At 48.5% G+C, this 144,179-nt stretch overlaps 1 protein-coding gene and 1 pseudogene across 6 annotated transcripts; one reads left to right on the plus strand and one right to left on the minus strand.

Moving 5' to 3' along the window:
- The first annotated feature begins 5,627 nt into the window (after nt 1–5,627).
- LOC114897256 lies at nt 5,628–6,386 on the plus strand (annotated as a pseudogene).
- Nucleotides 6,387–36,979: 30,593 nt separating this feature from the next.
- TFCP2L1 (transcription factor CP2 like 1) lies at nt 36,980–102,698 on the minus strand. Of its 6 annotated transcripts, XM_029224853.1 has the most exons (16): nt 102,550–102,697; nt 101,852–101,881; nt 98,854–99,005; nt 66,385–66,461; nt 65,741–65,846; nt 64,947–65,053; nt 63,683–63,835; nt 60,023–60,133; nt 57,578–57,669; nt 55,718–55,766; nt 55,543–55,636; nt 53,308–53,398; nt 52,391–52,494; nt 49,836–49,978; nt 45,467–45,518; nt 36,980–44,214 (listed from the first exon to the last, which is right to left on the minus strand). In XM_029224853.1, the coding sequence occupies exons 1-16, from the start codon at nt 102,609–102,611 to the stop codon at nt 44,168–44,170; spliced, it is 1,470 nt and encodes a 489-aa protein (XP_029080686.1). In that variant the 5' UTR covers nt 102,612–102,697; the 3' UTR covers nt 36,980–44,167. The 6 variants fall into 6 exon arrangements, with proteins under 6 accessions (XP_029080686.1, XP_029080687.1, XP_029080685.1 ...); XM_029224854.1 differs by lacking the exon at nt 101,852–101,881 and having other exon boundaries at nt 102,550–102,698; XM_029224852.1 differs by lacking the exons at nt 101,852–101,881; nt 102,550–102,697 and having other exon boundaries at nt 98,854–101,832.
- Between the last annotated feature and the right edge of the window lie 41,481 nt (nt 102,699–144,179).

Raw genomic sequence — 144,179 nt, forward strand, 5'->3', positions numbered from 1 at the left:
TTGCTTGGTTCCACCAGACTGTCACTGAACACCTGGGGAGCTGTCAGGGTGCATCACACTTGATACTTGGACACTTCCTGTGGAAATTCCCGACCCCTGGTCCAGGAGGTCAAGGGCCAAGGATGGACTGAACCCAGGCCCTGAAAACCATGCATAGGATGAAAATTCATAGATTGAAAACCATTCATAGAGCCCTGCTGCCACACTCTTCCCAGACCTGGAGCCTCTGGGGCAATGGGACACACAGCAAGGCCACAGGGTGTCGCAGTGGGGATAGGGGTTTGGGGTCTGATACCATCCTCACTGTGTTGAGATGGATGGATCCCTTAACCTCTCTGAATCCCAATTCTCTTACCTGTAAAATGGATAAAATAAGATACCTATTTTAGAACACTATGGAGTTTCCCTAAAAAACTAAAAATAGAGCTACCATGTGATCCTGCAATCCCACTCCTGGGCATGCATCTGGAGAAAAACATGATTCAAAAAGTTACATGCACCCCAGTGTTCATAACAGCAGTAATCACAATAGCCAGGACATGGAAGCAACCTAAATGTCCATTGACAGAAGAATGGATAAAGAAGATGTGGTACATATATACAATGGAATACTACTCAGCCATAAAAAAGAATGAAATCATGCCACTGCAGCAACATGGATGGACCTAGAGATTATCATACTATGTGAAGTAAGTCAGACAGAGAAAGACAAATGCCATATGATATCATTTATGTGTAGAATCTAAAATATGATACAAATGAACTTATTTACAAAACAGAAATAGAGTCACAGATATAGAAAACAGATTTATGGTTAACAAAGGGGAAAAGGGGGTGGGATAGATTAGGAGTTTGGGATTAACACATACACACCACTATATAAAAAATAGATAAACAACAAGGACCTACTGCATAGCACAGGGAACCCTACTCAACACTCTCTAATGACCTATATGGGAATAGAATCTGAAAAAGAGTGGATATAGGTATGTGTATAACTGACTCACTTTGCTGTACACCTGAAACTAACACAACATTGTAAATCAACTCTACTCCAATAAAAAGGTTTTAAAAACAGAAAAAAATAAAATAAAAATGCAAAAGTTCCTGGGAAGGCTTACAGATGGAGCCTCTCAGCTTGAGTGTGAAAGCCTTCGTCATTATTTGTTTCGTCACCGTAAGTTCAGTGAAAGTGGAGAGAAACAAGAGGAACCTCAGGGTGGGGTCAGGGAGGGAAAGACCCGGAGTGAGAGGGGGTGGGGTGCAGAAGCCCAGCTGGGCCCACCTCGCAGGTGGTGCGCAGGTGTGGGTTGAGGACCTGGGGTAGTGTCTCCCTGGGGGTGGTCCGGAAGGGTTTCACGGGGGAGGAGACCCCACCTCAGAGTCTGGAAGCAGATGGGGTGAAGCTCCGTGTAAACCGTGAGCTGCTCTCTCAGTTCCCTGCAGTCCTGTGACGGGGCAGCCGCAGGGTGGCCGCAGAGCACACACCTGCTCCCAGGAGGACAGAGACGGCTGGAGAGACGCTGATTAGATGGACCCCAGCGAACTCCCTCAGAGGACGGCTGGGCCCACGCCCTTCACACCAGCTTCCACGGGCCCTTCGGACCAGGGCACCTGTTCCCCCCTCAGAGCCTTCACATGGGCTCTTGTGTCCTCTGCTCACTAGATCCTTCTAGATCTTTCCTGGACTTCTCAGCTCAAATGTCACCCCCTCAGGGAGAACTTTCTGGCTTCTCCACAACTGAAACAAGCTCTCTCTCCACTCAGAGTGCCCTCTCCTCTCCTTCACGGCTCTGATATAATTTGCAGTTAGAGATTCATTTGCTTGTGGGGACGTTTGTACTTATGGGATATTCATCAAGGCCCAGTGAAGGGGAGGTCTCAGGGAGAGGGCCCGATGCCCTGCTTTGGGGCCAGAACTTGAAAAAGCATAAGCCCAAGGAAGGGGCTCTGAGCGAGCCCCAGAACAGCGGCTGGACCTGCCGGACAGTGGGCTGCACTCAGGGACCCTGCAGTATAAGTTGTCAATGGAGCTACACAAGCCTTTCAGCACCCAGAGGCAACCCTAGAAAAGGAAAGGGAACCCCGAACTAACGGCGATCCATCAAGGATGTACTCTCCCAATGAAATGAAGTTTCAAAATAGAAATGAATAGGAATTAAAGAAAACTAACGATACGTTTTTTGCACACCAGAATTGAGAGAATGAAATTCACACCTGTCTCCTCTCCTGACTTGGCTATGGTCTGGATCCTGCACTCGGCCACGAGTCCCATCATGGCGGATGATGGAACCTTCGTAACCACTGTATTTTCAGAGCAAGCACTGCACCTGCCGCATAGTCTGCCCCCAGTACATATTTCGCGGGGTGCCTGCATGGGATGGGTGCGTGGCACAGGGCACCTCCTCCCCCACAAGCCCACCACCCCAGAGTAAGTCTCCTTGTTCTTGGGACCAATGTCCTGCCCCTCAGAACATGGGCCAGCATGTGTGAAGCCCTCTGCAGACCTCTTTTCTGGGGACCTGCCTCAGGGGCTTGGCCCAGACATGGTGCCTGAGGCTTCTGAGAGGCAGGTGACAGACCGGGCTGAGCTGGGAACGAAGGGACCAAGTTACCACTGAGCAGTTGGGCCTGCCAGGACAGGGGCTCAGGCCAAGTCAGGGAATGTGTCACCAGAGATCGGGGGCGTGGAGGGGAGCACAGAGCGTACTCCAGGCCTCCTGGGACCCGAGCTCCAAGGCCGCATGTCAGGCTGTGCTTCCCGTGGAGGCCAGAGCTCTGGCCAAGGGCAGAGAAGTGCCAGAAGGAGGCTAGGTCGGCCCCTGGGCTGTAGGAAATGAACAAAGTGGCCATAAAGCAGCCAGTGCTGCAGAAGGCTGGGTAGTAGAGTGGAGTGGGAGTGGTTCACCAGCCCTGAGCCCTGAAGCACGTTTCTGAGCCTCCGTTTCCTGCCACCCTTCTCTCCTGTGCCTTGTGATGCTGAAGCTGGGGTGCTGAAACCACATTTCTGCATCGCCAGCTGGAGCTACTTTAGGCTCAGCCCATAAAGGGCGCTGGAAGGAGGATGCAGGGCCGGCGGAGGAGGACAGGACTTGCTCCTTCTCCGTCCGCTTTCCATCACTCCAGCCACACTGCTTCACCCCATGGCAGGAGTTCCTTCCCATAGCAGCAGCGGGATCCAGTCTGCAGTTTCCCAGGCTTCGTAGAACCTAGCCCCTTGGTGCTGCATCTCAGAGACTCAGCCCCAGACCAGCAGCATCTCCTACACTCCAGAGATCTGAGCGTCAGCTCCACAGGCCCTCTCCTCCAATTACAATTTTATTAATTAGGTAAAATTATTAAGTTTTAATAATTCTAATCTCTTCCATCCCTTCACCAGCCCCAGGGTACTAGATGCTTCCAGCAGTTACTACATTGGCAATAACTTAGTTTCCTTCTTACTTTTTCAGTTACCTAATTAACAACTTTATATCTGGTTAACCCTTTTATTTTATTTTATTTTTTTGGTTGCATTGGATTCTTAACCACTGCAGCACCAGGGAAGTCCCCCGGGTTAACAGTTTTTAAATGAATTTCTCATTGTATAAATATGGTTTCTATCTCCTGACGGGGTCCTGACTGATACTTTAGGGTACTGAAACATGCTTCTTATTGTTTGTTTGTTTGGCGTTTTTGTTTTTGAGGATGAAGTTAGACAGCTTTTACACGGTTGACTGGCATGTAAAAAGTCATCAATTCACGTTAGTCCTGTCCTTCCTTCTGGAACATTCTTAGAGTCATATGGTGCCAAATTGTTTTCAAAAATCTTAATTTTTTCCTTACTGAAATGTTTAAAAGTACAGGTTTGGAAACAAATAGATTTGTGCTTTGCTGCTTTCTCTGTTACTTTGGACAACTTTCTTCATGTCTTGAAGTCTCATCTATCAAGTGGAAATGACAGGAATAGCACTTATATAGTTGCCGTAAAGATTATATCAGTAATGTTTGTTGACTGTGCCTGGCATAGAGCAGCAGTCGGAAAATTATACCAGTTATGGTCGTTCCCTCAACAATTACTTTTGTAGCCTACTTTCAAACTGCCTCTCCTTCCTAAACACACTTTCCAGATGAGTGTCTGTTAAAACTCTGGTGCACAGAGCAGAATGCAATGCTGCACCCAAGGGGCTGACCAGAGTGGAGGGGGCAGGTCATCACTTCTTATGGTCGAAATGTTCTGCTCTTTAATGGGAACTGAAATCACAGCCTGTGACCACTTTATTTGGAAGCGATGTCCCCACTTCTTTTGCATCTCCCGTATGGTAATACTTTTGTATCAGTCTTGGTTCTTATTTGGGATCAACAGAAAAGATTAAGAGCTGAACTGTGCAAACCAAAAAAATAGTCAACACACACCGGAATTCTTAGAAGACGGTGGTGGTATTTTTAAATCTTCCCAAATTGTCCCACAGAGCAACGAAGATAGCAAAACTGAAGACCCACGGACAACATCTGCAACAAAACTAGGTGGTAAGATCTCCCCAGTATTCTCCTGATACGAGGAGGTGGGAACAACCCACTGGTAGATAAGCTACAAGGACTGCATGGTGCATAGGGCGACAACTGGGCTCCTAAGGCTCCTAAGACAGAAGAAGCCCCAAGTCACTAGGATGAACTAACTGGAAAGTGCTGTGGGCCATTCTGAGGACTAGGTTTCGAAGGATCCAACAAGGAGGCAAGCGCAATGGGTCCATATGACAGAGCTGATAGCACTGGAGCACTATGGGCCCTTGAACTCATGAAATGTAACAAAGCACGGACTTCCCTGGCAGTCCAGTTGTTAAGACTTCGCCTTCCAATGCAGGGGACATGGGTTCAATCCCTGGTCGGGGAGCTAAGATCCCACATGCCTCGGGGCCAAAAAACCAAAAGTCATAAACCAGAAGCAATATTGTAACAAATTCAATCAAGACTTTAAAAATGGTCCACATCAAAAAAAAAAAAATCTTTAAAACAAACAAACAAATCAAAGCTCTTTTCCAAAGCAGAGATCCAGACTGAGAAGAAACAGATAGAAGCAGAATCCAAACTGAGCAGGATAAGGAGAGTAGAAGCAAAGGAAAGAAAGGTCCAGATAAAAGCAGAGGGGGGGTTTCCCTGGTGGCACAGTGGTTAAGAATATGCCTGCCAATGCAAGGGATAGGGGTTCGAGACCTGGTCCAAGAAGATCCCACATGCCGCAGAGCAACTAAGCCCGTGTGCCACAACTACTGAGCCTGTGCTCTAGAGCCCGCGAGCCACAACTACTGAGCCCATGTGCCACAACTACTGAAGCCTGCACACCTGGAGCTCGTGCTCCACAACAAGAGAAGCCACCACAATGAGAAGCTCGCACACCACAACCAAGAGTAGGCCCTGCTCGCCACAACTAGAGAAAGCCCGCGCACAGCAATGAAGACCCAACACAGCCATAAATAAATAAATAAATAAATTTTTAATTTTAAAAATTAAAAAAAAATAATGCAGAAGAGGGGAAGCGAATAGTCAGATCTCCAAGAGTGTGAGGCCATGCTTTTAATCATTTTGTGAAAACAACGTAAGAGGGAGCTATAGGGAGAAGGGACCAGAGGCTTATCTTGGGATCTGACAAGATGGCCGGGCTGCCCCATGGGATTATCAAGGAAACCCAGCATTTGCTGGTTGGACCAGTTCCCAGCATCAAAGCAGAACCAGATGAGAGCAACACGCATTATTTTCATGTGGTCCTTGCTGGCCCCCAGGGTTCCCCCTTTGAGATGGGGACTTTTTTTTTTTAATTAATTAATTTATTTATTTATGGCTGTGTTGGGTCTTCATTTCTGTGCGAGGGCTTTCTCCAGTTGAGGCAAGCGGGGGCCACTCTTCATCGAGGTGCACAGGCCTCTCACTATCGCGGCCTCTCTTGTTGCGGAGCACAGGCTCCAGACGCGCAGGCTCAGTAGTTGTGGCTCACAGTCCCAGCCGCTCCACAGCATTTGGGATCCTCCCAGACCAGGGCTCGAACCCGTGTCCCCTGCATTGGCAGGCGGATTCTCAACCACTGTGCCACCAGGGAAGCCCGAGGTGGGAACTTTTGAACTTGAACTCTTCCTTCCAGATGAATACCCAGTGGCAGCCCCTGAAGTATGTTTCATGACCAGAATTTGTCATCCTAATGTAGACAAGTTGGGAAGAATATGTTTAGATATTTTGAGTGGTCCCCAGCACTGCAGATCCGCACAGTTCTGCTATTGATCAAGCCTTTGTTAAATGCTTCCAATCCAGCTGATCCATTAGCAAATGATGAGTCGGAGCAGTGGAAGAGCAACAAAGCCCAAGCCATAGAAACAGCTAGAGCATGGACTAGGCTATATGCCACGAATAATGTTTAAATCGATTTGATCATCAGGTGTGCATCACTTCTCCTGTTCTGCCAAGACTTCTTCCTTTTTTGTTTCCATTTAATGGGCATAGTCTTAGAAACACTGCAGAATAAAAGCCATTAGCATTTATTACGTTAGCAAATCTAGGTCTTGTCCTGATCCACTGCTGTAAAACACGAGCAGAGGCTAGAAGTATCATCTGGATTACTGCGAAACATTTAGAAACAGTGGCCCCTCTCTGCTTTTATTCGTTTCCCCCATCAAGGTTTAAGTATAAAGCACTGTGAATGAAGAGAGTTGTCAGGGTTAGCTGCAGGGATGTGGGTGTTTTCTTTATTATTTTTTTTTGGGGGGGAGGTAGTTTTATGTTTATTTTATGGGCTCCTTTCCCTCTTTTTATGATGATCTAATTGCACTGGTTAAAAGCAGCTAACCAGTTCTTTAGAATATGCTCTCTATTTATTCAGATGCTGTAGATGGACAAGCTTCATTGTTTGAACCAACACGGGAACATTAAACAAACATCACAGCCCTCACTAATAACATTGTGACTTTGCTGTCAAGTGTAAAATTCTCCCTTCAAGTAAAAGCTTATGAACATTTTGTATGGTTTGTCTGGAAACTTCTGTAAATCTTATGTTTCAGTAAAATATTTTTTGTTATTCTAAAAAAAAAAACCAGGGAACTCTACAGGGATGAAGCCAAAAAAGCTATTCTGACACACATTTACATGCTAAAAGCAAGAAAAATGCATTGCAGATAAAAAGTGAGCAACAGAAAAAAAAAAAACCAATCAAATCCCATAAGAAGATAATTCTGAGGAAACAGAAGAATGGGGAGTATTATATGTATATATAATAATATAGAAGAACCAGAGAATAAATATCCCCCCAGACAATAAAACACACCAGAAAGACATGCATACAAGAGATAGAAGTTATAATCCAATATTAAAAAGCAAGCTAAAATGTATTATGAAAATGATAAAAATTATTAAAGAAAAGCATAAATTAAAATTAGAAAATCTTATAAATGAGGTGACTAGAGAATAGGAAGCTTTGAAAAGAGAAGTGACAGAACTTGGGACATAACTAGAAAAAAGAAAAAAATCTTTTAAAAATGAAGACCAAAATAGAAGGAACACAAGAAAGAACAAACACAATAATGTCTTAAGATAAAGACAAGGTGGAAAGGAAGACATATTTTAAAAACTATTTTAAAAGAGATAATAAGGACTGAAAGAAAAACGATAGATGTAAAAGATAAAGCAAAGAAGATACAACATATGTATAATAATGGACTTTTCAAGAAAGTCCATGAAAGCAAAGGAAAAGAACAAAGACTAAAATATATAATTCAAGAGAACATTCCTGAAATAAAAGAATTTGTGACTACGTAGTGTAGGAGCATACCATGATCCTAGAGAAAGTAACGTATATGGCCAATTTCAAGATATAGCCTGGTAAAATTATTGGACTTTATGAAAAAATTATTTTAGGCATCCTGGCAAAAAGACCAAGTTACTTAAAAGGGAAATATAACCACATCATCATACGACTTTTTGATAGCAATTCTTCATGCCAGAAGACAATGGAATAACATATCCAACACATTCAAACAATATGTCACAGATTTTACATCAACCTAATAAACCTCTATGTAAAAAGACCATAGAAAAATGTTATGAACATGATAACTTGGGGAATACTGTCCTACAAGCCCTTCCTGAGGGGCCATCTAAGGAATAAGCTTTCCCAAAACACTGGAAGGGCATGATGGACTAATAGGGACCAAATTTACCCTTCCACCTTGAACACCCAAAATACAAAACAAAATGTGTGAAACTGGTTTTCAGACATTTAAACCATCAACCAGCCCTGTGACGAGGGACAAGTACTAACCTCTCTAAGTTCCCAGTTTCCTCTTCTATGAAAGGAAAGACTTGGCTGTCCTAACTTCATATGGTTGTTGTGAGACAAAAATCAGATTATACATGTCGTGTGCTTACCATAGGCCCTGGCAGGGTTCTGGGTACCTAGTAGATATTAGTTTTATCCTTACTCTGCAGGCTGAGGAGATAGGAGGGTCACAGATACTAAGTAACTCGCCAAGGACATACAGCTAGAAAGTGGCAACACCCATGCTCCTGGCATGGTCTCTTTCTGTCTGGTCCACAAGGAGACTGCACACAATTTTACCACATGCCCGAGTGAGGTTCAGATAGGCTTTGTCTTTTGCATTCCTTGCTCACCAATATTTAAAGCCTGGCCTGAGAAAGACAAGCTGGCACAGGAAATTAAGAAAAAGTGTCAGAGAATTTCCCGTCTTGACTATTCATCTTTTCATCTAGGCTGCCCTGGACATCAGAGCAGGAGAATGACCAGAACCAAGTAGGGTCATAAATAAGGAACAAATTAGTAGAACAAATAAACTGATAAATGAATGAACAGACAATTAGCCCAGACACTGCAACATTATCCAGGGTCCAGATCCAAAGTGATGTTGGCTATGGCCCAGCATAGTGACAACTTCCAATGCCATGGCGATCCTGGGGAATTTTTCTTCTCTGCTCTTCAAGGAAGTTTGACCTCTCCATGATACGTGGGGACATTTCCAATGTCAGAAATTATAACCAACTGTAAAACATGTATTAAATCCAGGCAACAACCATCTCTGTTGTATAAACATGTCAGGAAGGAAAGTGACTGCCCAGAGATGCTGGCTGTAAAATCCAAGGCCAGACCCAGCTCTACCCTGTTCTGCCGCCTGTCCCAGCTCCTGGGAGGTGCCTCTGGCTTTTTCATGCACTAAGACTTTATGGGAATGACTCAGATTCCCGCCCCTTCCCTAGAACCATCAGTACTGAAAGACTCACGTAGTCACCCTTGAACCCAACTGCGCCAAACTGATAATAATTATTTACCTACGTGCTGCCGGGGAAATCAAAAAACAGCAAGTTCCTTCATCTGTCGTGTGCAGATGTTTTCTTTTTGCCCCAAACCAAGGGCTGGAAATCCAAAGAGAGGGGAAAACCATCTTCTTTCTTAAGTAACTCAGCTCCAGAAGGGTGTCCAGCCCTCCAGGCACACCCCTCCCCACTTTGGTTTTCTTATTATTCGTGAGTTCACGGGAGCAGCCCTTTCACTTTCCTTCAAGAATGTTTCCTTTGTATCCACAATGTGGCTAACTGTGGCACAAGGCCCCTGGCTTCCGGCCTGTCTCGGCTTCCGACATGCCTTCCTCACTAAGCTTCCTTTCTAGTGTTTTATTTGACTCCCCCTTTCACTTCGAGGCCACTGTAAGGTTATTAATTGGCCTAATTTCAATATTGTTGTGTGTCAGGGAACAGGTAGGACCAAGAAGACGGAGAGAGATTGGGGAACAGCCAGTGGGTGGAGCAGTCAGAACACACACGTTTATAGATTACGTTTGCCATCTTATATGGGCATGGTTCACGGTGCCCCAACCAATTACACTAGTAACATCAAAGACCACTGATCACAGATCACCATAACAAATATAATAATGATGAAAAAGTTTGAAATATTGCAAAGATTACCAAAATGTGACACGGAGGCATGAACTGAGCAAATACTGTTGGAAAAATGGCAGCACCAATAGTCTTGTTTGACACGGGGTTGCCACAAACATTCAATTTATTTTTTAAAAAGCACACGAGGGCTTCCCTGGTGGCGCAGTGGTTGAGAGTCCGCCTGCCGATGCAGGGGACACGGGTTCGTGCCCCGGTCCGGGAAGATCCCACATGCCGCGGAGCGGCTGGGCCCGTGAGCCATGGCCGCTGAGCCTGCGCGTCTGGAGCCTGTGCTCCGCAACGGGAGAGGCCACGACAGTGAGAGGCCCGCGGACCGCCAAAAAAAAAAGCACAGTAAAACAAAGTACGCCTGTACTATGCACTGGATGCTGTGAGGGATAAAAAGATGAAAAATACAAAGTCTTATGCCTCAAGGAACTCATGCTTTTTTCTGGGAGAGGAAATATAAACCTTGGGAAACTTCAACCAAGAAACAAGATTAAAAAAAATTTTTTTTTCTTCCAGGTTAATTGAGATATCATTGACATACAGCACTGTATACGTTTAAGGTGTACAGCATAATGAGTTGACTTACAGATGTCATGAAATGATTATCAAGGTCAGTTCAGTGAACATCCACCATCTCATACACATATAAAATTAAAGAAATAGAAAAAAATATTTTTCCTTGTGATGAGAACTCTTAGGATTTACCCTCTTAACAACTTTCATACATAACACACAGCAGTGTTCATTAAATTAACCATGGTGTACATGCCCACGGGGAGGCATTCGGTGGGCGATACATCAGGGTGGAAGGCAGCATTTCTGCCCCCAGGGGGTGTAATCCGTTTGAGGGAAAGAGTATTTGCTCGCCTGGAACAGTTGGTATCATGCAAGGCAAATATGTGTGTTGAGTGAACAACAGAGACCTGACCCAACTCTGGCTGCCAGGGAGCTCAGAATTGGCAGGAAGGTGGGAGAACAAAGCTCAGGAAGTGGGCAGGCGCCAAAGGAGGCCAGGAGCGAAAAGCAGAGCCAAGTCACAGCCCCAGGTGCCCTGGGCAAGGTCCACCCCACCACGGCTGGCCTGCAGGACTACTGCTCACAGACGCAGCCATGGGGAACAGAGTCCAACTCTCCCTTTGAGTGATGTCACCGCTTAAGATTCTGAGCCCTGGATGGGAGTGTCCTTTTGGCCAAGCCTGGTCAATATGCCCAGGAACTAGGTGAGGGTACACCTGCCCCCTTTCACAGCGGGCGGTTTATTTCCTGCCAGTATCACATTAAAGGGGTTTTCCTCTCAAATAGGGCGAGGGGCAAGTCTGCTGGACAGTCCACTTCCCACCCCAATAACAGTGTCCCCTGCAGTGCTTAAGAGCTAAAGAGAATGGCCTAGAGGCCGTGGGATCTAGTTGTCTAGAGGAGGGGCCCAGGCCAGCGCTGGAAGGACTCAAGAGGGCTTCGTGGAAGAGGTGTGTCTTGACGTTGGCCTCCCAGAGAGGATGTGGCCCCTGTTCTGTCCGTGATGCTTGGCCTGACCTAGAGAGTCACCTTGCAGGGTCTCTGTGTCATGGTCACAAGTCCCCCAGCCCCCGGCACTGGGCTGAGAGCCAGGCCTGCCCAGCCTCCAGCTTCACGGGCTCCATTTCACAGATGAGGAAACTGAAGCTTAGAAAGTCACGTGCGTTGGATAGAGGAGGCTGACGTGGGAACCCAGGCCTGTGCGACCAGGCCCCCCCAACCCTTTGCCCGAAGCCTGACGCCTCCCAGCACACTGAGAGGTAGCAGGGACACTGCACTTCATTCCGGCTCCATGTTTTTCTCAGGAGTTCCTGCATCCTTCACACCAACCCTATGAGACCGCGAGGGCCACGTGATTAGCCTGTTGAGTAGCTGAGGAGCCCGAGGCCAAGGTCAGCCAGCTTTCAGGACCTGGTGAAGGCTCTCTACCCTGATCCAGCCCAAGAGCTACCTTCCTCCCCATGACCCTGTCGCTGGAGGCTGTGGGGAGAGCGGCTTGGGGAACAGATCCCACGACGCTGTGCCTGTCCACGTGGTGTGAGCCACACCTAGCCCGCCCCCAGAACCCGTGGTTGAAAGTGCAGAGGGGACCCGTCTAGGGGAACAATGCGTATTGATGATTCTGGTAGCGGCAGGTGGCAGGCGCCCGAGGCAGTTTGGTCTGGGGTTTGGGGTAGGTTTTACTTGGATGCCGAAGCCCAGTTACTCATCATTCTTGCTCTAGGCCCCTGGGCTACCCGAGATCCAGTGGGAACAGCTCCACAGCCCAGGACGTGGGCTGTCCGCTCCCCAGCCCCCGGCCCCTCTCCTCCCGGGACTGACTCATGTCACGGCACTGGCTGGGACTGGGCTGGCCTGACACCCCTCCAAAGGCTGGGACGGGGGCCTGGACACTGGGCTCCGACCTCCTATAGCCCTGGAGCGGGGTGGGGGGCATCCTTCTTTATATGGGGTGCACACACCTGAGAACTTTCCAGAGAGGGCTGTCTTCATGCTCCATTCCTGGCCACCTATCTGTCGCTCCAAAAACTCTCTCTATATAACACACACACACACACACACACACACACACACACACACACACTCTACATTTATACCCAGAGCCAGGCAACCTTCTTTCTGCCTGTCACCTGCCAGGGACCGTGGTCACCTCAGTGGTCTGTCAAGTGATCTCACGCCAGTCCCCAGCCACCAAGGCATGGCCTTTCACGTCCCCTCTCAATGTCCCCAGCTGTATGATAAGGAGACCGGACACATCAGCCACTTTGTCTGCACAGCTCTCTGGACCTCACCTGCCTCTTGATCCAGCCACCTGGGTACCTCTGCGGGGACCAGCTCTGAGTTTTCGTCCACTGAGCACACCTTGCCTGGCAGACACGCAGTGACAACAGGAAAGGGTGGGATACAGGGGCCTGAGGATAAATCTCCCTCCTCCCTCCCCCAGGCAGAGTGTGTGCGGCTCTCAGAGCCAGGACCCAGCGGTCTGCCATCAATCCCATGCGAGCATCCATTCTCCATCCCAGCCCGTTCACTCTCCTGTCCATCACTCCATCTCCCAGGGGGTCACACTCCCCCAAAAAGGTCTCACACAGAGGCCAGGAGCCTCAGTCTCTGCTTGGGTGAACCCAGGTCAAAATAGTGGGGGCCTCTATTCTGTCACACAGGAAGGGTGTTCTTTAAAAAAAAACAATGTCAAGGCCTGGGTTTTACTCATGCTGCACCTGGTGCGTCCTTGTCTCCTTGATTCTCTGGGTAACTGATTCTTGCTGACCCTTCCTTCCTTCCTTCCTTCCTCTGCGTAATGAGGCTGAACCCTTGCAGAACTGCTCCCAGGATGAAATGAGACAATGCATCCAATGCACTGTGAGCAATGCCCGGTGTCCAGTAGGTGCTCAAGAGGGACCTTTCCAGCTGTGCCTCAGGAGGTGCTGCCTCGCTGGCTGCCCTGATGGCAGAGGGACCCACTCCCACCCAGGTCCCACACGCCTCTCTCCTCTGCCAGCCCCCAGATCTGGCGTTCGCAGGCTGGATGGTGCGTGCCCAGAGCCACGGCGAAGACTCGGGCAGGCGCTCAAGATCAACAAGCATCAGGTTTCCTGGTTGAGGACACGCACGTACACCATGTTCCCTCTCTCCAGAAGGAGGTGGCAGCCCCAGAGCCAGCCTTGTGCTACTCTGTCGCCCTGACCCTCTCCCACGCCCCTGCCCTCGGTTTCCCCCCAGCTGCCTGGGCCCGTTCACCTGAGCAAACCCAGAGCAGCTCTGAGGTGTTTCTCGGTGCAGCAGCCCCATCTCAGAGGGACGAGCGCCAGAGATAACTGTCTGCTCGCCCTGAGCCAGCCTCTAATCCTGGGCTCACAAGGCTCCGGGGACTTGGCTCTGCTGGAATCTCTGACAGCATCGCCATTCATCTCTGGAGGCCAAGGCCGGGTGGGGAGGGTGGGAGGCTGGCAGTGAAGGAACTCCAGGATGGCGGGAGGCGAGTGCCCCTGGCCAGGTTGTCAGATACGAGCACTGCTCCCCCAGCCATCTGGCCAAAGCTGCAGGTTGCCCAGTAAGTGGAAGGCCAGGGCCCTGGGAAGGCCTTGGCCTTGGGAAGTTGGTGTCATCACCAAACGGCCTGGGAAAAAACTCACAAGAGCCCATCAGCCCTTTACTGGCAGGTGCGGTGGGAGCCGAGGTGGGGAAGCGGCAGGTCCCAGGGGTCCCAGAGGGTCAAGTCCTATAAACTCTGACTCCAATTTCCACATCCTACGAGATGGGCAAATGCGTGAAGTAAAACTGACCCTCTGGCCTGGCTCTAAGATTAATCTGGATCTAAACCTTACCCTTATCCAGGAGGCCAAGTCTGGTCCTGACCCAAACCTGGACTTGAACCCTAATGGGATCCAGTCTGCAGGCAGATCTCAATCTTTACCCACACGGAGGGCTCAAGAAACCCTTGTGTGATGAGTAACCAAATCGAACTCAGAAACCCTCTAGAGAAAGACTCTGGAAAAAGTAAAGCAGATTCAAAGAGCGGCTCCTCTGTAGGAAACCCACCTGCAGCCCCAGACCACAGCCGAAGACAGCGGCAGGGACTCAGGTGTCTGGGAGAGACACGTCCCTTCAGTGCTTCCGGAAATGGGCTGAGGGTCCCCAGGGCACCTGGGGTCAGTTAAGGTGTCGGGAGCAGTGGACAGGAACAGCTGGGCTTCTGTCCTCTGGGCAGTTCCTCCTCTCCCTGGAGGTCTCACTGCCCACCATGACCAGCCATTGATCATCCACACCCACTTGGGAACCCCTGCCAGGGCCGGGACCCATTCTGGGCACTCAGGGACGAAACACGTGCAGATCTTGCCCTCAGGAACCCAGCTACAGTGGGGGAGGGAAAATGTATTCCCTTGTTTACTCAACAGGCATTGCACATCTTTTGTAGTTCTCAAGCTCACGGGTAAGAGTCCCACAGAGTGAGGCTTTGGAAATCTGATTTAGGGGACACCCCACTCACAGCTCCGTCTCTCGGGATGGGCTCATATGTGTAAACCTTCAGGCCTATGCATTTGTCTATGATGAGCAGTCCTGGGACATGATGGAAACCACTCTTGGCCTGTGACAGTGCCTTCTCCCCCAGAGCAGACCTTCATCAGAAAACCAACAACCATTCGAGAGTTGGAGCATGAATGTGGCACAGAGAGAGCTGGATAAGCCGATGCGTCCAGAATTCTGAAAGGGCATTGACTAAAAAGCCTCCTTCTCATGGGCATTGCTGGGGTGGGCACTGCCAGTGTTTGCTTCTGTGACACTCCCCTTCTGAATGGCTGTGACAGTAACATTCCTTCTTTAGATGTTGTACAAGATAAGAATACATTTGGCTTCAAATTCTCTGAGAAGCTTTTCCTTTATGCTTATTGCCTCATGGTGACAAAATGGCTGCTGCCCCTCCAAGCCTCACAGCAACATTCCAGCATCCCCTCCACAAACCCTGACAGAGGGAAGCAGGAAGGCTAGAGGGAAAGGCACCAGCTTTGGAGCTGGCCAGCCCTGAAGCCAAGTCCCAACCCTCTGCTCTGGCAGCTTCACCCCTCTCGGAGCCTCCATTTCTTCAAACCCACAGGCTTTGGGGGAGGCTAGCACGTCACGGGGTTAAGTGGAAGCCTTCCTGGAGGAGGGGATGACTGAGCTGAGTGGTGAGGGAAGTGGGGGGTAGGAGTCAGCCTGCATGGGTGGGCGGAGGGAAGGGAAGGACAGCAGCTCCTGGGGCTGCTGTGGAAGGAAGGGAGAGGTCAAATGTGAGGGTGGATGGTGGGCAGGGCTGGATCACAGAGGGCTGGAGGGTCAGGCGAGGGAAGGCTGGCCTCCTCCCGCCCCTAGGAAGGATCTGTGCTGTCCCTGCATTCTCGAGGTGATGGCTCACGTTTGCACAGCACCCACGAGTTGGGGCTGCTCGGAACTGTTTACTTGCATTAACTCATTTACCTGGTACAGCCCTGCTCTGAGGTGAGGACTCTTCTCACCTCTATCTTACTGATGAGAGAATTGAGCAGGGAGGGCAAGGCAGTTGTCCAAGGTCACACAGCGAGTCAGTGGCACCCAGGCTGTCTGGTTCTAGAGCACAGGCTCCTAGACTCTACCCCGCTCAGCACAGAAACACCTTTGGGTGGCTGCGGCCTGGGATGGGAGCAGCCCGGCGCTGCGACCTCTGATCACCTTGATTCTGCTTGAACCTCAAAGAGGCACCTCTCCGCTGCCAGCCCTTCAAACCAAAGTCGTAAAAGGCAGCTTGTCTCCCAGGGGCAATGCAGCTGGCGCCAAGCCCCGGGGGGTGGGCTACGGGCCAGGGACTTGGTATGGCTCCAGAACATCATAGAGCGATTTGCAACACCTTCAAATCTCCCGGAGCAGCCAAGAGAGGCAGGTGAGGTTCAGGCCTGCGGGAGGAGGGCCAGGTGTCGGTTTACCTGGGGATGGGGTGGGGGGGAAGGGCCCTGGCAGCCCACCCCTCCCATCAGCACGCCCACATTCTCCCCCATGCAGCGCAGTGCCTGGGGCCCCCATGGCCGGGTACCAGCCTCTGCAGTCCTGCCTACGAGCTCCGTCAGCACCCCAACTTGGTCCCCTGGCTGGAGCTGCCCACTTTCCCCTCCTCAGTAATTCCATGTGCAGGGGTCTCTGTGGGATGGGAGCACACACGTAGGTGGGGAGTGTGGCCGTGACCTGCCCGCCAGGAGTGCCCATTACCTTCAGCACAGTGGGCTCAGGCTGGGTTACCCGCCCCTGAGCAGATGCAGGGGGTCGTAACTGTGGATGGTTTAAAGGCCTCAGATAAGACAACTGATACTTCCCCAGGGTCTGCTACAGGCCAGGCGCTATCGTATGGGTTTACCTCCCTCAGACACCTACCGAGTACCTACTAAGTGCCAGGCACCCTGGCAGGAGCATCCAGGTGAGCCAGACCCAGGCACCGACCATCCCAGCTAATTCCCACCACGAACTACAAGGGATAGACTGCCATTCAGGCTTTAGAGGAATGAAACTGAGGCTTAGAGACGCCAAGCAAGTTGCTCAAGCTCACACAGCAGCCATGGTAGGATTTGAACCCCATTCTGAACACCTCCAAGTTCTCGTGCTCAGCCCCAGGGAACAGGGCAGGCAGGACAGTGCCAGGCGGCTGGAGCAGGAAGGCTGTGTGTAGATATGGTAGGAGTGGGCCCTCTGAGCAGAACGGTGACTCACCCACTGGGAGACGTCAACGCAGGTTACACAACAGGCCTGGCCTGTGCCAGACCCTTATTCTCACTCACTTTTTTCTGTTCCTTCCCTGCCCTTCCACCCCCTGTTCCTTGGGCTCCTTGAGTACATTCTGTTCTTGCTGAACTGAGCAGGGTGACCGGGTTAGCCCCGAGGACCGAGGACCCTCAACCACCGGGATGATCGCCGTGGCCTCCCGAGGGACCAGGGAGACAGGGGCTAAGGTGAGCACCAGAGCCCAAGCTGCCCAGGCCGCAAGTCTGCACGGCTCCCCTTGCTTTTCAGGTGAAGTTCAACACTCAACTTAGCTCCAGGCCTGTTCGATTGCTGGGGCTGCCTGCTCTGCAGTCTGGCCTCCCCCTCCCCTCCAGGGCCCTCAGAACAGAAGTGCTTCTCAGACACACTAGCCATCTCCGCATCCCTGGGCCTCCCACCCTGCTGCCTGCAATTTCCTAATGTGGATCATTGTACTGTGGTTATGTCAAAGAATGTCCTTGCATTTAGGAAACACTCACTGAACTATTTAGAGGTAAAAGCTCATCATAACTGCAACTTACTTTGAGACACTTTAGAAAAAATAAATTTCGAGAAATATAGATAAATGATGCAGAAGAGGATAGATGGTGGATAGACAGGTGAGACCGGGTGGTGGGGACACTTGGAAAGGCCCAGCCTTGCCATCCTTTCACTTGGGACTTGCTTTTCACTGGGCACCTACCTGTCTGCGCTCTGCTCCAGGTACGGGTGACCCAGCAATGAATGAAGCAAAGCCCGCCTCCCAGGGACCTGCCGTCCTGCTGCAGGATACTGGCAGCTCCGCACAGCATGGGGGTCTACAGCGCACCCTAGTGGTGGAGAGAAAATGAATCTGATTAGCGGACTCTGGGGAGAAGTGGAAGGCGCTGGTCCAGCCCCTAGAGGCTGAGCAGATGGCGGAATCAAGGCCTCCAGCTGGGATGCTGGGCCATACCCTATTCTCAAGTTGCCACCAGGGAGGTGGTGCTGGGGGACCCCCCCCCCTGCCTCCTTTGAAAGGTAACCATGCCCTTGTCTGGAGGTGTTAGGGAACCATTGACTGAAACTGCCCACCTTGGCCAGGCACGGTGATGGCCATGTGCATGAGTTATCTCACAACAAAAGGTCCCCATAAGGAACATGGCTCTGCTGCCAAAAACTAACTGGAAGAATTCGGGAGGGGCCCAAAGGAGGGAGGAGACACCAGCCCATAATATGTCCTGCCAGCCTCCCAGACTTCTCCTCGCTGGAACCCATCTTGCCTGAGCGATGCACGCGCCACCAGGAAGGATCCTGAGTCAGACCAAACAGGGGCCAAGCAAGGTGATTGGCCAGAGACAACCCGGAAACTAACCCCATCACCATAAAACCAGAGGCTGCGAGCCACGTGGCAGAGCAGCTCTCCTGGGTTCCCTTGCCCTGCTGCTCTCTGCCCGGGTGGGCGCCACTTCCCAATAAAGTCTCTTTCTTCGTCAGCATGTGTGTCTCTTCGGACAATTCATTTCTGAGTGTTAGACAAGAGCCCACTCTTGGGCCCGGGAAGGGGTTCCCCTTCCTGCAACAGAGGGAACTCACGTGGGCCTTCCACCCCCTGTCCGAATGGCCTTGGGTAAAGGCAAAGGGGGATCTCGGCTGCCGCCCTGCTTACCATCCCCTGCCCTACCAGCACTGTCTTCCTCCACACACAGCACAAGACCTCTGGTCTTCCCCAAGGTCATAGCCAAGGTCAGCCACAGGTGAGGTGCTTTCCTCAATGGACTTGAGGACTCCCACACTGCCAGCCTAGGAATAGTCACTTCAGAGCATCATCATGCGGGGATTAGGGTCCAAAGCAGGGAAGAAAAGTGAGTCGGGGAGACCTCTGCTTCTCTGCTGAGCCTCAGAACTCAGCCACCTTTTCGGCAAGTGTCCAGTGTCTGTTGAGTGGATGCCCTTACAGGCCTGTGTGTCCACCACCTCAGGCATGTAAGTTGACACTTGCACGGGGCAGCTTCCATGAGAGCTGACCTCTGCCCATTTGACTCTGATTCTCTCGGGGAACCAGACTGTAATGCAGCCTTTCCTTGGCGGGGGGTCTGGCCTTGCCCTGCCCTGGACCCCATGCAGGGTCTTGGACCCTGGTGGTCGGCCTCATAGGGCCTCACCCCAGGCTTGGCCTCTAGTTTCACCAGCAGAGCGCTTGAGGGCTGGCTGATGCCTGGCCCGGTGAGGGGTGGGTATGCCCACTGTCTAGGACAAGCTGCAGGCCTACACAGGCAAGGTGGGACACGGGATGGACAGGATGCAGGTGCTCAGCAGGGAGCCCGGCAGCAGGAGGTCGGGGAGTGAAGCTCTGACATGTTCCTGACCACTGACCTTCTTTCTCCTCTGTTTTCTCAACTGGAAAATGGGTGTAATAACACCCATCTGGCAAAGCCATTGTAAGGATTTTCCGAGAGAATGAAGCACAGAGTCTAGCTCATAGTAGACCCTCAAGAAACAGCAGTTCCCTGATTTTTCCTTATAAAAGTTTCACGTGGGCTTCCCTGGTGACGCAGTGGTTGAGAGTCCGCCTGCCGATACAGGGCACGGGTTCGTGCCCCGGTCCGGGAAGATCCCACATGCCACAGAGCAGCTGGGCCCATGAGCCATGGCCGCTGAGCCTCCGCGTCCGGAGCCTGTGCTCCGCGACGGGGAGAGGCCACAACAGTGAGAGGCCTGCGTACCGCAAAAAAAAAAAAAAAAAGTTTCACGTGATGGGCGGGGCAGTGGGGTGGATACTAATGAGCCTCCAGATTCCCCTTCAGGGATGAAGGGATTTCTCTCCAGGCTGCAGGGTGGGGTGCCCACAACCAGCCCCCCACCGTCTCTGCAAGGATCCCCGCCCTCAAGCCACGCCCCTCTCGCCTTCAAACCACGCCCCTCCCGGGTGACTAGCATCCGTGGACCAACTATCAGGGCGGGTAAAAGTGTTGCCCGCCACGTTGGGGGGCAACTCTGAAATGTGGTCCAGCCTCGAGCTCCCCGTGGGGCCCGCGGAGCGCCCCCCCAGACTGCCTGGCAGCCCAGCTTCTCCAAGCCCTTCCCTGCTTCATCCCCTCCCCGCCTTTGCAGTGCGGACCTCAAGAGCATTCCCTATTAAGGAGCACCTTCCCTAAAGAGCATTCTCTGCATGCTAATCGCTGTCCCAGGGTACCCAGGCCCCCAAAGTCCAAATTCTGAATTTATATAAGAAAAAAAATTAGATGGGCTTCGTTGCTCTACCAAAGAATCCTTTACTCTCCCAAAGAACTAACTCATCACAGGCTTTCCTTAAAAGGTGAGACCCTCTGGTGCGTTTAAACTAGCACTCAAGTGACCCTCATTCTGTTTGGCCTCAGTAACTGGTCTGCCCTTTGAATCGGCTGTGTCCAGAGTAACCCGCGGAACCAGGGGCGTTGAATGGAGGGCTGGGGTTTGCTCTGGACGGCTGGTCAGCTGTCTGCAACTCAGCGGGGCATCAGGGTCTCCAGAGCTTCCTTACTGAGACCTGTGGATCCCTCTCTTGCTGCATCCAGACCCTGGGCTGGTGCCAGAGCACCTGGGATGTGAGTAAGACAGGTGCCTGTGCTCCAGCTGTCTCTCGGCCCAGGGGAGGGCAGGGCAGGGTGGAGCGTCTTCGCTGGGACAAGCCCAGGGCTGTGGGAGCTGCAGGGGGGTGTCTGGCCCACCTGAGTTTGGAGGCGCTCAGAGGGCTCCCTGCAGCAGGTGAGGGGTCCGACGGACGGTGGGCTGGACGTCAGTGGAGAGGTCTATGCCTGCAGGCAGGGAAGGCCGTCCTGGGCATGGAAGCCACGTGGTCGGGCCCTCTCCACATAAGCACCCATGCCTTTCCCGTGTCATCGCATTGAAACCAGGCACCTGCTCTTGGGAGGAAGGAAGTACGGTTGTCTTTATTCTCCGGGCTCAGAGAAGTGGTCAGGGCGGATCTGCCTGAGCCCTGTCGTGTGCCAGCTGGCCAGGAGTGGGCTGAAATGCCTCACGGTGGGCAGCTGAGCTCTGGCTCCTGGGGGCTGGGCCAGCACATGGCCAGGGGATGCAGAGGACCGCGTCTGCTCCCACCCATTGTGAGGCCTCCTCTTTCTCCAGGGCTGTCAGCCAGGGCCGTTTCGATAGGCAAGAACTATGGACAACCGCTCTGGCCTTTGCCTGGCATGACTGTGGGGTCGGGGGAAGATGGGCTGGCCTCCCAGGAGGGGTCCCCGTGGACGGAGCACGAAGCAAGCACGAAGAACGTGGACCCGAAACCAAGCGTGGCCAACACCATTTTGTGGAAGAGACTGGAAGCAAAGCAGGTGCATCCAGAGGAGAGGACAGCAGACGATTCTTCCGGTCCGAGGGAACTGCCCGCTCCAGCTAGGAGCCCTCTGGGAGTGGGCCCTTCTTTTGCAGAATGACATGTTTCACGAACTGAGCATTTCTTTCTCTTTCTTTCTTTTTCAAACCTATTTTATTGTGAAACTTAACGTGGATACAGAAAAGGGCACAAAACAGACACACAGCTCAGTGATTTATCACAAAGCCAACATTCATTAAGTCAGCGCTGGGGCAGGAAATGGACCACCGCAGTTCCCCAGCAGCCCCGCAAACCTCGAATCCTCCCCCACTGCCCTGCCCTTCCCCCCCAAGTTAACCACTAGCCTGACATTCACAGCCATCACTTCCTCACCTTTCTGTTGAACTTGACCTCCTAAGCATCCCTAAACGCTCGCAGCTGTGCCTTCTTTACTGAGCTAGGAAGTTGGGCAACACGCCTTCTTCCTGACTTTTCACTCACTGTCACGTTCTGAGATGGTCACGCGCCGCTTACTGAGAGGTCTTTACTGAGCATCTCTGAAGCCAGGCTGGCTGGTCCCAACTGCAGGGCACCTCGCGGGCTCTGAGCCTCCCCACACCTGGGCATCCTGTCCAAACCTGAGGATGTCCTGAAAGTGCCGCCCGGCTGAAGAGCTCCAGAACTCAGTATGAATCCAGGCTACACCACTTTTTTTTTTTTTTGGCCGCACTGCAAGGCATGTGGGATCTTACTTCTCTGACCAGGGATCGAACCCGCACCCTCTGGGTTGGAAGCGTGGATTCTTAACCACTGGACCGCCAGGGAAGTCCCTTCACCACTTTCTGATTGTGTCGTTTTGAACAAGGTACTTGTTTTCTCTGAGACCCCATTTTCTCCTTTGTAAAATGGTGATAATAGTATCTCCTTGCAGGATGGTTTTAAGAATTACGGATGTTTGGGTAAATGCAGGCCCGTGGTACACATCTTGTCCTCTAAGCGATAATGTTCCTGTCCTGATGTGATGTATATACCATATTACTTATAAAGCAACCACTTGTGAGACAGACCTTTTTTCTACTTTATATTTGAAAGCATGATGGTATCTACGTAATGCTGCCACAGTCCTGACTGAAAGGACGCCCTCTACAAAAGAGCTCTCTGGGAACTTCCCTGGTGGCGCAGTGGTTAAGAATCTGTCTGCCAAAGCAGGGGACACTGGTCCAGGAAGATCCCACATGCCACGGAGCAACTAAGCCCGTGCGCCACAACTACTGAGCCTGCGCTCTAGAGTCCGCGAGCCAAAACTACTGAGCCCGCATGCCACATCTACTTAAGCCCATGCACCTAGAACCCGTGCTCTGTAACAAATGAAGCCAGCTCAATGAGAAGCCCGTGCACCACAATGAAGAGTAGACCCCGCTCGCCGCAACTAGAGAAAGCCCGCGCACAGCAACAAAGACCCAACGCAGCCTAAATAAATGAATAAATAATAAAATAAAAATTTTAAAAAAAGTGCTTTCTGCCCTCAACGCATTCCCGGCTTAAAGGGAGTGGGAGGAAAGGCCTGCTGCCCTGGGGGAGCCCGGGACCCAAGCAGCTTGTCCCAAGTCCTGTCCCAGCAGGAGCCTCCCAGGGCCTTCGGATTCCTCTGGCTTCCACCACCTCAGAGCATGGGGTGTCCATGAAAATGTTCCAAAACCCTTTGTGCTCTGCCAGTTTGGGCATTTCAAACCCACCCCAGCAGGAGCAGAGAAGGCACCTCTCAATAAGCAAAGCCACCAGTGTTAGAAAGAAAGGCAGATGGAGGTGACCTCTCTGGCACAGGACTGGCACACCAGGAGCTGTGGGCTGCAGGTGTGGGGCAGGACCCTAAAGTCAGGCTTCCCCCAGTCACACTCCCTCCCCAACTGGGCACCCAGTCAAGCCCAAGGCACCCCCTGACGTGGATGCCAGGCCTCGCTGGGGACGGCTATGTCCCTGCTCCCTGGCCTAACCCCAACTCCTGAGTCCGTCCTGGCCACGATACCCCTTTGAAGCTAAAGTGTCAAGAATCCTGGCCAGATGGAGATCAATTTTAAAATACAGAAGACAGTAGTGAAAATAAAGAAGTGAATGAATGAAACTTAACACCCTCATTCACCCGTGGATGTTCCGTAATCTGTTTGCAATTTCACCCATGGAGGCAGATGTCCCACTGAGTTAAAGAAATGGAATTACATTCAGGTCCCCAGATGTCACTCTGGTCCCTCTTGGTCCTTTGTCCCTGCTGGACCCCAAAGGGGACAGGATAGAGAGGTTGGGCTTGGGTCATTTTCCTTAAACTGGGCCCCACCCCAAGAGGCAGCATCTTATACCCAGATTGCTGGTCACCATGCAGGTATCAGGCCACCAGTCTTGAGCGAAGGTGGTGTCCTCCATGGGAAAGATGATGTGAAGAGGTGGGATGGAGCTCTGTGCAGCCAGAACCCCCCTTTCAGGGTGTCAGCCCACACCTTCTGGCCAAGCCTTTACCACATGCAAGTCAGTGCTTTTAAGCCTGAGGTTTTTCCTCGGAGAACAAGGGCAGTAGTCCTGTCTCACAGGGAACTATATCCAATCTCTTGGGATAAACCATAATGGAAAAGAATATAAAAGAAGAAAGTATATCCAAAATATAGCAGAGGGAGGAACACTCCCAAACTCATTCTATGAGGCCACCATCACCCTGATACCAAAACCAGACAAAGGTGTCACAAAGAAAGAAAACTACAGGCCAATATCACATAGATGCAGAAATCCTCAACAAAATACTAGCAAACAGAATCCAACAGCACATTAAAAGGATCATACACCATGATCAAGTGGGGTTTATTCCAGGAATGCAAGGATTCTTCAATATATGCAAATCAATCAACGTGATACACTATATTAACAAACTGAGGGAGAAAAACCATATGATCATCTCAATAGATGCAGGGAAAGCTTTCGACAAAATTCAACACCCATTTATGATAAAAACCCTGCAGAAAGTAGGCATAGAGGGAACTTTCCTCAACATAATAAAGGCCATATATGACAAACACACAGCCAACATCATCCTCAATGGTGAAAAACTGAAACCATTTCCACTAAGATCAGGAAGAAGACAAGGTTGCCCACTCTCACCACTACTATTCAACATAGTTTTGGAAGTTTTAGCCACAGCAATCAGAGAAGAAAAAGAAATAAAAGGAATCCAAATCGGAAAAGAAGAAGAAAAGCTGCCACTGTTTGCAGATGACATAATACTATACATAGAGAATCCTAAAGATGTCACCAGAAAACTACTAGAGCTAATCAATGAATTTGGTAAAGTAGCAGGATACAAAATTAATGCACAGAAATCTCTGGCATTCCTATACACTAATGATGAAAAATCTGAAAGTGAAATCAAGAAAACACTCCCATTTACCATTGCAACAAAAAGAATAAAATATCTAGGAATAAACCTACCTAAGGAGACAAAAGACCTGTATGCAGAAAATTATAAGACACTGATGAAAGAAATTAAAGATGATACAAATAGATGGAGAGATATACCATGTTCTTGGATTGGAAGAACCAATATTGTGAAAATGACTCTACTACCCAAAGCAATCTACAGATTCAATGCAATCCCTATCAAACTACCACTGGTATTTTTCACAGAACTAGAACAAAAAATTTCACAATTTGTCTGGAAACAACAAAGACCCTGAATAGCCAAAGCAATCTTGAGAACAAAAAACGGAGCTGGAGGAATCAGGCTCCCTGACTTCTGACTATACTACAAAGCTACAGTAATCAAGACAGTATGGTACTGGCATAAAAACAGAAATATAGATCAATGGAACAGACTAGAAAGCCCAGAGATAAACCCACGCACATATGGTCACCTTATCTTTGATAAAGGAGGCAAGAATATACAGTGGAGAAAAAAAAGCCTCTTCAATAAGTGGTGCTGGGAAAACTGGACAGGTACATGTAAAAGTATGAGATTAGAACACTCTCTAACACCATACACAAAAATAAGCTCAAAATGGATTAAAGACCTAAAGGTAAGGCCAGAAACTATCAAATTCTTAGAGGAAAACATAGGCAGAACACTCTATGACATAAATCACAGCAAGATCCTTTTTGACCCACCTCCTAGAGAAATGGAAATAAAAACAAAAATAAACAAATGGGACCTAATGAAACTTCAAAGCTTTTGTACAGCAAAGGAAACCGTAAACAAGACCAAAAGACAACCCTCAGAATGGGAGAAAATATTTGCAAATGAAGCAACTGACAAAGCATTAATCTCCAAAATTTACAAGCAGCTCATGCAGCTCAATAACAAAAAACCAAACCACCCAATCCACAAATGGGCAGAAGACCTAAATAGACATTTCTCCAAAGAACATATACAGAATGCCAACAAACACATGAAAGAATGCTTAACATCATTAATCATTAGAGAAATGCAAATCAAAACTACAATGAGATATCATCTCACACCAGTCAGAATGGCCATCATCAAAAAACCTAGAAACAATAAATGCTGGAGAGGGTGTGGAGAAAAGGGAACACTCTTGCACTGCTGGTGGGAATGTAAATTGATACAGCCACTATGGAGAACAGTATGGAGGTTCCTTAAAAAACTACAAATAGAACTACCATACGACCCAGCAATCCCACTACTGGGCATATACCCTGAGAAAACCATAATTCAAAAAGAGTCATGCACCACAATGTTCATTGCAGCTCTATTTACAATAGCCAGGACATGGAAGCAACCTAAGTGTCCATCATTGGATGAAAGGATAAAGAAGATGTGGCACATATATACAATGGAATATTACTCAGCCATAAAAAGAAACGAAATTGAGTTACTTGTAGTGAGGTGGATGGACCTAGAGTCTGTCATACAGAGTGAAGTAAGTCAGAAAGAGAAAAACAAATACTGTATGCTAACACACATATATGGAATCTAAGAAAAAAAAAAGGGTCATGAAGAACCTATGGGTAAGACGGGAATAAAGACACAGACCTACTAGAGAATGGACTTGAGGATATGGGGAGGGGGAAGGGTAAGCTGTGACAAAGCGAGAGAGTGGCATGGACATATATACACTACCAAACGTAAAATAGATAGCTAGTGGGAAGCAGCCGCATAGCACAGGGAGATCAGTTTGGTGCTCTGTGACCACCTAGAGGGCTGGGATAGGGAGGGTGGGAGGGAGGGAGACGCAAGAGGGAAGAGATATGGGAACATATGTATATGTATAACTGATTCATTTTGTTATAAAGCAGAAACTAACACACCATTGTAAAGCAATTATACTCCATTAATAAAGATGTTTAAAAAAAAGAAAAAACGATTTTGAGGAGAGCATTAATGAAAGTTTAAAGTGCCTCAAACTCACTGTTCATAGGATTTGGGATTTTGAGGAGGCTGCATCTGACATCATCTATAGTCCTTGGAGATGTAAATATGTTGACTCTTGTTTCTGTGGACTTTCACTAACAGTGGCTTATCATCTCATGTATTTATTGGTTAGGTCATTGCTGAGCTAGCTCCCAATGTCCTCTACACTGCTACAGAATCTTTCTAAAACACTTATCTCTTCATGTCATTCCACTGCCTAACTTTCTTCAGTTATTCCCGTTGCCTGTAGGATGATTTCTCGGTGTGGCACACAAAATCGTTCATGATCTGACCCCAGGTGATTCATTTAGATTTACTCTCTCTCACTTCCACTTGTAGTGTGTATTCAACAGTAATTGAACCCTAAGTCCAACCAGCTTTCTTATACTTTTATTCCTTGGCACAAACTGTTCTTTCTGTCTGAAAGCCTTCCCTACCACCTGTCTACCTGGGGAACTCCTCACAATACTTCACAGAGATGCTCTATACCTCCTCTTAAAACATTCCACAATTTACTACACAGATTTCAGCCACTCATCCAAAATCTCATTGAAATTTTAATATCGTTTTATTATAGCAATTAACATAGTATATTGCATTTATGTGTCTGTACATTTATTTCTCCATTAGATTATAAGCAACTTGAGCTCAGGGCTTGGCATAGGTGGTTATTTAGAAAGTGTTTGTTGGGACTTCCCTGGTGGCCCAGTGGGTAAGACTCCGTGCTCCCAGTGCAGGGGGCCCAGGTTTGATCCCTGGTCGGGAAACTAGATCCCACGTGCATGCCGCAACTAAGAGTCCGCATGCTGCAGCTAAGACTCGGCACAGCCTAAATAAATTAATTAATAAATATTTTTTAAAAATAGTGTTTGTTGAACAAATGAATGAATGAATGAACGGTGCTTTAACCCCTCAGTCTTTGAGCTCTGGGATTATATTTTTCCAGCTTTATTGAAGTATAATTGACAAAGAAAAATTGTATATATTTTTTTTAAAAAAAGAAGAAAGTATATATGTGTATAACTGAGTCACTTTGCTGTACAGCAGAAATTAACACAACATTGTAAATCAACTATACTCCAATAAAAAAACCGAAAATGTGGCCATTTAACTGGGTCTACTGTGCACTTGGCCTGAACCATGGTGTATGCATCCCATAAGTGGTGGTGACGGGCGTCTGGAACAAAGACCCTCCCAACCCCAATACTCCTGTGACCCCTCCCTCGGAGGCAGGGACTCAGCTGCCCCGACCGAGGCCCCTCCAAGCCAGACAGCCAGCCTCCACTTGTCTCAGGCGCTACCCTCTGGGCAGGTGCCTTGGCCACCAGGGCCTCCCCTTGATGTTCAGCTGCCCGCATCCACCATCCTCACCCGCTCCAGCTTCTCCCTGCATCCCTGTCTCCTGAAGGCTTCTCCGTGCTCTCTGGGCCCAGCACAGCCCAGCACCCTCAGTGGCCACGCTGTCCCAGGAGCCACCCACTCCCGGGCACGTTCCTGACATCTCTGATGTGGGAAGGGCCTGAGTTGGAGGACGGAGCCGGAGGGCCTGGGCACCTGAGCTCCTTCTCAGGCTGGATGGGCTCCCCAGACGCCAGGGGACCTGGGCATGCTGTTTCCTTTCTGAGGGCCTCAGTTTCCCCCGAAGCAGCAACAGAAGAGTTTATGTAACCAAGGGTGGGCTCCAGCTGCTCGCCGCTCAAAAGCCAATAAAGAGGCCAGGTTGGTGGAAAGGAAAGTGTGCTTTATTCTGGATGCTGGCAACTGGGGCGAGGCAGGTGGGTGGACGCCTGTCCAAAGGCCGACTCCCCCCCACACCCTGACAATCAGGGGACAAGAGCTTGGAGGGGGCTACGTGCAGGAACAGCACAGTCGGCTCTGACCGTCACCTTGAAATTGGTCATCGTTGGTCTGACCACCATCATCTTGATTGTTTTCAGAATAGTTAGTCTTCAGTTCCAGGGTCGGTTTGTTCCCGTTTCTTTGAGGCCAGTTCTTGGAATTGGGGCAGCTTAGGTCATGGCGACAGGCTGGTCATCACGTAGTTAACTTCTTCCACCTGTTGGCGGTTCCAGTATCTATAAGACAGCTCAATGGATATGGCTCAGAATATTATCTACAGCCCTTGAGAAGGAACTAAAGGTCCTTGACTCTGCTTAGTGACTAAACGATTATTATTTGGTCTCCTTTGACTCTTTTCCTTTGTTTCTGCATTTCCTCGCTTCTCTGATTAAACTTATTCTTTGGCTAAAGTTTTTCCACAGACAAAAGGTGGGCGGAGGACATGGGAACAAGGACCATAGGGTCCTGCTCTGTTTCATTTAGACAAGCTCGGAGTTGTTCACAGCCTGGCCCTCCGCACCCTGGGCATCCTCAGAGCCCCTCTCATAAATCCGTGCCCTCACCACGTCCCAGTCTGGCCCCTCAGGGCAGAGTTTGGGGTGCACAGACACACGCTGCGGAAGGAAGGTTTCGGGGGGACGGCTTTGAAGACCCCTGGACTGGGCGATGTCGAGGGTTCCTGGCCGCGCTGACCGTCCAGGGCCGGGTGACACGGGTCCGGCTGGCGTTGCTGCAGCCGGGTCACGCGGAAGCAGTGGATACGCCTCCTCTGTCACCTCTGTGCCAGAGACGGTCAGGACCAGCCCAGGAGCCTCAGCCCGCCTCACAGTGGGCCCTGTGTGCCCCCGCCCAGCCCTGCACCCCCAGGCCCAGCCTCTGTTTTGTACACAAACACCCAGGACGGGGCGTTGGAAACCTGCAGGCTGGTTTTGTCTTTCCAAAAACAATGCCCTTTTTTTCTTAAAGGGACCTTTGCACACTCAGGTTGGGAAGGTAAGTAGAGGCCCTCAGAGAGGGCTGGAGGAGATGGGAGACCACAGCCCTGCATCCCTCCGCTACCTGCACGGGCCGGAGGGTCCCCCTGCATCACCCTGTCCAGCAAGGTGCCTGCCTGCCACACAGCATAGCAGGCTCAGAGTGACTGTTGGCTAAGAAAAAAATAATGAATGAATCTTGACGCAGAGCCCCTAAACATCACCCTACCTTTGAATTTTTTTTTTTTTTTTTTACTTTTTTGAGATTGTGTCTCTATCAGGGCAGAGTCAAGGAGTGATTTAGGGCACAGGCTTGAGCCAAAACACTGGGGTTCAGATTCTCTCTTGGACAAAGTAATGAGCCTCTCCCGCTCCAGTTCTCTCCTTCCTGAAACGGGGCTGTGGATGGCGTCTGAGCAGGGCCGTTGGGAGCGTTGGTGTCTAGACCCTGAACAGAGCCGGGCACAGGGGTGACACCCGATGTGTCAGCAAGTCCTTTCTTCATCGTGGGTTTATTTATTTATTATTAAACACCATGGAGGCAGTGAATGCCGGACTTACAGCTGGTGTGCATTTCTCCACCGCCCAAGAATGGGGTCTGTGGGGTCGTGCAACCGTGTTCTGCCCACGGTCATATGAGGGGAAGTTGCTGGGGGCTGCTTTCAGGCTGGCCTCTAAAGTCTCTCCTCCCAGCCTGCAGGGTCTCAGCCCGTCCTCTCTCTGGAGCGAAGGGTCAAATGGAGGGCTCTGGGGCCCTAGAAAACAGTGGGACCCCCAGAGGGAGGGAACCTTGGTCCCTGAATGACCACATGGAACACAGCCCAGCAGCCCAGATCAGCCTGGGACACAGAGAAGAAATAAATCTTTATTGTGTTGGCTGAGGTCTAGGGAGTGTTTTATGGTGTCTAGCATTACTTATCTAATATGGCCATAATGTGAGACTATAGTAATCAATTCTTCTCAGGGCATCGCCAACTTAATCTTTTTTTCTAATAATTGTTATCTTGGTGGGACTGTGTTATATTCTTGGTAGCCTTCTTGTCTTTTGGCTGCTTCACAGACAGTTGAGTTGGTCTACCACCCATTCTTCTCTTAAGTCGCTAACAACCTAAAAATAAATGGCACCCAAAGCACTAAGTAGCACTAAGTAGAACGCGTGGTTCCATCCACCCCTTTACGTGGCCCAAGGGCAGAGTTGGGACATGGCTGAGATGGGGACCATGGTACGTGACCTCACCAAGGGTGTGAAGAGTTGAGAGGTACCCGGAGAAAACTCTAATTTGAAAGGATACATGCGCCCCTATGTTCATAGGAGCACTATTCACAATAGCCAGGACATGGAAGCAACCTAAATGTCCATGGACAGAGGGGTGGATAAAGAAGATGTGGTACATATATACAGTGGAATACTACTCAGCCCTAAAAAAGAATTATTTCATGCCATCTGCAGCAACATGGATGGACCTAGAGATGATCACACTAAGTGAAGTAAGTCAGAAAGAGAAAGACAAACACCAGATGATGTCACTTATATGTGGCATCTAAAAAGTGATACCAATAAACTTATTTACAAAACAGAAATAGATTCACAGACACAGAAAACAAACTTACGGTTACCAAAGGGGAAACGGGGAGAGGGATAAATTGGGAGTTTGGGATTAGCAGATACACACTACTATATATAAAACAGATAACCAACAAGGACTTACCGTACAGCACAGGGAACTATACTCAAGATCCTGTAATAAACCATAATGGAAAAGAATCTGAAAAAGAGTATATGTGTATAACTGAATCACTTTGCTGTACAGCAAAAATTAACACAACATTGTAAATCAACTATACTTTAACTTCAAAAACGAAAAAGAATTGGGAGGAAGGGCATCCCACAACCTACCTAGACGTCCTGGATCCTCCTTCCTGGCTCAGAGCAACACCTCAACCAGCAGGTGCTTCCTCCCTACCTCTGGCTCCATCACCCCCTCCCCAGAGCCACCTGGCACAGCCCTGGAGTCCCTGGCAGTCCTTGGAGCCAACAGACGCAGGTCAGAAGCCTAGCTCTGCTCTGGACCAGCTGTGTGTCCTTGAGTAGACGACCCAGCCTCTCTGAGCCTCAGCCTCCTTGTGGGCAAGACGGAGACGTTAACACCCACCTCAAAAGGTGCGGTGAGCACTGAGCGAGCTCACAAAATGTCAGGGAGGGAAAATCTCTCCCTCTACCCTCTGATGATGTTCAGTGATTGGGGGCCAGAGAATTAAATGAACAGAAGGCAGATTAGCAAGAGAAAAGACAGAACTTTAACCTCTTGTGTACACAGCATTTCACAGAAAAATGTGACTCAAGGAGACAGATAGAATTTGGGGCTTTTACACCATCTTCGTAGGGGAAGGCGTGGGGGAGAAGGGCACTAAGGGGAAAACAAGTCATTTGCTTTCCAGAATGACAGGTGGGCCCTTAGGAGGACAGGGAGGGATGATCATTTTGTGAAAATGTTTGTTAGGTGATGTCTTATCCAAGTGAAGACGTCTTGACTTTTTCTCTCTGGTGATAGGAGTCAGTCTTCCCTGGTTATAAAACCCCCGGGGAAGGGATTTGGCAGCTGAATTCTTTCAGAAAGCTCCGCTTTTAGGCAGATAAGGAGAGTTTTTAAGAAAAACAAAAAAAAAACGCTCCCTGGTGGTGTGCTCTGGCTCATTCAAAAGTCTGTAAGACCCTCGGCCCATGGTGGGTACCTGACTCGGGGCTCTTTCCACGCCGACCCACCCAGTGTTCCTTTGCCCCGTGCTTGGTCCTTTTCCCAGCTCCCTACTCTCCCATCCAAAGTGTCCCGTTCCCCATTCCCTACTACCATAGCCCCATTCCTGTCCTGTGAGTGAACGCACTCACGTGAAGTCCTGCCAAGGCGCGCCAGCTGGCCCCCTGCCCCGTCCAGGCACTCGTTCCCTGGGGCCTCCAGCTCCCACTCTTTCACTCGCCCACCACCATATTGCTCTCATTTAGTCATTCAACAAACGTTCCCGGAGAGGCTTCTCCCTGCCAGTCCCTGGGCTGGACCCCAGAGTGGCAGTGATCAGGCAGACCACCCTCTGTCCTCTAGGCGCTCTTCCCAGTGAGGGAGGCATTCAGACACACGGACAGTTCAGCCTATGCCCAGGAGCCCACGGGAGCTCAGAGGAAGAGCGGGACTGGCAAGCTCAGTATCTTGTTGGTACCAGGAGATCTGGGTCCACAGAGGGATGGGAAGGAGGGAGGGAGGGAAGGAGGGAGGAAGGATGTCCCTCCATCCACCTTTCTCCCCTCTGGACGTGTTCGGGGTCCAGCCCCTCCCCCCTCCCCCCACTCCCGTTCCATGTCAGCCTCTCAGATGATCAGATATTCCAGTAGCCACTCCTGCCCGAAAAACTCTCTCCAGATAACCCCTTTCCCTTGTAATTGAGTTTAAATATTGATCCGCCCAATCAAGGCAGGTTAATATGCAACCCAGCTGAGCTCCCAGCCGCCAGGCTCCCTTCCCCAGAGAGCCCTGGGCAGCCACGGGGCATGGTCTTCTCTGGAAAGCGTGTTCATCTGGGGGCTCGGGCGGGGGGCTGTCCAGGCCTGGCTCTGCCCCTGAGGGGCTGGTTCCCCGTGATGGAGCCAAGAACCCTCTCCAAGCTAAGCCTTGGTGCCTCTGCCTACAGCACAGAAACCCCAGCACCTGCCCTTCCCAGCTCACGGACCAGGTGAGGGCAGAACACATGGACGGTTTGGGCCCTGTCCACTGCTCTGGCCAGGTCAGGATGCAGAGGGAGAAGCACTTCTGCTGGTTCCTGCGCTCAGCTGGGAGAACAGCTCTCCTTTAGGGGCTCTGCTTTGCTGGCGTGGAGCGGATTCTCTCAGGCTCCTGGGGGTTTGGTCCCTGTGAGTCAGCCCGTGAGGGCCCATCCTCTCCGACACCCTCCTGGTGGACTCTCCAGCCCACAGGGCAGAGGCCCAGAGAGTGTGTCCCCATCCCCAACTGGTGACTTTCTCTGGTCTTCCATGGGGACAACCACAGTCAGTGACGTGGGAGCTGCTGCAGCCCAGGACTCGAGAAGGGCTCAGTGTGGCTGCCACGCCTGGTCCAGAGTAAACAGGGGAGTGGAGAGCCAGCAGCCTCCACACCTGCAGCCAGGAGGCCTCCTGTCTCCCCCGGGGGTGGGGGGTTGGGGGCAGAAACCGGTTTCACAACCCAAATCAGCTTCCCCCAGACTGAGGATGGATGATCTCAGAGCTGTGACCGCACTCCTCAGGTTCTGGTGACCTTTGTGTCCGCTGACCTAACATTCTCCAGTCACGCCCACCCCTCCGCCACCACCCCCCTCTTAGCTCCCACCCAGGTCTGCATCCTGGGTGACTTGGATGCTTCAAGAGGGCGCAGTCCTCCAGGGCAGTGGTTTTCAAAGGGTGGTCCCCCACCAGCAAACAGCACCCACTGGGAACCAGGGAGAAATGCAAATCCTCAGACGTCCTCCGCCACCTCTGCCTCGCTGAATGGGAGACAGCGAGTGGGACCCAGCCCTGTGCCTTACGAGCCCTCCCCCTTCCCAGGGAATCTCAAGCTTAGGACACTGGTTCTCAGCAGGGGCTACAAAGTTACCACTCCTGTCAGGGCCATTCCAAACTCTTTACATAACTTAAACCCATTTAATCCCTAGAACAATCCTAGGAAACAGGCATCATTAGTCCCCTTTTATGGATGAGGAAAGCAAGGCACAGAAAAGTTGTCACATCGCCCAGGTGACAAAGCTAAAAGCTGACTTGGAACCAAGGCAGTTACCCACTGCTTCAGGGGTTCTCAAAGTGTGGTCCCCGGACCAGCAGCGTTGCCTGGGAACTTTCTATTTATTTATTTATTTATTGGCCTCACTGTGCGGCATGCGGGATCTTAGTTCCCTGACCAGGGATCGAACCCACGCTTCCTGCAGTGGAAGCACAGAGTCTTAACCACTGGACGGCCAGGGAAGTTCCGCCTGGGAAATTTTTAGAAATACAAAATCTTAGGCTCTAGCTCAGATCTACAGAGTCAGAAACCCTGGGCGTGAGCAGTCCGTTGAACAAGATCTCCAGGTGACTCTGATGCAACTTGAGGACCATAGTACCCTATCCAATTTGAGGATCACGGCACCCCATTCTGCTGCCTGAAAATGGGGCATCACATGCAAGTCATCCCCAAAGCCTCATGCCCACATCGTGGCTAAGGGAACGTTTGCTGGAAATGGAGCATCTTGCGGTGTGGCCCTGCTCCTGCCCAGCTGGGACGTGCCTGGTGGGGCTCGCCTGCCTGGGCCTCGCTGGCTCTCTTGCAGATCGATGGGCAGGGGCAGCTACTGCTGAGCCCGGGCGGCTCTAGGTTCCAGCCGCTGGAGTGCCTGCCCAGGGTAAGCCAAGAGCACTGCTGGGGACACACCACCGTGCTTGTTGCGCCCTGCTGCTCATGTCTGGGTTCCCTGCTGGGGCAGAGGCCACACAGTCATCTGGACAGCCAGCAGCCAAAGCCAGGAAGAAAGATAGGGTGATGCGGGGTAACCCCCAGGCTCCAGCCTCTAACGGCTCTGAGGCCTTGATGAGCTCCCGAGTTCTTCATGGCGGTGCGCGGGCTTCTCATTGCGGTGGCTTCTCTTGTTGCGGAGCACGAGCTCTAGGCGCGCGGGCTTCGGTAGTTGTGGCTCACGGGCTCCAGAGCGCAGGCTCAGTAGTTGTGGCGCACTGGCTTAGCTGCTCCACGGCATGTGGGATCTTCCCAGACCAGGGAACCTGTGTCCCCTGCATTGGCAGGCAGACTCCTAACCATTGCGCCAACAGGAAAGTCCCCAACTCTGAGTTTTTGAGCCCAATCCCATCCATCCCTTCTTAGTCTAAGGACCTCCATGGTTGTGTCCCACTGCGCTTAGAAAACAAACCAGAACTCCCCTCCCCGCCCACTGAGACCCTGTGTGAGCCTTGTCAAAATGCAAGGCACAGCCCACCCGTGGGCTGGGAAGTCAACTTGGCAGGTCAGGACCCGCATTTCTAAAGAAAAGGTGAAATGCAATCGTTCGAGTACTGTTTTGTGAGACTCTTGTTCATAGGTAGGTGAGCATGTACTGGGTAAGATCGTAAGCCCAGAGAAGCACAGCTTTACCTGACCTGATCCCCGATCTCCATCTGTTTACCCCAAGCCCCCCATGGCATCACTTTCCTTTGGATCTTGGAAAACATCAAGCTGTCCCCCACCCCGGGACCCTCACCCCAGCTGCTCCCTCCTGTCCCTGGGAGCCTGGTCCTGCCAGGCCTTGTGCTAGGCTGTGCAAGGTCACATGTTGGCCTTGGGCTAGGCGGTGACAAGGGTCTAGGGTGGTGGCCACTGCAGATGTGCCCCCAGCAGGGCTCAAAACAGCCCACCCACTGATCAAGCTTCAAAGACCCCAGGCCTCCTATGAGGATGGTACTATCCAAAAAAGAAAACAAAGAAAGAAAGAAAAAGAGAGAGAGAAAGTGAGTGTTGGTAAGGATGCGGAGAAATTCGAGCCCTTGTGCACCACCGGTGGGAATGGACCATAAGATCCAGCAACTCCACCTCCGGGTGGGTGTGTATCCAGAAGTGAAGGCAGAGACCCCAATAGATATTTGCACACCCATGGTCACGGCTGCATTATGCACAACAGCCCAGAGGTGGAAGCAACCCAAGTGTCCACGGATAGATGGATGCACACACAGCATGTAGTGTGTACAGAGAGCGGAATACTATGCAGCCTTATAAAAGGAAATTCTTGGGAATTCCCTGGCGGTCCAGGAGTTAGGACTCGGCGCTTTCACCGCTGAGGGCGCGGGTTCAATCCCCGGTTGGGGATCCCACAAGCCTCGTGGCATGGCGGGAATAAAAAGGAAGGAAATTCTGACACAGGGTACAATGTGGATGAACCTTGAAGACATGATGCTGATTGAAATCAGCCAGTCACAAGAGGACACAGACTGCAAGATCCCACTTACATGAGGTCCCCAGAGGAGTCACCTTCATAGAGACAGAAAGCAGAAGGGTAGGTGCCAGGGCTGGGGGGAGGGGGAGGGGGCGGGGCTGCTGTTTAATGGGACAGGGTTTCAGTTGGGGAAGACGCAAAGTTTCTGGAGATGGACGGTAGTGATGGTTGCACAAAACAGTGTGAATGTACTTGTCGCTGGATCCTACCCTTGAAAATGTTGAAGATGGTAAATTTCCTGTTATGTGCATTTTATCAATACAAATGAAAAAAAAATTATTAAAAGGCCAGAGGCCTGAGTCACAGAGGTTTCTTACAAATGAGTTTTATTTGCTTTCTGACCCAAGCACAGAACCCCAAACAGATCTCTCGTCTGTACAATGGTACAGTAACAAGTGCAAAATATGCTTTATTTCGGGTACAAAACGTGGCAGTGTGACAACTTCTGCTTCAATGCCCACTCCCCCCACCCACGCCATGACCCATCCCGCTGCCGTCACACCCACCTGACCCATCCCAGGGCCACACCACCCCAATCAAGACACCCGCCACCTTCAGAGAAGAGTCACCCAATCTGGAGAAAGGTGAGGAAGTGGCATTTTAAGAAAGAAATCACTTTCAATACAGGAACATTGGCGAACACAGTAAGCAAGATTTTGCCCAGCAAGGGGAGGGCTGGTGGGAGGCACACAAAACAATGCCCTTCTCTGCTGTCCCCAACCAGGGCGCGGAGCCCAGGGATGATGTCGGCACAAAAGTGAGTGCTAAGGACGAAAGGGCTCCCTCCACCTGCGTGTCTGGGGCGAGAGCGTGCATGTCTGGATGTGGGATCCAGAGCCCGGCTCAGCCCACCAGTAGTCGTAGGACCCTGGGCCCCTGTCTGATTTCTCAGTCTTGATTTCCTCACCTGGAAACCAGGCTTCGGGGGCCTCAGAGCCGTGGGGAGGCTCAAATGAGACAACGGCAAAGCACAGAGCACAATGTGTGACCCAGGCGAAGCCAGCCAGCATCAGCGGCTGGTATTAACAGAGGACCAGCCGCAGGCTCCGGCCATCTGCACAGGGAGCGAAGGAGCCGGGGGGCCCAGAAAGGATGGCCAAGCCACAGGGAGGTGGCCCCATCCCGGCTGGACCTCAGCATGAGGGATTCACCACGTGAGGCTGCCTGGGGGCTGGCTTCTCCGGGGGCAGAGCTGGGAATCGGGCCCAGGGAGCACCAGCAAGCTGAGGCTGCCACAAGTGGGGCCCTCATCAGAGGAAGAGCAGCAGACACGTGTGGAGGAATTTGCGGGACCCCAAGGAGCTGCGAGGTCCTCAAGGCACCATGGAGGTGAAGGTCAGGCTGCACCTCCCAGGACAGGAAAGTCCCAGTGACGTAAGTCAGCAGGCCGCCACCCACCGTGGCTCGGGGCCAGCAGAGGTCCCTCCCCGCACCTGGCCCTCGGGACACCAACCCCCAGCACCCTGCCCTGGGGATCCAAGGGTCCAGCAGGTCTCCAGGAACTGGACAGCAGGAGGGAAGGGGCAAGAGCAAAGGGCTCTGGTTCCTGAGTGGCTGGGGCAGAGCCGGCGGGGGGGGAGGGGGCCGCATGCCCAACAGGCAGCAGGGGTTCAAAGGCTGCTCAGCTGAATGACTCTCCTGCTTCAAAGCTCCGAACAAAATACTTTTTTTACTATTTTTAAAAGTCCTTATTTTCTAGGATTTTCTTCAACATAATCCAGGGGGAAGAGTAACAGAGGTCTAACTCAGCAGTGGGCAGTTTTTCTGCAAAGGGCTGGATGGGACCTATTTTGGGCTTTAAAGGCTAAGAGGAGGTAAATCGATATTATGTCAGTATAAGAGAAAACAAGTTTCCATAACGTTTTTGATGATGAAATTCAAAATATAACCTTTGAGAACATTTTTTGGTAATACAGGTATACTAATGGGAATGGAACAGGGGAGGGGTACAGGATGCCTTTCACTTCATTGGGTTCAGTGTTCACTGTCATCAAAGAGACCACGAAACCCAGCAGGGAGCTGCATTCAGCTCCTGACGAGTGGGTGTAGGTGACCACTGCAGAGGCTGGGTGACGGGTGCCAGGGTTAACTATATCCTTCTGCCTTTGAGAAAGGATTGCGAACCTTCCATGATAAAAGGCTTCCCTGGTCCCTGCTAGCTCCCTGGAGACCACCCTCAGGGCTCCCCAGGATGAAGGGCACAGGACAGGCTGACACACTCCCTCTTCGGAGGGGGCTGGTTTGGCGGCCGGGAGGGCAGGGCGGCTCAGCCCCAGACTAAGCAGTGCCCGCCGTTCCCCACCTCACACCACCAGCTGCCCTGCATAGAACAGCAAAGCCACCTCTCAGAGCTATTTCTTGGGGACACTGCCGCTAGAAGGGCCCCTCCATGACAAGGGGGGGGCGCCCCTCAGAACTCAGCCGTTCCCCAAGGGAGCAGAAGGACAGAGAAAGCCCAGGAGAAGCCTTTGCAGGGAGCTCTGGAGAGCTGGGCGGAGGCTGCAAGCGGCTCTCAGGATGCCGCTGGGAAGGAGGCCGGGGGACGGGGAGGGGCGCGGCTGCCCAGCACCTCACTGCCCTGTCCCCACAGGACAGAGGGGAGAGGGCTGGGAGGTGACCAGACAGAGTGTACAAACATTTCCTATTGGCCAGCCTGACTGATGATGTCACACACAGGATACACAGCCCTAGGGGACAGAGGGCACCTGAGGCAGCTTCAAGGAAGACCAACTCCACGGACTCCTTTGAGGTCCTGGTCAGATGACAGATGCCAGCACTGCTCCCCTCCCCAGATGAGCGGGACTTAGGGTGGGCATTTCCCCTCCATTAGGGCAACTGTGCCCTAAGCATCTTCGTCAACGGAGTCTAAACCGGGAGGATCCCATAAGATCTAAAGAGAGCAGCTGTAATCACCGCATCTAGGTAAGCTGAGGACGCTCAGGGCTGTGCTCACGGCAGATACAGGGGTAGGGAAAGGGGTCCACGCGCATCCATAAACACACACGTGCACGCACGCACGCATGCATCTATAATGTAGACACATAGCCAGCCAATGGGATCCAGCCTCACGCTGAAACGTGTGCAAACCTTGCGGTGCGTGCACCAGCCCAAGCGGGAGCATCTGAGGTGCCAAGTACCACGAGGAAATACACACGCGCACGCCACCTGCCCACAGTAAGACTCTGATGGTGGGAAAGACGGAAAGCCTTGCTGCCCCTCAGACTCACCGAGGACTGAGTCAGCCACGACCCCAGAGGCCTCCCAGAGAGGAGGCAAGACCAGAGAGGCAGAAGCCAAGTGAGGGTCTGGGGACCCAGGACCCCTGGCTCTTGGTCACCTGCTTTTCCATCTTCTCTGAGAGCCTGGGGGCTGCCTTCTTTTGCCCCATGACAGCAGCAAAAGAGGCTTTTCCATTCTCCTCGTCAACTCGTTAATGATTTTCAGACCTTAACTTACTCAGCCCACCCCTGACGCCACTCTGGACTTGGAAACTGGTGACACACTGTTCAGGCAGCTCCACTGTGCTCCCAGGAAAGGCCCCTCTAGGCTCACAGCTCTTCCCAAGAGGCCCTCGGGCAGAAGGTCACCAGGGCAACATCTGACCTTCGCTTAGGACCCCAAACCAAGATTTCGACCTCCCTCCCCCATCCTGCTCTTTCCAAAGGCCCATCGGCCCTTCCCCCATTCAAAAGCCCGTGTCTTTATTATAAAGGTGCAACTTGGTAACCAGGAGAAGGTTCATCACAGCCTTGCAAACAGACACCTGCCCAGCAAAGAAATGTGATGGCCTGAGAATAAAGCACTCAGCTTCAGGTGACCCGAGACAGTGGCCCAAGTGCACAGTTTATCTTTTGTCCCTCTGCGGATCCCTTTTAAAATGTGTTGCTGCCGAGAAGCCACAGCCTAGAATACGTGGGGGCAGAGGGGACAGTTCTGGGAGGGGCTGCCTGTCCAGCAGGCCCAGACTCTGGACTCAGAGCTCACAAGAAAGACAGTGGACAGGGGTGGGGAGCGCTACAGCTTTTCTGTACTTTAATAAAATGAACAAAACAGAAACAAAACCCAAAATCCTACAGCTAGCTCAGCTGACCCCTATGGAAGGGAGGAGCTGCTGATCTGGGCGGCAAAAACATTTTGGTACCAAATGACTATGTGTATTCTTTTTTTGTATTTATTATTTTCTACTTCTCTGTAAGTGCATTCCAGAGAACAGAAGACTCTACCTACAGCAAACTTAAGGTACCAGATCTTGATTAGACCCTCATCTGGAATGAAGAAATAAAAATAGTAGCCTACCACATTTTTAGAATTAAGATTTCAGCCTGCCATCACTTGGGTCTGGGTAGTGGCATCTCTTGGGTCTAGTGAATGGCAGACACCTTGAAAGGCCAGCAGTCACAAGATCAACAGTCTAGTCCTGGATCTGGGGGACCCTGAGCAAGTTATTCCACTTCTGTGCGACTCTGTCTCCTCAAAAAAGGAAATGACTGGTCTTGATGCCCTAGAACTGACGTGTGGAGCTACACACCCAGAAAGGTTGCAGAACATCAGAGAGTGACGTGACCCAGTACTGCTGAGACAGGGAAAGGGGGGAGACAGCAAGAATAGAAAGCCAGGTGTAAAAATGGGGGAGCCAAACATGGGCTGAGTTTAAAAAAAAAAAAAGGTGAGCTTCCTAATGACAGCCCCATGTCGCAGAAAAAAAGATCCAGTAAGAATCAGGGGCCGTTAGCAACGGTATGAAGGCAATTCGATGGGGATTCCAATAGTCTTCTGAACAACTGGTGCTGGGGCAGCTGGATATCTACATGCAAAAGAATGAAGTTGGACCCCTACCTCACACCATATATAAAAATTAACTCAAAATTAATCAAAGACTATTGGAGAGCTAAAACTATCAAAATTCTTAGAAGAAAACATAAGCATAAATCTTCTTGACCCTGGGTTAGGTGATAGTTTCTTATATAGGACACTGAAAGTATAAGCAACAAGAGAAAAAATAGGTGTCTTAGACATCATCAAAATTAAAAACTTTTGCCCTTCAGAGGTAAAAGTTAAGAAAGTTCACTTTCTTATAATGAAAGTGAAGGCAACCCACAGAAGTGGAGAACATGTTGGCACCTCATATATCTGATAAAGGACCTGCATCTAGAAGATACAAAGAACTCATACAACTCAATAATAAAAGGACAAATAAGCCAACTGAAAATAGGCAGAGGAGGTGAATAGACATTTCTCCAGAGAAGATGTATGAATGGCCAGTAAGCACACGATGAAACGCTCAACATCACTAGCCATCAGGGAAATGCAAATCGAAACCACGATGAGACACCACGTCACACCCACTGGGATGCTATAATCAAAATGACAGAGAGTAGCAAGTGTTGATCAGTATGTAGAGAAACTGGAAGCCTCACACACTGCTGATGGGAATGTAAAATGACGCAGCTGCTTTGGAAAACAGTCTGGCAGTTCCTCAAAAAGTTATTGAACACAGACTTACTATACGACCCAGCAATTCTACTCATATGTATATTCCTAAAAGAAAACATAGGTGTACACCAAACCGTGTACAAATATGTTCATAGCAGCATTATTCATAATAGCTCCAAGGTAGAAACAACTCAAATATCCATCAAATGATGGATGGATAAACAAATGTGGTATAGCCATAGAATGAAATATTATTAAGCTATAAAAAGGACGGCAGTACTGATATATGTTCAATATGGATGACCCTAGAAAACACTATGTTAAGTGAAAAAACAGCTGGTCACAAAAGACCACATATTGTATGATTCCACATACGTGAAATGTCCAGAATAGGTCAACCCATATAGAAAGAAGATTTGTGGTTGCCTAGGAGTAGAGGAATTGTAAGGAAAATAGGAGAGTACTTGCCAAGGGTACAGGGTTTCTTTTAGGGATGATGAAAATGTTCTAAAATTGATGTGGTGGTTCTGTGAATTGACTAAAAAATCATAGAATTGTATACTATAAACGGGTAAATTGTACAGTATGTGAATCATATCTCAGTAAAGCTGTTATGTGCTCCTCTCCCCCAACCCCCAAAAAGGAGAGGGAACCAGAAGCTTGTCCTTACACCGTAGGACACCACACCCGTTGTCCCAACGCAGTTACTGCTAGAGCCCCTTTCACTCTCAGAAGTGTCCTGGTTTAGATGACAAATTTATGTCATTACCCTATCACTATGTGATATCAGGCAGGTGGCTTCGCCCCTCTGGGCTTTGGTTTCTCCATCTGTAAAGCAAGGTCTACCCGTTCTGATCATCTCTATATTCCCCCAAAGCTCCACTTTAAAAGCTGTCAAGTCCTACTCGGTTGGTCACAGCGCTCACCATGCTTTATAAGTTGAATTTACATGAGCAAAGAGTTGAAGCCTGGGGCCAGTACAGATCAGTGGGTCCCAGGAAACAGAGATAAAGGCTAATTGCTGAGTCTACTGGTTACTGATATTCAAATTTCCCGAAAGTCAGGCCACTAAGAAAGGTGATCCAACCATTCCAGTGCAGGTGAAATGCCCCAAACACACCCTCTACAAATGAAAAAAGAGAAACATTTAAAGGGGAGCCCTCCCAGAGGATACAACGTCTCTAGGAAGCGTGGCAAGTTTGGAGGTCTTCTCTAAATGGGATTTGCTGAGTCCATTCAAGAGGGCCTGGTGTCGGGATAGTCAAGGTCATGTGATCCTACAATGGAATGTTCATTTCCTAGTCCTCCTTTACCCATGATTACTTAGGAAATAAAATTATACCGAAGGAGCTCAAGAGGAATCATTTGGTTCTCTTCCCTTTTATATTCATGAGAATGTGCCTAAAATTAGTCTTTCTAGCCTCCCCCTGTCCCTCCCAAGGGCCTTAGAACTAGGTCTGTGTGGCCCCGTGGCATGTCTAGCCCGGCAGTGAAGAGATGCGAGCCAACCTCTGGGCTCCGAGCAGCAGCAGACCCTTAGAATCAAGGTAAACGTGAAAGAAGCAGGAGGCACAGAGTAAACCCAACTCCCATCGATCCACCCAGTAACAGGAAAGACGGATGCTCACCAGGGTCACGGAGACAGGAAACCGACACGAAGACAGGAGAACAGTCGCAAACCCCCATTTCATCAGCAGCCCCATCACTGAGCCAGTTACCAGAGAAGAGGGTGAAGGCAGGGACCAGTACAGGTGGCACCCTGGTACCCGGTGAGCTAGCCTCCAACTAGGGGAGCATCAGAGGAGATGCCCCACCGTCGGCCTCTTCAGAATGGCAGGGCTGGGAAGAAAAACAAGGAACCGCTCCCAAGCTGGGGCTAGGGGGAGGGGGAGGCTTTCTGCCCGCCAGAGACATGGCCTCCGAGGGTCTCGGCTAGGGGTTGGTCTGTGGCTTTCACGGGCTGGGCCAGGCCCCTCCTCGCCGCAGCTTCCCAGGGTGCGATTTCTACATCCAAGGGGGGTCCGTGGGGCTGAGGGTAGGAGGTGGCTGCCTGCTCGTCTCTGTTCAGAGGCCACATTTCAGGATGACGTGGTAGCCGTCATTGCTCTCGGCTGCAAGAGACAAACATGGCGTTTTACAGGAAGAAAGGCAGGGCGCTGTGGCATCTGGGGGCCACGGGATTAGGGTACCAGCAGACACCCTGCCGTGGACACTGGCAGAGGCCACCCAAATGAGACTGTGCAGAAAAAAGCAAGCTGACAAAAGCAGAGATCTCAACGTACACCTTCACGGCTGCCTTGTTGAGTTTCTTTTTGACAGCGGGCTTTTCCACCACAGCCTGAGGTCCAAGGACTGAAGGGCCTATGTCCGAGGAGGCTTCGGGCGTGGTGGCCCCCAGGCCTCTGAAGGCAGTAGGTGGCTAGATGCAGAGAACAGGGGGGAGGGTCCAGGGCCACGGTCCAGGGTCTATGGCCCGGTCAGGGGGCTTTCATTCCCACCTAACCCCCACACTCACCTGCCCCAGCCCTTCAGGGGGTCACAGCTGGTCTCCCACTTTTCCTGGCATGTGAGTTCCTTCTCAGACCCCTTCCTCAGGTGGGTCCTCCGTGTCCCCCTGGTCCCACCCAGCCCCGGGTCCCCGATCCACACGGCCTGCAGACTCAGCTGCTGTATTCCATGCCCACTCCTCCCAGAGACCCACACTTTAGCAACATTCAAACGCGTCTTACTGTAAGTCCCCTACACACGAACGAGTTCCATTCTGAGAGCACGTTCGTAAGTCCAATTTGTTCGTACGTCCAACAAAGTAAGCCTAGGTGCCCAACTAACACAATCAGCTATATAGTACTGTTTCTACACCTGCTTCCGGACATCCTGGGCTCGAAATAAAGATACTGTATTCTATACGGTCCTGTACAGTAAAGCACACAAAAGCACAACCACTTGTAGAGGACGCACACACGTGACAATGTACGCCAGACACGTGAACTAACTTACGTGACTGGACACGTGAACACACGCTCGCATCTTTGAAAGTTTGCAACTTGAAGGTTCGTATGTAGAGGACTTACAGTACTTCTCGTTGGCACTGGGTTTGTGAAGCACATACTGTCTGGCCAGGATTCCCCTTTCAAAGTGACCTTGGCGCCAGCCGCACCACTTCTCATGTTTCCGAGGCTAGGCTTCCCGGGAAGTGTGTGTTTCTTTTTCCCAGAGGATGGTCCCAGGTAACACTCTCTCGAGGGCCCACCCCATGCAGGCCCCACTCACCAGCCTGCTCTCCCCGATACTCCGTTAACCCGGGGGGAGTGCAGCCAACATCCTTTAATTAAACAAGAAAAGGCAGGGAGGCGGGGGCTTTACCTTTTAAGGTACTGAGGATGAAACAGGATTCATCTTGGAAATTCTGCACCATCTGAAAGGCAAAAGAGAGACCACGTCCCTTCGACAACGAGTTCAGAGACTGAAAAGCCTCAGCGACACCGAGTCCAGCTGCTCGCAGCATCAGAAATGACAGGCGCCGCGTTTACGCAAGTGCAGGAAGACGCTTACGCTTAGCTCTCATGGAGAGAATGTGATACAGAGTAGACGGACAAAGCAATTACAGTTTCAGGTAACAAAAACTGAATGTAAAGGATGGAAAGAAGCCTGGAAGGGAATGAAGATGTAAACGTTTAATACAAGACTAAATTGTTCCTGATTTGCTTTCGTTTTGCTTTTTTCCTAGTGACTGGGTTTTCCGATCCCTATAAGGACACGTTACAGGAGCGGGTGTGTGTAAACAGCACCAGATAAAAAAACTAAAGTGCTTTACACGGGGAAATATATTCAACATCTTGTAACAACCTATGAGGGAAACGAATCTAAAAAAAGAATACATCTATGTATATACACATATACTGAATCACTTCGCTGTACACCTGAAACTAACACGACATTGTAAACAAACCATCTTTCAATTAAGAAAAAAATGCTTTAAGGAAACCCTCGTGATTAGTAGGCTCTGCATATCAGAGTCCTCTGAGGACCAAGGATAAACAGAAGTCCACTCCCTGCGCCTACAAATGCGGGGCAGGAAGCTTATGATTACCCACCAGCCCCCGCTCTGGAGCTCTCGTTTTGATTAACAGCCCGGTGACCTTAGATAAGGCAACTTCCTGTCTCCAGGCGCTGTCTGTAAAATGAGGCTGTTTCGATGATAAAAATATATATATAACCAGGATGCAGAGCAATGGGAATGGGCATCCTCTTCTGGGGGGGGGGGGGTCGTTCATCCAAATGACCGCTTTCTACAACTGTTCACGGGACGCAGCACAGGTGACCACACACCTCTCTCCTGCAGGCAGGTGCCCTAGGTAAGCTCCTGCATGTACACACACAAAACACACCTAAGAATGCTGAGAGCAGCGCTGTCTCTATGAGTGAAAACCAGAAGCAGCCCTCACGTTACCCAGCAGTAGAAGCAGCGGGAACAAACTAGGACCTGATCACACCCGGCTGCTCGACAGGGCCGGTGACCTCCAGTGCCCCTCAACATGCATGAATCACAAACCGTAAGTCCCTGAAGAAGGCACTCCTATCCCCCTTCTATGAAGTTTAAAAATAGGGGAAATTAAAGAATGTATTGAAGAAGAACCAGGGAATGATCAATATAAAATTCAAACCAGCACTGGAGGGGAACATGAAATTAGCCCACAAAGGGAGTTCTAACAAACACCGCACTAACCTGAGTGCAGGCATCGAGTACTTTAGTTACTCTTTAAACTCTACAAATGAGCTTCCTCTATTCTAAATATGTATGCTGCATTTCACAATACACCTTTAAACAATATGAAAAATGTACACATCTACCTAAACATACCCACAACACACATACTAGCCAATGGGACGGCAAAACCACTTTCCAGATGAAAAGTACAACCCACATTTTACTGCCCCCCCCCTCCCCGGATGACTGCCCCAGATCCTGCAAATCCGTCCACCTGTCGACCCCTGCCCCTCCCCCAGGCCCTAATGATGCATGAAGTACATTTAGGCTATGCCGCCGACCTGCTCCCTCGGGGACTCTTGGCAACCCCACTGCTGGGGCATGCCAAACCTGAAGCAGGGCCCACACGGGCTTAATCAGTAACTGCCTTGTTTAATGAAGTGCCCTTGCACCCCAGGGGCCGGCTGCACGGCTGGCCAGGCCACCTCCAGTGCTCCGGGCAATTAAGAACCGAAGGTTTCCAACTGATTCGGGGTTAAGAGGCAAGGAGACTTCAGGGGAATACGAATCACCTACTTAGCCGAGGTGGCGTTTGAGTTCTGTCCTCTGCTTCACTGGCTTAACTGCCTGCCCTGGGGGGCGGGGGGGGGGGGGCGGCGGGGGGGGGGGGGGGGGGGGGGGCGCACAGGGCAAGCTGGGGGAAGGAGCCCCTGCAGGGACCTGTGAAATTGCAAGGGTTCTGAGCATTCTTGGCTTTTGTCTTCACGGCAGAAATGCATTTGTGAGATGCAAACTGACGAGTTTTCCATGTCGTCGCTACTGCCATGTCACGCTTCCCGGCTATTCTACAGGACTTGCTCAGGCCAGCAACTCTGGGCTTCATGTGCTTTATCTGTGAAACGGGGGCCGAAAAACGGCCACCGTACACTCGATTTAACGATGTGGAAGGAATTCTGAACTGGTGACAACAATAGCAAGTTGCAGATCAATGGCCCTTTGTTCAAATGGATCCCGGTTGTGTGTTTTTTAAAACCCACACCTACACACACTCAGGCATGCAATGGACACACACACAAAAAGTTATCTGGCAGAATTACATCAAACCTAAGGTAACTCCGCTAGGAAAAGGGAGTGGGGAAGATAAGGGCCTTTCACACTTGCCTTCTGCTTATATTGCCTGACTTCTATGAATTGTGAATTACTTTTTAATTAAAAAGGACAGAAGGGACTTCCCTGGTGGTCCACTGGTAAGGAATCCACCTTCCAGTGCAGGGGACGCAGGTTCGATCCCTGGTCAGGGAACTAAGATCCCACACGCCTCAGGGCAACTAACCCCGCACGCCACAGCTGGAGAGAGAAAACCCGCATGCCACAACTAGAGAAGCCCACGCGCCGCAAGGAAAGATCCCGCACGCCTCAGCGATCCCGAGTGCCACAACTAACACACGGCGCGGCCAAAAAATAAAATAAATAAATAAATATTTTTTTAAAAAGGAAGGAAAACACCACCTTGCCCACCCCCAGGATGAAACTCCCATGAAACGGAGGACTCCCACGTAGGGGGGGCTTGGGCAATTATGATGACAAGTGACAACAGGATTGCCCCTGATGATGACGATTTATGAAATATACAGACCATTAAAAGCCTTACATGTTACACGCTGTCAAATTTAAGGATCTCTCCATCACTTGTTTCCCAAAACAAGTGCCTGGCTAATTTAGCATCTGCCGGTACCTGACACTGTTTTCTGTTTTATCCTTACTACAGCCTGATTGATGGATAGAATTATCCCCGTTTTGCAGACATGGAAACTGAGGCTCAAAGTCATTAAGTAGATTTGCCCAAGGTCACCCGGCTACGAGGAGCCAGTCCAGGTGGGGACATGGGTCCAATTCTGAAGCCCACAACTTCCCTGCTTTCCCAGCCCCCCTTCCTGTACCGTTCCCTCCATCATCTTTTGCTGAGGCTTGCAGAGTTCCCAGGGTGGGTGGAGGGTCTGCTGGGGGCTGGGCTGGGGGCTCAGGGTTCCACCTCTGCTCCTATCAGGACAGTTCTGTGTAAACGCCTCATTTCAGGGGTGGTTGGAGAGCCTGTGGGCTCGACGCTCAGGCTCTGCTGCTGGGCCACCAGCCTTCCCACCACAGCCCAACCTCTTACGAGCTGTGCACCCTGGGGCCATTACGCAGCCTCTCTGTGCCTGTTTCCTATCTGTGAAATGGGCTCATGACAGCACCTGCCTCACAGGGAGGCTGCCAGGATTAAATGAGTCACTTAGAACAGTCGCCGGGACACAGGAAGCGCTGATGGAACTCATTATTGGTATTATTATTACTATTATTAAGAGAAGGGGTCCAGGATAAGACAAGCTTAAAAGCTTTTGTTCTACAACAGGCAGGAACGCATGAAACATGTCATCAAGCCCGTTTGATAACTCCGTCAGGAGCCAGCAGTGGGATCTGATCACTCGAGGGCACGGTCGCCAGGGGGCCGTGTTCTGTATCTGTGTCCTCTGTCAGGGGCCGCTTATGCCCTGCAGAGGCCTGTGTGGCCAGAGACAGACCCTGGAAGGCTGTGGCACCTTCACCATTCAGCAGAGGACACCTCTGTTCCCCGAGAGCCCCGGCCTCTCCATCATCAACCCAGCCCGTGTCACCTCTCCCGGGCCTGCCCCCTCCCAGCCCCCGCCCCTGCCCTGGGTGAGCACCTGCGCCTGGGTCCTCACAGCCCTGACTGTAAGCGCCCCAAGGCAGGGATGCGGAGCAGGGCACCTGGCCGAGGGCGGGGCTCCAGATGGAGAGGCGACAGCTGTTCAGAGCCCGTGGTCGTGGCCTCAGACCCCTCTCTCCCAGCTCCCCCGGCAGCCCCTGCAGCTGAGACCAGGCCATAGGCAGATGAACCCGGTTTGCCATCTTCAGCCTAAAGTCACCCCCAAGCCCCGCAGGGCGCATTTCGGATGTGGGTCTGCGGCTCCCGCCCGTAGCCCTGGGCCCAGCGCCTCGGGCCGGCGGGGCTGCAGCGCTCACCTCGTTGCTGACCACCACGTGGATGCCGGTGGGGCCCTGCCGGTACACCCGATGGATGTGCTGCGGGGAGATGCTGTACAGGTTGGCGATCTTCTCAATCAGCTCCAAGGTGGTCAGCTCCTCCAGGAAGATGGCGTGGTACACTGCAGGGCGGTGGACAGGGCCTTCTATAGGACAAGTGGCTGCCTTCAAAGGAGCCCGCCTACCCTCTCCCCCGACCCCCCAAACCAGTAACGTGCTTGTAAGAATGTCCACCCCCAGATGGACTCGCAGGTTCTGGCTGTACTGGGGACGCATCTGGAAGCCGCAAGGCTCCCTCTCGGCCCAGCACCAGCTGACAAGATTCCAGGCTCCGTTCTGTATTCCTGTTTCATTCTCTCTTGGGGGACTTGTGTAAAATGGAGAATCCCTGCATCCACCCTGGACCAAGGACGCCCATCTAGGGGTGGAGGCTGGAGGGGGAACAGCCGGCCGAAATCTGCATTTAAAAAAATTTGGGGGGGGAGGCCGTGCCCCACAGCTTACGGGATCTTAGTTCCCTGACCGGGGATTGAACCCGGGGCCATGGCAGTGAAAGCCCCCGAGTGTCCTAACCCCTGGACTGCCGGGGAATTGCCGAAATCTGCATTTCTTATTGGAAGCTTCCGGTGATTCTGAGGTGTGGCCTGCTATGGAGGAGAAAATCCTGTGTCTGCATTCCTTCCCTTCCACTGGTTAAAGGGGTTACTGGACGGCTCCCTGTGGCCAAGAGTGAGACGTAAGATAATTGCTACCTGACGGCAGAAGAGAAAGGGTCTGTCCTTACCCTTCTCCAGGGCACAAACAATAGTCAGCTGGAGCGCTGTGACCCCAAAGGGCGGGGTGGGGGGGCACCAGGAATATCACCAGACAGTTGAGACAACAGGGACCCTGAGGCTGGAAGCAAAAACCCAAACCAGTCGGGGAGGAGCAAACCCCGTGGGTGAACTGGGGGGGATGAAGCAATGCCCAGGAACTTCAAGTCCCTTAAAAAGTAAAACACAGCTGGATGAAACAAGAGGTGCTGAAACTCCTTGCTCAACTAAGGAAGGAACCCTTGGTTCAACAAATCTGATCGGCGGCCTGGTATGCTAAAAGCACGTGCGTGCACACACACACACACACACACACGCACACACGGTGGCTCCCTTTGAAGGGGTGGCAGAGGCCATGGGGTTCCAGCCACACGAGAGACTCGCCTTCCCAGGACTTCAAATAGGATGACCCGCACCCAGACCCTGTTCAGAGAATGTGGTCGCTGTGTAACCTTCCTTCCCAAACTAACGCCGGGGAAGAATCCCAGGCCTCTGTTGTAAGATTCCTTTTTATAACAGAATTCTCATTGAACTTTTCCCCCCAACTTTTCAGAGCCAGTTCCACTTTTTCGTATTTTACTCTTGGACTGCTGGCAGAAAAGAGCCAGAGGATTGCAGTGCGGCCCTCTGGCTGTAACCTTTTGTCTCTGGCCTTTCCTGTCCCTGGAGGAATGTGGGGGGGGACCAGTACTGCTCAGAGCCAGCGGACGGTCAGTCACCCACTGCTCAGAACTCCTCTCATCGGGGGCCGCGTGGAGAAACAAGAGGCCCTCGAGCGGGCCAGCCTAGGTTCAAATCCCAACGCTGCCACTACTAGAAGCCAGACCTCAGCGCTCTCCACACCTCTGAGGCTGGGGGTGTGGGCTGGGCGCCTGCCCTCACCACATGTGCAGGAAACCACGAGACTCGAGCTCTGTCCTTCACAGGCTGACCGCGGCGGAAGGACCTGGACATTCGCAGAAATGTCCTGAGGCCCGGACGCCAACTGCCAGTGCCCAGAGATTTGGATCCTGGCTCTGCCACTCACAGCACTGGCATCTCGGGGCAGCCGCTGTGCCTCAGTTTCCCCCACAGCAAACCATGAGCAGTTCCTACTAGGGGAAGAAAATGGAACACCCTTAGCCCAGGGTCTTGGGCATCCTTGCTGATCTGCAGGGGCCCGCAGAGAGGTACAGGGCGCTCTCTCTGCAGACGATGCAGAGTCCAGACCCCGCGCGTGGGGCCGGGCAGCTCATCAGACTCGGCACTCACAACGCTCAGAAGCAAGACGCTGAAAACTGCCAACCCCAAAGAGCCATGTGCCCCAGAGGCGCTCCGAGACCCCCCTGTGCAGCGACCGAACCAAATGGGAAAGTCTCATCCAGCTGGCGGACACGCTCCTGGGAATACAGCTGTCACTCGTCACCAGCCGGGGAGCCAGAAAGCCCAACTTCCAGTTCTACCGTGAGTAGCTGAGTGGCATTAAGGGGACACAGCTGCTCTCCAGCCCTGCTTCCACAGGTGGAACATCGGTAACCTGGACCAGCCATGCTGGGAGATGATGCCCACCCTAAACATTTCACCCCTAGGATGAAGTACAACAAGAACTCCTCCTGCATGAACGGCGGATCAGGGGAGGCGTCCTCAGCCGTGGACTCATGTTGCCTTTCCTTCTTGTGTCTCTTCCCGTTACTCTGCCGCCCTCTATCCGGCCAGGGGTGTGGGGTGCACCCCACAACCCACCACACAGATTGGGGTCCCCGCCGCCGTCCCGCTTCTGCTGCAGGGGCACGCGGCTCTGCTCCAGCTCCTGGCAGACGTAAATGGTCATCTTCGGCCTCACGTTCCTGGCAGGAGGAAAGGAAATAAACAGCAGGTATGAGGGACCAAGCTCTGTTGTTCCAGAAAGTTCCAGAACCCAGGGTGGAAAGAGCAGTAGGAGGGACTTAGGGGGAAAGAAAGAAGGCTACGGGGGTACAGAGTGCCTTTCATCGAGGAGCTGTCGGGGACAGAACCCCCGTCTGGAAGGACCTTAACAGCTTTGCACAGGCTTGCTGGGCACGGGGGATGGACGATCCCCCCACCCCCGACCCCGGTCCTGCAACCTGCCCAGAGTGGGGCTCCGCCCGGGGCACCAGTCTCAACATAGGAGGCTTTCCAGGGTGATGGTCAGAGCAAGCGCTCTCTCTGGCTCATTCTGAGCTCATTTCATCCTCACACACCTATGACGAAGCCAGGACCACCCTCCCCTTCTACAGATGAGGAAACTGAGGCTCACGGGGGTTAAGGGTTTGGCCCAGTTGCCAAGTTCCTAAGAGGCAGATGTGAGATTCAAACCCGGAGTGAAAACTGCACTGTCCACATTGTGCCTATTTAGACCACACCATCCACACCTGCCCCGCCCCCAGCAGGAGCAACAGGAAGCAGCTCGAAGCCCAGGACCGTGCAAGCATCTAAGAACCAGAGGAAGCGGCCAAGGGGCTGAGACTCAGAGGCCAAGGCCCCCGTGAAAGAGAGAAGAGGGAGGGAGGGGAGGAGGGGGCTTTCCGGGCAGGGTGGGCTGCGAGCCACAGCATCTCACTTCCCCGCGGGGGCCGCCACCCCACTCCTGGCACCTCCCAGCCACACACCCTGTGCCCCCAGCGGGCACCAACACCCACCTGCCTTTGATGGCGTTAAAAAGCCGGATCCCATCTGCAGGGCCGCAGATCTGGACCAGGTCATCACGGGACATCTTCAGCAGGTCAGCACCTGGGCAGGTACATGGGGCCGCCTGTGACCCGGGGTGCGGGGGAAGGGCTGCACCTGCAGACCCCGGGGGAGGGTCGAGCCAGCCTCACCCTCAGGGGGTCCAGGCATCCCACAGGGAGAAACAGCAAGAGGAGATCACAGCCCCAGAGATGTCAGAAGCTCAACAACTGGCTTCACAAAGGCAGAGGAACCGCCGGGCATTTGCAGAGGTTCAGAAGCCCTCACTGCCTGTGGCTGCCTGGCCCTCCCTCTGGACCTTTTATTGGCATCACTGTCAGTGATGTATCTTATCAGTGTGATCGCGTGTGCACTTGTCCGGAGACGAAAGCTCACAGCTCCCCGACGCTGCCGTTCTGAATGTGCCCGGGCACCCGTGCACCCAGCGCCCAGGTCAAGAGGCAGGACATTCCCACCATCCCACAGGCCACCACCTCCCCCACCCTCACCTCTGGGGAACTGCTCTCCCCACTTCTCACATGCAGAGGAGTTTCGCTTGGCTTTTAGCACCTGTGTGAATGGAACTGAACAGTAAGCACTTTTCTAGGTCTGGCTCTCCCTCCAAGCTCCATTTAAGGGCTCATTCGTGCTGTATGTAGTTGTGGATCATTCGTGCCCACTCTTAGGTAGGATTCACTGCACGAATAAAGCACAGTTCCTGTAGGCCCTCTCTGCCACTGGGCTTTGGGGGTGCTCCCAGTTTGAGGCGATCATGAGTAACTATCTATGAGCATCCTGGTACGTGGATGAAGGCGAGTCCCTTCCTCGAGGCCCGAGGAGTCCCCTAGAGCTCTGTGCCCAGGTGGACTCCGGAAGGCACGAGGATGCCTTCAGCCTTCTGCGGAAAACTTCACAACAGCCACGTGGTCTAGAGCCACAGCGTTCGCCCCCGTTTCCTGCCACAGTTAAGATACAGTTTTAGGTACAATACCGGCTCCCCTTCCATGGGGAATAAAAGCCAAACTCCTTGCACTCTCCAAGAGGGCCCCTGGGCGCCTCTCTGACCTCACCTGCCGCCCGGCCCACTCGGCCCCATCATCGGGGCCCTCCGCTCCGTAGGCACACCTGGCAGGCCCCACCTTGCGCCTGCCCTCCACTTGGAAAGCTCATCCTCCCACACCCACCTGGCTCGTGCCCTTGCCTTTCCAGGCTTTGCTCAAGGCCACCTCCTCGGCACGGCCCACACCACCCCCTGCTTAAGGGGGGGGCTCCCCTCCACCCTCCTCCCACCCAGGCTGGCCCAGGTCCCTCCACCAAGCCTGCCCATCCCAGAAGGGACACGGCGTGTTGAGATGGGCAGTTTACACCTCCGCGCTGACTCAGAGCTGCCCGAGGACAGGGTCCCTGCCTGACTGCCCTGGTACTGTCTACCCGCAGCACAAAGAACATGCTCAGAAAAGCTGAGCTCAGGGACTTCCCTGGCAGTCCAGGGTTAGGGGGCCCCGGGTTCAATCCCTGGTTGGGGAACTAAGATCCTGCAAGGCGCGCGGCGCAGCCAAAAAAAAAGAAAAGAAAAGAAAAGCTGAGCTCAAAGACCACAGATGGGGCGCTGGTTCCCTTCCGCTGCCACAGATGTCCTTGAGGACCAGTCTTCTGGTTTCGGCCAACACTTGACTCTCTGTCACTCTGGGCCGACTGCCGGGGAGCAAGGTTCATGGCTGTTACCCTGTCCCCCAATGCCCCCGGCTCAGGGCTGCTGTCTGATGGGACCACCAGCAAGGGCTTGAAAAACCTTTAGAGAAGGAAGAGCTGCTTTCCCTTCTCGCCCGTGGCTGTACCACCATCTCCCGGGTCACGGCTCTGGAGACAGCACGACGAGCAGCGTCTGCGAGGAAAAGGCTGGGAGGCTTGCTGCGTGTGCACCGGCCTGTTGGCTAAGGGGCTCTTCTGGGCGAAGCAGAGCCCACACTGCGGGTGAGGGGCACCTTGAAAAGGCTCCCAGCCGGTCCTGCCGCAAAGCCACGCTCGGCTGGACACCTCAGGGGCAGGACCGCCCACGAGCCCACGGCCCAGGGCCAATACACACAAGTGACCACAAGTGACCACTCTGGGTCCCCAGGACAGACCGCGGCCCCTGGGGAGCCAAGCGCACATGCTGAGCGTTCCGAGATGCTTGTGGGTTCTGAACACCATTCAGAGAAGCTCACCCGAGAAGCTGGCGAAGAGCCGGCAAAACTGGGAGAATCTGTTGCGGTGGAGCCACTGCTGGGCGTCCTGCGTGGAGGCCGAGGGAAGCAGGTGCTGCGGGCAGAGAGGACGGGCCTTGACGGGGTGCTCAGTCCGCACGGGACAGGCAGCCAGCGCCCAGCCGCGGACACTTACGTCACTGCCCACGGGCAGGGCCTCCACCGGGTGGGTTGGGGAGCTGTTGCTGAAAGGAAGAAGAGAGGTGGTGAGCGGCGAGGATGCTCCTTCCTGGCTGAGAGGCTCCTCGCCGGCCTGCCCTTCACTTCCCTCTGCTCTGGGGCTCATTTGAAATGAAATGGGTCCTCGAGAAAAATACAGACCTGCTCCATCCCTGGAAAGCCCTAACAAAGCCTCTGGTGTGGATGGGGGTCCTGATTAACTACACACCCTCATCCCTCAGCTACGGCTCCGGGGCTTGTTTTGGCCAGATGCTGTGGTCCCCACCCCAAGCCCCAGCACGAGGGAAGGGCAGGTTGACCAAGCAGACCGGGACACACGCCTCACAGGGACTCAGTGCTGGGACAGCGAAGGGCCAGCCACACCCAGGAGAGGGCAGAGGAGTCCCTCGGGGAATTATTCTGCAGCGAACAAGCACCCACAGTTTGGCATCCGCCACGAGAAAACCATTCTCACGTTTTTCCCCAAAGGGAGGCAGAGACCTGAACACCTGGGTTTTTATGTCAAGAGAAAGACACATTGAGAGACGACCCTTCCAGATGGACAGTGGTGATGGTACAACTTGAACGGACTTACTATTACTGACCTAGCCACTTAAAAATGGTAAAATGGTAAATTTTACGTTTTGTGTATTTTACCACAATGAGAAAAAAACAGACCCCTGAGGGGACGACCCCTAGACCAGTCATCGGTGACTACAGATGCACGTCATCAGGGTCTAGGGGGGGTGCCAGGGACTTTATACATGTTCCCCTGACCCTGCGTGGAATTCATGCTCCCCCGGTCGTGAGGAAACCGGAGCTGCAGGAGGTTAAGGAACTTGCCCCCAGAAAGGTGCCGATTTAAGACTAGGTCTGCTGAACCTAAATATGACAGCCCTTCCTTGTGCCCCCTCTCAAGGAGGACTGTCCTCACCTTGTAAATCAAGTTCATGTCTCGCTTACCCATCAGTAGTTATCTCTCTAGCACGCATGGGTTCCATTCCGCATGTTCTACCCTCACCTGTTAAACCCGCCTGGCATCCTCCCTGCCTCACCCTGCCCCCACGAACAGGATGGGCAGAGCCATCACAGTGATGCCACGGCCCTGGGACAGGTGCGACAGCTGCCCGCTGGTCCCTGCAGCCCCGTCACCTCGGAGTCAGCACCGTCTGTGCCTCGGCAGGGCTGGGTCACCAGCAGTGAGGCCACTTCTGTGCTGCCGGCCTGTGACCCCAGGGGCAGGGAGGGTCCTGAGCTGAGTCCCACTGCCTAGTGACCATGCACGAGGGTGCAGAAAGATCTAAGAAGCCCCTCCAGGGACCTCCCTGGTGCTCCAGGGCTTAGGACTCGGCGCTTCCACTGGGGGGTGGGGGGTGGGGGTGGCGTGGGTTTGATCCCTGGTCGGGAACTAAAACGCTACAGGCCGCTTGGCGCGGCCAAAAAAATGAAGCCCCTCCAGCCGCTGCAGGGTCCAGAGATCTGCCTCCTGAGGCCCCCAATGTCCAGGAGGTGGGCTTTCCCCTGGGAGGCACCAGGCAGGCTACCTCAGGGGGCTGGCCCAGGACCCCCGCAGCCCAGCCCACTTTAACCGGGGGAGGGAGTGGGTGCCTGGTGCTCGGCTGCCCTAGCAGACAGCCTTCCTAGAGGTGTGTTCAAGCACAAGAACCTGGACACGTGATGCTAAAAATGGTTGTGAATGTTAACACCAGTCAGCCGCCCTGAAACCCAAATCGATGCCAGGCTACAAAAGGAGCAGAGACCCAGGGAGGAATGGGAGGAAAGGAGCCCACACTCGTGGTCACTCCAGGGACCGCAAAGGGAGAGAGGGCGCACGTACCCTTCGCCAAGGCCGAAGCTGTTCGGAGAGCCGTTGTAGCTTGGGGACGAGGCACTGTTCACCTGGTAAACCACGTCGGGCCACGGGGAGCACTGCAGGGAGAGAGCGCAGGGCAGCGGTGGTCCCGGCCGGGCCACTCGGTGCGGAACCACGATCCTTCCACACCCAGCCCACGCTGACCCGGCGCTCGGGGACGGGCACGCTGCTCGGGCCACACCGAAGAAACCAGATAGGGCAGAGAAGAGGCAGTCCCCAGAGCAAGCAAAGCATGACACGTGTCTGTCTGAGCTTCCGAGGAGTCAAAGCAAAGAGGGAAACCTCATCGGTCCCTTGATTCCTGGGTCCACAAGAAAAGAGACTAAAAAGCAAGACAGGCCAGTTGCCCACAGGCGGGTCTTGGGAGCAAATGCACGAAACAGGGAGCACGGGGCCACAGACCACTGCCAACGGGAAAGCACCAGAGAAGCTCAGAATCTCCCGACGGGCCTCAGCTGAGGGGACAGACGAGGCGTCTCCACGCTGACCAGGAGCAGCCCCCTTCCAACCCAAGTCTTCGCACATTTACTACATTTCAGGAGCTCCCCCGCTTGCAGACCAGGGAGACGCAACAACACGAAAGCTGTGACCCCTGAACTCCAGGAACTTCTCGTGCGGAAGCTCAAACGAACACGCGAGAATCCCCCAAGGAAAGCAGAGACGTCGGGCGCTGCCTGGTTGGGGGCGGCAAGGGGTAGCCCGCGCACCAAGCATTCCCTGCTTCCCTTCCCTGTGATGACACCGCTTTGGACACGGACAGTCGGAAGCATTCCTGAGATTTACTATCACCCACCCGACCACAGGGTGGGTCAATATTTAACTCTGTTACGAGTGAGGCCTGGAATGTGTTGGTGCCAAATCCTGCAGCCCCGGGGTGGGGGGGGCGGGGAACAGGAAGGTTGATGAGCAGACAAGAGGGGATCCGGCAGCTCCCAAGGTCACAGGCCAGGTGCGGATTTCAACACCTGGCCTGGGACAGGGGCTGGGACGTTGCCTGGAGCACGCCAGGGGACCTGTCCTCCAGCAGGGAAGTCGGGGGAGAGGCAGAGGCCGGGAGGAGAAGGGTCACCGGGGTGCATCACGAGCACACACCAGGCCTGGGAAGGGCTAAGGGTCCAAGCACGGCCCCACACACTGCAGAGCTGGCTCTGCCCTGCTGCAAGGGGGCAGGACTCCCTGGGCCAGGGCTCTCCGGCCACCGTCAGCCTCGACCCTATGAAAAGCCAGCATGCATCTGTCCACGCCACAGAATTAGCATCCCTGCTGCCCTGCTGCACATACTCTTCTGTGTATGGCTTTTCACACACACACACGCAAACACACCCTCACACACCCACAGGCCTCTTAGCCCCCTGTCCCTGGGCCTCACCCTTAACCCAGACTTAACCCCACCATGGTCAGCACTGGACCTGAGGCATCCACGGAGGGCCTCCTGAGTAAGTCAGATTACTCAGTGGACGAGCCCAACACCTATTAACTGGCCCGATGGCAGGACACAGCGGGGAGGAGTTGTTCAAATCAAAAACAGAGCCCAGTAAAAGAGGCAGTAGCAGCAGTGACCCGTGACAGGAGGAAAAGGGACCTGTGGTACGAAGCATCTCAGAGGTAGCCTGGACGGAAGAGCGGCTGGAGCAGGCTGGCGTCAGCGGCAGGGCTGAGAGGAAACGCACCCCAGTATCCACCCAAACAGCAAAGAACGAGAGCTATTTACAGTCTCTGACCCAGCAATCCCCCTCCGAGAACAGACGCTGCAGACATTCTTTCCACGTGCAGAACTACACTCGCACAAGGTGTTCACGGTACCCTGTGTGAAATGGCAAGAGCCTGGAAATAACCCAGCGTCCAGCAAAGGGCCATCCAGACAACGAAAGCTACACAGCTGGATAAAGAACTAGAAAGCTCTTTATGAACAGACAGGAAACAGACTCCAAGAGAGGCCATGAATTAAAGACAGTCAACCACAGAACAGTGTGTGTGTGTACTGTCGGGGGGCAAGCGTGTATGAACTGGCTTCATCTGCAGAGAGCGCTGGGCCAGACACACAAGGAGCCGGGGGTCGCCTGCTGCCCTGGGGAGAGAGACCGAGGCCAGACAATGCTGGGAAGGGTATCTTCCGATGGAGATGCTCTTATACCTTTTGAATCTGGGCCACATGAATATATTATCTATTCCAAAAATCTAAAATAAAAATAACCTAATTTTGAAATGCGCAAATGGTAGCAGAGAGCTAGAAGGTACTTGTGAAACACCTCCCTGGACACCGGGCCTTAACTGAAAGCAGCTCCAGACAAAGGAACACACCACGATTTAACGGGCGCTCTCGGTAGAAGCATTCACCCCAAATGGGCACTTTTCCAAGGATCTAAACCAGCCCTCGCCGCCCCTGGCAGAAGGCTCCGGCCGGCTCACCTCTGAGAGGATGGTGGTTTCATAGGATGGCTGGTACTTCTCCTTCTCTTGGGCCGTTCTTTTTTCCATCTTCTCTCGGTCAGTCTTCTGCTTCCGGTCAGCTCCCTTTGGCTGTAGGTGCAGAGCACAGGGGTCCAATGAGTTCAAAGCAGGCAGAGGCAGCTGTCAGGGGGAGATCCAGGGCTGAGCAGTGGGCCCCCCCACCCAAGGCCAGCACACTCCCCACCTCACCCAGAAGCCCAAGCAGGATCTCACGGACAAGAAAGCATCTCTCTCACCTCCCAGGCATCCGACACACAGGTCCACCCGCCTGGAGCCCCTTCCCACCCCGAGGGACTCAGAGCCTGCTACAGGGTCCTACGGGGACTCTACAGGGTCCACTCAGCGGACCATGCAGAAATGCTTGGAGCAGAGGTTTACCAGTGGCCACTTGCTAATGGAGAGGACCCCTCGAGGGCCTTCCGTGGGTTCCCCGTGGACCGTGACAGGAAGTGGATGAGCTGGGAGCTGCTGGCCGGGGCTCGGTCTACAATCGCACACCATCTTGGCCATCTTGGGGGCCTCCTTGCCCCCAAGTCCTAGGACTACGACCATGCTCCCGGCTTCCACCCCAGGAGGCCCAGCTGATGGGGACCATCCTGACCACTGGGACTATCCCCTCCTGAGTTCAGGGTCTGGTGGTCGGGGCCAGATATCAAGAGTCCACAGGACTCAGAACTGAGCGCTTTACTCTGTAGGCAGTGGACCACATGCAGTGGGCAGTCAGGGAGGAAAATTCATCCTCAAGCTTGATGGCGCCTTTGGGATCATCCTGGCGGGCACCTTCCTCAGGCTGCAGCTTTTGACTCCCAGCTCAGGAGATTTGAGGAAATAGCCCTCAGGGGGATGCCCAGGCTGGAGGGAGGGAGGTTTGCTGGGGGTCCTATGGGGATGTGAGTGACAGACCCGGTGTCCAGTGGGAGAGCCGGACATGCGGCAGCTGGGCCCCCATCATCTGGTTTCCCTGCTCCACCTCCACCCTCCTGTCCTCCTGTCCCAGAAAGGAGGCCCTTCTTCCCGGCCCAGAAGCATTACTGGTAAAGCGTGGCTGAGCCTGCCTGTAGGGGGCAGCCTGTGGGGAGCCAGCGGGGCAGGGAGCGGCCCAGACACCCCCATGGAGTCCCAGGGCCGGGGTCTGAGAAGCCAGGGCTTCCTAGTAACCAGGGTGATCTGAGACGGGAGAGTGACAGGCGGTTCGGCTGGGCTGTGCCTGGCGCCAGTGCACATCCGTCTGAGCTGCTGCTGGTGCGGGTTGGGGGGCTGGCCAGGTCACCTCAGGCATTCTGGGGAGCCCGTTTCGGGTATCAGAGGCTCCTACCCCCCTGCAGGAGATGGTAAGGCAGCTTCCGGCCCCAGTCCCCCAATAACGCCTGGTGTGCGGCTGAGAAGTTGAGCAGAGCCCTCACTCCTGAGCTTCCGCCTCGAGCTGTAGGAGGGGAAGCTCACGGGAGCCATGGGGAGGGCTAGGCGTTCCTGGCGCAGACTGCGCCTCCCTCCTACCGTCCAGCCGGCGCCCATTCCCAGGGCACGCGCTCGGAAAGCGCTGGAATCACACTGGACGCGCCCACCACCTGAGGGCAGAAGACAGCTGGTGGAACCCTGGACCTGGTCTGTGCGTGACAGGGAGGGGGTGGGACTGCAGGACAGGCAGAGGCCACCCGCTGCACAGCCTCGGAGCTGTCCAGGGTGAGCCAGAATCACCCTGGACCCCGGAGCACACACAAGACCAGAGGCACCGGTGGACGGGGTCGGCAGACTAATGCTCCCCAAAGATGGCCACGTCCTAATACCCAGAGCCTGGGAGGATGTTACCTTCCAGGGCAGAAGGGGGCGAGGTTGCAGATGGAATTAAAATGGCCAACAACGTGAGATTAAAATAGGAAGATGAGCCTGGATCATCCCGTGGGCCCAGTGTAATCACAGGGGCTTAGAAGTGGAGCGGGGGCGAGCCGGGGAGTCAGGGTGATGCGTGTGAGCGGGGCTCTACCTGCTCCAGCTTTGAGGATGGAGGAGGGGCCACAGGCCAAGGAATGCGGAGGCCTCCAGAAGCCAGAAAGGGCAAGGGAAGAGAGATTCTCCCCTGGGGCCTCCGGAAAGGAATTCAGCCCTCCTGACGCCCGACTCTAGCCCAGTGAGACCGGGTTCAGACTTCTGACCTCCAGCATTAAAAGACAGTATGTAGTACTGAGCCACTCAACTTTGGGTCATTCTTTTACAGCAGAAAGAGGAAACAAATATGGGGCAGAAATGTAACTTCCTTCGGAGGCCGGTTTCAAGGCTTCATAATGATGCAGCAGGTTTCTGGAGGGTGCTACCGCCCTGGCAGAGAAGACAAACTCACGCTCCCCCCCACCATCCCTCCCTCCCCACCCAGGGTGGCAGCGCTAACTGACCGAGGTGTCCCGGTGCACAGAGCCCGGCCAGGGCCTCAGGACCCTTTGCCCACAGCCCTCGGGCGGCCAGACGCTATCAGTGGGGATGAAGCCAGCCGCCCGGCTGTGTGGCCTGCGTGCAGACACGGGCAGCTTCAGGGCCTTCCAGTCCAGTTGGGAAACAGGCCAGATCACCACTCCACCACCAGGTTGATGGTTCTACCTGTGGGCACTTATTTCCACATCCATCCCAAGCTCAGGAAGATCAACACTGACCCAGCTTCCTCTGGGACGAGGCCCTATTTCTACGGCCGATCACTCTGGCATCTCCAGCCCCAGCAGACGGAACTTTGTCGGTAAGTCCCCAGGTCCCCTGATTGTGAAAGACGGGAAGGACGGGGAAGGCACTGCGGCCGGTCCGCGCCCCGTCCTGGGGCACCTGCTGGGATCTCCTGGCCGGCGGGCAGGTCCAGCCTGCTGGCGACGGGACCTGTGGTCCGGCTCGGCACCGGTCCGCCCACCCTGAGGATGATGCGGGGTCCGCGGCCACCCTCCCTCCCCGCGGGGCCACCCTGAGCTACACCACTGTGGACCGTCTTTAGGAAATACTCTGTCCAGACGGATGAGGTGAGAAGCAACGGCAGGAGACTGCAGGGGGTGAGACGAGAAAGGAAAAGAAGGGAGGTACCAGGAGACCACTGTGCAGGGGCAAGGGAAGAACATTCGCTGGGATTAACACATACACGCTACCATACGTAAAACAGATAACCAACAAGGAGCTGCTGTGCAGCACAGGGAAATACTCTGTAATAACCTAAATGGGAAAAGTATTTGAAAAAGAATAGATACGTGAATATGTATAACTGAATCACTGTGCTGTACACCGGATACTCACACGACATTGTAAATCAACCGTACTTCAATAAAAACAAATAAACACGGGAGGTCTCCTAACTTGACTTCTAAGGAGAATCTAATGGGCAACTACAGAATGTGCGGCCAAAGTGCTTGGGAGGAAAAACAAAAATCTACAAGTGTGCCAATCCCACCACTCTGGTCAAGTAGAGCCGAGCCCGGCCGTCTGTGGGGAAGAAAGCAGGCAGGCTGGCTCATCAGAGCCCAGGCAGGAGCCCCGGGGCTACTTATGGGGACGCCGCACCCCCTGCTGGGCCTCCGCGTTTTGGCATCGCCGTCCCAGGCAGGGCGAGGGGCCGGGTGACGGCGGATGGAGCTGGCGGGGCCGTCCTACCTTGAACACCTTGATCTGGCAGCTGGCCGAGTGCAAGTGTTCCGTGTACTCCCCATTCTCACTCTGCTTGAAGGTATCGATCTGCACCCGAAAGGGCACGCCCTTCTCGCCCCCGTGCTTCCTCGGGGTAAACTCTGTGCTGATGCAGTGCACCTGCAGGGGACGCGGGGGGCAGGTAGCCAGAAGCAGGCGAGGGTGGGCTCTGGACCGCCCCCCGCCCATGGGCTCCTCTCCAAATGGAGGTTTCCATTCCGCACGGTCAGACCCACCTCCACCTCTCCACTCTCCCCCAGTGCTGTCCACTCTGTCGGGCTGCTGGCCGCCCCATCCCCTAACCACAGAGGGCCTGCCCTCTCACCTTTGTCCCTTGACCTTGGAGGCCCTGCCTGACCACCTAAGTCCTTGCCGTTGCTCCAGGCCCACCGACCCCAGCAGACCCCCTCACTCCTGCCCCTGAGAACTCTCCCTTGGCAAATCCCACAGACCACAGAGCAGGGACCACAGCTTAGTCCCTAAGGGCCTGGTGGCCAGGTTACTCAGGCCAGGCCAGAAGCTGGGACCACTTCTTTATTTCTCGTTAGTGCCTGTTACACAGAAGGCACTTGACGTACATTTCTTGCTATAACACTGTGATCACGCCATAATACAATTCATCTTATTGTAATAGTAAACGATAACATTATTATAATTCTTTTAAAATGCAATTCAAGTATCGTAATTATGCAAGGCAAAAAGATCGCTCACTTTCACTGAGCGATCACTATGAACCAGGCCTTGTGGTCATGGCTCTATTTTCACTCTCTAATTTATAAGACAGGTGGGAAAACCAAGAGGCTCAAAAAGGGACACACAGTAAGAGAGCCAGGGGCAAGCCCGGAAGCACAGGGCCCCGGCTGGGCCCTTGGCCACCTCTATCTGCCATGGTGTTTAACACAAGGCCAGGTTCACAACCAGGTGCTTGAGAATTAAATAATTAATTTAATAATAGAAACAATTACGAAAAAAATTTTCACTTCAAATTATTTATGCTAGGCCATACTTATTTTGTAAAAAGCTTACATACTGATAAGCAAAACCCACACAGGATGCTACAACGTCCCGAGTCCTGTGATTCTGAGCCACACCCATCCACCCTTTCAGCCTCCTTTCCTGCAGCAGAGGGCAGGAGCCCATCAGGGCCCCCCGGAAGGATGGTTTCGAGAAACGACCCAATGCACCCCAGAGCTCCAGCTTCCCCACCGAGGGCAAGCTCCCTCCCGCTCACCTGAATGAAAGCAGACGCTCTCTTCGAAGGGTCCCACAAAAACTCAACTGCATTCAGCTGGGTCGGGCTGGCCCTGGGGTCCAAGATACCAACAGACAGTGGAATATCTGTGCACATACACACACAAAAGTGCAATCGTCAGCCACTCCCAAATATTTCAGGAAGGATTCTCATTACAGGTCCAAATTCCTTACACAATTCGAAATGCCAGAAGTTCTGAAAACTAGGCTTTGCGTAACTCACTTGGCAGAAGCCTGACTTGACGCCTTTACCCCATTGTGTAGAGTCATTCTGTTTTGCTGGAGGAACATTGCTCTGCTTGACTGCCTGTTGGCGGTGTGACCCGAAGCTATGGGTCTACACACCTTACTGTCATTCCAACTTCTGAGTTCCAAAACCCAGCTGGGCCCAAGGGTCGTGGATAAAAAACCACGGGCCACCGCCTGAGCCCCCAGTTCCATTTCCACTGCCCCTCTCTGTGAGGCCCCCCGGGCCTTCATCACTCATCATGACCCTTTAAGGCAGGATCTTTCTGCAAAGCTTTCCCTGCTTCTCGCTCCCTGACGGCAGGTCCTTGAATCCCACGTGCCACCCCATCCCAGGCCCCCGCAAAAGGTGAACCCCTGAGGGCAGGCCTGGTGGCACGGTCACCTCCACCAGCTCCTGTGGGGTTTTACACAAGGCAAAAGTGCGCCAAGATGCCCTGGACAGGCCTGGGTCCGGATGGCACCCAGGAAGGACCCCCGTGTGCCTGGAGCTCCGTCGGCCTCTCCCTCCTGGCCCGGGAGACTCACCGATGTCCAGGATGCGATCCCCGGGCCGGCTCCACCGCCAGCCCTCCAGCTGTTGGTGCTCCGTGTACTGTAGCCGCCGGTCGTGGAACACCACGCGGATGATGCTCTGGGCGGGGGGAGGGGCAGGGGTGGCAGTAAGGGACAGCTGAGGGTGGGTCCTGAGAGGGACCCACAGGGAACCTGCCCTCAACCATCCCCAAGCCAGACACATCTCCTGCCCTCCAAGGCCTGGAGCTGCCTGGAGGCTTCCTCCCCGCACCCCTCCCAGAACCCCAACAATATGAATGACGGCACGAACACGAGTGCTGCCCTTCTTTCCAGGGTTGCTAAGCGCTCTGCACATGGGGGTCATCTACAAACCCTTCTGCACAGATGAGTAAACTGAAGCTCAGAAAAGGCTGGGAAGAGGCAAAGCCAGGCTGGAAGCCGAGTCTGTCCAACCCAGCGCCCAGTCCATCAGCCCACATCCCTCTAGCTCCCAATGCTGCCGGCCCGCCCGAGGCCCACACTCCAGGGACCAGGAGCCCACCTCTGTCCCTGGAGCTTTCCCCAAACCTCCCAGGCACTCCCGCCGCAAGCCCGGGTGCTGGGACCCCGAGAGAGCACCCTCAGGAGCCCAGGAAGGGCACAGCTGGCAGCCTCACCTTCACATATTTTGTGTTCAGATCCTGAAAATCTCCCAGCTTCCGATTCTCCAGCAGTCGGATTTCATAAGACTGACCTGGAGGGGGGATAATAGGACATTTTCCATTTCTGTCTTCAAATTTGGGACTCCCCCAGCTAGAGGTCTTCTCAACACCCTCAGGGCCCACCCAGGCCTCACGGCCCCAGGGACCAAAGCAGAGAACAAAGGCCACGGACAGCTCAGATCATGCTCTGAGTTTGTCCATGTGGCCTGGAGGGGCGCCTGGGGCTCCCAAGGTAACGCGCGTGACCCCTGGAGAGAGACAGCACCTCTACAATGTTCAAAGACATAGAATCGAAAACAACACACTTAGCGTTCAATTTACAGAACACAACTTCGTATTTCTTTTTTCTTTTTTCTTTCGGCCTCACCACGGCTTGCAGAACTTCCCTGACCAGGGATCGAACCCGTGCCCTCTGCAGTGGAAGCGTGGAGTCTTAACCACTGGACCACCAGGGAAGTTCACGACTTCATATTTCTTTATGAAGAACACCCCCTATACACTCGGATGGAGAACACAGATGCTTAAATCTCCATTAAATAACTGACCGGACCCTTCCTGAGAGCAGGTTTAAAGGAACGAATAAAAGCCTGTTAAACATTGTCTCTAATTGCAGAATGAAATGCATTTTCTCAAGTTAAAAGAATTTCATGTATTTGAAAGGGTGTGGGGATTCTATTTGGGGACATGTAACCAGCACGAGCCAGTGAAAGAATGTAAATGGAGAAAAGATCCATCCATAAGAACAACCCCAAACTTTAAAGTATCTGCAAATAACCTGAAGAAAACTACACATATTTTATTGGAAAATAAAATATAGCTTGAAAAAATAGGATATGCCACATTCCTAGAGGGGAAGACCACCTAGCAAATGACGTCAACTTTTTCCAAATTAAGTAAATTCAACCACAACTCTACAACAGCTCAGCATACATCAGAGCTTCATAAAGCATGCTTTACAAATAAGAGAGAACAAATGATCTCATAATTGTTCTTGGTAAATCTAATCAAAATTTGTTTAAAAATTTGTGAAAATAATGATACACTCACAAGAAGTTATAAAAATAGTACAGAAAGGTCCTGAGTATCAACCCCAGCTTCCCCCAGTGATGGCATCTGAGGTCACTACGGTAGGTTATCGAAACTGACCATGGCACAGTACAATTAACTGAACTCCAGACCTCACGCAGATTTCCCGGGGTTTTGCAGGTTTAATCCAAGTTACCACTGGATTAAAAAACTAATTTCCTGGAATAAAGACACAGACCTACTGGAGAATGGACTTGAGGATATGGGGAGGGGGAAGGGTGAGCTGTGACAGGGCGAGAAAGAGTCATGGACATATACACACTAACAAACGTAAGGTAGATAGCTAGTGGGAAGCAGCCGCATAGCACAGGAAGATCAGCTCGGTGCTATGTGACCGCCTGGAGGGGTGGGATAGGGAGGGTGGGAGGGAGGGAGACGCAAGAGGGAAGAGATATGAGAACATATGTATAACTGATTCACTTTGTTATAAAGCAGAAACTAACACACCATTGTAAAGCAATTATACCCCAATAAAGATGTTAAAAAAAAAACTAACTAATTTCCTAAGGTTTTGTTTTAATGTGAATGACGACTCAATAGGGAAGGACTTTCTGAACCCAAAATCAATGAGGGAAAGAGAAATCTGATAAAGATACAGATACAGATGTAGATATATATACATCTATATCGTAAATGCAAACAGCAAACTAGGAGCAGCACAAATCCAGTGGTTAACAGCTTTAATATGTCTAGAAAAGCAATGATTAGAAAAATATTAAAACAAACAAACAAGAAAGACAAAACAAAACAAAAAAAAATTAAGACTCCCTGGAGTGGGTTAAACTGTAGTCCCCCAAAAGATATGTCCATACCCTAATCTCTAGAACCTGTGAATGTTACCTTCTATTTGGAAAGAGTCTTTGCAGATGAAATTTAAGTTAAGGATCTTGAGACAAGGAATGATGCTGGTTTGTCCTGGAGGTCCCTACATCCAATGACAAGTGTCCTTATAAGAGGACACACAGGGAAAAGAGGAGGCAAGGTGACCACAGGAGCAGAGATGGGATTGATGCAGCCACAAGCCAAGGAATGCCTAGAGCCACCCAAAGCCGGAAGACACAAAGAACGGATTCTCCGCTAAAGTCCCCACGGGGACCACAGCCCTGGAGGATTTCTGACTTCTGGTCTCCAGAACTGTGAGACAATAAACTTCTGCTGTGTGTTAAGCCAACGTGTTTGCAGTCCATTTGTTAAAGCAACCCCAGGAAACAAATATACTCAGTCCCCCAGTGAATAACAGAGCAGGCAGAGACTACGAAATTCAGTCATTCATTCCAAGTATTTGCTGAGCACACAACCACACGCCAAACGCCGTGCAATCCTGGGGACACGGTGCCGTGGGCGTGGACATGACGCTGGCTGGCTCAGAGGTGCCCACTCGGTGAAGCCCCCTGCTCAGGAAGGTGGGACCCGTCCATCCGGCTTTCGCCAGCCCGGCTGCCAGGACGAGTGAAAACCAGAAGGACACACCAGGCCCCGGCACCGCTCAGGTCGCGCTGCTGGGCACGTTCCATCAGAAGGAAAAGGCATGGACCCCAAACTCTTGGCCTGCTCATGTGCCAGTTCCTAAGGGTCTCACTGACCTGAATCGACACTTGTACCTTTCTGAAAAACCCAGATTTTTCACATGTTTCCGGGCTCCGGAGCCAACACTCCCTTGATAGCGACAGGCAATGGAGCCTCACACACCCTAAACTGGTTTTTCCAGTGTCCTCCACCTTCCCCCAGGAAGAATGCAGCCAGCTCTGGCATGAGGCCCAAGGCCCAGATGGTCATTACCGTGGGTTTACGGGCGCCCCAGGGCCCCATGAACACTGACCCCAGGCTCTGCGGGGCAAGCTCAGCTCAGGCCCGGCAGGCGACACCTCCCGTTCCGCGCAGAGCAGTCCCCAGACATGAGCATCACAGGTGGCCACTCAGGGATCAGAGCTACTAATGCGGCTATAGGCCCCGGGTCCCGGCCTCCTCCACCAGCAGCACAGACCTGCCCCCCTGCTTCCCCACCGCATCTCCCTTCCTCACGGAACCCCCCCAGCCACTCTGCACCCGCCCTGCTCAGGCCTCAGACAGACGCCCGGCCTCCCTCCCCATTCGGCCTGCCAAGGCGCCAACACGCCTCCCCAGCCCCCTCCCACCCAGCGCAGCAGCAGCATCTCCAGTGACACACGGGCTGATGAGCAAGGTCAGGACGGCTGAATTGACCCGGGGGACATGGACATCTCTCTCCTTGGCCGGCATCACCTCAGGGCACGGGTGGGAGCTGAGGAAAGCGGGCTCTGTCAAGGTACAGGGCTGTGTCTGTTTTGCTCACCACTGTACTGTTTGACGCAGGGGGGACTCGATGTTCCGTGCTAGAGCTACAGGGCTGGCAAAGGCAAGACAGCCTCCCGCCCTCCAAGGGTTGGCAATCTTCTGGGGTATCTCAAACAGAACCGGCATAAGGCGAACCCTAGAGATGATCACACTGAGTGAAGTAAGTCAGACAGAGAAAGACAAATACCATATGATATCACTCATATGTGGAATCTATAAAAAGGATACAAACAAACTTACTTACAAGACAGAAATAGACCCACAGACATAGAAAACAAACGTATGGTTACCAAAAAGGTGGGGAGGGATAAATTAGGAGTTTGGGATTAACATATACACGCTATACATAAAACAGATAACCAATGAGGACCTACTGCATAGCACAGGGAACTCTATTCAATATTCTGTGATAACCTATAAGGGAAAAGAATCTGAAAAAGAACGGATATGCGTATATGTATAACTGAATCACTTTGCTGTACACCTGAAACTAACACATTGTAAATCAACTGTATGCCAATAGAAAAGAAAAATTAAATTTAAAAAATTTTAGAAAAGAAAACAAATAAGAAACAACAGAGATCCAGAGGGGGAGGTGGGGAGAAAGGGTCTGAATAAGAAAATAACACTTGGCGATAAACTTTGAAGAGTGGGCAGGATTTCTACAGTTGAGGGAAGAATGAATGAGAAAAGTAACCCCAAGCAAAACTGTAGTCGGGAGGTGGCCCTGAGAGACGTGCCTTTAGGGAACACCTAACAGCTTCCATTCACTGGGTGCTTACCCAGCAGCAAAGTCTGCCCGGGTATTAACTCACCTGAATCAACAGTGCAGTTTAGATTATGAGCCCCACCTGACAGAAGGAAGCAGAGGCTCAGAGAGGTTACCTGACTTGAGCAAGCTCACACAGCTAGTCAGTGATAGAGCCAGGAGCAGAAACTTGGCCCCAGCCAACCTGGTGGGCAGAAGGCTCTCTCTCAACTTCGCCTTTCTGGAAGGCATCTGGTTCCATTCTGGTTAAAGTTTGCCTCCAGCATCTGGTGGCATATAAAGCGCCCCAGGAGCCCCATCCCCAGTCAAGATGGTATTTTTTTCCCCCTTCCTTCTCCCCTTTAGGACTAGAAATAAAGGGGATTCTTAGGATGACCAACTCGACTTGTTCCCTGACCCTGGATAAAGCACATTGACTCCATTTCCTTGTCTGTAAAATCCTCTGTTTCCTACACCCTAAACAATAAGCCAGAAGGATAGCAAGAGGGAGGAGATATGGGGATATATGTCTATGTAGAGCTGATTCACTTTGTTATAAAGCAGAAACTAACACAACAGTGTAAAGCAATTGTACTCCAATAAAGATGTTTAAAAAACAAACAAACATGACTTTAAAATTCTGAAATAAAATGAAAAGATTCTGAACTTCTGGAAAAAAAATAATAACCCAGAAGGATAAATAAATCACTACAGAAAATGACAGTAAAGCCTGTTGTAATTTCAGAATTGTGAAATGTGGGACAAGGAAAAAATGTTGGTCTCAGAATCAAGGGAATAGGATAATAAATAAGTAAACAATCACTTAGTTGTCATCTAGCTCTGTGTCGGGACATTGCTAAGCCCTCGTGAGCATTATTTCATTCAGCCCTCTCAACAGTCTTATGAGGAAAACCCATTATTGCTCTTGTTTTATAGATGAGGACATTAAGACCCAGAGAGGTTAAGTATCTTGTGGAAGATCAGACCCAGCTCTGCTGGACTCCAAAGACTGGTCACTTAGCCAAGCTACTCCGCACGGTGTCTGGTGGCTTCAAAAGTTCCCTTCTGGTTCTAATATTCAAGGAATCCGTCTGTTATATTTCTCCTGAATTTCTTGATATTTGTCTTATTTCATGACCCTGTTCCATCCGCCTAAACCCTCCCCTTTCTTTTAATGCTCAAATTCCTAATGCCCAGGACCTCAGTTCTCTGAACCAAGATGGGTCTTAGAAATCTGATGTATATGTGACCATTCTGTAGCATATCATTTCCTCATGATAAACGAGTCTCCCTGAAACACATGTTCCTATTCCCTTTAAAATACTCTGTATAGGGACTTCCCTGGAGGTCCAGTCGTTAAGACTCGACGCTTCCACTTCAGGGGGCACAGGTTCGATCCTGGTGGGGGAACCATGATCCCACCTTCTGCGAGGCGTGGCCAAAACATAGAAAAATAAAATAAAATAAAAAAGAGAACAAGGGGATATATGTCTATGTATAGTTGGTTCACTTTGTTATAAAGCAGGAACTAACACACCATTGTAAAGCAATTATACTCCAATAAAGATGTTAAAAAATAAAATAAAATACTTTGCATAGCACAGGGAACTATATTTAATATCCTGTGATAAACCATTATGAAAAAGAATGTATATATATACATATGTGCATAACTGAATCACTTTGCTGTACAGCAGAAATTAACACAACACTGTAAATCAACTAGACTTCAATAAAATAATTTTTAAGGTAATAATATAAAATATCCTGAACATATTATAAGGTGACAATAGCTAAAACCATGACATTTTTGGTATGAGGACAAATAGAACAATGTAAAAGAGCCCAGAAATAAACCTTTAGATTCCAGGAAACTTGATCTATGTAGCAGTGCTTTTAAAAAAAAGACAGACTTTTCAAGAGTGTGAGATAACCGGTTATCCATATGGAAAAATAAATCCATACCTCATATCACACATAATAAATTAATTCTAGGTGGATGAAAACCATAAAATAAAAGCAAAACCTTAACATTTCTAAAGAAAATAGGAGACTACTTTATGACCATGGGGTAGGAAAGGATTTCTTAAACAAGAAACAAATACACAAAAGAAAAATTATATCCTTTATAAAACATAAGAAAATCTGTGTTAAAATTTATATTGAGAAACTTCTGAAAATACCAGGGGTGCTGTTAATATTTACACAGTCCCTATCAGTGGGAAATGACCTAGCAAACTGGGGCATATGTTCACCCTATGGAAACAGAAGAAGGTCAACAAACACATGGAAAGATGTGCCGGACGGTACAAGAAAACAGGATACTGTAAAGTAAAATAAGATACTATCTAACATCTGTCCGAGGGACAAAAACTTCAGCTTGACAGTAGCAAGTGTGGATGAGCCTGTGGAGAATGGGCTCTACGGCACTGCTGATGGAAGTGTTACACTAATATAACCATTGGGACCATAGTTTGCCTCCCACCCCCCCAAAAAAAAGAGTTAGGCTAAGGACACACAAGCCCCTTGTCAAGCACATCAATTCTAGAGGCACATCCTAAGGAAGTACTTGATATGCACTGAGAGACTTAGATAAAAATTGCCCACTGTGGCATTGCTCATTGCAGTGAGAAATTGTCACCAACCTATATCCAGCCACAGGAGAAAGACACATTAATTCTATTATGGGACTTAGAAGGGAATAGCACACAGCACTTAAAATGAGCCCTCCAGAGGCATGGATCAACATGGAGAAATCTCAGAAACATACTATTAAACAAAAAAAGGGACACAGTGATGTCTATGAGACCAGTTATATAAAGTTTGGAGACAGGGAAAATACTGGTCGCTTTTATGGTGAAGTATGCATAAAGGAATAAAAATTTAAGCGTGCGCAGAGGGACCACCAACTTCACAACGATGGTTTTGCTTGTGGGAGGAAAGGCAACAGGATTAGAAACAGGTAAAATCAGAAGCAAATTTGGCAAGGTTGCAAACACCGCATTGGGCACATGAATATTTGTTCTCTTATTCTCTAGAGCATTCAGTCAATCTGAAATTAAAATACAGTTGACCCGGGCTTCCCTGGTGGTGCAGTGGTTAAGAATCCTCCTGCCAATGCAGGGAACACGGGTTCAAGCCCTGGTCCAGGAAGATCCCACATGCCGCAGAGCAACTAATAAGCCCATGCACCACCACTACTGAGCCTGTGCTCTAGAGCCCACAGCCCGCGAGCCACAACTACTGAGCCCGAGCGCCACAACTACTGAAGCCCGTGCACCTAGAGCCTGTGCTCCGCTACAAGAGAAGCCACCGCGATGAGAAGTCCCTGCACCGCAACGAAGATCCAACACAGCCAAAAATAAATAAATTTAAAAAAAAAATAGCTGACCCTAGAACAACGTGGGGGTCAGGGGCGCAGACCCTCAGGGCAGATCTGCCGTTCCTCTGCGTCCCTGGGCTCCGCCAACCTCGGACTGTGTAGTACTGTAGTATTTGCTATTGAAAAGAATTCAATCTTGTGTATAAGTGGACCCGCACAGTCCAAATCCATGTTGTTCCAGGGTCACTAGTATTTCTCTCGCATGAAAAATAATTCAATGGAGGAAGAACTCTTGGAGCTGGCTGTCATTCTGCACTGCATTCTGGTTGTGGGTTCCAACTCCCCAGCCCTGCCTTAGAGGGAGGATCTCTTGGGCTCCATTGCTGAGCAATCATTGCACACCAGCCCCCTCACCCCTCCCCTGTGCCAGTGACACGCTGGGTGCAGGACAGCCCGAGACACTAGCAGGGGTTGCATTCGCCATACGCATTCACACACCGCTCGCGCCATTTTGCCACTGAAATTCAAAACCACCCGCAGTGTAACGAGCCTATTTTTTTTTATTTTATTGAAATAAATGTTGTGTTAGTTTCTGCTGTACAGCAAAGTGATGCAGTTATACATATATATATACATTCTTTTTCATATTCTTTTCCATGATGGTTTATCGCAGGATATTGAACATAGTTCCCTGTGCTCTACAGTAGGACCTTGTTGTTTACCCATCCTGTATATAAGTTTGTCTCTGCTAGCCCCAAACTCCCAATCCATCCCTGCCCCACCCCCCTCTCCCTTAGCAACCACAAGTCTGTTCTCTACATCTGTGAGTCTGCTTCACAGATAAGTTCAATTGTGTCGTAGTTTAGATTCCGCACGTAAGTGATACCATATGATATCTGTCTGTCTCTGACTTACTTCACTTTGTATGATCATCTCTAGGTCCAACCATGTTGCTGCCAATGTGAGCCTATTTTATTTAATCCACTCACTTCAACTTAATTTCTCCAAGTGCGTGTCACGTCTGCATACTGAAAATCATAAACATATACCATAATTAAATAAAGTCATGGTAAACACCATACAGCTATGCAGTGCCAGCGTTCTACAGACCCGTACGATTACCGTGGGGATCTCGTTAGCACCCAGGTTTGGAGCCCAGACTCCCCTCTGGGCCCACGACTTTGTAATGGGTAAATAACTCCAAAAATGTGGACAGTATTGGTGGTTAACGCAGCGGGCTGATGTAAGTTTGAAGACACACCCAGCACACAGTGGCGCACAGGAGGTCCCCGGCTCAGAGGCTCCCCTGCGACGAGGCCATCAACAGCACGGCAGGGGAGCCCTACTGCTGGTGTGGCCTTCCCACAGCCTTGACAGAGCCCTTAAGGCCCTGGATTTCCTCCAGTGATCCTGTCCAGCACCCCACTAGCCCTGGAGCCGCAGAGGCCAGCAGAGCTCGGTGACCCCTTCCCACTTTAGGGCTCCAGCTTTAGCCTGCGGGGAGGGGTGTGGGCCCCTCAGCTGGGCTGAGGCTCAGTGGGGAGCCCGGGTCACCACCGGGAAGAGTGGCTTAGACTTTGTCCAAAGGGCCCTGACGCCACTCAAAGGGGGATGGAAGCTTCCCTCTTGCACAACCTCCCACTGCCCCCCCCCCCCGTTGACCTTCCTGCTTCCACCCCACGCAGGCAGGGGCAGAATGGGGGAAGAGGGCAAGGAGCACATGGGAAAGGAAGAGAAGACTCTTTCAGGGAGTTTTAAATAAAATGCACAAGTGCAGCTCTCTATGTGGTACCCGGCACAGGCAGGGGCTCAGCAAACCGAGCTTCCCCCGATCTTCCCTCGTGTAACCCACAATAACCAATGTCTTCCAGCCCAGGCATCAGCAAACTTTCTCCAAGAAGGGCCAGGCAGTAACTATTTTCAGCCATGTGGGCCATAAGACCCGTCACAACTCCCCAGCTTAGTCACTGTAATGAGGAAGCAGCCACAGACAGCACATGAATGAATGGGTACGGCTGGGTTCCAGTCAAACTTTTTATGGACACTGAAAGTTGAATTTTCACATAATTTTCACTCTTCCTGTTCACTTCCTCCTCCCAACTTCTCTCAGCACTTTGCAACTTTGCCCCTCAGCTTTCTTGCCTGATGGCTAAGTCAGAGCTCTCAGAAGCCAGCTACCAGTTTACCTGAACTAGATTTGTGCGCACACACACACACACCCATAGCCCCTTGGACAGTACTAACATGTTTTAGGTTTTTAACTGATGGCTGCAGAATCTGACATTAAATTCCCTAAAGCAAATAACAGAGCTGGAACTAGTCAGCCAAACCAAGAAGAACATGCAAAGATGTTTAACCTCTTTAGTGGTCAAAGACAGGCCAAATGAAAATAACGCAGACTTCCCTGGTGGCGCAGTGGCTAAGAATCTGCCTGCCAATGCAGGGACACAGGTTCGAGCCCCGATCCAGGAAGATCCCACATGCCGCGGAGCAACTAAGCCCGTGTGCCACAACTACTGAGCCCACGTGCCACAACTACTGAGCCCACGTATCACAACTACTGAGCCTGCGCTCTAGAGTCCGTGCTCCGCAACAAGAGAAGCCACCGCAATGAGAAGCCTGCACACCGCAATGAAGAGTAGCCCCCGGTCGCTGCAACTAGAGAAAGCCCATGTGCAGCAATGAAGAACCAACGCAGCCAAAAATAAATAAATAAATTTATTTTTTTTAAAAAAAGAAAAGAATGCAATGGCAGTTTCATTTATCAGACTGGCCAACGTTTAACAGATTGTTAACATCCTCAAGGACAAAATGTGGGGAAATGGGCTTTCACACGTCAGAGGTGGGAGAGGGGATGCCACAGCCTTTAGACAATATCCATCAATACTACAAACACATACAGCCTCTGACCCTACCATGCCATCTCCTGCACTCTAGTCCACAGAAGAAGGTGTGGAGAAAAGGGAACCCTCCTACACTGTTGGTGGGAATGTAAATTGGTATAGCCACTATGGAAAACAGTATGGAGGTTCCTTAAAAAGCTAAAAATGGAACTACCATATGATACATCAATCCCACTCCTGGGCATGTATCCAGAGAAAACCATAATTCAAAAAGACACATGTGGGCTTCCCTGGTGGCGCAGTGGTTGAGAGTCCGCCTGCCGATGCAGGGGACACGGGTTCGTGCCCGGGTCCAGGAGGATCCCACATGCTGTGGAGCGGCTGGGCCCGTGAGCCGTGGCCGCTGAGCCTGTGCGTCCGGAGCCTGTGCTCCACAACGGCAGAGGCCGCAACAGTGAGAGGCCCGTGCACTGCAAAAAAAAAAAGACACATACACCCCAATGTTCATAGCAGCACTATTTACAATAGCCAAGACATGGAAGCAACCTAAATATCCATCAACAGAGGGGTGGATACAGAAGATGTGGCACATATATACAATGGAATATTACTCAGCCATAGAAAGGAATGAAATTGTGCCATTTGCAGAGACGTGGATGGACCTAGAGACTGTCATACAGAGTGAAGTCAGAAAGAGAAAAACAAATATCATCTAGTATTGCTTATATGTGGAATCTAGGAAAACGATACAGGTGAACTTGCAAAGCAAAAATAGAGACACAGACGTAAAGAACAAACGTATGAATACCTACCAAGGGAAGAAGAGGGGAGGGTGGGATGAACTGGGAGACTGGGATTGACATATATACACTACTATGTATCAGATAGATAACTAATGAGAACATACTGTATAGCACAGGGAGCTCTACTCGATGTTCTGTGGTGACCTAAAGGGGAAGGAAATCTAAAACGGAGGGGATATGTGTATATGTATACATATATGTAAAGCAATATGTAAATACATATATTGTAAAGCAACTTATTCTTAATTTAAAAAAAAATATTTCTCTGAGGCTATTCAATGCAGCAGTACTGTTATGGCTAAAAACAAAATGAACTAAATGGTCAACAAAAAAAGAACAAAACAAAAAAAAACCACACAAACAAAACAATGAACTATATGGTCAACAGCTACGTTAAGACCACGCTGTGGAAGAGCACGCGGCTGTTACAGAGATTGAGGCCTGTCCCTTAACCAGATGACACAGCATCGTGTGCCCCCGGATATGCTGTAGCCAGGACACAAGGTCACGAACTAACCCTGCCTGAAGTACACAGCCTGAATCTATTCATGAGGAAACATCAGGCAAACCCATATCTGGCCTGGGTACTCTTCAAAATGTCAACCTCGTGAAAGACAGGGTGAGGATCCTCCAGACGAAAGGACAACTAAGCACAGTGCATCGTTCTGGACTGGACCTGGAATCGGGGCAAAAAAAACTGCGGAAAAGGACGGTGTCAGAACCATTGGCCCAATTTAATAGGGCTGTGTGGTAGGTGAAGTTATTGTATTAAATTTCCTGAATTTGATCATGGAAATATGGTTATAGAAGAGAATGGCCTTGTTTTGAGGAAATACCTGCTAAAGTAGTTAGGATAAAGGAGTATGATGTCTACAACTAACTCTCAAATGATTCAGGGAGGAAACATATATATAAAATACAGAGATAAAGGAAATGTGACAAAACATTAAACACTGATGAATCTAGTGAAGGGTGCAGAGAAGTTCATTATACTAACCTTTCGATTCTTCCACAGTTTGAAATTTAAAATCACTTTGAGGGGCTTTCCTGGTGGCGCAGTGGCTAAGAATCTGCCTGCCAATGCAGGGGACCCGGGGTCGAGCCCTGGTCCAGGAAGATCCCACATGCCGCGGAGCAACTAAGCCCGTGTGCCGTAACTACTGAGCCTGCGCCCTAGAGCCTGTGCTCTGCAACAAGAGAAGCCACTGCAATGAGAAACCTGTGCACCGCAATGATGAGTAGCCCCTGCTCGCTGCAACTAGAGAAAGCCCTCGCGCAGCAATGAAGACCCAACGCAGCCAAAAATAAATAAAATAAATTTTTAAAAAAATCACTTTGAAAAAGTTAAGAGTTAAAAAATAATTTTAAAATTAAGATTATATATGTAAAGGACCTACTGTAGAGCACAGGGAACGATGCTCACTATTTTGTAATAATCTATAAGGGGAAAGAATCTGAAGAAGAATATATATACATATATATATATATACACACACACACACACACACACACACACACACACACAAAGAATGTATATATATGTATTACTGAATCTCTGTGCTGTACACCTGAAACTAACATGATATTGTAAATCAACTATACTTCAATAAAAAAGATTATATATGTATAAAGTAAGCTACAAGGATATATTGTACACCGCAGGGAATATAGCCAATATTTTATAATAACTGTAGATGGAGTATAGCCTTTAAAAACTGTGAATCACTATACTGTACACCTGTAACTTATATAATATTGTACATCAACTATACTTAAAAAAAAAAGACAGTGGAAACCAAAAAAAAAAAAAAACTTAAGCAGATCTAGATCCACAATAGACAGAAAAAATCCAACACACACACACACACACACACACACACAAGTGGGAAAAAAACAAGTCACTGAATAATATGTACACAATGATTATACTTTTATTTTAAAATGTTACAGTACGTATATCCCTATATTTGTGAGCCAAATATATGGAACTAGTAATGCATAGAGAAGGACCCTTCCCTCTTAAATTATACACATCTTCTGCATTAACTAGGAATATATTCCACGTGACTTTGAAAAAACGACACAAAGAGAAGAGGGAGTAGTGCCTCATACTGTCCCAAGCACATAACAGATGACCACGGTGACGATGGTTGGCATTTTTTAGTTCTAGCAGCAGGCTGGTACTCAAAAACCAATCAGACAGGGGGGCATTTGGGGAAAGCAGTTCTTTGTCCCATAAACAGACACAGGCAGACGAGGTCAGACCCGGAGGTCTCTCTGGGCGGCCACCAGAGAACCTGCCTTCCAGGATCCCTGTGTCCATTTTGGGGGTAAGGACACCCAGGCCCAGGGAGTTGCTGATGTGCCCGAGGTGACACCGCAAGTTAGTGGCGAAGACTCGGCGGCCTGTGGCCTGGCCCAGGGCGGGCGGCGGGGAGGAGAGAGGGGTCAGGGCAGACACACTGGGGTAGAGTCAGACCCTCCCAAGTCCTGGGCAAGTTCTCGAACCTCTTTGTACATCACTTTCTACATGTGCAAAATGTTCTTGCGGTTTGTGGGGAGGAAATGAGATCATGCACCTGCAGCCTGGCAGGGAGGAAGGGCTCAACAAGTGCCCATCGCGACTACCACCTCCCACCAACAAGCGTAGAGCCTCCCCTGGGGCCCAGCCACTGTCCTGGGTGCCGGACGCCCTCCCCACTGCTCCAGCACTGAGCAGACTGGCTGCCCAAGGCCATTCAAGGTCACCCAGTCCCAGGAAGCCCAGCTGGAACAAGCCCCCAGGCTACCTGACTCTCTTCCGGACTGTCTGGGGGAGGGGGTGCCCAGGGCAGACAGACACACCCCCGCCCTTCCAGCCACCTGCCCCGGGGCCGTGCCCACCGGGTGCCCCTGCAGCGTAGCTCTGGCCAGCCAGTGGAACCAGCGCAGGGCCTCCTGCCCGGATCACCGCGTTCCCAAGAACAGGAGGCAACTTCCCCGGGCCGGCCAAGATTTACAGGTTGTTTACTTTCCAACAGTTACTGCTTTGGGTAATTAATGTCACAGAAAACATAATGGAAGCCATCGCTACCTCTCAGGGAACAGACGGCTGGACTCCAGCAGTCCCAAGATAATAGCAGACGGGGAAAACGCAAGGCCACAGTGTTTTCAGCAAGGGTGGTCTGTCTTGTCACTCGTGTACGTGGGGTCTCGGGCAAGTGTGTAACACAGAGCGCTCACACACAAGGCTTTGGTGCAAAGCCACACACCCAAGTCCTGATCCAGATGGCCCATCACCTGTGTGACCTTGAGCCTTAACCTCCTCGCGGCCACCTACAAAGGCCAGGGACTAGGCTCCGTGCCTGGCATACAGCGCGTCCCCAATAAACACTTGGAAGACAGTAAGTATGTGTGTGCCTGTACCACAGCAGAAGAGGACATCGTATCCTGGAGACCCCTTCGAGAAGGGATTGTTTCCGGGGCAGGGGCCCGGAGAACATAAGATGCTCAGCTTGTGGTAAGCATCTTGCAGTGCCATAAGTGGGGAAACGCTCAATAAAAGGACGGAGGTGTGTCACAACATCGTAAGAACCAGTCTGAAGGAGCTCCAACAGCCACAACTGGAACAATTTCAGAAACAAACTAGACAACAATAGTGTTGAATTTCAACACAGAGAATAAAAGAAATTTCCACTAGTCTATACTGATATAATAAATAGGTGAATAAATAAATTAGTGGTAGAGGAGAGAAGCTCTTTCTTACAGTAGCGTTTCAATTACTAGACGTAGAAAGAATTATCTCCTCCTCCCCAGAATGTTTATTAGTTACAAAGGGGAACGTTGTAACTTTGCATCAGAGAAGCCTGGCAGACACCCCTCAATCATTAAGGTTAATGCCATCAGCAGTAAGACATATCGGTGTCATGATCCCCCAGTATGATGCCCTGGCAAGGGCGTCATGTCACTTCAACCCCAAAAGGGCAATAATCTCAACATCATCATCTAAAAACATCAGACAAACCCAGATTGAGGGGCATGCTACAAAATAACCGGTAACCACTTCTTAAGCCTGAAGGTCATGGAAGAAGAAGAAAGTCTGGGAAATTATCACAGATTGGAGGAGATATAACAACAAAATGCCATGTGGGATCCTGGATTGGAACCCAGAACAGAAACAGGACAATCGTGGAGGAACAGATAAAATTCAAATGAAGACACAGAAGAGGTAACAGAATCATGCCCATGCAATTGCCTGGTTTCAATCACCGTACCGTGTTTATACAAGATGTTCACGTTATAAAAAAAGATGGGTAAAAGGTAAGCAGGAACTAGCAGTAGTACTAGTTCTAATTTAGACTAAGTCTCAATTAGTCTCTCCTTGTTCCCCAAAATGCAAAATGCTCCTATCCTCCAGCCCCACCCAGAACTGGGGAATGGTAGACCTGACTGGGACCCACGCTCGTACGCACTGCTGGCTGATTCCGAATCCGGGGTGTCTAGACCCCTAGACACTTGATTAGCATCTTCTAAAATTGTTTGATTTGCTCTCAGTACTAGGGATGGTTATCTCTTTTCCCTGTTTCATTCTATGCTTGGTTGTTGCTGGTTCACAGGAAATTCACTACTTTCTACATGATGAACTTTTATCCAGCCACCCTGCTAAACTGAATCCTTAAGCTATGAAAATGAGTAACGTGAAACTGCAGATCGGCAACACATTACGACTTACACTTTGTTACAAAGCAGAAACTAACACACCATTGTAAAGCAATTATACCCCAATAAAGATGTTTAAAAAAATAAATAAATAAAAAATAAAATGCAGCAATTACTTATGAAAAAAACAAAACAAAACAAAATGGTAACTGCATTCGGTTCAACCTAATACCATGGTCCTTGCAGCTCGATACGCAAAAGGGCAGGAGAAAAATGGGCGATGGACATAAACCGCAGGTTTTTTAAAAGGTAAAAGGAATGCAAAGGGCTTTTCTCAGTTTCACTCATTTTTTCATGATGGAAAAGAAGGAAATGCAAATCAGAATCAGGAGCTTATTTTCTGTGCCTCTTAGAAAAGATTCAAAAGGCTGATAATATAGAGTCCAGGTAAGGATGTGGAGAAACAGGTACCCTCCTACACAGGTGGGAGGGGTGTACACAGGTAAGTTAGTAGCACAAAGGACAGCACAGGGTAGAAAAGCAAATCTCTAAGATAAGGTCAGAACTGTGACTCACTCGGGCATCTCCCTCCATGCTCAGCCCAGCAGGAACCATGTGCCGTGGCTAGGGCTGTTCACAGGCTCGCAGGCCCTTGATCTTGAAAGTGGGAGCCAGACCCTCCCGGTCGATCATATTCCAACCACCACTGTCTGGCCCCGGGCAGCCCCGTTTTCGGTCTCGGCCTCTGGTACATGGAGGACACCCTGGGGCAGTCACTGTGGGGCAGACCGGGCTTGTCAGGGCAGCCCCAAGGCAGCCGAAGCCTCCCCCGAGGCCACCCAGGAGAGTGGGCACCTGGGGACCATCTCAGGGAAGTGCTCCATCGTCAGGTTCTGTTTAGAGCGGAGAAAGGGCAAGGGTGGGGGGCGGGGGGGACAGCCACACTGATGCAGCTCTCGGGTGAGCATCTCATCTACCCTCCTGGAACCAGGGGATGGGCGCAGCAGCCCCTCTGGGGGGGTGGGCTGAGGACCTGTGATCCAGGGGCGTCTGGCGGCTTCACCATCTGCCCTCTGGCCATGGACACAGGGAAGCTGGTGGGCACAGAGAGCATAAGGCAGACAGACCCTCAGAGCATCCTCACAGCGCTGGAGCCTCTCTGGCTTCAGTTTGCTCCTGAGACCCAGCAGCAATCCTGCCTTGAGGTCACCTGTTCTGTTGAGGCCGGCAAATGGCTGAAGAGGCCTCCATCACCCCACATTTTATTCCATCAAAACGATGGACGATAAAAAGCGCTAGATGTGGAGAAACTGGAACCCTCCTCTACTGTTGGTACAATGAAAACTCGTGCAGCTGCCTTGGAAAATAGCCTGGCAGGCCCTCATAAAGCTAAACGCACAGTAGCCATAGGACGCAGAAATGCCTCTCCTAAGTGCATACACGTGAGAAATAAAAACACAGGTCCACACAAAAACTTGCACCTGAAGATTCATAGCAGTACATTCATAAGAGCCCAAAAGTGGAAACCACCCAAATATCTATCCACTGAAGAGTAAATAAAATGAGGTACGTTCGCACAATGGAATATTATTCAGCAGTGGAAAGGAAGGAAGTTCTGATACATGCTACATTGTGGATAGCCCTTGAAACCATTATCCTGAGTAAAAGAAGTCAGTCCCACAAGACCACCCTTTGCATGAGACCGATTAAATTAAATGCGAGAAGAGGCAAATTCATAGATGGAAAGCAGATTAGTGGCTGCCTAGGACTTGGAGAGTAGGGGGACGGCAGGTGGAGAGGAAGAAAATGAAGACTGACTGCCACTAGGTGCAGAGTTTCTTTTAGGGGGAAAAAAATGCTCTAAAATTAGTTGTGGTGATGGCTTAACAAATTTAACTGACTAAACTAAAAAACAATGAATTGTACACTTAAACAGGTATGTGAATGTATATGGTATGTGCATTGCATTCTAAGGTAACTTTAAAAAGAGAGAGACCAGGGCTTCCCTGGTGGCGCAGTGGTTGAGAGTCCGCCTGCCGATGCAGGGGACGCGGGTTCGTGCCCCCGTCCGGGAAGATCCCACATGCCGTGGAGCGGCTGGGCCCGTGAGCCATGGCCGCTGAGCCGGTGCGTCCGGAGCCTGTGCTCCGCAATGGGAGAGGCCACAACAGTGAGAGGCCCGCGTACCGCAAAAAAAAAAAAAAAGAGAAACCACATGGAAATCCCACTCTGTCACCTGAGGCAAGTCACACAGCCTCTCCGGGCCTCCATTTATCACCTATACCATACAGGGGGATGGGATGCGGGGTGGACAAGCTAGATCAGAGCTTCTCAAAATGTTCATAAATCACCTGGTCACTTGCAGGAAAATGCAGGATCTGATTTAGGTGTCCTGCAGCAGACCCCAGATTCTGCATTTCTAACCAGCTTTCAGGTGACACTGGTCCATGGACATTTTCAGTAGCAGGACATCAGAGACGGCATCTTAGGCCCCCTCCAGCCCTAATACTTAGGAATCTCCTCCGGTCCACCTCTGTGAATTCCCAGAGCATGTATGGTCTGTCCTTCCCACTCAAGACAAATAGGGTCCCCTAACCATCCAATGGAAGTGACTGGGAACTGGTCACTGGATGGAGACCATGTGTTCTCCACATGAGGAAGGTCAAGAACCTCCCAAGTCTGCCTAAGCACAGAGCACCTGGCTGGGCACAAGGGAGTCCCCGACCTGCAGAGCACAGAGCCATGAGTGGGGCAGGGCCCACCCTGTCCTCACAAGGTCCGAGTCTCTCTTTCTGGAAGAGGTGGAGAACGGCAGTATACTCAAGGCAGTGGCTCTCAAACCCAAGAATACTTACGTATCAATCACAGGTGTGCTTGGCGAAAACGGATTCCTGCCCCTCCCAGCTCTAACACGGAAGGAAGCACACACTCCAGGAGACTCTGATGCTGGTGGTCTGAGGCCCAAACACTGCCCCAGAGCCACCCTGGAGAGAAGATAGGATTGCTCTCTAAGAGACTGTCAGAAATGCACTCCACACGCTGACAAGTCTGGTCCACCCTCCAGACCTCTCTTTCCCCAACAGGAAAGGGGCAAAGTAGAAGGGGGGAAGGGAGGCCAGCTGTCCACCTCTGGCCTCCAACCAAGTCAACACCAATCCACCCAAACGATAGGTTTCCTTGCTGTAGGGCCTTGCAAGGAAGAGTATCCCATGGGGAACTGTGAGAGGGACACAGAGTCTGGAGAAGAATGAGGTAGGGACACCAGCTCTTAACTGACACAAAGAAGCATTTCCCCCTCTCCCTGTGGCCTCGACAGACTCCAGATCTGTCCAGCCCGGGGCTCACGCCTGCCCCGGGAACATTCCACCTTTCCTCTGGGCTTCTTCCTCTTCTTGGGAAAGGAAGGGGTTGGACAGATCACGGTACCTACTTGTGTACAGCAGTTGCTTTAAAACAAGACACAAAACCCCTTCCTCATTCAGAGCAGAGAATCTGTACACGTTTTTTTTAATTGAAGTATAGTTGATTTACAATGTTTTGTGAGTTTCTGCTGTACAGCAAAGTGATTCAGTTATACATATATCTATTCTTTTTTTTTTTTTTTTTTTTTTTTTTTGAGGTACGCGGGCCTCTCACTGTTGTGGCCTCTCCCGTTGCGGAGCACAGGCTCCGGACGCGCAGGCTCAGCGGCCACGGCTCACGGGCCCAGCCGCTCCGCGGCACGTGGGATCCTCCCTGACCGGGGCACGAACCCGCATCCCTGCATCAGCAGGTGGACTCTCAACCACTGTGCCACCAGGGAAGCCCTTATATATCTATTCTTTTTCAGATTCTTTTCCATTATGGTTTATTACAAAATACTGAATATAGTTCCCTGTGCTAGACAGTAGGTCCCTGGTGTTTACGTATTTTATATATAGTAGTTTGTATCTGCTAATCTCAAACTGCTAATTTATCCCTCTCCTCCCCTCCTTTCCACTTTGGTAACCATATGTTTGTTTTAGACACATTCTTCTAAGTAGTGATTCTAACCATAGTTCAGTGGTCCCTGAAACCTAACTCAGGAGCTGATTTACACAGAGCAAAGTGGGCCCATCTACTCCTGACCTTCCTTCCTGCCCCCTTCCCTCCAATCAGCCAAATTTTGTGGCAGAAGGGAAATAACATTTTTTGAGACCCACTTATAGACCTGGCACTTAAATTATCTTCCCAATGGATAAACAACAAGGTCCTCCTGTATAACACAGAGAACTATATTCAATAGCCTATGATAAACCATAATGGAAAAGAATATTTTAAAAAAGAATGTATATATTAATATAACTGAATCACTTTGTTGTACAGCAGTAATTAACACAACATTGTAAATCAACTGCATTTCAATAAAAAAAGTTTTTTTAATTATCTTCCCACAATGCCATACAAAGTATAACCCTTCCTACCTGTGCAGTGACCAGAGTGAAGTCAATTAAACCTGATACCACCTCCCCCAAACTGATGGTCTGTCCTGGTGGCCAGGCCCATGTTTGGTTTAGGAATACGTCACTCAAGGCTCCAGGCAAGCAGTTGTAGCCCCCACGCCACTGACCAGGGGCAGAGCTGCTCTGATCAGAAGTGTTCCTATGAAGTTGTCCAAATTATGGGCACCAAGCGCAACTGCATTTGATTTTCCCCTGGAAATTTTGGCGTGCGCTGCTTTGACTATTTTTACAGTAAAAAGCCAAGGTACCTTGCTGGGGGGCGGGGGGTGACGGGAATCAAACTAGCCAAAAGCGCTTTTGAAGAGTGTGTCGTCAGTTAACAGATTACACTCGTTCCAGAAGCCCTCAAGTCCACTGCAGCAGGGGAAAGTCCTTGGACGTTACAAACTCTGTTTCTGAATGCTTGGAAGCACTTAATAAAGATGCGACTAGGTCCACCTTTGCACCTTGACTGAGAATAGAAAGCAGGTCCCCCAAAATTTCATTCCATGGAGTGATGATGGCTCGTCTGGAAGGCCAGACACAGTCACTGGCAGAGGCATCAAAATCCTTCCAGTCCCGGGACTTCCCTTAAAAGTGGTTAAGACTCCGCGCTCCCAATGCAGGGGGCCCGGTTTCGATCCCTGGTCAGGGAACTAGATCTCACATGCATGCCGCAACTAAGAGTTCGCATGCCGCAACTAAGGAGCATGCCTGCTGCAACTAAGACCCAGTGCAACCAAATAAATAAGTATTAAAAAAAAGTCCTTCCAGTCCCAAGTGACTGGGGCCCAAAACGTCATAAAGATTTCTCGGAAGAATGTAGAACGTATTCTAAAGGGACGGAAAGGATGGGAGAGAGGAAAAAACACAGAAAGAGCTGGAAAACTTCACAGAAAGGGAACGGGAGGGCAATGATACAGCAAGTCAGCTAAAACCTCTGAAGATGATAACCTCACCTGCTCTCTTGAGCGATTACATGAATGATGGCAACTTGGCATCAGCCAAAAGAGTGAGTCAGAAAACGCAGACCGGGCTTCCCTGGTGGCGCAGTGGTTGAGAGTCCGCCTGCCGATGCAGGGGACGCAGATTTGTGCCCCGGTCCGGGAAGATCCCACATGCCGCGGAGCGGCTGGGCCCGTGAGCCGTGGCCGCTGAGGCTGTGCGTCCAGAGCCTGTGCTCCGTGACGGAAGGGGCCACAGCAATGAGAGGCCCGCGTACCGCAAAAAAAAAAAAAAATCTAAAAGAAATAAAATAAAGAAAGAAAACGCAGACCAAGGTCATCAGTCACAGGTCATTCTGAAGAGACTCAGTGATGCTATTAACTTAAATATTTCCTTAAAAAATCTTGAGAGTGGTTTCCCTGGTGGCGCAGTGGTTGAGAATCCGCCTGCCAATGCAGGGGACACAGGTTCGATCCCTGGTCCGGGAAGATCCCACATGCCACGGAGCAACTAAGCCCATGCGCCACAACTACTGAGCCTGCGCCCTAGGACCCGTGAGTCACAACTACTGAGCCTGCGTGCAGCAACTACTGAAGCCTGCGTGCCTGGAACCCATGCTCCACAACAAGAGAAGCCACCACAATGAGAAGCCCGCGCACCGCAACGAAGAGTAGCCCCCGCTTACTGCAACCAGGAGAAAGCCCGTGAACAGCAACGAAGACCCAACGAAGCCAAAAATTAATTAATTAACTAATTTTAAAAAAGAATATATGTATATATATGTACAGCTGAATCACTTTGCTGTACAGCAAAAATTAACACAACATTGTAAATCAACTATACTTCAATTAGGGAAAAAAAAAAAGAAAGAGAGTTTGTTGATGGTTGTATAGCCTGAGAGAAAGCTCAATCTGAAGGGGGGAAAACACTCACAAGTAAAAATGGCTGACTTAGAATGAGAAATCCAGGGAATTCCCTGGCAGTCCAGGGTTAGGACTCTGCACTCTCACTGCCAAGGGCGTGGGTTCAACCCCTGGTCGGGGAACTAAGATCCCACAAGCTGCGCGACAAGGCCAAAAGAAATTTTTAAAACAGAATAGGAAATCCAGCTTTTCCCAAGTGGCCCCTTTGTGCCTGTAACTCAACCTGCAGCCCAAGGCAGTGCCCAAGAAGGTCCGGTAATTTTAAATGAGCCATGGGTTTCTGATGCTTTGACATCTGGAGCCCTGTGAACCCTGGGTAGGGTGCCCCTCCCAGGGCTGGCCAATTCTTAGGGATAGTAAATGACTAGCCTAGAGTATGCTTTTCACATGCAAACTAACCTAGAGTCCATACTCCAGTCCATCCCCTGCTCTATCAGGTTTTCACAGAACGTCACACTCCACCAGTCCCCTGCCCTAATCACTCCAGAGCTGGGTGGGTACCAGACACCTAGGGACAGCCTTTCTGCCCCAGAGCCAATTCTAAACCTGCTTTCTCTGCCTCACCCACTCCTTCCCCTAGAGACCACCAGAAAGGGTCTCGCCCGGATTCTCCCCTCATTCCCTCTGCCTCCTGACTGACCCTGGTGCCTCTCCCTAAGGCCCTCCACGTGGGAACCATGAGTAACAAACTGTCTTTTTCATGGTAATGTCTCCTTATCTTTTGGCCTCACAATGCCTGAAAAATAATAAAACCTCCACTGAAAACAGATCGGGACATCCCTGCGTCATCAGGTCCCCAGGGGAGCAAAAGGAAAAGCACAATGATTCAGGGTAATGTGGAGGCTGGATTCAGATTTACAGCAGCCAACCTCTGAACACATACCAGCATGGCAGGACAGCGGATGTGTCTTCTCTTTAAATTAATCCTGATGGAGGCCAACTCCATTTAATGTGTTGCTTCATGGATGCTGCATTTGTTCTCATATTATAATTTCTAATATAGTGTTTCTGGAGGTCTATGAAGAAATGTTGCCTGCCATCAGTAAACAAAGGATGTTGCAGCCTCAGCCGCTGCAGTCACCCCCCCCCCCTCAATGATGCACCCCGAGGAGACTCAGGGTGAGAAAGTATAGGATACTGACCCTAGGTAGCTAAGGTGCATACCAAAGGAATGATTTCAATCAGCCCAGACTCTTGCATCTTCCCATACATAGAAAAGCGTTAAATTCCTTACCTTGAGCTGTCTGGTTTTCTTTAATTTTTAACATAATTCTTTTTTTTTTTTTTTTTTTTTCTGCACCACACAGCTTGCAGGATCTCCGTTCCCTGACCAGGGATGGAACCTGGGGCCCTGGCAGTAAGAGCACCGAGTCCTAACCATTGGACCACCAGGGAATCCCCTTACATGATTCTTAAGAATATGTCATTCCTAGTTCATTGGACCCCGTGGAATTAGACTAAGTATTCTATCTTAATTTAATTAAATAGTCCACCATTGCTTAAAGCATAACTGACATGTGACACGACCAGGAGACCTTTGAAACATTAAAAATCAGTTCTCTATGCTGAGCTGTGATAAGAAATCTGTACAAGGAAGCTCCTATTTATTTCAATAAATGTTGGTCTTAAAAACAAAGAAATAGGGACTTCCCTGGTGACACAGTGGTTAAGAATCCGCCTGCTAATGCAGGGGACACGGGTTCGAGCCTTGGTCCGGGAAGATCCCATATTCCGTGGAGCAACTAAGCCCCTGTGCCACAACTACTGAGCCTGCGCTCTAGAGCCCATGAGCCACAACTACTGAGCCCTCGTGCCACAACTACTGAAGCCCGCGCGCCTAGAGCCCGTGCTCCGCAACAAGAAAAGCCACCACAATGAGAAGCCCACGCACTGCAATGAAGAGTAACCCCCGTGCGCCGCAACTAGAGAAAGCCTGTGAGCAGCAACGAAGACCCAACGCGGCCAAAAATAAAATTAATTAATTAATTAAAAAATATATATGTTAAAAAAAAAGAAAAACATTATTTAAAAAAAAACAAAGAAATAAAAAAACCAAATCAATAACCAAAACCCCAGCTCACTTCTTAGTATTTTTATTAGCTGATGAATTCATAAATGAATTATGAGGAGTTGACATCTGGGAAAACATTTGTTCCTTAATTTCTGGGTTTTTTATTTAAGCTTTGTTGTGTGGTTTATAAAATCCTTTGCTGAAGAAACATTTCCAAATTTTATGGAGCCAAAATAAAGTATCCTGGCACAGCAAAAACAAACAACAATAACCAATACCTCAGTTAATTCTCAAGACAACACCTGAAGTTGTTCTGTATTTTACAGAAAACACAGTTGACAGGTTCGGTAACTTGGGAAAGAACAGAGAGCCAGGAATTGAAACATGGGTGTATCCAGCTCCAAAATTCCTGGCTTTCAATCTGCCACCAAGTTTCTAAGAACAGATAATTAACAGCATTATCCTAATTGGTGTTACCAACAAAGAGAAAGTTTGTTTTGTTTTGTTAATTTAATAGCACATGCTGGATATCCTTCATGGATATACATAAGGATCTACTTCATGCTTTTTATGGTTGCATATTCTACCAAATGAAAGTTCCCTGTTCAATAAGTTACTTTGGGGCAATATGATGGTCATTTGGAAAGTAACAGAGTTGGATTCCCACCTCATTCCTTCCATACCAAAACAAGTGCCAAAGTATGAAAGACCCAGGTTTGGGGGTGGGGGGGAGGACAACATTTCTAAAAAACAAGTGAATAAAAAAATTTTTTTTTAATTTTTTTAAAAAAGGAATTCCCTGGAGGTCCAGTAGTTAGGACTTGGTGCTCTCACTGCTGGGACTGGGGTTCGATCCCTGGTCAGGGAACTATGATCCTGCAAGCCACACAGTGTGGCCAAAAATTTTTTTAAATAAAAAAAAAAAATTTCTTTAATTTAAAAATAAAGAAAAACAGGTGAATACTATTAAGATCTTAAAGTGGAGAAGGCCTTTCCCAAATGGGATGTGAAACATTAAAATCCAATAAGCCTGATCACATAAAAATTTATTAAAACTTTTATTATGTAAAATAAAGAACAAGCAAACAAATGAAAGAAAAATGAATAAAATATATGAAAGCGTGGGAAAATATTTCTAACACATTATCCCACATATGCAAAGAGCCCTTACAAATAAATAAAAAAGGATGAAAACTCCCACTTGAAAAATGGGTAAATCAGATGAAAGGCAAAAAAGCATAGAAACAATCAAATCAAATATGAAAAAATATTCAGCATCATTGAGGAAGTGAGGAAAGTATTGAGGAATACCTTATATTTTCCCCACTAATTACCAAAGGTTAAAAAGTGTTGGCAAAAGGATAGAAAAATAGACATTCTCCATTCATTCAAAGAAGTTCTGTGAGCCAGGCACTGTATTAGGACTAGCAGTGAACAAGATACCCAGGTCTCTGCCCTCTGGGAGTTTATGTTCCAGGTGTGTAGGGATGGAAGAGCAATGGTGAATGAGGAGGAAATAAACAATTATTCAGATAGTTACTGTTCGTAAAACTACAAATTGGTGCAACTCCATTGACTCTATCGCATGGCAATATGGCAGATGCTATCAAAATGTTGTGCCGGCCATTCTATTTCTAGATATTTATTCTACAGATATTCTCACTCCTGTTTAAGCACAAAGATATGTGTACATGGATGATCACTGGAGTGCTGGGTGTAATTATGAAAAAAAGGGAAACAAGCCTAATGTTCCTCAAGAGAACAAATTACACAACATCCATACCATGGATCACAATGTAACCAGTAAAGATCAGCTTTTTTGTTTGTTTGTTTTTAATGTACCCACATGGAAAGACTTTGAGGATACACTGTTTGGTGGTGGTGGGGGGGGCGGGAACCAAGTTGCTAAAACAGTACACATAATAGTATCTCATTTCTCTTACAGAGACACACATTCCTAAAAGTGCGTATGTGTGTGCACCTATATAATTAGACATACATTTAACCTATGACTAAGAAAAATTTGGGAAGTGGGATTATGGGAAGCTTTTTAGAGTACAAATTTCTGTACTGTTTGGCTGTTCTGTTTAACAAGAACTATGTGCTACTTTTACACTCAAACAATAAGGGAGAAAGCATTAAAAAAAAAAAGTAATGTATGTAAGGGTCATTTGGTTTCCTCAGTTTATATTCCCAAACTTCAGGCTAAAAATTAATCTGGAAAGAAAACTTCAGCTAAGGAGGAAGGATAACAAACAAAGTAACTAATCTTTTGCCTCATTCCTTAAATTCAAAGTCACTGATATAACTGGGGAGAGGAGAAACTATGTGGCGTACCATTTGCCAGACATTTGTTCTTCACTTAATTTTCAAGGCAACGCACAAAATGCTACCCGGCTCAATTCCACAGGTGAGGAGCCGGAGGATTTTAGAGGTTAAGTGATCCCCCTAGAGCAGAAGCTGCCTCAGTTCTAGGATCTGGGAAAACAAGACTTCCCGCTGGGAGTTCTTATCTCCTGACCATTCCCTCAGGTCACGGTGGGCGGAGGCATGGGGAGCGGGGGGTGGAGTAGGAGAAACTGTAGAGTTTTGGGTGTTGTTCAAGGAAGCGTTTTCTCCCGGCTCCATTTCGGCTCCTTCCTGGCCTTCTTCCCTGCACGGCTCCTACGTGGCCCCTCAGAGCTGCACCAGGCGTTCCAGGCGGCAGGCATGGCCCCTGGAAGTGCCAGCCTAGAATCCTTCCTGTAGGGAGCCCTAGGAAAAGTGGGTGCCTGCCCCTCCCAGAATTCCCTTTACGGTCACATCAATGCTCAGCCACTCCCCCCAAGCGTGCCAGATTTCACCCCTCTCGGCCTGTAAAATAAGAATAATACATTTTAAGGGGAATTACTCAAAAGAGAATACCAGGGACTTCCCTGGTGGTCCAGTGGTTAAGACTCTGTGCTCCCAATGCATGGGGGCCGGTTTCGATCCCTGGTCAGGGAGCTAGATCCCGTGTGCTGCAATTAGAGATCCCTCACACTGCAACTAAGACCCTGTGCAGCCAAAATAAATAAAAAAAAAAAAAAAAAAAAAGAATACCATAAAGTGCTTTGGGAATTCTAAAGGCTAGGGTCCTCACCTTGCAATTAGAGTAATCCCTAACACAACAACTCACATCTTGTAGGGGTCCAGCGCTTTCTGTGATCACAATTTTTTTTTGTTTGTTTTTGTTTGCAGTACGCGGGCCTCTCACTGTTGTGGCGTCTCCCGCCGCAGAGCACAGGCTCCAGACGCGCAGGCTCAGCGGCCATGGCCCACGGGCCCAGCTGCTCCGCGGCATGTGGGATCCTCCTGGACCGGGGCACGAACCCGTGTCCCCTGCATCGGCAGGCAGACTCTCAACCACTGCGCCACCAGGGAAGCCCCTGTGATCACAATTTTAAAGACAGTATTTTAACATCCTGCATAGGAATGTCTCCTGCAGGTTACGTCTATTATCTGGTTGTACAGTGAATGAAGAACTAACAGAAAAGGTCAGCAGGCCTTCCTACCTTTAACCTATTCCAAAGCTACCACCTTTCAGTTCTAAGAGGTACAATTCTTAGTTCTAGAACCAACCCTGTGTTAATCTTTCAATTAGGAAAAGAAAGGATTAAAGTAGCAAAAAATAAAATAAAATACATCAAGGTCCCAATTTCATGGCCATGTTAACTTCCTAATAGGACTAGGGGAAACATGTATCCACTTTACTATTAATAATAGCTTATATGTGAGTTCATATAAAGTGCCACACACTGTTTTCAGTGCTCTTCCTGCATTAACTTATTTTAGCTACATAGTAGCACGTACTTCGTAGGGATTCTATTTCCTTCCTTTTACACATGAGGAGTTGGAAGCACTGGGAGGTTGTTTAAAGGACGTACCCAGGGAGGGCTGCCCCAATAGCTCAGCCTCAGCAAGGCAGCGGGAGATCTTGGCTATCTGGTCTACCTCTCCAGCCATGTACATTCATACTCTTCCTCATGTTCCAAACCCTAGTCATACTGAATTGCTTCGGATCCTTCATAAACAGTGTGCTTTAACTGCACCCACACCCTACCCGTTCTTGCCTTTGCACGTGGCTTTTCTCTCTCTCCCTGAACCATCCTCTCTTTCCAATGGACAGGAAGTTTTATTCCATGAATGAATGAACATAAGACTGTTGGAAAAATCCATCACTATATTTAACATCGAAGAGTTGCTTTGGTAGGAAATTCCAAAGTTTTCTCCATAACAAGCCATTCTTGCAAAGCTGTTCTTATCTCAAAGCCAGAATTGCCTACACAGATTGCCTGGGGTCCTCTTTCTTCTGATCTCCCTGACTCTCCCACCACCTTACCTACTTCATCCCTTGCCTCCGGCTCCAGCCTTCAGGAAACATGTCTCCACAGTGACCTTCGGCCACTGACAAAGAGATTGGCCTGGGAGTTTGAAGACCTCCATTCAACAGCTGTCTACCCCTTCACCTCAGGACTCCATTTCAGGGGAAGAGCACGTACTTTGGTTCTCAAACCATTTTCACTGTATCCAAAACTAGCCGTTGGGCTTGGTGATAAGACACCCACAAGGAACACACCTTATCCAAGCCATGATGTGAGAGCACTGGTCTGACACTGCACTGAAAAATGAGCATCCAATGGTTTAAATGACTTTTTCATTTACAGATCCAGCATCCCCTTCCATGTCTTTGGAGAACCTTAAACACATCATTACAAGAAAGAAGACATGGGATGGCCTCAGAGAAATAGGGCCCTAAACATCATAGAGCCAATGCAATAAACATTAAACACTTAATAGCAAACTTTTTAATTAAACAGAAAGGTTTTGACTGTTGACTGATATGTCAAAGCTCCTTTTCTTTTAAACTGATGCTTATTTGTCATATGACATAGGCATAGAAGCTACTTTAAATAAGGTACATTGAAAAAGATATCAAGTACAGCATTACTGATAATAGCAACAAAAAAAAAAAAGAGAGAGGGGAAGAGAGAGAGAAAAGTGAAATGGAAATAAAATAAATCATGCTTATTTTTAAATTTTCTGAATATTTACAGAGCATCTACTATCAAGGCACCAAGCTTAACACTTGGGATATAATGTTAAAAACATAGACATGGCTCTGCCCTCACAGAGCTTCCATTCTATTATGGGAGACAGACACTCAAGTAATTACATTGTATATTTCATCCCAGCAGTTAAGACAATAATCAGTCCTAAATAATAAAAGAAAATAGTGAAATATTACGCAGACATTTTAAATGATGTCTAAGAGGTTTTATAATAGAAAATATTACAAGAATAGTTTAATAAAAGTAAGAAACAACTTTATAAAGCATATGATCTCATAAATATTTTTTTAAAAAGTATAGAAGGAAGATTCAATGGTTGTAAAATCCATCTGTAAGAATAGGTGAGAAAGGTTAAGAAGAATGATAAAAGGAACTTCTACTCCCAAAAAGGGAAACATACTTCCAAGCTACAATTAGTTCAACTAGAAATGGGGCAACAATCAGGTGTACAGGACAAACATCTACACATCTGTTTCTGGACCCATAGTTTAGAATATGGCTTTTTAAATGTTTTGAAAGTGGCATTTAAACCAGTGAGAATAAGAGGTAAACTAGGCATTAACTAGTAGGTCAACTATTTAGAAAAATAAGTAAACTTAGACTTTTACATCACATCACAAACTCCAAATGTAACGTATGAAAGTATAAATCCCACTGGTAAAGCTGGGAGAAAAAAAGAAATACATATATTTTATATAGTAATAATCCAAAATCATCATTAAATGACTAATTATCGTTTCCAAAAGAATCCCAAGCACATTGCAATGTTAAAATTTAGAAACCATTACATGAACTTTAGGAAACCACTAAGCTGATTTTGGGGTGGGCAGGCATTCTAAACATAAAAGGAAAATCATTTTAGAAAACTGAAAGACTTGACAATAGATGTTGAAAGTCAATTTCCATCCATGACATACATCTCACACCATAAATATAGTTATCACAAAATAAATATGGTTAAATGGTCAGGGAAAAAATTGTTTCCAATATACGGCAGCTAAAAGGTTAATATTCTTCATTTAGGGTATGCTCTTACAATCCGTGAGATGGAACCATCCCAATAAGAAATGTGCAAAGAACATGAATTTAACTGATGGAGAAATTTAAAAGACCAATAAATATATTTTAAATATTCAACCACATTAGCAATGAGGTTACATTTAAATGCTAGTTTAAGCCCTGTGGGGACTTCCCTGGTGGCGCAGTGGTTAAGAATCCGCCTGCCAATGCAGGGGACACAGGTTCAATCCCTGGTCTGGGAAGATCCCAGATGCTGCAGAGCAACTAAGCCCGTGCGCCACAACCACTGAGCCTGTGCTCTAGAGCTTACGAGCCACAACTACTGAGCCCACGCGCCTAGAGCCCGTGCTCTGCAACAAGAGAAGCCACCGCAGTGAGACACCCGCGCACCGCAACGAAGAGTAGCCCCCGCTCGCTGCAGCCCGCGTGCAGCAATGAAGGCCCACTGTAGCCAAAAATAAAAATAAATAAAATAAATAAATTTATTTTAGGAACATATTAAAAAAAAAAAGAAAGACCTAAAGCAAATACACTAAAGCAAATACACTAAAAAGACCTAAAGCAAATACACTAAATTAACACAGGGGCAACTCTTTCTGCCTCTTTTATCTTCTCTATATTAGCAAAGGATAACTCTTTTAAAAAGACCTAGTGTGTTGACTGCCAAACGTTGTTGAAAGTTGACTGAAAGAAAGGAGGGATGGGGTGGAGAGAAGGTAGGTGGGGCAGTCAAAGGCCTTAGAGATGGGGGAGGGGGGAGGCGGGCGCGCTGGGCCAGCAGCTGGGCCTCTGACCCCAGGATGGGCCAGGAACAAGAACCACCCCTGACCTCAGCTCTCTGTAAACCTCACCCAGTTTCTTCATGCTGCACTTAGGCAAGAGAGCAGAGGCCCAGAGGGGAAAACCACTGCTCCAAGATATACAGGTTGGTAGCGTTTGACCTTCTGTGAAAGAGAAAGGAAAATGGCCAAAGCCATTCCGCAAACAAGCACAGACACACAGAGGCATTCTTCCACACGGCCAGCTCACCTGCCGTCGGCGGTCACCAGCTTCAGCAAATGGAACACAGATCTCAGGGCCTGAGCTAGGCACCCGAGAGCCGACTGAGCTTGGCTTGGCGACCAGCTGAGGCCCCAGAGCCACCCACAGGGATAAGCATGCCCTTGCCCTGGCCACGTCCATAGGCCGACGCCGAGCCACCTGCTGATTCTGAGCTGGTCCCTGGCCCAGAAGCTGGCCAGTTGAGCTGTCAGAGGTAAGCCTGATGGTCAGGCTGGACTTCCGCCCCCGGCTGGCTCCCCAGATCAGGAAGCCAGAGTTCTGCAGAAAGGAGGCCGCCCGTGGAAGATAAGCTGCAACCACACTGTCATCCCCTGCCCTTCCAGAAAGTACTGCATCCCCCTGCCCCTCGGCTCTGCTCACCTTAAACACAGGGGCAACTAATCCGCTGCATGCCAGGGCGTCTGAGGTGACCCAGAGGGGAAGGGCAATAAACACAGGCACACAGCATACAGAAACCACAAAAACACTATCGGTTAGGCCACTGGTCCACGGGTCCTGAAAAAGGACCCATCAGAAATGGAACAGGCACTTCACACGCCTTCACCTCTCAACCCTCACAAAATGACGCTTCTCATTTCACACGTGAACACACTGAGGCTCAGAGGAAAAGTCAAAGAGCTGGGAAGCACCGGGGCTGGAAAGCAAAGTCAAACGCCCGTGCCATTTCTCCCAGGACACACTTGTCCCCATCGCCACAAAGGGCTCCTGCCTGGCACGTGTGGAATCCGGCCCCTGGGCTGCGTTAGGATGGGCCTTCCCATCACTGCCGGGTGCAGCTCCGGAAAGGGCAGCTGACCTTGTATACCAAAGGTGCTCAATCTACGTCCGGGAAAGGACACCGGCTGTGGTCCCAGCAAGTAGTAACTACCAGTATGGCTGCCAATCACTGAGCATCATCTGCTCCCTGGAGGGCCCATATGAGGGATGTGAACCTTCACTCATTTGGCCTGAGTGAAACATAGCTGATGTGTCCATTTCTCAGATGAAAACACTGAGGCTCAGAAGTCTCACGGCTAGGACACCAGAGCTCCTTTCCCGAACCCCAACTCTCCCACCCTGACAAGGTAACAGGCCCAAATGGGTCATTCAGGTCAACTCCCCACTCCTGGGCGGTCTCCCCAGCTCCCAGGCTCCACCCTGGCCCGGTGCTCCAGGACTACCTTGGTTGAGGTAGGTCAAAGTCTCCTCGTGCAGCTTCACAGCTGGGGACGTGGCGGCGCACAGCACATACTGCAGGGGTGGCAGACGGGCCTCGTTCTCGGGGGACAGCTGAGGCTCCTCCTGCTTGAAGATGGGCAGGGCGAGGACGTCGCTGCAACACAGGAGGGAGGGGTCAGGAGCAGGGTCCCCGGAGCCCATTCGCAAAGACAGGGCCAAGTGGCCAACCCTGGTGTCAAGGGCAACGCAGCCCAGCATGGTGCAGCAAGCGGGTTCAGCCTACCACACCGCGTGTCACAGATCCTCTAAGATGCTTTCCAATGAGGGAGACCAATCCTGGATGATTCTACTTTCACACCAAGACCTTCGAGAGATTTATTCAGATGCCGCCTGGTTGCCATCCACAAGAGTCTGGCTTTTAGAATAAGAGCCCGAACAAAATTTTTAATCTTTTTAAATAAACTGTTCCAGTTATTGGCCACTTCTCAGACCAAGACAATTTCCTGTCCTCCGGACTCTGTAAACCATGCAAATGGAGAAACTGCTTCACCCACCCAAACTGAGACAACCCTCCACCCTTCTAAAAAAAAAGGACAGCTGGCCCATAAGCCCTATTTTAAGGGTCATACTAATATCTCCTAAACGCAAAACAAGAAGGACCTTGGTTTCTGTTCAGTTTTCTTATCCAAATGGAAAATACTGAGATGCTCAAAGATTCTTTTCCTCCACCTCTAAACAAAAATCCCCATCAGATCCAAAAAATCAGCCTCACATCAGCCTAGGACTGGGTAACTTGTTTCTGGATGTATTTCTTAAGTGCCTTCCCAAGGAAAATAGAAATCCTTGAGAACATGAAGGACCTGAAAGCAGGAGAGACTTGGTTAAGCTCTCTGGATTATGAACAGATTATGGCACGGACACCCATGCCAAAAAAGTGCCCATGCCCTTATCTTAATAACCCTCTACCCTCGGAGCATCCTGGGTTCTGAATCAGATTCACTGACCCCACTTCACTATATCAACAGCAGAGTCACTGGTATAATCTGCTCCTCATACAGCACCACAAACGAGTAGCTCTAAAACACAGACCCGGCACACAGCCCAACATGTCGCAACAACTCTCAGAAGGAAAAGTCTGGCTTGGGGCTCACGTGGAAAACCTCCCCTGTGGGGGGCCACCCCTGCCACCATCCATGGCCCTGGCTCTCCCACCCCACACCTTCCTTTGCCCGGACCAGGGCACACTCCCAGCCCAAGAGGTTATCTAGGAACAGGGGAGAAGCAGGCAGGCGTGCTCCCCGGGCGATTGCATAATTTTGTGTTTGCCCAGACCACGTTAAGTTAATAATCCATGGGCTGGTGCCTTTAAATTTAAAAAAAGGGAGGGATGCAGGGGAGGAGGGTGGGTAAGAGCCATCACTCAACGGTAACTTGTTTCAAGCCTGGCATCCTTATTTGCTGAGGAATAAAGTCACCAGGACATGAAACAGAAGGAGGGAAGAAGGGAGTACAGGCCACTACCTGGGAAGGTGAGACAACTTGCAGAGGTGCCGCTCAGTGAGGAGAGGACCAAAAAGAAAATGCACAAACTAAACAAAAGGACAAGACCTTCGCTCTAGAGCCAGGGGGACCAGGGGCATATTCACTGACCCTCACCTTGGCGTTCACCGAGGTCAACCTCTCCAAGGGTGAACACCCCAGCTTCCAAGAAGTGAAATTAAAATAGAGTGTGGGGACCTCCCTGGCTGTCCAGTGGTTAGGACTCCGCACTTCCACTGCAGGGGGCGTGGGTTCAATCCCTGATCGGGGAACTAAGATCCCGCATGCTGCTAGGTGCGGCCAAAAAAAAAAAAAAAGAGTGTGGACCAACATGCTTTTTAATCCATGCTCCCCAAACGACCCCAGAAGCCCATATGGCTTTATGGCACCTTTCACCCCAACTCTCACCACGCTGAATGCAATACCAAACTCCTAAAAGGTACTCCCCAAAATCCCATCTCCAGAGCAGGGGCACCTCCCGCCCAAGAGGAGAATTATTCCCTAAAAGGATGACATTTTCGGTATCCAGGAAGTTTTAAATACACTCACTTCTCCACTCAGGGTCACCTCCAAACTTATTTCTAATCTATGGCAACATACCGAATGGCCACAAACTATAAAATTCAGGCAAAATCACACCTAAAACTGCATGGTGCAGTACAATAAATGTATCCCATTGTAGCATTTCAAGTAAGCGAATAGACACAGCCTTCTGCCAGGGATTAACATCTGCCCAGTAGGGGACTTGCCTGGCGGTCCAGTGGTTAGGACTCCACTGCAGGGGGCACGGGGAAGTAAGATCCCCGCGAGCCGCAAAGCATGGCCAAAAAAAAAAAAAAAAATCTTCCCGGTGGGCTTAACGTCCCCCAGAGCAGTCTCCCTCTGGTGACATCACCATGGTCTGCAGAGAAGCCATCAGTCCTTAATTAAGACCCTAGACTTTTGCCATCCCCTACCACTCTGGCCCATGATAAAACACAGCAGACACATTACATAAACCCAATCACTCCTTTGCCTCCTGAAATGGGGATGCCTTCGGGGACGACTACTGGACAAATATCTATCAAAAGCCAGGATTTCCAAATCACCTGTACTGCTAAATCTGACTTGAAACTTCTAGGGACCAAAAATAAAAATAAAATAAAGCATGCAGGACGGGCTCTCACTGTGGAGCAGTCTGTACCAGCGACTTCCCACCTAGGTCCCACAATTCACTTTCTCTGAGCTCACACCAAATGCCCTTTGGGTTAAATTAGGCACATTTCATAAACTGTGACTAGGATGGAAATAAAGACAGGCTACAGCTGGTTCAGGCGAGTTCAGAAAGTGAAATGACCGCCCATTAGTACCCGGCCAGCTGCACAACAGGGAAAAACAATCCTCCAGGAACTGAAGCTAACGGAGGTGCCACTTCCTTCAAGGGGACAGGGGAGAAAACTTTGCAAGACAGGCAGGACTTACTTTTCCCTTTGAAGAGCACTAGTCAAATCCCTGCAGAAGAAGAAAGATTTCCATCAAGGGCAATCAATGTGCGGGCCTCGGGCCTACACACGCAAGACCACCTGGTGGGAGGGGGGACCCTGTCCCTCCCAAGCCCCCGCCCGCCCCCGCCGGCCCGCGAGGCCCAGCGCAGGGCCGCGCTCGCCGCTCACTCGCCCCTCGGCCGGAGCAAGGACACTGGAGAGGACGCGAGGCTCGGAGAGGAACCGGGCGGAGAGGGGCAAAGAGCAGGGAACTAAAATCCCCGGGACAGGCTCCAGACTGACGGCAGGAAGTTTCCTCTTCTCCGACGCGAGCGGGGAGAGGAGAGACAGGGAGGCGGACGGCCCCGGAGAGGCTGCGGCCAGAGATGCGCGCTCTGCGCCCGCCGGGGTCGTCGGGGAAGCAGCCTCCGCGGGCACCAGGCTCCGCAAACCCGCCTCCCGGGGGGGTCCCCAACTCTGAGCGTCGGCTCCCGCTGGGGTCGGTCCGTCGGTCCCAGGCGGGACTCTGGGCGGGTCTCTCTCAGTCCCCCAAGGGCAGACAGCGGGGAGGCGGGGGCGCAGCGGGGGCGCAGCGGGGGCGCAGCGGGGGCGCAGCGGGGGCGCAGCGGGGGCGCTCGGGACCCCTGGCCCGGCCGCCCCGCTCCCGGCCCGCAGACCCCGGCCCAAGCCCCTTACCGCAGGTAGCTGCCGGAGTTGTGCTGGTTGTAGTGCTCGGGCTGCGTGTGCCAGAACAGCATGGCTGGGGCTCCGAGCCCGGCCCGACCCAGGCGCGCGGCGGACGGGACGCGGGGCGCGCCGACCTCTCTCAGTCACCTGCCAGCAGCACTCCCAACCGCTGGGTCCGCCCGCCCCCGCGCATTTATGGACTGCCCTTGGGGCGGGGCCTCAGCCGGATCCGCCCCCAGGCCGCGCGGCCGGGAGATGGCTCCAGCGGCCGCCTCACCTGGTGACCCGCACGGGCGCGTCCTCCCCGGGAGCGAGCGCGCCTCCAGGGCGGCGACCGCGAGCGGGCGGCGCGGCCGCGGGCGGGGGCTGAGGCCCGGGCTCCATCCCGGCCCCCGGGGCGGGGCCCAGGTAACCATCACCGCCGCCCCGGTGTCACCGACGCGCCTCCTCCGCGCGCCCATTCGCGCGGCCCCAGGGCGGGTGCCCAGGGCGGATCCCCATAGCGGTACCGCGGTTGGGGAGAGGCCGCTGTGAGCTTGGATGTCAGGGACCCCGACCTTGCTCTGCCTGCCCCCTTACCTTGCTCTTGCTTTTCCATAGCACTGTGACACTCTCAGAAATCGTATTTTGTTTTGTTGTTTAATGTATGCTTGTGTATGGATTGTCTGTCTCCAAGAGGGCAAGGCTGTGGACTCTCTAATTCACTGTTTTATCCCCACCGCCTAGAAGAGTGCTTGGGACATAGTGAGTGCTCAATAAATGTTAGCTGAATAAATATTTTTAAAAAGAAATGCATCAAGTGAGTAATCAGAGAAGGCTTCCTGGAGGACGCGACCTTGAGCTGAGGCCTTATAGATTCAGAGGAAATGCCTGTGTGAATATCCGGAGGGAAAGTGGTTCCAGGCAGGGCAACAGTTAAGCAAGGCCCTGCGGCTGACCTACTTTGGCGTGGCCTGGGGCTGGGTGACCCAGGGGAGAGCTTAGGAGGTGAGGTGGGCACAGTGAGTGGGGCAGATCAAAGAGGGCCTGGCAGGCCCTGGCAAAGAAGCAGCTGGGCTTTTATTCTAAGTGTGTTTTCAGCAGAGGAGTTGCATGTATGATCTGCCTTTTGGAAGGATCAGTCTGGAAGGAGTGTGGGCAGTGGGTCATGGGGGTGGGGCAGTTAGGACGGAGTGGAGGTCAAAGCGCCATGACCCACACCCGAGTGACATTCACACCCCACCCCGTCCCCAGGTTGGTCCAGCGGCTGGCGCAGAAGAGCTGCGCGTTCTATCCCAGACTGGTATTCAGAGCAAATGACGTCCCCCGGAGACCGCAGCCCAGAACTCCCAGCTCCCCCAAGCATGGGGGTGAGTCAAAGCCTCCCTCACTCTGCTCTCTAGGTCTCCCCCGCCCCACTGCAGCCGCTGGTCACACCTGGCAACCCACTTCCTCTGGGCAGCTCTGAGGGCCCACCACCTCCCCACTGCTCTCCTGCCACTCAGATCCCCCTTCACGGATGGATTTGTTGCACCAGCCACAGGCAGGACTACAAACAGGCAGCCCACAGCCTTCCGCCCCAGGGACTCTGTTGCTGAGAGCCTCCTTGCCCAAGGTAACCCCCTGTTGGGGTGACCCCAATGACTACCCACACAAAATATCAAAGTCTGGCCATCTCAGCTGATGGGCTATTGTAGGCTTAGGATCCCCCGTGGGGCCAGTCAGAGCTGTCACGGGACCTTCTTCATACACTCCTGTTTCCTTCCCATCCCTTGCATGGGTGTTAATTTCAAGGGAACCTCCAAATAAACATCCTTAACACTAAGCTCCGTCTGAGGGTCCATGACAAGTCCGGTGTTCATGTGGGAGGCGCTCTGAGGTGGTGTAGAAACAGCGTGCCCTTTTCTGGATTCCCTCACTGGGCAGATACCCCCAGAGCACCTGCCGTGTGCCAGGCGTGGCCCTGGGTGCGAGGTGCAAGCTTGCATTCTGACTGGAGAGGCCGGTGGGTGAGCAGCAATGACAGTGCAGTGTGATCAAGGATGTAGAGGCTGCCCTGTGAATGCAAGGGAGGATTTTGGAGCTCGGAAAATCTCCCAGGTAGTGTGATGTCTCCTGATGGATGGGCGGAAGTTTGGCCAATCTGTGAAATCAAAGCTGGACGAGGGTCTCCAGCTGAGCACGCAGCCTGTGCAAAAGCCTGGAGAAAGGGCATGGGAAACATGGGAAGGAGATGACCCTGATTCAAATCCAGCTTTCCCACCTGGCTTTGTCAGGATGTGTGGGCCTGGATTGGGGTAAATGGACCGCATGCAGCCTCTCACGTCAGCGTGGTCCTGGGACTTGCTTTGACTGTAGAACACAGGTGTTCCAGTTCCAGTCAGCCCTAGGAAGCCAGGCAGCTTCTGCCTACACTCTCCTGGAGCTCTGGACCACCGAGGGGAGAGTCTAACCACCCCGCTGGAGAGCAAGGCCCACCAGGCCCCACCCATTCGGGCCACCAGCAAGGGCCATCTTGGCTGGGCCAGTGGATCTGCTCCAGCAGACACCGCATGGAGCAGAAATGAGCAACCCACCAAGCCCTGCCCAGAATGCAGCCCTGGGAGCAAACACACAGATGTGGCTTTAAGCCACGAACAGGTGACACGGTTTGTCTCATACCACCGGAGAGATGATTACTGGACCCTTTGAACCTCAGTCTTGCCTTTGGTGAATGGGAGTGATCAGGCTTAGTTTCAAGGTGGTGATGAAACTTAGGGTCAGTGAGCGTAGCCTCTCAGGAACGACCAGCCTTCTCTGTCCCTTTAGGTGACTACAGACCTTCACTCCATTCCTAGATTTTTTTTTTTTTTTTGCGGTACACCAGCCCCTCACTGCTGTGGCCTCTCCCGTTGTGGAGCACAGGCTCTGGACGCGCAGGCCCAGTGGCCACGGCTCACTGGGCCCAGCCGCTCCGCGGCATGTGGGATCCTCCTGGACCAGGGCACGAACCCACGTCCCCTGCATCGGCAGGTGGACTCTCAACCACTGCGCCACCAGGGAAGCCCCATTCCTAGATTTTGACTCTTGTTTCTGTTGATGCTGCACGGCTTGAGGGATCTTAGTTCCCTGCCCAGGGATTGAACCCAGGCCCTCGGCAGTGAAAGGGCCGAGTCCTACCCACTGGACCACCAGGGAATTCCCAGATTTTGACTCTCCTGAGGGTAGGATTGGCAATGCCCTTGGAGACTGCCTCTGAGTCATGCTGTGTGAACAAGGATGCATACCCCTGCCTGTGACTTGTCATTGTTGCACAATTAGGACCAGCCTGGGCCCCAGGGGCTCCCAGTCCTGTCAGGAGAAGACAGACGTGCAGGCGATAGCCTATCAGTCTCTCTTTTCATTTTGTAAATGTCCACAGTTCACTTATGGTGGACTATTATCATTATTTTTTTTTTGGCTGCGTTTGGTCTTCATTGCTGCGTGCGGGCTTTCTCTAGTTGCAGCGAGCGGGGGCTACTCTTCCTTGCAGTGCGTGAGCTTCTCATTGCGGTGGCTTCTCTTGTTGTGGAGCACGGGCTCTAGGCACACGGGCTTCAGTAGTTGTGGCATGCAGGCTCAGTAGTTGTGGCTCACGAGCTTAGTTGCTCCTCTGCATGTGGGAGCTTCCCGGACCTGGGATCGAACCCGTGTCCCCTGCATTGGCAGACGGGTTCTTAACCACTGCACCACCAGGGAGGACTATTGACTTTTACTCTGTTCCAGGCCTGGCGCCATCCCCTGGAGTTTGCCAATGCTGAGAAGTAGGCTTATCACCCCATCTCACAGATGAGGAAACTGAGGCTCAGGAATCTGAATGCCACAGCTGGGTTTCGAGGCCAGAGCTGAGAGTTCAGGGCCTGTGCTCTTTGGTTACCATAAATTCCTGTCCTGAGGCCTTACGTTTCTTTCTTCACATGAGGCTGGGCAAATGTGCTGGGATCAGAGGTGTATCTGCTCCTAAGGAGCGGCCTGGGGCCCCACAGAGCTGGTGGGCAGGGGTGTTCTCCTGGGATGAGCCTCTCCCATGGGCCCTATTATGCCCACAGGCTTGGGGACAGTGGGTTGCAAATACAGAGCGGGCAGCATCCTCCAGCTGGAGGCCAGGCCCACCCCCGCTGCTGTACACTCCGCCCAGGCAGGGGAATGGGATGGGCCTGGTGCTGGCAGGCGGGAGCCCTCCTGCACTTGGTGTCTGGCCTGTGGGGCCCTCTTGACTGTACCTCGGGCCCTGACTCCCGCTGAGGGGCAAAGCCCCAGGCAGGGGACACACCAGAAGCTCCCATCTGCTGAGCCCTGGCTCTACACAGGCATTAATTTCACGAATGCACTCTCTCCTCTACAGCCCTGCAAGGTTCGCTGCGATTACCCCAGGAGGCTCCAAACACTGGAACGACCTGCCCAAGGTGAGGGGACTGAGATCCCAGATTTGAACCCAAGCCTCCTGACCTTGGGCCTCTGGACTCGGTGACCTGTGCCGGTGCTGCCTCTCGGCCCCCAGCCTAGGCCAGGGCATGGGTGGGGCAGCTGTGCCCAGGGTTTTGGCCCACCTCACCCCATGTGCACCCAACAGCTGGGGGAGGTGGGGGTCTCCAAGGCCCTCAGGAGCTGACAGCCCTCCTGAGGAAGCAGCAATCTTCTGTGAGTCTGTGCCCCCAGCAGGCTCTGGAATCTCCTAGGCAGGGCCCACGTCCTCCTTGGAAATGCGTCCCCTGCACGTGGCGTGGGGTCCTCACACAAAGGCTACTTAGGAGCTGCTCTTCTAATGTGAATGACTTGAACTGACATGAAACACTATGGGAGGGAATTCCCTGGCGGCCCAGTGGTTGGGGCTCAGTGCTCGCATGGTTGGGGCCCTGGTTCCATCCCTGGTCTGGGAACTAAGATCCCACAATGGGAGACGCTTCCGATAGGAAAATCACTAGTACTATGGATTATGCAATTAACTAATGTTCTAGGAATAACATAGAATTACGCACAACATTCAAAAAGTTCAGCCCCCCCCCCGACTTCCACCCCATCCCGCTCATCAGTGTGCCTCCTGGGGACTCTTCCCGAGCTGTGTGGCGCCCATGAGCACGCATGTGTCCGAAGGAGGCTGCAGGGGCCACACTAGGGCTGCCGGGGCTGCCCAGAGATCTTAGAGCTGGATAATCCTGGCAGGCTTCCTTGGGGAAGGAGAGGCCGGTAATCTGAGCTGGGTTCCAAGGGAGGTAAGATTTCTGTAGATGAAAGAAAACAGCAGGAGGTTCTCCAGGCATGAGGAACAGCATGTGCAAAGGTGCCGAGGGAGGAGAAAGTGTGGTTCTCTAGGGGGACAACAAAGTGGGAGCCACAGGGAGTAAGAAGGGGCCAGGTGACCTCTGACTTCTGGGGAGTGGACTGGCTGTGTTGCGTTGGGCAAGTCACTTAACCTCTCTGTTGCAGAGTTGCAATGGACATTTACTGAGGAGTGCTCTTGGGATCAGCAGCTGTGGGCAGTGGGGGTGAAGGAGGGAAGACGTGGGCAGACGGGCGAGTTAAGCTATGAGACCTCCATGGATCCTAAAGGGACCCAGGGACTGGAATGGCCCTCCGAGTTTTCTAGAAATGGGACAAGGAAGTCAGGTCTTTGTATACTCACACTGACCAGTAGCATCAGGCACGGGTTGCCCCTGGGGAAGGGAGGGACCTTGGCAAAGTGACTCAGCTGGTGGCCAGTCCTAGAGAGGGACCCAGCCAGTGCTATGCTCTGAGTGCCTCAGCCTGGGAGGGCACACCTGGGCTGGACGTGACCATGCTCTCCGACCGAGCTCTCCGAGCCGAGCCTTCGTTTACGGAATGAAGGCACTGCCTGCGTCTTGGAGCCGTTGGGAGGACTAAGCAAGAGAGTGTTCAGGATGCTCCCAGCTTCCCTAAACACTGTCAGCTTTTCTGCTGCACATCACCAATCTGAGTGTTCACTCCTTCTCGAATGTTCCAAAGTGTGCAGTGGGTAAAAAACCCCAAGTCCAAGTTAGGGTTACATTCTGATGCAAGTAACAGCAACCTCGACATAAAGACAGCTCAGATGAGATAGAGGTTTATTTCTCCCTCAAGTTGTAAAAGTCTAGAGTGTTGACACTGTCCGATACGGTGCCAATGAACCACATGCGGCCAGTGAGCAACTGAACCATGGCAAGTCTTACAAATAAACCTGTCTACGAGACAGAAACAGAATCACGGACATTGAGAACAGACTGGTTGTTGTCAAGGTGGAGGGCACTGGGGGAGGCGTGGAGTGGGAGTTTGGGGTTAGCAGATGCACACTATTATATAGAGAATAGATAGACAACAAGGTCCTACTGTAGAGCACAGGGAACTATATTCAATATCCTGGGATAAACCACAATGGAAAAGCATATTTAAAAAAAAAGAATGTATGTATACGTATAACTGAATCACTTTGCTGTACAGCAGAAATTAACACAACATTGTAAATCAACTAGACTTCAATATAAAAATTGATAAACAACAAAAAAGAAATATGGCTAGTCTTAACTGAGATGTATTAAAAGTGCAAAGGGGCTTCCCTGGTGGCACAGTGGTTAAGCATCCGGCTGCCAACGCAGGGGACATGGGTTTGATCCCATGTCCGGGAAGATCCCACATATCTTGGAGCAACTAAGCCTGTGCGCCACAACTACTGGGCCCATATGCCACAACTACTGAAACCTGCGCGCCTAGAGCCTGTGCTCCACAACAAGAGAAGCCACCGCAATGAGAAACCCGCGCACCACAACAAAGAGTAGCCCCCGCTCGCTGCAACTAGAGAAAGCCCGTGCACAGAAACGAAGACTCAAAGCAGCCAAAAACAAATAAATAAATTTATTTTAAAAAAGAAGTACAAAGTACAGGAATTCCCTGATGGTTCAGCAGTTAGGACTCCGCACTTTCACTGCCAAGGGCTCAGGTTCAATCCCTGGTCAGGGAACTAAGATCCCACAAGCCACAAGGTGCAGCCACAGATAAATAAATAAACAAAAGTGCAAAGTACACAGCAGTTTCAAAGATTTTATATGAAAAACAGAATGTAATGTAGCCCATCAATAATTTTTACACTGATCATATGATAAATGATAATATTTTGAATATACAGCTGGCCTTTGATATCCGCAGATGCGGAACCCTGGGATAGGGGGGCAGGGGCAGCCGTAAAGGGCTTGAGCCTCCTTGGATTTTGGTATCTGCGGAGCTCCTGGAACCAAACCCCTGCAGATAGCAAGGAACAACTGTGTTGAGTTAAATACACAATATTATTAAAATTAATTTCACCCATTTATTTTTACTTTTTTTAAATGTGACTACTACTAGAAATTTTAAATTTAAATCTGTAGCTTGCATTATATTCCTATTGGACAGACTGGTCCGGAGCAGTGGCTCTCAACCCAAGATGGCTTTGCCCCCCAGAGGACACATGGCAATCTCTAGAGACATTTCTGGTTGTCCCAGCTCAGGGTGTGGGGTGCATCTTGTGGGTAGAGGCCAGGGATGCTGCTAAACACCCTACAGTGCACAGGACAGGCCCCACAGCAAAGAATTCTCTGGTACAAAATGTCAATAGGGCTCAGGTTGTGAAACTGTCCTAGAGGTAATGAGTGCCTGGAATTCTGCAGTGTCAGGAACCCAGCCTTCTGATACCTTGTTTCTTTGCCATGTGTACCTTCCACTTGCAAGGTCACAGCATAGTCTAAAATGGCTACAGTAATCAAGACAGTATGGTACTGGCACAAAAACAGAAATATGGATCAATGGAACAGACTAGAAAGCCCAGAGATAAACCCATGCACATGTGGGCACCTAATTTATGACAAAGGAGGCAAGAACATACAATGGAGAAAAGACAGTCTCTTCAATAAGTGGTGCTGGGAAAACTGGACAGCTACATGTAAAAGAATGAAATTAGAACACTCCCTAACACCATACACAAAAATAAACTCCAAATGGATTAAAGACCTAAATGTAGGCCAGACACTATAAAACTCTTAGAGGAAAACATAGACAGAACACTCTATGACATAAATCACAGCAAGATCCTTTTTGACCCACCTCCTAGAGAAATGGAAATAAAAACAAAAATAAACAAATGGGACTTAATTAAACTTAAAAGCTTTTGCACAGCAAGGGAACCATAAACAAGACAAAAAGACAACCCTCAGATTGGGAGAAAATATTTGCAAACAAAGCAACTGACAAAGGATTAATCTCCAAAGTTTATAAGCAGCTCAATATCAAAAAAAAACAAATAACCCAATCCAAAAATGGGCAGAAGACCTAAATAGACATTTCACCAAGGAAGACATACAGATGGCCAAGAGGCACATGAAAAGATGCTCAACATCACTAATTATTACAGAAATGCAAATCAAAACTACAGTGAGGTATCACCTCATGCCTGTCAGAATGGCCATTATCAGAAAATCTAGAAACAATAAATGCTGGAGAGGGTGTGGAGAAAAGGGAGCCCTCCAGCACTGTTGGTGGGAATGTAAATTGATACAGCCACTGTGGAGAACAGTATGGAGGTTCTTTAAAAAACTAAAAATAGAACTACCATATGACTCAGCAATCCCGCTACTGGGCATATACCCTGAGAAAACCATAATTCAAAAAGAGTCATGTACCACAGTGTTCATTGCAGCTCTATTTACAATAGCCAGGACATGGAAGCAACCTAAGTGTCCATCAACACATGAATGGGTAAAGAAGATGTGGCACATATATACAATGGAATATTAGCCAGAAAAAGAAATGACATTGAGTTATTTGTAGTGAGGTGGATGGACCTAGAGTCTGTCATACAGAGTGAAGTAAGTCAGAAAGAGAAAAACAAATACCGTATGCTAACACATATATATGGAATCTAAAAAAAACAGAAAAGGTTCTGAAGAACCTAGGGGCAGGACAGGAAGAGGTAGACACAGACAGTGGACTTGAGGACATGGGGTGGGAGGGCGATGCTGGGGCAAAGTGAGAGTAGCATCGACATATATACACTACCAGATGTAAAATAGTTGGCTGGTGGGAAGCAGCAGCATATCACAGGGAGATCAGCTTGGTGCTTTGCGATGAGCTAAAGGGGTGGGATAGGCTCAAGAAGAAGGGGACATGGGGACATGTATATGCATATGGTTGATTCGCTTTGTTGTGCAACAGAAAGTAACACAGTATCGTGAAGCAATTATACTCCAATAAAGATCTATTAAAAAATAAAAATAAAAATAAAATGGCTGCTGGAGCTCCAGCCATTCTGACAGCACTCCCATCAGCCACAAAGAGGCGCAGAATAAGGGCACATCTTTTTTCTCTCTCTCTTTTTTTTTTTTTTTGGCTGCACCTCGCAACATGTGGGATCTTAGTTCCCCGACCAAGGATTGAACCCGTGCCCCCTGCAGTGGAAGTGCAGAGTCTTAACCACTGGACCACCAGGGAAGTCCCACATCTTCTCTCTTCACGGAAGATGTACACGCCATTTCTTCTTACTTACAATGATTGTAAACCTAGTCACCTGGCCTCACCTTGCTGTATGGGAAACTGGGAAATATAGTTCTTAAGGTATGGCACATGCCCAGCTAAAATCAGGGGTTTCTTACCAAGGAAGATGGGAGAATGGATCTGAGGAGGAGACTAGTATCTGCCAGGGGCACCAGGCAAGACATATTATTCCCATTTTACAGAGGAATAAACGGAGGCACGTGGGTGAGGGGACTTGCCAAGACACAGAGTAAAGGGCATTTTCCAGCACGAGCTGAGGTCTCCCGACTTCCCGTGCCTCTTCCTCATACCTGCTACCCTGCAAACTTGGCTAAGTCACATTTTTGTCCTTGGAATCCCACCGGCCAATTACCCATATCGTCATCTCCATCACCACAATGCCAGTTCCTCTGGCGAGAACTTCACTCGCTCTCAAAAACGCTCCTTCACGTTCAGGTAAAGTCTGGAGTTTACTAGCAGCACATCTACCTTCCTGAAACCAGCCACAGTGGAAGTGCAGGCTTCTTTTTTTAAGTGCACACACACACACACCCTTCCAGAGTAACTTTTTCTCCTGTCTTGAGATGACAACACCTGTGGGTGTAGGGGATGCCGCAGTGTGCTGTCCAGGCATCCCCTTTAGGTCCAAACATCTGTCCCACCCTTGCCCAGCCCTGGGAATGCTGGCTGCTGACACTTTACAGCTGGGCACCTCTCTGGAACTTTCCCTCCTCTGTCATGTCCCCTTCACTGGGGCCGCCTACACCCAAGGGCTGGTCGACATGACATATAAAGGTCTGGTTCCCACGCCCCAGCTTGGGACAATGCTGCCAGGCCATCCCAGCGTCAGAGCTGCCATGGGATTGGCTGACGCCTTCCTTGCATCTGCCTGGCAGTTCAGCTCTCCCCTCCGTGCACTTCATTTACACACACCCTTACATCCATGCCAACAGCACTCCCCCAGAAACTTCCTGCACCCGATCTCCATCTCAGAGTCTGCTCTCGGGGGGTCTCTCCTAGGATGGCAGGTGGGAGATGCACAGGGATGAGGGGAGGGGCAAAGCCCTCGGCTCTACCATTCGCCAGACCTGGGGGTCCTCTGAGTCTCACTGTCCTAGTCCCGTCCCTGTCATCTGTTAGCTTATTCATTCATTCATTTAACAAGTATTTTTTGAGCTCTATTACTGGTCGGGCAACCACACAGATGGTACCCATCCTCACAGAGCTGAGGCTTTGATACCGGGAGACAAATGTGCAAGCAAACACATGGTCCCACGGTGGGGTGTGGAATTGGGAGGAAGCAAAGGCACAATGGGTGTGGAAGGGCTCCACAGCCTGCCAAGCCCTAGGAAGGAGCAGAATTCTGCACCCAGGGGTCGATACTCCCACCTGCAGAACCCGATTCTGCAGGAGCCTGGGGTTGCCAGGGAGCCATGCTTCCCTCCTGGGCCTTGGGTACATTCAGGAGGCTGTTCTGTCCATTGGGCAGCTCCCTGCTCTTCCCAGGGTGGCCTGAGGAGTCCTGAGAGCTGTCCCCTTGGAACCAGGCACACTACCCATACGTCCAGGACCCCACGTTCACCAGCAATTCCCCCGCTCCTACCATGCCACCTCCGGTGGTCAGGAGCCAGGAAACATTTCCTCACTGTCCTGTCCACCAGTGCAGACTTTGCCCTGGTTGCCTAGAATCTTTTGACCCCTTCCCCATGCTTGACTGACTATTTCATTGAATCTAAGATGCCACCAATTGTAAGATGTCCCATTATTTTATGGACCAGTAAGAGAAAACACTGGGAATTAAACTCTGACACAATGTTTTCTTACCACTTAGAATCTGCATCTTGTTCTTCTTGAAAGATCTCATTTTCTTTACTGAGGCATCTATCTCTCTTGTGCACACATAGAGAAGGAAAACATAAGCAGAGGAGATCATTTAACTTATTTCTAGAAGTTCTCTATATTTTCAGGTACAACTCTTCTGGGTCCCCTTTTAACTTATGGTAGTCTGTTGTAGGTTCTGCATTTGGGGATGGAGCATTGATGGTGCAGCATTTACGAGCACTGTTTGTTCCAGAATTTTCTTCCAAGCTGCAGATACCTCAACTGCATCCTTTTTTATTTTTGGTTTGTTGTGTTTTTTTTGGCTGCATTGTGTGGCATGTGGAACTTCCCCCACCAGGGGTCAAACCCACACCCGCTGCAGTGGAAGCGTGGACTCTTAACCAGTGGACCACCAGGAAAATCCTGCACCCTTTTTTTTTTGCGGTACGCGGGCCTCTCATTGTCGTGGCCTCTCCCTTTGTTGAGCACAGGCTCCGGACGCGCAGGCTCAGCGGCCATGGCTCACGGGCCCAGCCGCTCCGCGGCACGTGGAATCTTCCCGGACCGGGGCACGAACCCGTGTCCCCTGCATCGGCAGGCGGACCCTCAACCACTGCGCCACCAGGGAAGCCCCTGCACCCTTTTGATGGAGGTGTTTCACAACCTTATAAAGAAGTTTCATGTATGTACGGGCAATGCTAACTCCATCACAAAACTGGCAAATGGCCAAGAGACATCACCAATGGTCAGAAGCATCCTGATTTGAGAGACATGAAAATGTGGAGGAAAGAAAATAAATAAATAAAAAATAAAAAAATCATGTCTTAGAATCAGTGAAATATGCTGGTTTATCACAATTGTGAATCCCACCTTCTTAAGGTCAAATTTTTAAACTACATTTCCCAGCCTCCCTTGCAGATCTGTGACCTAGTTTCTACCAATAAGATGCACTCATCAAAGGCTCTGATTTGGAAGTGACATGAAGAAGCAGGCTGTGCAGAGGTCATCCGTTTTGCTGGCATGGGTGGCAGCAGAAAAAGTGTTTCTGAGGCTAATCAGACCAATTAAGCAGGACCGTTTCTGGGAGCATTGCTTAGACTTGCTTCTTCAGCCCTTCTAACAATTCTGCAGGAATGAAATTCCTTTCTGCCCCCAGCCAGGTAGAATTGCCCATCTAAGATCTCTTCTTTCCTTCTTCTTTGTTAAAATAAACAAACAAACAACAAAACCTCTGATCTTGCTGGGGCTTAGCAATTTGTGGCCAACTGAAAACCTACATTTCCCAGGCTCCCTTGGAGAGCTAACCACATGACTAAATTCTGACCAATGAGGTGTGAGTAGAAGTTGGTGGGTGGACCTTTGGGGGGAGTTCCTTAAAGGTGAGCTGACTTCAGTGTATCCCACAAAGTAATGATCCTCAGATGGGGTGGTGTGGGTCAGCTCCCCAAAACTAAAATTTCATCTTATTATCATTGTTCATTGTAACCATAGGTCACATATTCAAGGGAAGTATCTTCAAAAACAAAATCACACCCTGAAGTGCATATTTGCAATTATGGTAAAGCAAGAAAGATATAAAACCTTAGTTCTCTCCACTGTCTGTTGATAACCCCCTGCCCATGGAGAATGCTTTTGGCTCTGCACACACGTTTATACTTAGTGTCTGGACCCCAGTCAGCTACAGAAGAAATTGCTGGGTACAAATTGGCAAAGTGCTTCTGTACATAATGTTAATGTAGGAAATATTTGACAGGCTAGACTCTGAGTTTATTGCCTTGCCCTTTTTGCAGGTAAATTTTGAATTCCCTGACCGCTGATTTGGGTTTTATTTTGTATTTACAAGATGTGTCATTGAATAGAAATTGAAATGAATGTCCCTAACTAGGGGAGGTGATGGATGTGTTAATTAGCTTGATCTTGGTAATCATTCCACAGTGTATATGCATACCAAATCATCACATTGTACATGTTAAATATATTCAATAATATGTGTCAGTCATTCCTCAATAATTTCAAAGTTAGAGGAACGAAATTCATGTCCACCCTATGGAAACCTGTATTTATAAGTCCATCTAGTTTGCCCTACATCCCTTTTCATATTCTCAGAAGTTGCTTTTGTTTCCTGGTGGTCCTATCTCTTACTGTTTTAAATGGGAATAAGTCCTGCTGATGAAGCTTTAAATTATTATTATAAGTCTCTTTGCAGATTAAGTATTCCTTGTTTAACATTTGTTTCAATGTGCCATTACCTACTCCACACAGTAGCATTCTTCAACGTTATATTCTGTTGAACCTAGTAGAGAAATCTGAGTATCATCTTTCCCACCTAAATAAGTACCTAAATGCTTATGTAAATATAGTTTATGGCAAAGAAAACTGGAAGGGAGAGCTGAATCAGTTGATCAATAATATCCTTTTGCCCTTGTCTTTTCATGCTCCCTGCTGCCTTGAGGCAGCTGTGAAGGCTGGAGCTCAGGCAGCCATCTTGTGAAGGCTAAATGCCCATTCTAACATTGTCTGAGCAGAAAGACAAAAGCAATTCGAATACCTGAAGACATCATAGAGACACTATTTCAGCCCTGAATTGCCCATCAGATCATTTTTTATTTTAATATTTATTTTTTATATATTTGTTTATTTTTATTTTTATTTGGTTGCACCGGGTCTTAGTTGCGGCATGCATGTGGGATCTAGTTCTCTGACCAGAGACCGAACCCGGGCCCCCTACATTGGAAGCACAGAGTCTTAACCACTGCACCACCAGGGAAGTCCTGCCCATCAGATCTTAAATGATATTAATTGATCCTAATTTGGTACTGGGAGCTGCAATTTACAGAATCTAAAGTTTTAAAATTGGGTGAATGGAGAGGGTTGGGTTTGAGGCTATAAAGGTAAAGATGTGACAGGCTGGAAAGTTGTTGCCTTTAGGCATATAGTAGTGAAACATTTGGTCAAATTGTTGCCTGTGGTCCTTTGGAAGCTGGATTCTGTGCCACCCAAGTCTGTAGGTTAGCACCGATGGTGGAAAGGGGGCAGAACATTGGCATGTGTTGACTCAGCTCATTCTGGCTGCTCTGAGCCAAGTTCTACAAGAAAAAGAAAACCAAGACGAGAGCCACCTGGTTGGAGAAGAAAGGAAATACCACTCTGCCTACAGCCTGAATTCTAAATTGGTTGAGGGTCCTGGTTTGGAGCCTTGCAGAGTTGAATTCCGCTGCTCCACAACCCCCCCACCCCCCACGCCAGCCACCCCATATGCCCCATGCTGTGCAATGAAAATGTGAAGAAACCGTCTTAGCTGGGGACAAAAAAATGGTCTCGCATCCTTTTCAGTCTCACTCTAGTGAGAGTTTTCTGCCAGATGAAGGGGGCAAACCCATCAGGAAGATTGGATTAAGGGTGTGATTAAGGATGTTGCCTTCCCACCTGAACCTATTGTTTCAAATGACCTCAAGGCAGGGGCAGAGGGGGATGGGTCAAGGGGGATGGGCAAAGAGGGTGGGCCAAGGGAAAAGAGGATAGAGATCTACAGTTACAGAGCTCAATATTTTCAGACTAAAAAAGTCATTGCAGTATATATAATTGTCATGGGATTAGTGTCCAGGATACATTAAAAAGTCCCATAAATTAGTGAGAACAAGACAACACATTCAGTTGAATAAGGGGCAAAATAATTGAAGAGGAATTGCCCAGAAGAGAAAACACAAATGGCTCATAAGCATATAAAACACTGTTCAACCTAATTAGTAGTCAGGAAAATACAAATTTAGGCCATGAGATAAAATTTCACAGCCTGGCAAAAACTATAAGGTCTGAAATACCAAGTGTCGGACACTTGTGCAACAGTGCTGAGGATGGTGTAAATTGGCAAACCACTGTAGAAAATGTTAAATGTGCACATTCCAAGCCCTAGCAATTCTACCCCTAAGTATATTCTCTGGAGAAATTCTTGAACTTGTGCACCAGGGGTCAGAGCAGAAGTGTTCATAAAAAAGAGGAGCAGTAGCCATCTTCAACTGTAGAATAGATTAACAATTTTGGTATGAACAAATTCAACATAGAAATACATACAGCAGTGAAAATGAAATAAAAACAGTCACATGCATCAATGCGGTTAAATCTCAGAAACATAATCTTGAAAGGAAAAACTCAAGTTGCAAAAGAATTTTTTCTATTTATAAAAAGTGTAAAACCAGGCAAACTAAACAATACATTGTAAAGGGATACATAACTATGTAGAAAAATACGGATTTTAAGTGCCAATGGGGGGAAATGGGGAGTTGTTTTAGCTTTTAAACACCCATATATGTATATGCACTCTTTTATGTATGATACACATATAAAAACAAAACAAAAAATCCACAATAAAAACAAAACAAAAAGCTGTGGGGAGGCAAGTTATTGGGCTATGATTACTCACACATAGATCTGACCAGGAGAAATAGCTCTAACATAACAGTCAGAGACTCCAAAGTCCCACTTTCAATAATGAATAGAGCAACCAGACAGCAGAAAAATAAGGAAATAAAGGACTTGAATATCACTTTAGACTAATTGTACCTAATAGGCTTATACAGAACATACACCCAACAACAGCACGGTACACAGTTTTCTCAAGTGCACACAGATTATTCTCCAGGATGGACAATATGTTAGGTCACAAAACAAGTCTTAATAAATTTAAAAAGTTGAAATCATACAAAGCATTGTTTCTGATCACAATGGAATGAAACTAGAAAGCAGCAGCAGAAGGAAAATCAGAAAATTCACAAATGTGTGAAATTAAACAACACACTCTTTAACAACCAACAGGTGAAGAAAGAAATCAAAATGAAAATTAGAAAATATCTTGAGACCAATAAAAATGAAAACACAACATACCAAAACTTATAGGATGCAACAAAGCAGTGCTAAGAGAGAATCTATGGCTGTACGTGCTTACATTTAAAAAAAGAAAGATCTCAAATCAACAACCTAACTTTATACCTTAAGGAACCAGAAAAGGAAGAACCTAAAGCTGGCAGAAGGAGGGAAATACTAAGGATTAGAGGTAAAATAGAGAATAGGAAAACAATAGAGAAAATTACTGAAACCAAGAGTTTCATTCTTCAAAAAGATCAACAAAATTGACAAACCTTTAGCTAGACTGACAAGAAAAAAAGAGAAAAGGGTCAAATAACTAAAATCAGAAATGAAAGAGGAGACATTCTACCAATTTTACAAAAAAGGTTTACAAGAGAGTACTATGAACAACTGTATATCCCCCCTAATTGAATGACCTAGATAAAATAGACAAATTCCTAGAAATACACAACCTACCAAGACTGGATCATGAAGAAAATAGAAAATATGAACAGACCTATAACTTGTAAGGAGACTGAATCAACAATAAAACACTTCCCAACAAAGACAAGCCTAGGACCAGATGATGTCACTGGTGAATACCACCCAAACACTTAGAAAAGAACTAACATCAATCCTTCTCACACTCTTCCAAAAAATTAAAGAGGAAGGAACAATTCCTAGCTCGTTCTATGAGGCCGGCATTACCATGATACCAAAGCCAGGCAAAGACATTATACGAAAAAACAGACCAATATCCCTTATGAACATTGATGCAAAAATCCTCAACAAAATACTGGCAAACCAAACTCAACAGCTTATTAAAGGGATTATTCACCATGACCAAGTGAGATTTATTCCTGGAATGCAAGGATAGTTCAACATATGAAACTCGGTCACTCTTATACACCCCATTAACAGAATGAAGGACAAAAACTGCACACATTTATCTCAATTGACACAGAATTGCATTTGACAAACTTCAACACCCTTTCATGATCAAAACACTCAACAAACTAGAAATAGAAGGAAACTACCTCAACATATGGAAAACTCACAGCTAACTTCATACTCAATGCTGAAAGATTGAAAACTTTTTCCCTAAGATCTGGAACAGGTGAAGGATGACTGCTTTCATCACTTCTGCTCCACATAGTACTGGAAGTCCTAGCCACAGCAGTTAGGCAACAGAGAGAAGTAAAAGGCATCTAAATTGGAGGTGAATAAGTAAAAGTACCTCGGTTCACAGATGACATGAGCTAATATGTAGAAAATCCTAAAGATTCTACAAAAGAACTGCTAGAACTAACAAACAAATTCAGCGAAGATATAGAAGCAACATGCAAAAATCAGTTTGCTTCTCAAGTAACTTTGTTCTGAGGATTTTGTAAGCTAGAAACTTTTTTTGGAGATTTAAAGTAACTTAAGGATGTAGTAAAACACTGCAAGAAAAAAGATATTTTTAAAAATTAAAGATGAGTTGGTAGAAAATCCATGCAAGAAAGGAAATATAAAGTATACTAATTCACTCTGCAGAAAGTATATTTATATAAACATTTAATACATAGCCAAGAAATATATGAGTTTAAAATGAAAATAAAACCAATAAATAGTTTCCTATCTCACCTACCAACATTTTCTAGACTTTTCCTGAAGTGATTCAAAATGGAATGACTTTTAACTAATAAACCTGTTTTGTTACTGTTATTTTTTTATTGTTCTAACGCAGACTTGGAAAACTGACTGGCAATCATGTACGTGAGTAGGATTTGACCGGCAAATGTTGCTGTAGGTAACACTGTAAAGAGCTAAATATTGTGCTGTCTTTCCCCAAAAATACCAAAAGAAAGGAGAGCTAGAGTCTGGGACAACAACACTCTATACATTTCTCCTGATAATTCATTCATTTTGAGGGGAGAAAAATCTCAGTTGTGCATTTTGGTTTTGTTTGTTTAATTGGTTTGGAGAAGTGTCAAATTATATGTCATTTTAACAATAGGTGTGTGGGGCTTCCCTGGTGGCGCAGTGGTTGAGAGTCTGCCTGCCGATACAGGGGATACGGGTTCGTGCCCCGGTCCGCGAAGATCCCACATGCCGCGGAGCAGCTGGGCCCGTGAGCCATGGCCGCTGAGCCTGCGCGTCCGGTGCCTGTGCTCCGCAACGGGAGAGGCCACAACAGTGAGAGGCCCGCGTACCACATAAAAAAAAAAAAAAAAATAGGGGTGTGTGTGTGTGTTTGTTGGTGTATGTGTGTTTCCTGAACTTAAGAAACTTACTGTTTTTCTGCACACAGAGATGAAGAAAGTTGAAGATGGGAAAACTTTCTCTGTAGACCAGTTTTCAAGTATTATTCTCGTTTTCATCCAATTTCTCATTGCTACCGTTACCAGAAATTCATTCCATTACTGCCAAAACCTCTCTTGGAGGTGTTTTAGGTAAATCATTTCCAAAGAGTCTTGCAGTTTCTATGAAGGGCATGTTCTGAGCGAGATTTCTTATACTTCCTTTCTTTCATGAACACCATCCTGTCTTATTTCTTCCTTCCTAGAGTTTCTTGGTACCTTTCATCTACTGCTAACCACTTTCCTTTCCTACTTTTCTCAACTGTACTTCACTATTACGTGCCTCCTTGCAATGTGGTACGTTTTAATACCAGGAAGAAGAAAACCTTCTCCTTTATTTTAACTTTTAATCACATTTTTATTTCCATTTTTTGACAGGGACTATTTTGAATAAATAATTTTTAAAGGTAACTTGAATAAACCCATTTAAAATTTTTAGAAAATCAGTTCATTTCCATACACTAACAATGAACAATCCAAAAAGGAAATTTAAAAAAAAAAGTTCCATTTACAATAGCATCAGAAAGAATAAAATACTTAGGAATTAACTTAACCAAGGAGACAAATGAGTTGTACACTGAAAGCTACAAAACATTGCTGAAATTAGAGAAGACACAAATAAGTGGAAAGACATCACATGTTAATGGATTATAAGACTTAATGTTGTTAAGTTGTCAATACTACCCAAGTGATCCATAGATTCAATGCAATCCTTATCAAAATCCCAATGTTTTCTTGCAGAAATAGAAAAAAAATCCTCCCTAAAATTCACAGACTCTCAAGGGACTGTGAATAGCCAAAACAATCTTAAAAAAGAACAAAGTTGGAAGAGTCACTCTTCCTAATTTCAAAACTTACTTAACAAAACTAATACTGGCATAAAGATAGACATACGGAACCATGGAATTGAATAGATAGACCACAAATAAATCCTTGTGTATATAGTTAAATAATTTTTGGCAAGGATACCAAGACCATTCAATAAGACAAAAACCATTTTTTCAACCAATAGTGTTGGGAGAAGTGGATATCCACATGCAAAAGAATAAACTCGAGTTCTTACCTTACATCACATACAAAAATTAACCCAAAATTTATCAAAGACCTAAATGTAAGAATTAAAGCTATAAAACTCTTCTAAGAAAACACAGGAGAAAAGCATCACGCATAGGATTTGGCAATGATTTCTTGAATGTGACACAAAAACACAGGCCACAAAAGCAAATATCAACAAATGGGACTACATCAAACTTTAAAACTTCAGCAAAGAAATAAAAACTATAAAAAAAAAAAGAACCCAATTGAAAATTCTAAACTAAAAAATGTAACATCTAAAATTTAAAATTTACTGGCTTTATTTAATAGCAGTTTGTAGATGTCAGCAGCATCAGTGAACTTGAAGAGAGATTAGCAGAACGGATCCAATCTGAAGAACAGAGAGGAAAAACTGGAAATAAAATGAACACAATCTTGGGGAACTGTAAACAATATTCAAACCCCTTACACACTTGTATTTAGGGTCCTAGAAAGAAAAGAGAAATAATCAACAAGGACCTACTGTATAGCACAGTGAACTATACTCAACATTTTGTAATAACCTATAAGGAAAAGAATCTGAAAAAGAATATATATATAAAACTGAATCACTGTGCTGTACACCTGAAACTAACACATTGTAAATCAACTATACTTCAACTTAAAAAAAAAGAAAAGAGAAATAACATGGGGTAGTAAAAATATTTGAAGAAATAATGGCCAACACTTTCTCAAAGTTGTTGGAGGACACACATTCACAGATTCCAGAAGGTAAGCAAACCCCACAAAGAATAAATACCAAAATGTGGCAACTAGGCATGTAATTGTCAAATGGGTGAAAACCAAAGATAAAGCAAAAACTTTGAAAAAAGCCAGAGAAAAATAATGCATTATATTCAGAAAATCAATGATAAAAACTGTGGCTACCCTCCCATCAGGAAAAATGGGAGCCAAAGACCGTGGAATGACATCTTTAAAATGCTGAAAAAAATCCAGAATGCTTTATTCATTGAAAATATTATTAAACAATGATGGAAAAACAAAGAGATTTTCGTATAAATGAAAACTAAGACAATTGCTAGCAGATGTACACTACTATGAGGTAGCAAAGACCATTTTCAGGCTGATTACATAGAGTATTCAGGAAGGAATGAAGAGCAAGAGAAATAAAAAAAGAAATATGTGGGGACTTCCCTGGCAGTCCACTGGTTAAGACTCTGCACTTCCATTGCAGGGGGCGCATGTTCAATTCCTGGTTGGGGAACTAAGATCCCACAGGCTACGCAGTGCAGCCAAAAAAAAAAGGAAAGAAATATGTGGATAAATATAATAGAATATTGTCCCTCTTAATGTATTTTTATTCAAATTATTTTTAATAAAATTATTTATTTATTTATTTTTGGCTGCATTGGGTCTTCGTTGCTGGCGTGGGCTTTCTCTAGTTGCGGCAAGCGGGGGCTACTCTTTGTTATGGTGCATGGGCCTCTCCTTGTGGTGGCTTCTCTTGTTGCAGAGCATGGGCTCTAGGCGCGCTGGCTTCAGTAGTTGTGGCACATGGGCTCAGTAGTTGTGGCTCACGGGCTTAGTTGCTCCACGGCATGTGGGATCTTCCTGAACCAGGGCTTGAACCCATGTCCCCTGCATTGGCAGGTGGATTCTTAACCACTGCGCCACCAGGGAAGTCCTGCATTAAGGTATTTTTAATTTAAGGTGTATACATTAATGCTATTGCACACAATAGACTACAGTATAGTGTAAACCTAATTTTATATGTACTGGGAAACCAAAAAGATTCTGTGACTCACTTTATTGCGATATTCACCTTATTGCAGTGGTCTGGAAAAAAACCTGCAATATATTTGGAATATGCCTGTAAATGAATCTATACAGTTTCAAGCTTCCTGCATTTTACATGAAGTGGTATAATATTATTATTTTTTCTATGTAATTCCATTGTGGTCAGAGGACATACTCTGCATGATTTCAGTCCTTTTTTAAAAATTTATTAAGATTTGTTTTAATGCTCAGCATCCAGTTTATCTTGGAGTAAATACCTTGTTTTCCCTCTAATATCAGGAATTAGACAAGGATGTCCATTCTCACTACTTGTATTAAACATTGTACTAGAGGCACTAGCTAGTGCAATAAGGCAAGTAAAAGAAATAAAAGGCATGCAGATCAGAAAGGAAGAATCAAACCTATCTCTTTTTTCAAATGACATGATTGTATTTTACATAGAAAATTCTTACCTAGAACTCTGCAAAAAAATGACAAGGATTTAAAAGTTAATTTAGCAAGATCACACAATATAAGTCAGTGTGCAAACAGTTGGAAATTTAATGAAAATACATTCCAAGTATACCATCAAAAGGTGTATAATACTTAGGAGTGAATTTAACCAAAGATGTGCAAGACCTGGATCAGTGGAGAGACATATCAGTGTCATTAGGGAAAGACTCAATATTGTTAAAATGTCAGTTCTTAGATTTGTCTATAGATCCAATGTAGTCTCTATCTCATTAGGCTTTTTATTTTCTAGAAATTGACAAACTGATTCTAAAATCTGTATGAAAATCCCAAGGACCCAGCATATCTAAAGCAGTCTTGAAAAAGAGGAACAAAATGGATGGACTTCATACTACCTGACCTCAAGATTCACCATATGCTTTAGTAACCAGCTCAGTGAGATACAGGCATGAGGATCAGGTGTCATGGAACCCAGACATAGACCCACATTTACTCAGTCACTTGATTTCCAACAAGCAGTATCCTCTTCTATAACTATTCCCTGAAGAAACCGATTTTGCTCTGGTTAAGAGTGAATACCTAGGGGGTACCAGATGACCATGACCATGAAACTGAGCTGCCCAACATGAGCTGGAGGTTGTCAGATCATCCCACCATCAAATGGATGGAACTGGGCTCATGCAAGTCCTGGAAGCACAAGGAAGGCACATGAGCAGCTGGCTCACCCACCCACTAGCAATCTCTCCCTCAGCCCACCCTAAGACCAGTTGAGGAAAGCACTGAAGCCCCGTTCAGATGGCCCTGAACAATACGTGGCAGCCAGCTGAAGATAAACCACCGAGGAGCGACAGCCCAGCTCAGTGGTGTGCTGAAAGACAGTGGTAATGGGAAATCCTCCCAAAGCCAAAACTCCAACCAGTACATCATTGCACGATCCTATAGATGATGTGAAGTGAGGATCTCTCCTGATTTGTGGGTGGTAGTTAAGGTCAGGGTAAGGAATTTGGAAGTAGCTAGACGAAAAACTGATAGCAAGGTTGGAGGAAGAATGGGCCCATCATGTGACAATATTTGTGTCTTATGTGAATGCTTCCCATTCTGAATACCCACTGCAGAGGAGGTTTTTAGTCATCCCTCTCTTTCCCCAGCCAGTACTTACTCATTGACAAAGTGGAACAGTGATGGCAAAGATGGAGGTTGAATGTTGGCACAACAGCATGGAATTGATCACTCTAAAACTGATTTATTTAAAAAACAGAAACAGACTCACAAACTTAGAGAACGAATTTATGGTTAGCAGGGGGAAGGGTGGGGGAGAGGGATAGATTGGGAGTTTGGGATTGACATGTACACACTGCTATATTTAAAATAGATAACCAGGGCTTCACTGGTGGTGCGGTGGTTAAGAATCTGCCTGCCAATGCAAGGGACATGGCTTCGAGCCCTGGTCCAGGAAGATCCCGCATGCCACAGAGCAACTAAGCCCGTGCGCCACAACTACTGAGCCTGTGCTCTAGAGCCTGTGAGCCACAACTACTGAGCCCACATGCTACAACTACTGAAGCCTGTGTGCCTAGAGCCCGTGCTCTGCAACAAGAGAGGCCACCACAATAAGAAGCCCGCACACCGCAACGAAGAGTAGCCCCCGCTCGCTGCAACTAGAGAAAGCCCACACGCAGCAACAAAGACCCAACGCAGCCAAATAAATAAATAAATAAATAAAATAAATAATTTTTAAAAGTAAATAAAATAGATAACCAACAAGGACCTACTGTATAGCACAGGGAACTCTGCTCAATATTATGTAATAACCTAAATGGGAAAAGAATTTGAAAAGGAATAGATACATGTATATATATAACTGAATCACTTTACTCTACACCTGAAACTAATATAACGTTAATCAGCTATACTCCAGTAAAAAATAAAAACTTTAAAAAAAGGGGCTTCCCTGGTGGCGCAGTGGTTGGGAGTCCGCCTGCCGATGCAGGGGACAGGGGTTCGTGCGCCGGTCTGGGAGGATCCCGCATGCCGTGGAGTGGCTGGGCCCGTGAGCCATGGCCACTGGGCCTGCGCGTCCAGAGCCTGTGCTCCGCAACGGGAGAGACCACAACGGTGAGAGGCCGCATACTGCAAAAAAAAAAAAAAAAAACTTAAAAAAAAAAAGAGGATATATTTTAAAAATATATTTACTTAATTTATTTATTTGTTTGCACCAGGTCTTAGTTGCGGCAGGCAGTCTCCTTAGTTGTGGCACGTGTGGTTCTTAGCTGTGGCCATTGGCTCCTTAGTTGCAGCTTGCTGGCTCCTTAGTTGTGGCATGCTAACTCTTAGTTGCAGCATGCGTGTGGGATCTAGTTCCCTGACCAGGGATCAAACCCAGGTCCTCTGCACTGGGAGCACGGACTCTTAACCACTGTGCCACCAGGGAAGTCCCAAGAGGATAGATCTTAAATTGAATTTGCTCACACACAAAAAAAACCCTGATTTGGCTACTGTCATTCCCAATTCCTCAATATGGCTCCATACCCTCAGGGACCAGTCTTCCACCTGGTTGGTCACATTGGTCGCCCTCCATCATGGTGGTGGCAGTGATTTTTCCTTATTGGGTTAGACAGTTCTTCGAAGGGATTTTTCTTCCCTATCTGCCTTGTTTCTGCTGGCAGTATCATCTGTGGACTTACTGGAGCCCTTAGTCACTCAACATTGCTACTGATCAAGTAACTTATTTCACAACCTAAGAAAAGTAAGACAATGGGTTAATAATACCCATGGGATTCATGGGTTTTTACCATGTACCTGTTCACTCCAAAGCAGTTGACCTTATTGGAACATGGGATGGCCTATTAAAGACCCCGTTATAGCACCAGATAAGAGACAACGCCTCACAAAAGTTTCTGTTCTACACTGTACAATCAATGTCCTGAATCAGTTATCAATACATGGTCATGTTTCTTCCTCTTAGGCAGCATACCTGAGTCCAGGAGTTGAAGAGCTAGTCACCTCCCTCATAATACCACTAATGACTAACACAGGTTTTTTGTCTTTATAACCCCATAATTTTGGGCTCCATTATTTAAGTAGTCTTGGTAACTCGAGGAAGGAAGGAATGTATCCACTAGAATAATTAAGCTAAATTAAATTAGAAGATGAGACCCTCACCTGGCTATCTGGGGATCCTCACGTCAATGAACAAACAAGAAAAAAGAGAGTTAAAATGTTGCATAGCACAGGGAGATCAGCTTGGTGGTTTGTGACCACCTAGAGGGGTGGGATAGGGAGGGTGGGAGGGAGGGAGATGCAAGAGGGAAGAGATATGGGAACATATGTACATGTATGGCTGATTCACTTTGTTATAAAGCAGAAACTAACACACCATTGTAAAGCAATTATACTCCAATAAAGATGTTAAAAAAAAATGTTGACTAATGAGATTGACCTTAATTTTCAAGAGGAGATATCATTACTGCTACACAATGGGGGCAGGAAATCCTCAGGAACTGTCCCTGGTACAGCTATGTCCAAAGGTAAGATTAATGGATGACATAATAATCCAACATAAACAAGATCACTAAGAGCTCAGATCCCTCAGGAATGGTTTTGGGTCATGTCATTGTGTAAAGAACCTTTTTGGGGTGAGAATAAAAAGACCTTGGGTAAATGGCCAAGTGTCTGCTTTGGGGTCCGATTGAGGGAATGAATGGGGGTCACCCACTCTCTCCATTCCACATACCCCCCTCCACCAATGTATTTCCCACACCCAGAGCTTTCATCCCCTCTCACGCTGCTGCCCCTTAGCACACACTGGTCCCTCTGTCTGGAGGGGTCTGCGTAGATTTCAACATTCAGTTGAAGCCATACTCCAAGGAACCTTCCATCCTTGCCTCCCAACCTTCCTCACCCCCAGGTTGGATGGTGTTCCCTCCTCGGGGTCCTGGGTTCCTCTGGCCTTGTGCTCTCAGTGCTGCATCATCACACCACAGATATATCCACGCTTGTCTCCTTCCAGAGGATAGGAACTTTTGACCTATCTCTCATGCTTGGTGCCTGCCCAGTGGCCAGCAAAGGAGCTCAGAAGCCAGCTGAAAATGGAGCCCAGGAGGCAGAGGTGGCGTGGGCATTGGCGGGGGAGATGGCATGGCCAAGGAGCATGGTGGTCCCAGGGGAGGCTGCAAGGACTCTGCCAGAGCTGCATCCCAGGGGCTCTAGCTGCCCACCAGGGAGGCCGACCGCAGCTGCATGGTGCTCTGATGCTACCAAACCCCCAACCCCCTTGTAGAACAAACAGAGATAGTAGGTCCAAAGAGCAGCAGAAGAGCTGTAACCCGGAATCAGAGGCTAGGAGCCTGGTGGAAACAGCTCCAAACGGGGACGGGTCAGGAGGGAAGCAAGCCTCTTTGTACTGAGAGGCAGGTAAGCAGCAATGACAGCGAACTATTGAATAATAACAATACAATTCCATGTTGAGTCCCCTGCCCAGAGCCACGCACTCTGCTGAACAACTCACATTTCCATTTTGCAAATGTGAGGCTGCAAAAGCTCTGAGGATGTGGGCACCTTCCCAAGGAGGCACAGCTACTCAGTGGCCTCACCAACGTATGACGAACTGTATGCGTCTCCACTGCCTGTCCTCTTAGCTACCGTGCCATCCTGTAACTACATAAGAACCAGAAAATACTTAGGGCAAGAAATCCACATTTGGGCTCTTGGATCAATGTTACAGGGTGTATAAATTATTGCTGCATCACAGATTGCTCCAAAACTTAAAAAATTAAAATAACCAACATCTTTATCCTCACACACAGGTAGGTGATGCTGGCTCAGGGTCGCTCGTGATCTTGCAGGCTGGTGGTCAACATGGCTGTGGGCACTGAAGGCTGGGCTGGGGTTGGGGAGCTGCTTCCAAGATGGTGCACTCGTGTGGCTGTTGGCTGGGGGCCTCAGTCCCCGTGTGACCTCTCCACAGGGCTGTCTGAGTGTACTCTCAACGTGGCGGCTGACTCCTTCCAGAATGAGCGATCCAACAGAGCGTAAGGAGGAAGTTTCAGTGCTTTTTCTGATCTAGTCTCCGAAGTCCAACACGGTCACTTTCAGTTTATTCTATTCATTAGAAGTGAGTCATTAGATCCAGCCCGTACCAAGGGGGAAGGGAATTAGGCTCCATCTCTCTCTTTTTTAATCCCAAAGGCTTTATTTTATTTTATTGAAGTCTAGTTGGTTTACAATGTTGTGTTAATTTCTGTTGTACAGCAAAGTGATTCAGTTATACATAGGTATATACATTCTTTTTCATATTCTTTCCCATTATGGTTTATCACAGGATATTGAATATAGTTCCCTGGGCTCTACAGTAGGACCTTGTTTTTTATCCATTCTCTATATAATAGTTTGCATCTGGTAATCCCAAACTCCCAATCCATCCCTCCCCTACCCAACTCTCCCTTGGCAACCACAAGTCTGTTCTCTATGTCTGTGAGTCTGTTTCTGTTTTGTGGATAGGTTCCTTTGTGTCGTATTTTAGATTCAACATATAAGTGATATCATATGGTATTTGTCTTTCTTTTCTGATTTACCTCACTTAGTATGATAATCTCTAGGTCCATCCATGTTGCTGCAAATGGCATTATTTCGTTCTTTTTTATGGCTGAGTAATATTCCATTGTATATATGTACCACGTCTTCTTTATCCATTCATCTGTCGATGGACATTTAGGTTGTTTCCATTTCTTGGCTATTGTAAACAGGCTCCATCTCTTAAAGCGAGGAATATCAATGATTTTATGGACATATATTAAAACCACAACTTAGGATGAGATTCAGAGTGTTTGTATTTCATCATGAGACTTTAATCCTGCCCTGACACCAATTCACTGACACCAACTGGGTGTCCTTCTATTTAATTTTGACACTAACTACCCAAGTTAGCACAGACCCCACAGATTAAGGGCAAAGTTCTCCATAAGACTGCTCCCACTTCAGATGTCCACTGCAAGTCTCAGGAGCCTCCTGCACTTCTGACTGACCAGTTATACATTTAGGGGTCCCCAGGCTCCCTCAGCTTTGAGAATTCACTAGAACAACCAATTGAAACTCTCTGAAAGCATTATACTTACGATTACAGATTTATTGTAAAGGGTGCAACTAAGGAATAGCCAAATGGAAGAGACCCATAGGGCAAGGTCTAAAAAAGTCCCATATGTGGAGTCAGAGCATGACACTCGCCCAGCACATAAATGTGTTCACCAACTAGGAAGCTCCTTGAACTTTGGGTGTCCAGAGTTCTACTGGCATCTTTTTACGTCATTGGTCGTGTGACTGAGCTGTCTTGAGCTCCTGGGAGGTTGGGGGCTGAGGCTGAATATTCCAACCCTATAATCACGTGCTTGATCTTTCTGATGTAGCTAGTCCCTCCCTTGAAACTATCTAAAGGCCCGCCTTAGCATAAAAACAGGTGTGGTGAAAGGGCTTTATATGAATAACAAAAGACACTCCTATCACTCAGGAAATTCCCAGTGTTTTTTTGTTTTGTGTTGTTTTGGTTTGGTTTATTTATTTATTTTGCCCCTCTGCAGGAGCTTGTGGTATCTTAGTTCCCCAGCCTGGAATCGAATCCGGACCCTGGGCAGTGAAAGTGTGGAGTCCTAACCACTGGACCTCCAGGGAATTCCCTCCAAGTGTTTTTGAACTCTGTGCCTAGAGCTGGAGGAAAAGACCTGATATATTTTTTATTGTTTCACAGATCCATATACATATGTTTCACCATGGAATTTTAATCCTATACTTCCAATGCACCAACACTTCAATAAAGGTACAGGGCATTACTACCAGTAAATAAATAATTGGGTCCGAAACTGCCTTCCCAAGTACCGGTACCATTTTGCCATTCTAATAGATGTGTAGTGGTTTCTTGTTTTAATTTTTATTTCCCTGATGACTTATGCCATGGAGCATCTTTTTATATGCTTACTTGCCATTTGTATATCTTCTTTGATGAGGTATCTGTTAAAGTCTTTGACCCACTTTTTTGTTTAAATATTTATGTATTTGGCTGCACCAGGTCTCCGTTGTGGCATGTGGGATCTTGTTCCCTGACCAGGGATCAAACCCAGGCCCCCTGCATTGGGAACATGGAGTCTTAACTGCTGGACCACCAGGGAAGTCCCTGACCCATTTTTTCATTGGTTGTTTTCTTTTATTTATTTATTTATTTATTTATGGCTGCGTTGGGTCTTTGTTTCTGTGCGAGGGCTTTCTCTAGTTGTGGCGAGCGGGGACCACTCTTCATCGCGGTGCGCGGGCCTCTCACTGTTGCGGCCTCTCGTTGCGGAGCACAGGCTCCAGACACACAGGCTCGCTAGTTGTGGCTCACGGGCCTAGTTGCTCTGCGGCATGTGGGATCTTCCCAGACCAGGGCTCGAACCCATGTCCCCTGCATTGGCAGGCGATTCTCAACCACTGCGCCACCAGGAAAACCCTAATTGGTTGTTTTCTTATTGTCAAGTTTTAAGGGTTCTTTGTGTATTTTGGGTAACGGTCCTTTATCAGACGTGTCTTTTGCAAAATAGTTTCTCCCAATCTGTAGCTTGTTTTCTCATTCTCTTGACATTGTCTTTCACAGAGCAGAAGTTTTAAATTTTAATGGAGTCCAGCTTATCAATTATTTCTTTCATGGATTGTGCCTTTGGTGTTGTATTTAGAAAGTCATTGCCATAGGCAAGGTCATCTAGGTTTTCTTCTATGTTATCTTCTAGGTGTTTTATACTTTTAAGTTTTACTCTTAAGTATGTGATCCATTCTGAGTTAATTTTTGTGAAAGGCATATGGTCTGTGTCTAGATTCATTTTTTTGCATGTAGATGTCCAATTGTTCCATCACCATTTGTTGAAATATTATCTTACGCCACTGTATTGCCTTTGCTCTTTTGTCAAAAGTCAGTTGATGATACTTATATAGGTCTGTTTCTGGGTTCTCTATTCTGTTCCACTAATCTATTTGTCTCTTCTTTCACCAATACCATGTTATATTGGTTATTGTAGCTTTATAGTAAGTCTTAAAGTTGGGTAGCATCAGTCCTCCAACTCTGTTCTTCTCCTTCAATATTTTTTTGGCTATTCTGGATCTTTTGCCTCTCCATATAAACTTTTTTTTTTACATCTTTATTGGAGTATAATTGCTTTACAATGTTGTGCTAGTTTCTGCTGTATAACAGAGTGAATCAGCTATTTGCATACATATATCCCCATATCCCCTCCCTCTTGCGTCTCCCTCCCTCCCACGCTCCCTATCCCACCCCTCTAGGTCATCACAAAGCACCGAGCTGATCTTCCTGTGCTATGCAGCTGCTTCCCACTAGCTATCTATTTTACATTTGGTAGTGTATATATGCCAATGCTACTCTCTCACTTCGTCCTAGCTTACCCTTCCCCCACTCCGTGTCCTCAAGTCCGTTCCCTATGTCTCTGTCTTTATTCCTGTCCTGCCTCTAGGTTCATCAGAACCATTTTTTTTAGATTCCATATATATGTGTTAGCATACAGTATTTGCTTTTCTCTTTTTGACTTACTTCACTCTGTATGACAGACTCTTGGTCCATCCACCTCACTACAAATAACTCAATTTCATTTCTTTTTATGGCCGAGTAATATTCCATTGTATATATGCACCACATCTTCTTTATCCATTCCTCTGTCGATGGACATTTAGGTTGCTTCCATGTCCTGGCTATTGTAAATAGTGCTGCAATGAACATTGTGGTACATGTCTCTTTTTGAATTATGGTTTTTTCAGGGTATAGGCCCAGTAGTGAGATTGCTAGGTCATATGTCCCACCAACAGTGCAAGAGGGTCCCCTTTTCTCCACACACTCTCCAGCATTTATTGTTTGTCGATTTTTTGATGATGGCCATTCTGACTGGTGTGAGTTGATACCTCATTGTGGTTTTGATTTGCATTTCTCTAATTCCATACAAACTTTTGAATCAGTTTGTCAATATCTACAAAATAACTTGCTGGGCTTTTGACTGGAATTACATTGAATCTAAACACCACATTGAGAAAAACGAACATCTTGACAATATTGAGCCTTCCTATCCATGAAAATGGAAGGTATTGACTTAGTTCTCTTTGATTTCTTTCATCAGAGCTTTGCAGTTTTTCTCATATAGATCTTGTACGTATTTTGTTCGTATTTAATTTTGGCAGTGCTAATGTAAATGGTATTGTGCTTTTAATTTTAAATTCCACTTGTTCATTGCTGGTATATAGGAAAGTGATTGGCTTTTGTATATTAACCTTGTATCCTGCAACTTGTTATAATTGCTTATTGGTTCCAGGAGTTTTTTGGTCAAATCTTTCAAGTTTTCTATGTAAATGATCATGTCATCTGTGAATAAAGACAGTTTTATTTCTTCCTTCTGAAGAAGCAGAAAAATCATCCAGGTTCCCACCCTTTGAAGGCAGCTACACATTACATTATGGTATCTTTCTTTATACATGTATATAATTTCATAGTTGAGATTATATAGTATATGCAGCTCATATCTTTTTAAAATGCACAGAACAGTGCATAGATCATAAGTGTTCAGCTTCATGAATCATTACAAAGTTAACATCCATGTAACTATCAAAGAACAAAAATAGGGCTTCCCTGGTGGCTCAGTGGTTGGGAGCCCGCCTGCCAATGCAGGGGACATGGGTTCGAGGCCTGCTCCTGGAGGATCCCACATGCCACGGAGCAGCTAAGCCCGTGCGCCACAACTACAGAGCCTGCGCTCTAGAGCCCACGAGCTACAGCTCCTGAGCCCATGTGCCGCAACTGCTGAAGCCTGTGCGCCTGGAGCCCGTGCTCCACAACGGGAGGGGCCCCTGTGGTGAGAGGCCTGCGCACTGCAGCGAGGAGTGGCCCCCGCTCGCCGCAGCTGGAGAGGGCCCGCACGCAGCAACGAAGACCCAACACAGCCAAAAATAAAAACAAATTAAAAAAAAAAGTAGAACCTACCAGCACCCTAGAGACAACCATAGTCCCTTCCCAGTCATGGCTCTCTTTGTCTCCCTAAAGATAATCATTGTCCTGATTGAATGGTAATCTCTCCCTTGATTTTCTCTACTTTTAAGTGTTTGTCAATAAACATTATAGGTTAGTTGCACCAATTATAGCACTTATATTTTTTGTGTCTGGATTCTTTGGCAAATTGATAGATGTAGTCTGTTTATTTTTATTGCTGTGAATTATTGCATTGCGAGAATACACCACAATTCATCCATTCTGCTGCTGATAGATATTTGTATTGTTTACAGGGTTTTAGTTTTTTGAGCGAGGGGGTGGAGAATATTATAAATAATGCTTCTGTTTTTTTTTTGGCTGCACCCTGCAGCATGTGGGATCTTAGTTCCCCTACCAGGGATTGAGCCCATGCCCCCTGCTGTGGAAGCGTGGAGTCCCAACCACTGGACCCCCAGGGAAGTCCCTAAATATTGCTTCTATGAACATTGTTTTGTTTCCTAGCACCCCCAAACTTTTCTGTTGGGTGTAAAGATGTAGTGAAATTGCTGCATTGTAGAATGTGCCTTATTCAACCTCAGAAGTGCTGTCTGGGTTTCCAAACTCTTAACATGAGAATGCCCATTACTCCATTCTTGGCATTGTTTGTCTTTTTAATTTCAGCTATCTGGTGGGTATGTGTTGAAGCGTCTCACTGTGATTTTAATCTGCATTTCCCTGACCACTAATGAAGCTGAACACCTTTTCTTAACTCTCATTTGGATTTCTAGTTTTGCAAACTGCTAGCCTATCACCCACTTGTCTTCTAGGGTGTTTCTTTCTTATTGATTTACCAGAGTTTTCCTTTTTTATATTTTGATATTGAGCCCTTTAAATATATTGCAAATATGTTTGTACTCTCTAGCTTATCTTTTCACTCTTTTGATGATTCTTTTGAATCCATTGCTTTATGATAATTTCTCTGTGTCCTGCTTAAGAAATCTTCCATATCTTGAAGTCATGAAGATATTCTCAATTATCTTCTCAAGGATTTATTGTTTTGCCTTTTGTGCTTAGGCCTCCAATCCCCCTGGAATTAATTTTTGTGCATAGTGTGAGGTAGGGGTCAAGTTTCTCTTCTTTTCCCCCCACATTTATGACCTAGTGTACTTATCGAAAATACTTGCCTTCTCCCACTGCTTTGCAGTGTCTGTCACCTTTGTCATAAACCAAGTGTCCAAATATGAATGGGTCTATTTCTGGGCTCTTTATTTGTTCTCATCATCTATTTGCAGTTTTTCTATTGCTGCAGAAAAATGAATTATTGTGGGCTTTGTAAAAATTCTTGATTCCTGGTAGAACAAATCTTCCCACCTTGTTTTTCTTTTTCAAGGATGTCTTGTCTATTTTTGTCCCTTTACATTTCCATATACAGTTTAAAATAAGCTTTTCAAGATACATAAAAACACTTATTGCAAATTTTATTAGAATTGTATTAACTACGTAGATCATTTGGGAGAGAACTGATAACTTTACAATACTATGTCATCTGCTGAACATCTGTTCATTTAGTTAAATTTTTCTTTCAATAATGTTCTTATAGTTTTCTTCAATGAGGTGTTGCCCATTTTTGTTGTTGTTGTTAGATTTATTTCTAGGTATTCAAAATTTTTATTCTGTTGTAAACAGTACCTGTTTAAAATTTTCGTTTTTTGTTTGTTGCTGACATATAGAAATACAGTTTGTTTTTTTTTAGTTTAATTTATTTGGCTGCATTGGGTCTTCGTTGCTGCGCACGGGTTTTCTCTAGTTGCGGCGAGTGGGGGCTACTCTTCGTTGCGGTGCACAGGCTTCTCATTGTGCTGGCTTCTCTTGTTGCAGAGCACGGGCTCTAGGCGTGTGGGCTTCAGTAGTTGTGGCATGCAGGCTCAGTAGTTGTGGCTCACTGGCTCTAGAGCACAGGCTCAGTAGTTGTGGTGCACGGGCTTAGATGATCTGCGGCATGTGGGATCTTCCCAGACCAGGGATCGAACCTATGTCCCGTGCATTGGCAGGCAGATTCTCAACCACTGTACTACCAGGAAAGTCCCAATACCGTTTATTTTTACTGGGTTTTATCCAGCAACAGTGCTGAACTCATTATTTATTGGAATAATCTATCTGTAAATTCTCTGGATTTCCTATTTACATCATCATTTCTCCCATGAATTATGAGTTTTATTTCTTCTTTCCCAATCCTTATGAATTTAATGGCTATTTTTCTTGCCCTTCTACACTGGCCAGGGCCTGTAGCACAACATTTAGTAGAGGTAGCAATGATATGCATCCTTGCCTTGCTGCAGCTCTCACAGGGAAAGCTTTCAATACCTCATCATTAAGTATGGTATTTTTCCCTAGCTTTTTTTAATAGGCAATCTTTATCAGATTAAGAAAATTTTCTTCTATTCTGAGTTTTCTAAAAGTATGTTTAAAATCATGAATAAATGTTGAATTTCATCAAATGCTGTTTCTAGATTTATTAAGATGATCATGTTTTTTCCTCTATACTCTGTTCATGTGTTGAATTTCATTGACTTTCTAATGTTAAACCAACCTTGGAGTAAACACTACTTGACCTTATATGTTACAAGATTCCGTTTGCTAATATTTTGTTTAGGACTTTTGCATCTGTAATGAGTGAGACTGGCTTGTACTTTTCCTTTCTCATAAGGTCTTATCAGGTTTGGTATCAAGGTTATGTTGACCTGATCAGGTAGTGTTCCTTCTTATTCTATTCTCTGGAGGAGTTTGTGTGGTACTGATTTTTTTTTTTTTCTTCCATAAATGTTTGGTAAAATGCACAAGTGCAGCCATCTGAGTTTGGAGTTTTGTGCAAAGGTTTAAAATTATGTATTCAGATGGCCAAGAGACACATGAAAAGATGCTTGACATCACTAATTATTCTTTTTCATAAATTTATTTATTTTATTTATTTATTTTTGGCTGTGTTGGGTCTTCGTTGCTGTGCACGGGCTTTCTCTAGTTGCAGCGAGCGGGGGCTACTCTGTGTTGCAGTGCACGGGCTTCTCATTCCAGTGGCTTCTCTTGTTGTGGAGCACAGGTTCTAGGTGCGTGGGCTTCAGTAGTTGTGGCATGCGGGCTCAGTAGTTGTGGCTCGCGAGCTCTAGAGCACAGGCTCAGTAGTTGTGACACATGGGCTTAGTTGCTGTGCGCCACGTTGGATCTTACTGGACCAGGGATTAAACCCGTGTCCCCTGCATTGGCAGGCGGTTCTTAACCACTGAGCCACCAGGGAAGGCCCAACATCACTAATTATTAGAGAAATGCAAATCAAAACCACAATGAGGTATCACCTCACACCGGTCAAAATGACCATCATCAAAAAATCTACAAACAATAAATGCTGGAGAGGTTGTGGAGAAAAGGGAACCCTCTTGCACTGTTTGTGGGAATGTAAATTGTTACAGACACTATGGAGGTTCCTTAAAAAACTAAAAATAGAATTACCATATGACCCAGCAATCCTACTACTGGGCATATACCCTGAGAAAACCATAATTCAAAAAGACGCAAGATGGGGGAGATATGGGGATATATGTATATGTATAGCTGATTCACTTTGTTATAAAGCAGAAACTAACACACCATTGTAAAGCAATTATACTCCAATAAAGATGTTAACAACAACAACAAAAAAAGACACGCACACCCCAATATTCACTGTAGCACTATTTACAATATGCAGGTCATGGAGGCAACCTAAATGCCCATCGACAGACGAATGGATAAAGAAGATGTGGTACATATAAACGATGGAATGTTAGCCATAAAAAGGAACGAAACTGGGTCATTTGTAGAGACATGAATGGACCTAGACACTGTCATACAGAATGAAGTAAGTCAGAAAGAGAAAAAAAAATCATATATTAATGCATATATGTGGAATCTAGAAAAACAGTACAGATGAACCTGTTTGCAAGGCAGAAATAGAGACACAGATGTAGAGAACAAACGTATGGACACCAAGTGGGGAAAGGCAGGGGTGGGGTGAACTGGGAGATTGGGATTGATATATATACACTAATATGTATAAAATAGATAACTAATGAGAACCTACCGTATAACACAGGGATCTCTACTCAGTGCTCCGTGGTGACCTAAATGGGAAGGAAATCCAAAAAAGAGGGGATATATGTATATATGTATAGCTGATTTACTTTGCTGTACAGAAGAAACTAACTGAACATTGTAAAACTATACCCCAATTAAAAAAATAAGTTAGAGGTCAAAATAAATAAAATTATCTATCCAATTTCATTAACAGCTCTAAGACTATTAACAATTTCTTTTTCTCTTGCATCAGTTTTGGATTGTTGGATTTTTTTCTACGATTTGTCAATTTCATCTACGTTTTACCATAATATTGTTATCATTATACTGTATATACTCAGCCTTTTTGTTTATTTTTATTTTTTTATTATTTATCTACTCATCAGCTGATGGACATTAGTGTTTCCACTTTGGGGTTATTACGAATAGTGTTGCTATAAACATTATATCATAAGTTTCTGTGTGGACATGTATTTTCAATTCTCTTGGGTAAATATCCAGGTTTGAAATTACTGCGTCATTTGGTAACTATGTTTAGATTTTTGAAGCACTGCCAGACTTTTCCAAAGTGGCTGCACCATCTTGCATTCCTACCAACAATGTATAAGGGTTCCAATTTCTCCACATCTTCCCCAAAACTGTTCTTGTCTGCTTTTTGATGCTAGCCATTCTAGTGGGTATGAAGTGATATCTTGTTGTGGTTTTGGTTTGCATTTCTTTAATGACTAAAAGTGTCGATCATTTTTATGTACTAGCTGGCCATATTTTTTATTTTTCTGAGAAATGTCTATTTAGATTCTTTGCCCATTTTTAAATTGAGTTATTTGCCTTTTATTGTTGACTGTAAGAGTTCTTTATATATTCTGGATATAAGTCTTTTATTAGATACATAATTTACAAACATTTTCTCCCATTCTCTGGGTGTTTTTTTTTTGTTGTTGTTGTTGTTTTCTTTTCTTTTCTTTTTTTTTTTTTTTTTGCCGTATGCAGGCCTCTCACTGTTGTGGCCTCTCCCGCTGCGGAGCACAGGCTCCGGACGCGCAGGCTCAGCGGCCATGGCTCACGGGCCCAGCCGCTCCGCGGTATGTGGGATCTTCCCGGACCGGGGCACGAACCCGTGTCCCCTGCATCATCAAGCGGACTCTCAACCACTGCGCCACCAGGGAAGCCCTTTTCTTTTCTTTTCTTTTTTTACTTTCTTGATGTTTTCTGAAACACAAAAAACTTTTTTTTTTAAAGTTTTTAACTTTGGTGACGTTCAAGTTATCTATATTTTTTCTTTTGTTGCTTGTGTGTTTGCTGTCATATTGCCTAATAAAAGCTCATGAAGATTTTTTTTTTTTTTTGCGTCTCCGGACGCGCAGGCTCAGCGTCCATGGCTCACGGGCCCAGCCACTCCGCGGCATGTGGGATCTTCCCAGACCGGGGCACGAACCCGTGTCCCCTGCATCAGCAGGCGGACTCTCAACCACTGCGCCACCAGGGAAGCCCTCATGAAGATTTAACGTATGTTTTCTTCTAAGAGTTTTATAGTCTTAGCTCTTACATTTGGACCTTTGATCCATTTTGAGTTAATTTCTGTATATGGTGGGAAGTAGAGATTCAGATTTATTCTCTTGCATGTCTTTTCCAGTTGTCTCTGATTATCTTTTTAACACCTATAAGATCTTTGATGATGTTCCTTTTTTTCATTCCTGATATTGATAATTTGTGCCTTTTCCTTTTTATCTCAATTAATCTTGCCAAAGGTTTATCGATTTCGAGGTGTTGTTAACTGTATTAGTCTTTCCAAATAGTCAGCTTTTGGCTTTATTGACCCTCCCTATTACATATTGGTTTTTATTTAATTGATTTCAGCATTATATTATTTTTTCTTCTACTTCGTGTTTATTTTGCTATTCTTTTTCTAACATCTTGAGACGAATGGTTAAGTTATACATTTTCAGCTTTTCCTTTTTTCTAACATATGCATCCAAGGCTAAAATTTTCCTCTGAGCTTGGCTTTAGCTGCATTTCCAAAATATCAAAATATTTGATATTTTCATTATCATTTAGTTCATATTTTTCTAATTTTTGCAATAATTTCTCTTCAACCATTGGGTTGTTTAGAAGTGTATTTTAAATATTGTGCTTGCATGGTATATCTTTTTCCTACCTGATTTTCAACTTACCTATATACTTACGTTTAGATGTGCCTCTTGGAAACAACATATACTTGTGGTTTTTTAAAATCCAGTCTAAAGTTTTTGTCATTTCATCATCATATTCTGTCCATTTGTATTTAATGTAATTGGTAGGACATAGGCTTAAATCTAACATCTTACTATGTGCTTTCTATTTGTCCCTTCTGCTCTATTCTTTTTCTATTAGTTTTTGCCTTTTTTTTTCAATGGATTGTTTTTATTATACAATTTCCCCCTTTTAGTAGTTTGAAAGGTACACGTTGTTGTAACTTTATTTTTAAGTTTTTCTTAGAGTTTCAAAATACATGCTTGACTTTTCAAAACCAAATGTTAATCAGTACTTCTATTTTCTTCTGTACAACACTTAAACCTCATTTGGATCCCTATTTATTTATGCACCATTGTTGTTATGAATTTTAATTCCATATACATTTTAAACCCCATGGGACTTTTTTTGGGGGGGTGGGCCATGCCACGTGGCTTCTGCGATCTTAGTTTCCCAACCAGGGATTGAACCTGTGCCCCCAGCAGTGGAAGCATGGAGTCCCAACCACTGGACTGCCAGGGAAGTCCCTGTGGGACATTATTGTTGTTGTTTTTTCCACACAGAATCTTTTGGATTTGCCTTCGAAATTACCATTTCAATCAATCTGTATTCCTTTCTGTAACAACAACCTAATATTTGAGATAATTTCTTTCTGCCTGGAGAAATCCCTTTGACACTTTTTTAAAATGCAGGTCTGCTCACAAAGAATTTTATTGTTTTTTGTTTGTCTGAAATTTTATTTATTTCATTTACTGTCTGACAGGATGTTTTTGTTAGGTACAGAATTCCATTATCTTGTTTTCTATTGTTTCTGCTGAAAAGTCAGCTGACAGTCTCATCATTGCTTCTTTGAAAATAATCTTTGTTTTTCTGTAGCTGCTTTCAAGATTTTCTCTTTGTCTTGCTTTAATGAAGTTTTATTATGATGTACCTACATTTGCTTATTTTATTTGCCCGAAATGGTAGGATCAGGGCTAGAGCGAGGCAATGAGATGCTTAGGGCACAAAATTTAAGGATGTACTCAATATCAGGGTCATGCAAGTGTACCTTCAACCCAACCTTGCTTACTGGACTTCATTGGACTTTGTAATTTGCAGTTTGATGTCTTTAGTCATTGAAAAATTCTCAGCCATTATTTTCCAACATATTCCTTCTGCTCAAATCTCTTTCTACTCCCCTCTAAGATTCTCATTACATGGATTTTTACATCTTTTATGGCTTCTTTGCTTCTTACTATTGCTTCTGTATCTTCCATTGTTTTATATTCCTGTGATTCATTCTTGATATTGTCTTCTGGTCTGCCTTCTAGTTCATTAATCATCTTTTAAGCTATGTCTAATCTTGTGTTATATTTACCTCTAGAGTTCTTAATTGCAGTTAATGTGTTTTTCAATTCAAGAATTTTTTAAAATTCTACTATATTCTTTTTAAAAATATGATATTGATTTTTTTTAAGTTTCCAGTTCTCTGCAGAAATTCTCAATCTTGTCTTTTATCTCTCTGAACATGTTAAATAAGGTTATTTTAAAGTCTATGTTTGATAACTCAACTGTTGGAGCCCCTGTGGGTATTTATCCATTGTCTGTTGTTTCTGTTGTTCTTTGCCCATTCATGTGGCAGGTTACTATTTATTGTTATATTTGAAAAGTTGTATAAATATTTTTGTGGCCTAGCTGATGTTATCTTCCTCCAGAGAAGTCTTATGTTTGTTTCTGCCAGGAACTTGGGGCATCTGCAGTTTGGATCATGTTACTTCTTTCTTTTTTAAAAAAATTTTATTTAATTTTTGGCTGTGTTGGGTCTTCGTTGCCGTGCACAGCTTTTTTTCTCTAGTTGTGGCAAGCGGGGGCTACTCTTCATTGCGGTGCACGAGGTTCTCATTGTGGTGGCTTCTCTTGTTGCGGAGCATGGGCTCTAGGTGTGCGGGCTTCAGTAGTTGTGGCACACGGGCTTAGTTGCTCCACGGCCTGTGGGATCTTCCTGGACCAGGCCTCAAACCCGTGTCCCCTGCACTGGCAGGTGGACTCCTAACCACTGCACCACAGGGAAGCCCCGGGTCATGGTACTTCTGTCCACATCTCAGTTGCCTCGGCTTTCCCTTCTGAATTGGGAAACACTCCCAGGACACAAGGGGCCCTAAACACAAGGCTCATCTCTCCAGATTTCCATCACTTCCTGCTAATTCCAGGTAATTTTTCACTACTTTACTAAATCTCTGATGTCTTTAATCAAATTCTCAAACTATTTTGTCCAGATCTTTTAGTTATCTTCTGCAGAAGGTAATACCAATTTGTCTGGTATACCATTATTAGATAAGGGAATCCTTCCTATCTTTTCCTTTTCCACTTAACTTTGTGGGCATTACTCCACATCTTTAAGCATTTTTTTGGACATACACTTTTACATGACTGGATAGTATTTCGTCAAAAGGCTGAACCGTGGGCTTCCCTGGTGGCGCAGTGGTTGAGAGTCCGCCTGCCGATGCAGGGGACACGGGTTCGTGCCCTGGTCCGGGAAGATCCTGCATGCTGCAGAGCGGCTGGGCCCATGAGCCATGGCCGCTGAGCCTGCGCGTCCGGAGCCTGTGCTCCGCAACGGGAGAGGCCACAACAGTGAGAGGCCCGCGTACCGCAAAAAAGAAAAAAAAAAAGGCTGAACCGTAGTTCACTTAGTTGTTGTTTTGGCTTCAGCTGGACGTTTGTCTCTCTCGCGGTTGCTCAGGGTTCTCTGTTACAAGTGAGTGATGGAGTCCCCTCCAGTTAGTTTAAGCAGAAGGGGATTTCTTACAGAGAGCTACGACGTAGTGGACATTATCTTTGGGAGAGCCAGGGGACCAGGTTGGGTGCCACTCAGCCAGGAACAAGAGCAGACAGGGAAAATTCCTTCCCAGATAAAGGGATAAACCTTGGTGGTCCAGCCGGCAGTTGGTAGCTATGACAGTGGGGAGAATCTAGAACGTGTACCTGGCTTGCCCCTCTCCCCACCGGTGTGTCCATCCTCAGTGAAAGCTGCGTCCCTCCTTGATGAGGCACATCTCCTTGGCAGAGCCCAGGGACACGTGGAACCCAGCACCGAGGGAGTTTGGCCCAGCAGTAGAGGAAGGCATGCTAGAAGGGAAAGGCGTGAAGCACACCAGTCCTTCTCAGACTCAGCATCTCTCCTCTCTGGGTGTGTCCCTCTTGGAGCATGTCTCACACAGAGTAGAAGGCACCTCAGACTTGACTGAAAAAGCAGGACCCTCTGTCATCCATAATAACTTGGACAACATCAGAACCATTTCTCCTTTTGGCTTTTATTAGGAGGTATAACCGGGCGGGAGAGGAGTGAGCTGAGGAGGGGGCCCAAGGGACTGTGAGAAACTGGTGCTAAGAAGGAGATCTTCCATGCTCACCCCTCCCCCATTACCCTGTGCAGAGGGGATATTCTTTAGGGTGAGGATGTCCGTATCCAGAGCCTCTGTTCAGACACAGGCCTGTTAGGACCATGGATGGTCCCATGTAGTATAGCATTCCTTGAATGGTGGTCTCTAGATGTATTCTCAAGG

The sequence above is a fragment of the Monodon monoceros genome, unplaced genomic scaffold (genome assembly GCF_005190385.1).
Source record: "Monodon monoceros isolate NGI ecotype Baffin Bay Population unplaced genomic scaffold, NGI_Narwhal_1 Super_Scaffold_16, whole genome shotgun sequence".
Lineage (NCBI taxonomy): Eukaryota > Metazoa > Chordata > Mammalia > Artiodactyla > Monodontidae > Monodon > Monodon monoceros.

Coding starts and splice junctions, on each gene's coding strand:
- TFCP2L1 (XM_029224851.1), bottom strand. CDS start 99,109: ATGCTGGGCTGCGTTGCCCTTGACACCAGGGTTGGCCACTTGGCCCTG. Junction 57,670..60,022: donor AAACCACCATCCTCTCAGAG/GTGAGCCGGCCG, acceptor CTCTCCCTGCAG/TGCTCCCCGTGGCCCGACGT. Junction 52,495..53,307: donor TTTAACGCCATCAAAGGCAG/GTGGGTGTTGGT, acceptor TCCTCCTGCCAG/GAACGTGAGGCCGAAGATGA.